This window comes from Corvus cornix, chromosome 1 (genome assembly GCF_000738735.6).
Source record: "Corvus cornix cornix isolate S_Up_H32 chromosome 1, ASM73873v5, whole genome shotgun sequence".
NCBI lineage: Eukaryota > Metazoa > Chordata > Aves > Passeriformes > Corvidae > Corvus > Corvus cornix.
The window spans coordinates 104,932,515-105,076,693 of record NC_046332.1 but is presented as its reverse complement, the minus strand read 5'-3'; the positions used below and the strand labels follow the sequence as shown (position 1 = coordinate 105,076,693).

At 41.5% G+C, this 144,179-nt stretch overlaps 3 protein-coding genes across 5 annotated transcripts; all 3 read right to left on the bottom strand.

The window, feature by feature from the left end:
• Positions 1 to 3,052: 3,052 nt before the first annotated feature.
• PDK3 (pyruvate dehydrogenase kinase 3) lies at positions 3,053 to 58,249 on the bottom strand. Its single transcript, XM_039551759.1, is given in 12 exon segments — positions 3,053 to 8,366; positions 9,406 to 9,519; positions 14,870 to 14,980; positions 15,587 to 15,688; positions 16,896 to 16,972; positions 19,095 to 19,172; positions 22,469 to 22,558; positions 24,650 to 24,834; positions 32,431 to 32,502; positions 39,162 to 39,303; positions 58,083 to 58,121; positions 58,124 to 58,249. Coding segments are annotated over 12 exon segments (1,218 nt in total). The 5' UTR covers positions 58,188 to 58,249; the 3' UTR covers positions 3,053 to 8,222.
• Positions 58,250 to 83,371: 25,122 nt separating this feature from the next.
• LOC104686347 (organic solute transporter subunit alpha-like) lies at positions 83,372 to 95,085 on the bottom strand. The gene is made up of 8 exons (XM_039551699.1): positions 94,885 to 95,085; positions 93,272 to 93,423; positions 93,077 to 93,150; positions 91,503 to 91,661; positions 88,700 to 88,811; positions 87,656 to 87,802; positions 86,191 to 86,296; positions 83,372 to 85,708 (listed from the first exon to the last, which is right to left on the bottom strand). Exons 1-8 carry the CDS (start codon positions 94,961 to 94,963, stop codon positions 85,521 to 85,523), a joined length of 1,017 nt encoding a protein of 338 aa, XP_039407633.1. The 5' UTR covers positions 94,964 to 95,085; the 3' UTR covers positions 83,372 to 85,520.
• Positions 95,086 to 115,901: 20,816 nt separating this feature from the next.
• Positions 115,902 to 139,894, bottom strand: ZFX (zinc finger protein X-linked). Of its 3 annotated transcripts, none has more exons than XM_039551681.1 (8): positions 139,821 to 139,894; positions 133,990 to 134,078; positions 132,978 to 133,544; positions 124,088 to 124,237; positions 123,752 to 123,895; positions 123,527 to 123,661; positions 121,163 to 121,303; positions 115,902 to 119,732 (listed from the first exon to the last, which is right to left on the bottom strand). In XM_039551681.1, the coding sequence occupies exons 2-8, from the start codon at positions 134,048 to 134,050 to the stop codon at positions 118,546 to 118,548; spliced, it is 2,385 nt and encodes a 794-aa protein (XP_039407615.1). In that variant the 5' UTR covers positions 134,051 to 134,078; positions 139,821 to 139,894; the 3' UTR covers positions 115,902 to 118,545. The 3 variants fall into 3 exon arrangements, with proteins under 3 accessions (XP_039407615.1, XP_039407621.1, XP_039407627.1); XM_039551687.1 differs by lacking the exon at positions 139,821 to 139,894 and adding an exon at positions 139,612 to 139,688; XM_039551693.1 differs by lacking the exon at positions 124,088 to 124,237.
• Positions 139,895 to 144,179: the final 4,285 nt, after the last annotated feature.

The following is a 144,179-nucleotide window of genomic DNA, read 5'->3' as shown; positions in this document are numbered from 1 at the left end:
ACATATTTCAAATTCTAGAAACAGCTTTAATAGAATTAATTATGTCCTCTTCATCACATTGTAGTACTTTTTTTACAGTATTCCTGTGATTCTCTAATCATATTTCTCCACAAACCAACACTGGTTTTCCATAAAATAAAAGAGACTGAACTGCAAAGGCATCATCTGCTTAGTAAGAGCAGATTAATTTTAACTTGCTCTTTTCAAGTGACCGGCTCTGAATACCAAGAGGAGATGTTATTTTAATGTTCTACACACCATGCTTGGCTCCAGCTTTTTCATTTCAAAACTAACACATCAACCAGTAGGGATCCAGTTACTTTGCTACTTGGCCATACTTAAGATAGTTTATATCATCAGTTTAAAAGTTAATGAGCTTCATTTTTACCAGTGTCCTGGTAAATGCATTTCTATGGTATGTCATTAAAAGCCAAATGCCAAAACAAAATGGGAAACTACCCCATAGGGAAAATTTTCATTTGTTCCACTCATCCCCCATTGGTTATGTAAAAGGCCTCTCACAAATGAGGGCATTTATTCCAGAAAAGAACAAACCTAACATTTTAAATATTCATATTTTTCACATGCAAACAAAACTGCATAAAGCCATATCCTGTGTAAGAACTAACAAAATGCCCCTAGAACAGCGGTTCCAAATTAAACATAATCCAAACAGCCTCACAGATCTTGGGTGGCTTGTTCTAATTTCCTTTTTTCTCCTCAAGAGGACCTTTTCTTCAAATGATGCCACAGCACAAACTTGTATCACACAGAGAGAACATCAACTGTCAGAAAACACCAGCACACTCAGAGTCTGTATCTTTGAAAGAAATGGAAGAAAAAGTAATGCTATGAGATCAAACACCTCTATTCTGACACCTTTTAACTTCCACTTTGGGAAGTCAAATCAATTTGTCATTAAGAACGTAGAGCTAAACGACACAGGAGCTAATTAAAACCCAGCCATTAAGCCGTGAGTGGTGGTGCCATGCCATGCCATCAGCAGAACTGACTCCAGCCATTCTGACCTGAATGAAATTGCACCCACAGAGAACTACCCAAGTTATCTTCTTGCATGTTTTACCCAACTGTTTAACCAAGAACCCAAAAGTTGAGATTAATTACGTATGTGAGCACTAACAGCAAGATAGAATGCATTTTAAAAGACCAGAATAAAGTATAACTCCAACCTCTTCACCCATCACAAATGGCTGTTTGTGAAATAGTTTGTAAGTGGCAGCCTTGTCCATTGTAACATGCAGGACCCAGCTGTTTTACACAGGCAGTTTTCAAGTGCTGCATCACACTGACCACAGACACCCATTCACTGAAGGGACACCTGGATCTGAAAACCGAGAAGGAAAGAATTACTTCCTGGGGGGAAAACTTAACCTTTAGTGCAGAAACAAGACAGAAACCCCCCCACAGCCATGACTCGCACCTGGCACACACAGCCAGGTTCCTTTACCTGAGTGCAAACCTGACCATGCCTTGAGTGTGGGTCCTCCACCACCCCAAGGACCTGATACCCAGCATTCCATGTCTACAAAGAGATTTATTAACCAAAGGATGAAGAGCCAAGTGGATCAGGCAAGGGAGGTGCTCAGGGGCACACCCACAACCCCAAATCTGCCAGGACAGCTCTCATGGCACAATATGCAGCATCAGCTTCCACAACCACATTAATGAAACACCTCTGAAAGCTTCCCAATACCAAAACAGTCAACATGTGACCTTGGAAATGGGCAGAACTGAAGCCTTCTTCTGATCTCTTAAATCAGTGTTTGCAGGTACCTGCACATTTATTAATTTCAGGAAAAGAATCCACAGTGGCAAATCAAAACAGAAAATCGTCCTACAATGTTCAAATGCTGGCTCCAGCTGTACACTAGTAGAAGCACAGCGTCCTGCCTGCTGCCTTTGGAGTAGGAGACACACGAGGGGAGTAGCTTGGGCCGAAGAAATAAAAAAAATTAAGCAAGTCACTAGGATGGAAAAGGGCTTTGGGATTGCTGTGACACAATTTCTAAATGGCTGATGCTCTTGAGACAACACACAGCAGGCATTATTTACTACACTCCATGTAACTCCCAGAGAAGATGGTACAAAAGCTTAAAGACAGCATCCGAATTAGATCACGAATATAAACAGATCTGACATTTTTAAAAAGTTTTTTCCCTATCAAGCATGCCTGACATGTTTTATATGTCTCACTTCATTTTAAAACTGTCTGCCGCAAGACTTCTTTCCACTGAAAACAACAAACTGAAGTATTAAGTCTTCAGCCATCTAAAAAAGGCATGAATTGTATAACCAGAAACTGATCCCTTATTACAAATTGTTCTCCCACATATGCCTGTGTCCTAAAGCCATAAATCTTCATTATACTGCTGCTGCAACTGTTTGCTTTATCTTCTACAGGCAGCTACTGTCAAATATGCGGTGCATGCTGACACATTTTGCAATTTTGAGTTACTTAATTAACTACTCAGCTCCTGTGAATACCCCATCATGGCAAATGGTAAGCAGTGAGAAAGTACAACACACAGATTTCTTCTCAGCTGAAGTTTTAAAATAAATTCTTCATCTCAAAGAAAATTATCTCAGTTCTAGCAAAATTCTGGCCATCTGGAGCCTCATTTATTACTTTATAAGAAAGCTAACAAGCCAAGCAAGATGGGTCCCCAGGCATTTTCCTGCTCTGGAATTGCTTGGTAAGAAACTTTGGGGTTTTTTCATTTTCTCGAATAACTTACAAATGCATATAAAACTTTATTGAAAGCTGAAGAAATTTCAAGGTATAGAAGCCTTGGGTGTTATACATCTGTTTATAACAGATATATTGGCTGTCAAGAATAATCTGAGAATTAGCTTTAGGGAGGTTTATATAGCAGAGAAAACCCCAAACCCAAAAGCTGCTCAGCTGATCATATGCTAAAACTACTCCTGAGCTCCCAAGTGCAGCTCTCTGAAATTGACCTTGGACTGCTAAATCACAAACTAAGCTCCATATTGTATGAAACCAAACTAGTCCCTTAAAAATGTCAGCATGTAGTTTTTACATCATTTTATTTGTCAACCACAGAAAGAAAAAGGAAAATAAGAGTATACACAAGTCAAATACACAGGCACTGGACTAGAAACATTTCCAAGACAAGTTACAGAAGATTCAAAAATAAATTTAGAACATCTCCAAGTAATCTCATGAAAAATTTCCTTGTCACTCCTCCATTACAGGTTTAATAGGTTCAAACGATGCCGCTTCAGAGGAAAGGCACCATGAGACCACTTTCCCTTGTGGACGCCAAGTGCAACACAGAGCAGCTCACCAGGAAGAGCTGTCCCGTACCTGACCTTGGGAACAAAGGGACTTCGTTTCCCCCCACATGACAAACTCATCACACCCCCAGTGCAGGGTCAGCACACTTTCCATGAGAGGTGAGCCAGTCTGCAGGTCCCTGAGGACAATCCCTGCTGCAGAACCGAGAGCATCGAGGGTACTGTTTGGAAACTGCCTCTGCCTGATGTGATCTGCAGAGGGCATGGATTTCAAAGGACTGTGTGCGACACCTCTTGGCAGTTTTCAATTCAAAGGAAAAATTCAATAAAGCAATTGACACCAGGAGGACAGTGTCAGAATTATCATACACTCATCAATCCTTCTGGTACTACATGAAAACCTCTCCAGATTTAAGAAGCAAACAAGTCCTCTATGCTGATTTCTGAGGACTTTTAAGGCAACATAATACTGCAATTAAAGCACGTGAGCTTTAAATTTTTGTATTTATTTTTAATTAGAAAGCCACTTCAATTACAGAAATCTTCATTGTTTCAGATTAATATCAACAGCCTGAGTCCTGATCCTGAGAACAGATTCATTTAAGTGGCATTCCTCTCATACACTGTTTACTTGTGCAAGTATTTGCAAGACTCAGCCCTGAAGTCACTACACAATTTATAGCTGTGTTCCTCATTTGTGAACAAACTCAGCCTCTGAAGTCAGTAACACATTGTTCTGTCGTGTGCCATCATATTCTCTTAACTTCAGCAAAAACACATATATGTTAATTCACAGACAGGTGTGTATGCCAGGAAGAGGCAAGGAAGAGCTACCGGAAACCACGGCAACCCGGAAACAAGCAAGGAAAGGGAACACTGCACAATGGGACATGGTTGTCCTCAAGATAAATACTAACAGTAAACATTTAGGCTGTTTTCTACAGAATTATTTCCATGAATCTTGACCACTATTGCAGCACCTCACACGTAAGGATCTAGAAGTGCCTATTAAAGGTGAGGAGGGAGGAAACTTCTTCCATGTCAATGAGGTCAGGATACCACCCTAAATACTATGTCTGGGTGGAGGTGAACAGGAAATTGCACTAAAGATCACTCTTGCTCACTTCTTGGAGAAAGTAAACAGCTGTTTCAAAGCAAATGCTACTGAGGGCAAATAAAAGAATGCTACCCAGTTGCAGCAGCAAATGTAGCTGTACATAGCCAAAAGTAGCCTGAGTTTTCCAAGAATTAATAGCTATATTTTTTAAGCATGTGCCAATGGACCTGCTTTAAACACTGCCCAAGAGGTAGCACAGATGCAGCAGGACAAAGACTTTCTCTGTGCTCTCCCAGGTCATCACAGTCAATTACACAGGCAAAGACTGCACCTGAGTTGCAAAAGAAGCATTTTGGTATCTTCTGAATATTTCTCATCAAATGCCGACTCTGAAAGACTCCTTGTTGCCTCAAAACAAAGCCTAGAAAAGCAAGGAGCACAAATATGTACATGATTTGGAGAGACTTCTGTATCTATTAATATAAACTAGGCAGGGATTAATAAAATTACATCCAAGACACATACACCAGAAAAATGCACAATGGACAAAAAAAGTAAACTATTTGTTACACTATGACATACAGAAGTTGTTTGTAAATTCTCAGGAAGAATCAAAGAGCAAACATCTCTTGTTAGTTTGTTTCTGTTAATAACTAAATACAACAGGTAAGGAACATTTTCACTGAAAACATTTTTTTGTATTTATGTGTCCTGTAAGTCAAGACAAGCAGGTTGCAATGACATCAGCAGGCCATAACTCTGAAATTCATGAAAAGGAAATATACTTTTTTATCATCAGAAAGTTTGGAATTAACAGCCCCAAGATATTAAAACATAAGAGATTCCAATCAAAGATAGAAGTAACTGAAAAAAAATACTATCTATAGTTAAACCAGCCATATTAAAAACCCACCCATGCTCATTTTCAGGCACAGCCACTGAAAAACCCTCTCCTAACTGAAGGTCTGCTGCTGCTTCCTGAAACAGTTTTCAGACTAATACCCCTATGCAGAAACACGGCATGAGGACAATGAGTGGAGAACAATTGATGGCACACCTGGGATTGCCACTAAAGCACAGGCTGCCCAGACAAGGCTGGAGAAAAGAAAAGTTGCTTCTTGCTCATATTCATTGTAACACCCACATAGAGACCTTGGGGAATGGAAAGAAAATGCATTCCTTGTGCTCTACCCTGCTGCTTTGAGGCGTTTGTACAGGCTCAGGGTTCTTGGAAATGGGTGCCATTTCAGGGAAGTTCAGTTTTCGAGTACTGGAGCTTTCCAGTCCTGAAAGCCAGTCAGTTTTTTTGTGGATCAAGAAGTGACATCACTAATACACCATAACGTCCTCCATGGTATCTTCAGCTGTTGTTCACAGTTTCCATGGTTTACATCCCATGGCTCCCATGGCTTACATTCACTTCATGAAAACAAGTCCAGTATGCCTGCATCCTTCCTTTGCTTTCTGTTCCCTCTCCTTGTCATGAATAAGGAGACAGCCAAAAACAAGTACCAGGTCAGGATTTACTACTTCAAAATACAATTTCTAACAAAAGTTGAAACTCGAGCTTCTTATGCAAACTACCTTATTCCCTGGAATGTTTTGGGTAATGTTCTAGAAAAAACTGACCACATGCAACTGAGAAAATACTCATTTCATCAGAAATTTCTATCTTTAAGCAAACTCTCCCCTGCAATTACTAGAAAACATATGCAACTTGAAATAATTTTAAAAACAGTATGAAGTTACAGGTAGGGGCAGAAGGTAAGTGACTAAACTTTAGTAGATGTGACTTGCAACCAGTGTTTTAGTCAAACCATTCCCTGGTTTCACCCCAGCAGCACAGCTGTATTGCTTGAATAGCAATCTGCCTTCTCTGCAGGCACTGGGAAGTTGCTGCTCTGCAGGCCACATGTGTGTCACACCCTCACCCTGCCCTGCCAAGATCCTCTGGCCAGGGCCAAATGAGCCCGTTTTGGGAACGGGACAGCCCCATCAGCCCACTCCCTCTTCCTGCCTGCTGGCAGACGAGGCTCTCAGGGGGCTCTGAGGGCAGCACTGCCCAGCTGACCAGCGGGGAGAGCCTTCAGCAGCTGCCCTGGTGCCACCTGATTCACAGGGAGGGGCAGCAGCCCTGTGAGACAAGGACCCGATGCTCCCACGGGCCCGACCCCAGTCCCTGTGTGTGGGAACACGCACGGGACCTCAGCCCTGCGAGCTCATCCACTGCTCCCACGAGTTCTGGAACTCACTGCAACAGGCAAAGCAAGAACTTCCGACTCCTCAGAAATGGGGCTCTATGGAGTTTATTGCTCAAAGCACTTTATAATCCTTCAGCGAAATGTGCTATGAAGTGCAAAGTACTATTGTGAAGTCAAACTAAGATTCTTTTTCTTTTTTTAAAATACCTAGGAATTTCTCAGCATTTCCCTAATAAATCTTTATAAAAATAAATACTGGGAGGACAAAAGGGACAGTTCCCCCACAATTTTAGTAAACAAGTTTCATTCTTCCATGCTAAAATCTCTATTATCCTTCCAGAAAATATCAAAGCACCTAAGAGAAATTGAGGGTGCATCAGAGCTGCTTACAACTTATCTAGTTTATTGCCACAGCTAATGTATCACCAGAACTTTTAAATTTCATGGGTTTTTCTGAAAGGCCATAGTATCAGAAACAGCATTTGGCAAAGACTTTGAGAAGAACAGTTTTCTGATAGTCAGAAATGACCCTTATGATAAATTTATGGGGAAAATACTTGGATTATTTTTGTCTTTGATATTTTTTAACTTAAACCAGGTACCGGCCACATTTTGTCCCTCCCATTTCTACTGTATTTCCAGTTTCATGTACTTAGACCAATGACACGTTCCAAAAGCTGGCGTACGACATCTTTATATACACTACAAATTCAGATTACCAGACTGTAGTCAGACATTGAATGTATAAATAACTTTGCAAACTATTTACAGGTTTTAAACTAATCAGGTTTCAAGCAACCAACACTCTTAAGGCAAATTCATTTGTATGACTGGCTGTCTGGCCTCTCAGCATTTCTCTCCCCTCCCCAATTCCCCTAAAATGATAGGCAAATAGGAAATTGAATTACCCCCTGCCCCTGCATTGACAGAATTTCTTGTATGGAGAGATGATCTAACTACTTAGGAGCTTTCCTCAAAACAAGGAAAAATGCATAGAAATGCACTTCTGTGTCAAGAAAATCATTAAGGTGCATACCAAGAAGTGGAAGTCCTACCGTCTTACAAGAACACAACTTTTGTATGCACATGACAAATGGATTTGGGAATTTGGAGAAAGCATCAGTTTAAAGCTGCGCAAGCCTTTTTAGAACTATGCATTTATAAACTCATTAGAGATAAGATCTGAAGAGCTCAAAGGGATTTTCTCTTAGAGGTGACACTGTGCAATACAAAATGCCACAAACAGTGGATTTTCAAAGCACACGTTTAACTACATTAGAATTTTTCTCTTATACCATATTGCTGTGAAAGATACTATTCACCACTTTAAGGGATTCTGCACATCTTACCAATCCTTCCATTGGAATAAGAATTGGCCATTTCAAATAGTATTTTTCTGTTACAACATTGTATTCCTACGTGCAAGCACAGTGCGATCCCTTTTGTCAATGCATGACTGAAGCAACCAAGCATATTCTGGTGAAGTACACAGGATTCACATACCAAACGTGCTCAGTGCCTTCCTTTAAGTCCCAATCATCACTTTGTTCTTAGTATTTTTCAATGCCCTGATTAGGTCTTTGTTTGGAAGTAATTAGCTACTGTGGTTTGAAGGATTTTGGAACAAAGCAGAGACTTTATACTGAATGCAGAGGTCATCTCCAACAGAGACAAAAGGTAGCAAATTATCGATTAGCTTTGTATTTAGAAGCATCCCTTGGTTCACTGCTAGGATTGCTCCAGTCATCTGCTTCAGGTGTGGTCTTGTAGTGCCGCCATGCTGACTTATTAAAAACGGGAAGTCTTTCAAATGATTCACTTGAAAGGGCCTATAGAAAAACAAAAGCAATGGTTAGGTATCATTGGAGATACAAGAGCAAGGTGATACTCCAGGGAGTTCTACAGTTACAACTTCTGTACCCAACAAGTGCTGCAATTATCCCAGAGTTACACATCACAGCACTACTTTGAAAATACTTGAGCTGTGACTAGTAGCTCTAGGTATACTCAAAGTCCTAGTCAAAGTTAAAAGAAAGTAATAGCACTGAAAAATATTTCCCTTCTTTCCACAGAGTGGTGTCTACTGAGATAGCAAGAAAAAGATTTTTGGTCAAAGATATTTTAGTGAGATTTGTCACTGACACAGAGCAGACAGTTCCTCAAACACTTCCCTTCCTGAATGCACTTGGGCTCTGCCAGCACACTGATCTGTGGGGGCTGACCCAGTTCAGTCCCCTGGCCCACCTTTTTCCTCTGAGAAAGGCCAGACCTTTCTTCTCCACACACACATGCAGAGGATGAAACCCATCAGAAGCAGAGGATTCCACAACTCACTTGCTACATATAGCAAGGCACAGTGACAGTGCTAAGCCAATAACCTACACGAGCTACACACTCTGTTCTTTTAAACTCCCTTGTGGAATTCAAGCAGTGTCAACCCTTAGCCCCTGAGTAGCCTGGGCTTTTCCAAAAAATGACAACAAGATCAGTACAGTCTATTGCATCAAGAACTGCATAGAATAGAAGATATTTACTAGTTAGGAGTTGGCCAATGATCTTCTCAATTCTATTGTGGCCAAAACTTAGAAACAAAAAGCATTAACCAAAATTATCTCATATCACAGTTCTTGGAAGATTCACCACTTATAACAATCCAACTCGGGGACTGAAAAAAAATCAAGGCAAACTAACTAGTATTAGTACCAGATTAATATATATAACCTTGGAGTTTAGGATTTTATGTAACTGATTTAGGTTAAAGTGTCAAAGACAGCAAAAATAAATTCCAAAACAAGCTGAAGAGTTAAAAGAGCCTGCTACAAACAACTTGCACTGCATTACTAGTTTATAAAAGGGTCAAATTCATACCTTCAAATAAATAACAGCATCTGAACCCACACCTTCCATTGAGTAGAGTTTAAGGTCACCTTGAAAGTACCTCGCATACAGACGAGAAATTGGCAATCCATAGCCAAACCCAGCCTGTCAAAACAAAAGAACAAAAGGAAAAATATGATGACAAGTTAAAAAAAATGCAACAGATCCCTGCATTAATTTATAAAAGTGAGGACATCTAAATAATTAGATTTGTATCAAATTCTTTTTTAAGCTTTCCTTTATTTCTCAGTTTATACTTTAAGTCCATATTCAGTATTTGAGCAATCTCCTTTTTTCCTGTGCATTAGTTTTTAGTACAAAAAAGGCTGAGTCCTTTGCTAGAACTCCCTTGTCCATTCTGCATTTTCTCAGAGGCAGGTAGGTGCAGCATACCATTCATGCTGCTTGCAACCAGCAAAGCAAACCAATGCTCTACACAGCCTCCTCGCTGTGATGACCATTGCTGTAGTACTGCATTGTTTCTTTGGTAAAAATCAGAGTTTTGACAGCATGGTTTTTCTCCCCCAAGCCTGCGATTATTATTCTCAAATGTCTCCACACTTAGGACATAAGAAAGCCAGAGACAACTCTGCTTCATCTAGGTCATACTATTAAGTGACTGCTAGTGCCACAGTGCCAGAGATCAGCAGAGTCCTGCAGAGGAATACACAAGCAATACAAGGCAAATTATGCTCTCTGGTTAACAAAAGATCAGGATTCCACAGCACTGAATGATCTCCTGAAGACTGAGACACACAATTTTTAAAGCATAATGGACTTGATGGGTACAAAGTTTAGATTTTAAATTTACAAAACTAATATTCATAACCATGCCTGCAACAAGATCAATCACTAGGCACCTCTTCCAACCCTCTCTTGTCAGAAAAGTTACAAGAAAACCCTCCAAGTTTCTCTCACTGCAGCAAAGGAGTAAAATTTTGCTCTACACACCAACTCTTTCAGATGACTGGGTATGTGCTGAGAACCACAATGGCTATGCACCCACCTGAATTTTTCAGGACTATCCAGTGCAATAAAGGAATGATTCCAAACACACAAGCATTTGGAAAAAAAAAAAAAAACAAAAAAAACCCAAAAACCAAACACATATACAAAGCAATGTAGTAAGGGTGGACTACGAGAAAAATTAGACACCTGAAGCTTTCAGAAAACCAATAAATTCATTCCACAATAATATTTGTACAAAAGCAACCTGACAGGTAAGTGATAAACATACCCATAATTTTTAAAACAAAGGCCTAAAATGATACAAAAAAGAGAAAGCTAAGAAGAAGGACTATGCAAGCACTATGCACAGCTAATATGTGATATCACTTTCTAGGAAATCCCTTGAGGGAAAACTGAACATTGAAGAACTTGTACTACAGTGTCCATCAAAAATTCTCTTGCTGTCATCTACTACAACGTATCTTCTGGCCTTTTTTGCCTTGTTTTTACAGAATTCTAAATCTAGTATTAAATTTGTTTACAGTTGCTCACTCAGCTCTTCTGAGCAAAATGAGAAACAGAAATGCCAAGTACACCCTTTTCACACTGCTTGTCATAGTTGTTAGTGTCCATTAGCAGAGTTAAAACAGTTGTTTAGCTGCCCTTTTCCCAACATCTCCCACTAGAGACACACGCATCACTTTCAAACACCTGGTCTTGAAACTTGAGAGATTTCTTTCTTAACCTCTAAAAAACTGATTTGACTGCCTCAGAAAGAACTAAAAAAAAAAGTCAGAAGCTGACTTTCTTTTCTGGAGACTGGACAATAAATACATTACAGAAATTATAAGGCACAGTGACCAAAAGGCAACTTGTGGACAGTACATACCCCAAGGACCAGCTCAAGTAAAGGGTAATATCAAACAATACTGAAAACACTTTATACTTTCCTCACTCCAGAATTACCCCTCCTTAAAACCCAGCTTCTGCTTGTCTCCTGTTCCTTCATGCTCTGTGCTAGCCCACATCATTATTTCATACAGCCCTCTTTCAAACATTTCCCGTCAGCCTCTTCTGTGCACTGCCTTTAGGGTGTTTTCCAAACCAGGTAACTTACAAGAAACATGAAGACAAGAGACCCCAGATGAGTACCTTGTTAAATCCTGGCCTTGCAAAGGGTATATTTTGCAAAAGACAATTAACAAGAGGTGATTACTACACAGATCTGTGCTTGACCTAGAGGACAGAACAGTCCATGATGGCACACCTGCCTTGAGAAAGGAAAGCTCCTTAGAGAATATTTACCATTAAATGCTATGGTCTGCATTACACAAATAGGAAGTTATTACATTTCTGTGTTACTAGCATCTACAGATTTAAATTAAAACTAATTTAAGCCACGTTTCTCCTTCTTCTGTAAACAAATGCTGCCAGAGAGAGAATCATTAAATTCCCTAAGAAAACCTACTACCACTAAACATGACCATGTGGTTTTGTGTACTCTATGTGCAGTGCAGATGAACCTAAGACCTGCTAAAATTCTGAATGCTGCCATGGTAACAAGGTTTCTCAGCAGTCTTTAAACAACATTTGCAATGACAGGGAGCAAAAATTTTCCCCTATCAACAAGGATACCTCTCTTCCACTGCCCAATTCCATGAATGTTTCATAAACTAGACAGGGGATCATATAATGAGGGGAAGGAATGTTAGAACAGAAAAATATGTCTATTTACACTGCACCATAGCTTAGTTTAGAATATTACCTAAGTCAAGGATGACACACCACCAACCTTCTGCAGCACTGTAATTTCTTAAGTGGTTTTGTCTTTGACACTTAACAATAAGGAAACTCCTTCTGTATGGACATCAAAGAGGATTTATGTGGAACCTTTCTGCTAAAGGATTTTTATTTCCAGACTGACATGCAAGGCACAGCATAACTGCATCTGGGCCATAATACATAACATGTCAAACTTCACTGCTAAGTCCTTGTTCCTGTTAGTAGCAAGATATGGCACAGACTCACAGCTTGACTTTTTTCTTTCTGCACACACATATAAATAACAGAGCTGAACAGCTATTCTTGACTTTCAGTCTTGTGCAGGCATTGGTCAGACTCACAGGGCACAAGCTGCTGGATTCACAAGAGAGGAGGATCCTTTGTAGGTTTGACTACAGTGGCATAGACTGAGAAAGGCAAATAAAGCCTGAAAACGGGATACAGTAGAATACCACCAAGGATAAATGCCACAAATCAAAGTAAGCAGTTTTGAAGATGAGGAAGTAAACACAGCAATGCATTGCTAAAGATGCATGGAAAAAAGAAAAAAGAATAGTGTCAATCCTAAAATGAACACATTTTATAATCAGAGCTACAAAGGAAGAGACAGTTTAATAGTGCATACAACCGGTAATCAAGGTGTAAGTTTATCCTGAGAAAAAGTTTCAGGAAGTCCTTGTAGACTGATACAGTAAATTGCTGATCAAAAGTGAGACAGAACAAAGCCAGATTATGCATCAAGAGAGATTCTGCCATTTGTGACAAAGAAAAAAAGCTTGTATTTGGATTAAGGCCTGTTCCCTCTCACTCACCACATTCAAGAAGATTTTCTATGAAAAAGCAGAAGTCTGAAACATAAGACTGAGATGTGCTGTAGAGGTAGGAGCTGTGAAGGATCAGTACCAAGTCAGTGCAGACAGAACGGGGCTTCACACCTCTCACAGTGCAAAGGGGTAAAACCAGTGCAATGTATTGCCATGCCACAATGGTACCCACTGTGGACCAAGACAGCACCACAAAGCCTTTCTGCTCATAAGCCAAAAGGAAATTTATTACCTGAGTGATGCCTTTTCCTGGTCTTAAAATCAAGAGTCAAACACTCTAGAAGGGAAAAAGGGATTTTACCTTGGTATTTATTTTAAGGATCCTTAGGTGCACTACATCCAGGTCAACTGCACCTCAATGCACACTGCAATGCACACCCCCAAAAGATCTGGTATAATATTATAGGTCTCATTAATTAGCATATCTATCAAAGATTCCCCAGTGAGAGGCTCGAATGAGCCCCCCTCCCCAAGGAACCTCCCCCTGGATGGTTCTACCTTGGTTTACAGAATGTGTTCTGGAGAGGACCTTGGGGTCTGGGGCACATTGATCCCTAGCTACAAAGCTTCTAAAATGTTTAGTCTCTTAGCTTGACAAACAAGTCCAAGAATGTAGGCAAAAAGCACTAAGAATACAGAAGTTGTAAAACGGTATAACAGGGATATAAAAGAAAAGGCAAAAAATCTTCATGGCATCATGAGTCACTCTGAACTGATTTTACCCTCACTTTACTGTTAAATATTTTATATCCAAAATAGTCACATGGACAAGAGGGAACAGCCTCCAAGCTGTGCCAGGGAGGTTCAGGCTGGACATCAGGAAGAATTTCTTCACTGGAAGGATTGTCAGGAATTGAAACTGGCTGGCCAGGGAAGGACTGGAGTCAGTCATCATGCCTGGAAGTGTTCAGGAAACAAGTAGACACAGCACTTAGCCTTTAGTTTAATTCCAAGCCTTTAGTTAATTTTAAAAAACTGCTTAGGAACATGCTAGATGAGAATGCTCCTAAGCAGGGAAAGGAAATTTCTCAAGAGAATCAACTCCTCAACAGGATTGCATCAGAAGGACAGAGAACAGAGATGAGAAGAGGCAAAATACAGTATCTGTATTAGTCCACTTACTGAAAATCAGTCAAGTGCAACAGTAGCCATACAATTTTTATCACGAGTCAATACACAATTTAATAAAACAATTTAGAAGCAGTATTTTAATAATATTTTTTAAAAATCATGCTTGCTAAAAGAATCTACACATTCAACACTGAAATAATTTCCCTGCCTAGAAGAAACTATGGGGAATTATTTTTTTATTTGAAATCTGGCCCTGATGCATCTCAGAAAGGAGTATCACATGAGATATTTCCAATTGAACAGGAATATACCAAAAGTGTTCATACCACATGCAGGTTTGGGACTATTTTTTAGATGTGTTTTTACAGTCTGTAACTTACAGAAAAATGATCCTCAAGCTTCAGTATAAGCTTGTGCATTGCCAGGAGGTGCTTCTCAAATGCTGAGCAGTGTGGCTCACCTTTTTAATTCATTTATGATAGGAAACTTCGATAAACAGTAACTTATACACCAAAGAGGAGCTCATTAGGTGATCCACCTTCTCAGTAATATCGCACTAAAGATCCTGCCCATTAATCTGTGAAAAGACTGTGCTTATGCAGTTTTTTTATGCTTGTTTCCAAGAACATAATGTCAAGACAGAAGTAATTTTCTATTCCATAGACCAAGTGATGATAACACAACCCATTTTCTCCTGTTCTACCTGGATAGACTTGCTAATGGTAAACCATTTCCTCAATGGAAAACCTGATCCAGCAGGTTGCAGTGAACGGAAATGTAAAATCAGAGCGGTGCAAAGGGATATTTAAACACATATTGCAACTGCTTACCAAAGGCACAGCCCTCGAGGGCTCCAGACTGGGCCTGGGTGCTGTTGAGTACATGTAGTTAAACAATCTGTCTATTTTTCTTAGAGGTACACCTCCACCTTGGTCACTTATCTAAGGAATGAAAATGGAAGAGTTTTAAACATTAGGTTCTGGGAAAAAACCCACAAAATCTCAAGCAGCATTATCTAAATTACTTTATAAATATTAAAAGGAGCAGCTAAGGACTTTGGGGCTGTCTGGTTTGGAGAAAAGAAGGCTGGGAGTGACCTTGTCATGGTCTACAGCTTCCTGAGGAGGGGAACTGGGGAGGGAGGTGCTGATCTCATCTCCCTGGATCTAGTGACGAGACATGGGAACAGTTCAAAGCTGCAACATCAGCAGGGGCTTAGAGTGGACATCAGGAAGCATTTCTGTATGGGAAAGGTGGTCAAAGAGTGGAATGGGTTTCCTGCAGAGGTCATCAATGGCCCACATCTGTCAGTGACCAAGATACATTTGGACTCTGCCCCTAACAAACATGCTTTGACTTTTGGCCAGCCCTGAAGTGGTCAGGCAGTTGGACAAGATGCTCCTCATAGGTCCTTCCCAACTGAAAATATTCCATTCTAATGAATATGAAGCAGGTGATACAATAATTAATTTGCCTTTTCAAATTATATGTCATACTAATCTAAACCTAGCAGGTTTGCAAGCTGTGTATTATTTTTAGGCATTTACCTTAATAGATAGATCTTCTTTCCCCAAAGTGACTAAGGTTTTGATCGATGGATAGGCTTCTTTCTTACCTTCATGCAATTCCACTGTAGCTCTCATTGAATTCTGAAGGTAAAAGAAAATAGTCTCTTTGATCCTAACTTTAACATACAAGCTTTTTGTGACAAGCTAGAACTTGCATTTATTTTGTTGCCTCTACTCTGTCCTACAGTTGTGTAAAAGGTAGAGAAGGCTGTATTTAACACAAATTCAAGTGCCATCCAGTCAATGAATTGCCCAGTTGAATTTTTACATTACAACTTGTTATACATAACTTTTATTTACTTGGTATAGTCAGAGAAAAGAAAGCAAGACTTTTTTTTTTTTCCCTGTGTGAAATCAAGTAAATATACCCACGGGATGAGAACATCCTTCACCTCTACCATGCACAACACCAACAGTGATGTTCACCCACAGAAAGCTAGTTTTGATTTTCTCAGCCTGGGTCACACAATTTTTAAGATACCATCTGTCAATCTGATTTTATAATGCATGTTAACAAGAGTTTCCACTGCCAGTTCTTTACAGCTACAACTTACTGCCTTCAACCTGCTTCATGACTTGTACCAAAAACATACCCACATGTAACGTACCAATTTTCACCTCTTCTGCCCTAGAACTAGTGTTACAAATGGCAAAATGGGGAAAGACTTACATGAACATAGTTGACAAATGTCAGAAATCAAACCCCAAAAACCAGTACTTTGAAAAAGTTTCTCTCTGGCCAAACACAAGTTTTCCCCTCAATTTCTGGTGTTCGGTTACACCACTCAGAGACCTCCTCTCTTCTTTCAAACAATGTAACAGCTCTCACATGTTCTGTTTTCACTGTTGCTCCAATTATTCAGAACACATAAACCCAAACAAAGCATGTCATCTACACTATTCAAAGACACAGGGCCTGTTTTCACAGTAAAGACACTGATCCTAACCAGTCCTCAAATATGCAATAAAGAAGTAAGCTCATGAAAACTGCAAGGTTATGAATATTCCATCACTGCAAAACTAAACTATCTTGAGTGTTTTAAGTTAATCAAAAAAGCCACAAAAGCACAACAGGAGAAGTGGGAAACAAGGCAGTTTTTAAGTACACAAGGTCATAAGAGAGGGGTTTAAATCTGGCTTTTAAACAAGTGAAGAGTGTTTGAAACTTAAGAATACGCTTAAGAAAGGAAAACCGAAATAACATTTGAGAGCTGTAACTGGAAGGAATCTCAATTTCAACAGTAATAGGGTCACAAAACCCTCCCAAATATTAACAAGTGCAACCTACCTTGAATAATTCAAATAACATATGAAACAAATGAGAAGGTACATAGACTACTTGAATAGGCTTGTTTGGAGCTTTAGCTAAGAAAAAAAAGAGAAAAATGTCAAATCATTTTTCTTCAAAACAGTATTTTGTAGCATTGCCCTTTATCAGAATAACATGAACATGTAGGTAAAGACAAGCATGTAAGCATGTTCTAATTTTCCCAGTGCAAAATTAGTTTCATGAAGTAAAACCATAAATTTTAGTCACTGCTATCACCTGAAAGAACACATTATAATTACGACCTTCAAATCTATCCAGTCAGCAGACTTTGTTTAGATAGGAAGCTTCACTAAGCAGTGGTTGGTTTCCTACCAACAGTGTATGTTAACCAAGGGAACTTTCCTACTTAGGTGGGAAACTTTCACATGTTCACATATTATTTAAGCATAATATTTGCTGCACAAAAAGATTCTTAAACTAAAGAAAAAGTAACTGCTTAAATATTCTAAAAACAACTACATATTTTCCCCTCATTAAAACATATAAAATGTAAGTATTCATAAAAAATTTCAAATCTACTTCAAACAATAACACAGCTTCCATATTCCAAACCATCACTGAATTGTTTGCCCACTGCTGTCCCCCTGTGAGTGTTTCAGCAGAGGGGTACGGCTTGGCACAGCTCTGAATGCCAGAATGCTCATTGACTGATTGGGCAGGAAATAATACAGCTGCATTTAATACATTCCAGGACAGTTTTGGTACTGAAGATGAAGTCATCCCTGAACATTCAAATATCTACTGGCATTAAATTATGCAGTCACAGAAAGTCAGACTGAGCAGCAGTTCAGACTGAAGGGAAGTCTCGAACTGTCTGCTTCATAAATTCCAGAAAGATATAAATATGCACTAAGAACATGACTGGAGTCAACTTCACTCCTTCTGGCACTGAGGGCTGGTAATAATCCCAGTAATTATTTTATGAGACATGGTAGTGAAAAATCCTAGGAAAAGGAGAAGACTAAAACAATGCTCTGCAAGGCAACTTGATACTTCATCCTGTTAATTTTATCAGTCCATACTCCCATTCCCTTACTTCACCAAAACCAAGGCAAACTGACTCACACTTGTTTGAGGCACAGAGACAGAAGATGAGATATCGTTGCTCTTGTGAGGTAATTTGCAAAGTTCCTTTCCTCATATTGATAATAAGACGGTTTAAAGGAAATAGTTCATTCTTTATTCACTTTTTTTTTTTAGCTCCAGCAGCTTGCTTTCTCTACTGTTGGATCTTTTTACTTACGCTGTCAGATGAATTTTGCATTGATTGATTCCTCTGCTGCAACACTCAGTACTTTTATCTCTAGAATCACCCAGTTTAAAAGGGGAAGGTTGGGTCCCTTGGTTTTGGGAGAGATGGGTGGTAATACCTCATTGCTGACAGTATCACCTTGTGTAGAGAAATATTTCTATACTACTCAGTAGTACTTTGAGCAACACATATTCCATATATCACACTCTCCATTGAGTGTTACCTATTTTTGAGACTTTTGCAATTCTGCTACTGAAGTCTGGAAACATCTTAGTCTTGTTTGGCTGCTGTCCAAAATTTGGGAGAGGATCACTCAGGAAATTTTTTTTTTAACTGAAGAAAATAAGCTCCTTTTTGTCAATAAAATAATGAACAAAAAGCAGTCAATACGCTGACAAGGCCTGTCTCATCAGTTTTGTGTCATCCAATTACCATCTCTGCAATCAACTTGAAACAGATTTTCATGTGATAAGTTTATGATAGGATTTAAAGCATAGACTACCTAATAAAAATTCCAATTTTGCCATCTTACACAGAAGGGCTCACCACTGTGTCAAGAGTGCCAGTGGAATTCATTATAAGCACACTTTGGAATAAAACAAGTTTCAGTTCAGTTAGAAGATTAGAAGGCAGGCATGTTTCCTTCTCAGTTATGAGGAGTCTTGATTTATTTTCTTCAAAGCGATAGCGAGTTCAGCAGATAGAACTCCGCATTCAGCATAAAGAAGCACACATCATGATGATAAACTATAATTCAGGTGCCCATGTAGACACATTAGAACAAAAGCAACTGCATACAGGACTGCAGAGTTCAAATTACAACTTACAATTAGTTAACAAAACTAGAAATCACATATCAGAAATGCATTTTCTTACATACATCAACCAAATAATTTCATAATTACCATTGAATTCTTCAACTTCCAGATCAGGTGCCACTGTATAGTACTGTTCACATAACATCTTAGCTGTTTCATAAGCATCTGCAAAACAACACAACAAACACTGATTTATCAAAATCTTCTAGAGACGACCAGCAGTGTCCATCCTCTCTGTGAAAGACCACAAACAGAACACTCATTTTGAGCACTAGTTTACAAGCATGAAGCTGGTATCCAATCTAGTCCCTTTTTCTCTGTACACTCGTAGCCCAGTTGTCAGGAAAGGGAAAACTCTATCTAAAGCTCTAAAAAGAAAAGCACAGTACTGGAGGGAAGCTATTTTTCATCCTTGTTCAGGGCTTGAAAACCAGAAGGATATAATCTTAGGCTGACCATAAAAATCTAGTTATTTTTCATTCCCTTATTACAATTTAATACTTGCTCTTTCCACCTCAAATAAAAAAGGATGATATTGCAGCCATAAATTCAAGTTTTCCAAACACAATACTGTTTACAATACTTAATTTTCAAGATCTTTTGGGGGAAAAGCTGGAATCGTTAAGATTCTTCATTCCTTCCTACTGAACCAAAAATTACTCCCCCTGAAAATACCTCCCCATAGCCCAAATCAGGCTTTACATATTGTTAAAATACCAGTAGAAAGTTTAAGTTAACCTTTGTCACTAGTGGTGTCCCTCAAGGTTCAATACTGGGCCCAGTATTGTTTAACATCTTCATCAATGACTTGGAGGGGCAGAGGCCTCCTCAGCGAGTTCACTGATGGCACAAAGCTGGGAGGAGTGGCCGATACCCCCAAGAGCTGTGCAGCCCTTCAGAAGGGCCTTGACAGGCTGGAGAGATGGGCAGAGGAACGCTCTGAAACTCAGCCAGGGCAAATGCAGGGTCCTGCACCTGGGCAAGAACAACCCCAGGCACCAGCACAGGCTGGGGGCCGACCTGCTGGAAAGCAGCTCTGAGGAGAGGGACCTGGGGCTCCTGGTGGACAGAGAGCTGTCCACGAGCCAGCAGTGCCCTGGGGGCCAGGAACACCAATGAATCCTGGGGTGCATTAGGAACAGCACTGCCAGCAGGTCAGGGAGGGGATCCTGCCCTGCTACTCAGCCCCAGTGAGGTGTGTTTGGAGTGCTGTGTCCAGTTCTGGGCTCCTCAGGACAAGAGAGACAGAGAGTTCCTGGAGTGGGTCCAGTGGAGAGCAACAAATATGGATTAAGGCCTGCAGCATCTCTCTTACCAGGAGAGACTGAGGGATTTGAGCCTGTTCAGCCCTGAGGAGAGACAACTGAGAGGGGACCTCATCAATGTCTAAGAGTATCTGTGGAGGAGGTGCCAAGAGGATGGAGCCTTTTGGAGGTTCTTTTCTGTGATGCTGAGCAATAGGACCAGAGGCAGAAACTGATGCACAGGAAGTTCCACCTGAACATGGGGAAGAACTTCCCTGTGCAGTGACCAAGCACTGGCACAGATTGCCCAGAGAGGGTGTGGAGTCTCCCTTACTGGAGATGTTCAAGAACCATCTGGACACAATCCTGCGCCATGTGATCTGGGATGAGCAGGGAGGTTGGACCACATGATCCATTGTGCTCCTTTCCAACCTGACCCATTCTGGGATTCTATATTTGAAAGATTTCTTCCTGGTTTCTTAGCAAATCTAGGTCAGTCTGAGTGCAGTCTAACATTTCATCTTCCTCTAAAACTCAACTCTTTGGCAGAGTGCTAAGACTGCGAAAGAGACTGTGAAGTTCAAAGCATGCTTCATGGTGTGGATGGAGATAAAGTAGCAACAAGAGTGAGGGATCTATTGGTAATCTAAAATCCTGGCTCCAGGAACAAACCTGAATTTGCCGTCAGCTCGAAAGTCTTAAGTGAGACAGAGACAGCCACTTCACACAGCACAGACACAACACCTGGTGTAGCTGCTTGAAGCAAGAAGTGGCTGTCTAAATAATTTCTTCAATGTTTGAAGGGCATACAGAGCTTGTAGCTGCCACATACAATACCACATCGACATTTTAACTGATAAACAGCCCAGAATGCTGCCTGTGAACCAGAACATTTGGGAGCTAGCACAGCATACAGAACATAAATTAACCCCTCCACCAATTCTACAAGGAAAGGCCTCAATCACCTTGACAGGACTATACAACCCCTGTCTTTAAGGACATTTCATTTCTTTGAAAGGCAACACTGTTGGCTACACCCTTGTTTGTTCAGTGCTGTGTAAGACCTATTTTAGCTACTTGCTTGAAAACTGGACTTAGCACCTTCCGACACTATGCACTCCCCTGTCCAAGGCAGCAAGTATGAATCTGATGATCAAAATTGATTCAAATATTGCTATTGGTAGGAAAAGCTAAATAAACAACATGGCTGTAACATATACAATGCTGACACCAAAGTGGAGTACGGTCAGTCGAAATAAAAAAAAAAGCTGCTGAAAAAGGCCACCTTAGGAGCCAAGAAGAGCTAGAAAAAAAGCTGTAAGAGAGCTGTAAAAAGCATTACAAAGCAAGCTATCATGCAGGTCAGACTTTGAGTAAGAAAGGTTTCCCTCTCCCTTCACCAAAGGGTGAGAGAAAGTAAAGGGGAGAAATGCGTTCTTCCCCCCTTTGCAGCTGCACTAACAGCAGCAAAGGATAGAGCCTGGAATTCTCTCCTACAGCAAGACCTGCATTTGCTAATAGATACACCCAGAGTGTGAACCTCCCACGGAGAAATTCTTGAAGCAGCCAGCATTGCCTCATGCCTGCTTGTTAACATTCTGAAAGCATGTGAACATTCACAACTCAGCAAACAGGACTTCAGTGTGACTGCGCCAGATCAGTCAGGTGCAACCATCACATCCATGTCTTCTGCAGGAGACAGAACAGGCTGTGGTATGATCAGACGACAGAGGAAGGAGGAGTTTCACCGGGATATCTGTACACACGAGGACATTTACAGAAAAGCCTAGCTAAAGCAAACTAAACCAAATGGCAACTTCACTTACTCTCAGTTTTCTGTAGTACCAGCATGAGATACAAAGGCAGTACATGAGAACCCGCTTCTAAGTATTTCAGGAAAAAACCATCTAAAGTTTAACAAAACATTTAGACACTTCATCTGATATTTAAAAGTACAAATTAAAGCTATTAAAAATCAAATTGTTTTCTTAGTTCTGTTAACAGACCAAAAGTTTCTCTCTTCTCAATAATGAAGACATTAGAAAGCCTCAATAAGCCCAGGGCTTTATTGTGAGCAACTGCAGAGCTTTCATTTATTAAAATAAGAAAAGAGAAATGGATTTAAATCACCTTCAGTCTCTTGTATCTCAATAACATATTTCTGCATATTTTAAGTTGGGGGGATTTCAGTCAACAAAAATATTAACTTCATCTTACCTTTAACCACCTCTGCCACATCACAATTAGGATCGATACTTCCAATATGTTTGGGATGAGCTGGATTAATATCTCCACCAAACAGAAGTGCTAAAATAAAAAAGAAATGGTAGTAAATTATTTATTACCCTTGAGGCAGCCCAGAAAGTTTCAATTTGATGGTATCAGAGGCTTCCTGTACACTGCATCATTTTGTAAAAAGATACTCTAGCAAATTATTACAATCCTCATTTAGGAAGACTAATTGTCTAACTGCTCATCTTCCCCCCTTTTTTCTAGTTTTTACAGTTAAGACTAGTTAAAACAGAATTTGTGATGTAGGAGGGTTAAGGTGAAAACCTACATTTCAAAGCAGATTATCAAAAATTAGATAAAATTTAAATGTAAAATGCCATTATGCCAGAACAGAAGCACTCACAACAATGAAAACATTACAGTAAAAAGGAATGCAGAACTGTAAGGCATCATTAAAAGCCTTTTACACTCACCTAAGCTGCAATTTCACAGCTGGCACAGAGGTCTCACTCACTCACTCGACTTTCTCCCTGGATCTCAGCAGTATGATCCCCACTCCCTCTTTGCACAAGGGTCTGGTACTCACCAGACCCTTCACCAAGAGTTTAAAGAAGACTCTCAAAGAAGTAGAAAGGTTTTATACTTTATTTCAGGAGTGATTTTCTGCTATTTTAGCAAGTTAGTGAGCTCTGACATGAAGCAGGTGCAGCATGAGGTGAGCAAAAGTCCAGATCTGAAAGCTTTTCCTACCCTGGGCACAGCAAGCTCATACACTGGGTACTGTGTCCTTGCAGAATGGTGCTGTAAGAAACAGTCTGCCAGGAATGTAGGAACAGAAATGCAAACTACGTAAAAACTTGGTTTTGCATTCTGCTTTCCAATTATCTTTTTCTTCAGTGCTTCAAGATTAATATTTGCCATCACAGACATACCACTAACACTGCTAACACACAGACATTAGACAAGGTTAACTTTAAGCACCTACAAGCAGTTTTAAGCTCCAATCAGTTAAAGAAGAGGATCCATAGGAAAAGGTAGTTCAGTTCAATGAATCAAGTTTAATATTTTAGAATTAGTGCAAATTATGCTAGCACTCAGCCCAAGAATTCTATTAGGACAATGTTTGTACTCTATTGCTAGAACTCTTCTATGAGAGCCTTTAAACTTGGTTTTATGTCTGTCATTTGTCTGCCCAGGTACAAGTAAGGAAAAAACTGTACATTTATCTTATTTTGTATGCTTTGCCACATTCAAGTTACCTGTTCACACACAGCAAGGCATTTGTTAGTCACGGAAAAGGTTACTGGAAAGACACACAACCTGTAGTAAAACACCTCATACTACAGTACTCCAGCGTCCGCATTTTCTGTAGCATACAACAATTTCTAAGAGCTCAGAAAAGCAGAATACTTAGCAGAGAATGAAGCTCTAGAGCTAAAAGGCACAAGACACACTAAAACAGATCAGAAGACTGTCCTTAACTTTACATAGATCACTTTCTGCATGGTTGCACATACTGGTTAATAGGAGCTGTGCAAGTAACTCCCTTCACTCTGTAATATGAATATAAAAAAGTGAGTTTATTAGTAACAACAAATGAAACAGAACCTAATGACAAAGGATGACTAATTCCAGCATTTATCCATAAATAGGAAATAGGAAGTAAGGGAAGATGAGATATAATCTAAAACTTCAGTTAGAAATACTCAATCTCTTTAGAAGGCAAGACAGTCTAGATAACTTGCTGGAAAAAACAATATGTATAGTACATAACCTATTCAAAATTTATGGCATCTTTGCGTTTCACTGCAAAATAAATATGAGCTCTACAAACTATGTTGAAAGCTCTGTGAGCAGAAAGATACAGCTACTCTACTACTATCTAAAAATACTTCATATATCACTTCACAAGCCATCTCAGCCAACAAGACTAAAAAGCGACAGCCACACTAACAAAGACTAACAATTCTAAAAGAAAGCACACTGGTGTTTTGGATTCATTTCTGATCACTGCAAAGTACCAAAGTAACCAGTTGCCAGTATATCTTTTACCATAAGTAGCACAGAATATTCATGAGTAAGGAAAAAAAACCAAAACAAAACAAAGCTTCAGGTTTACAAGCAGTAACGAATGAGTTTTCAAAGAAGAGAAAAGCAATTACTTACTGTGTTGGTTAATAAGCATACGGAAAGAGATGCGGTTGGTGTAGAATCTATCTAGAAAATACTGGATGTTACTGCTAACAAATGGGTCAAACCCATATTTTTCCTTGTATTCAATCACCCCTTGCGCCATGGTTGGAACCACGTCATTGTGTCTGTTCCTCACTTTAATTAAAACATCTAAAAAGCTACAGGAAACAAAATTAGAAACAGATTGTTAGAAGTAAAATTAAACTCAACAACAGCATAACCATATTATCTGTTTACTACCCCTCCCAGTCAATAACAAAGTATCAGAGGGAAAACACAAAAATATAGTACTTCAACAAGCCTATTTAAAGAGAAGTATTTGAGCAACTTCTCACTCACAAGACCTGTGAAGCATTTAGAGCCCCAAATTAAGTTATTCCTCCCCAAAACTTCCTTGAAATTAAATCAATTTCTCTTCACCATTGATGGATAGCAAAAGATTCTCTTTCACCGTAATCACATGCAGTATGGTAACTCTCATCCCCTGCAACTTCTAACAGTAGCTGGGAGATTGGCAAGGAAACTCAGGAAAAACAACCTGACCGCCCTTTATAATGTCTTTAGAAAAATTCATGTTTTCTTCCCAACACCTAAACCCACGCAGTTAACTTCGAATGCATTTCCTTCACCTGGCTAAGTTAGAATCTCAGGACAAGTAACTGTGTGACTCCTGTTCAGTTTCCTCTCACACCACTGGATGGCAGAGCAAATACAACGGAGCTCTCCTCCGGAGCTCGGCAAATTTTGGGATAACACTAACACTCCCATTGCTTTTAGCAAGCATTTCCTTTGAAACAGCTTGGAGAATTTCTGTTTCTCCTGCCAAGGCAGCTCAACACCTATGATCTTCAATGTGCTCATCCTTTTTTCCCCCCACATGGTAACTCATACATACTGGAAATATCAATTATTGTAGCTTTCTAAAGCTGAAACATGGAAAATCAGTACTACTCAACTCTGCTACATTCTCCAATATTAAATTAATGTTAACACCACAATGTTTATGTAATGTTGTTTTATAAAGTACAAATGGTGAAATGCAGCTTTCCAAAGAAAGCACAGCTGGAAGAGCTGTTCAGCTATGCCTGTATCTGCAACTCTACAGATCCTTTCTCAAAAAACATCAGCAGCAGAACATACTTGGTGGATCTATAATGAATACTGATTATAAATGCATTCATTATTTCTATCAAAAGTAGAATATACACCAGCTAAGGAAAGAATCACAGAAATTATTGAAAGGTCATCTACTCCAATGCCCCTGCAAATGAGCAGGGGAAAGAACAAAGACCACGTAAAGTAAAAAAGACCAGCCATTTAAATCTGATGCTTTCTTCCTTTTCAGCACCACTTAGTCAAGACAATTTTTTTATACCATTCTTAACAAGTGATATACTTCTAAAATAATTTCTCCTACTCTACACTGCCAGCTGCAAAGGAATGTAGGGTTCCTTTTTACTACTTTTTTCATGATCTTAGGTCTAGCTATCAGTTTTTGCCTGTGTGTTAAACAGCTCAGCAGTCTTTCAACACTCCTCTGTTGCATAGGAAAGGGGAAGTTTTAACTGCCTAATTCCCCATTCTAAATACTATCACAGTACAGAATGACTGCTCTCTTACTCACCAGTCTTGCTGACTGGGCAGCTTAGAACATTTAATGCTTAAAAGGTTTATCGACTTTTTATGTTTATTCAGTCTTGACTCTGTGTGATCTGTTGCCACTGAGAGGTGATGTTAGAGACTGGTGCCTGGCTGTACTTGTACTGCTTCTCTGTTTCTGAGCAACAAGACCCTAGTGAAGAGCAGAGCTGGAAGCAGCACTTACAGTCATGTCTGAAACAGAACTGACAACACTGTCTCCTGATAGCTGCTCTGCTATTTGTTTTTAAATACCTCCACTATCCACAATATATACCTGATGCCAAGAGGGCAAATTGTTCACCAATATCCCACTCCCGAAGTGCTTAAATGCACAGAGCATGCCAAAGGGCAAAGGGCTTAGGTTTATCTGCTGCAGACCAGCAAAATCATAGCTGAAGCTTAATCAGCATATAACTAAATATATAATAAAGTAATTCCTCATTATTGCACTGATATGGCAAACTTCCTGCTCCATCTTGCAAGATAACTGAATTCACTCACGTGTTTCCATCAAGCAGATGCTTTTAAAGGAGTAAACACAAGAAGCAAACAGAAGAAGCATATAGACACATTTGGAGTAGCAGGGCAGAAATCAGAACATATCTCCTTAATCTTAACACTCATTCCTTACAGTCCCTCTACCCACTACACCCCTGAAAGACACAAAGCTTTTATTGTACTCAAACTGTGGGAGACCATATTAAGGAATTTTTAAACTGCTTATGGAATTTACTGGGAATACTCCAGAACAGCTCTGAAAATTTTATTTGCCAATTACTTTTTTCCCCTACAATTCTGTTTTTTTCAAAACGATGAAGAATAAATGATGTAGTTGGTTTTACAAATGAGAAATTATTAATATGAAGTTACTTTAGTTAAGTGAGCTTCAGTGCTTTCTGTTAATATACAAGAACATTTCAGGCATTACCACAGGTGTTAAATAAATGAAGGCTAAAAAATTCTGCAAAGACAAAAATAACTTGTGTTGTGACATTCATTAATTAACTTCCTAATAACCTGTATATATTATTCTGTTTTGATCTATCATTACAGTGCAAGAAAACAAGCATAAGAAAGTCAGTATGAAGACAGAGGGAATTTTTTTTTTATGTCTCTTATGGATAGTATTATCTGAAAGATGAAAACCAAGAAAGTAATGAATAGAGTAAAAACCCTTTTAAATGCAACAGATGCAATGGTTTGGGTTTTTTTTTAAATGGCTGGGTTTTTTTGAAGCAGTGTTAGCTGGCAGCTGAGTATCACCAGAAACAGAGGTAAAAGTTCACACTGAAAGATTTCTCTACTAGAAAGTGTATCTACTTCCAAAGTTCAAAACTAACTAAAGTAGCATTTCATCTTACGTAAAAGTAACAAATGGCACCTTCGTACTCAAAAATAGAGCAATATTTACTTAGGTTAAACTGCTTACATAACCACTATTTTAACTGCAGTGCTGCAGAAAGGAAGGCTCCTTGTTTACTAAGCTCCTTGTGTGTGTTATCTCAGGCATGTTGGCAGCTGATGGCCTCAGTGCCTCCCAGCTCCAGGACACTCCCCCGCACACCCTCCCTTGAGAGGGCCACAAAGAGAAAAATCATCAAAGAAACTCGGGGGTGTAGAGGCTGCACTAAGTGTCCTTTGAGAGCACATGTGAACAGCATGTTTTACAAACCTTTCAATTTTTGAAACACAGCTCCCACCTCCATGTGTTTACTGGATGCATATTGACATCTTGGGAAATTTCCAACACTTCTGCCCGCTCACACCCTTCACCAAGCGTGGACACCTTATCTTAGGGCTCCTGTTATCACACTGTTTGGCAGAACTGCAGAAAAACTTCCACCTGACCTCTCTACAGCTCAAAAAAAGTATTTGTGTTATCGAAAATGTAAAACTCACCTACCATTTGGCAAGTGCCCACACTACTGACAGTGACACAGTAATGTGGCAATGTTGCAGTAAGGCTTCATGAGGTCTGCCAACCAACAGAAGGCAACAAACTGAAACGCTTCTGAAACGCTTCATCAGAAAAATGCCGAGGCAAAAAAATCTCTTCAAAGGACTTTGTCCAACATTCACAAAAAGGTAAGGCTCATGAACATCCATCTGCCCTCAAATTCATTACATTAGGAGCAGAGAGAAGTTGGGCCACTCTGAAAAACATCAGCTTTAGTTTTAGTCTCTGCACCTACTTCTATAACCACTCACCCTTTCCATTGCAGGGGCACTGCTGGCTGTCTTTGTTGGCCACACACTGTAACACTTCAGGGACCACAGAGCTAAAAGTGGGTTATTCTTCTATCACCTTGGAGTCAGGCTCACAGCCCTCCACATTCTTCCACTACATCAATTTCCCAATTCACTTCACTGTGTGGCTTTACACACAGTTGTGCCAGTACATGGATGACATCTGCAATACTATAACACTAATACAGAAAATGGTTTCCTCAGAAAGAGAGCCCAGACTCTGAGAATACCAGAGCAGACTCCCAGAGAAGCAGAGATGGTAACACAAATAGAGGACAATTTTCTGTTCAATTGATAAAAGCATTGCACCATTTTAGAAAGCAGTAATTGAAGAACTACTGGCAACATTGATAGAGCACATCTGTGGATACTCAACCTCCGTGAACGACCAGTTTAGCTCCCCTTCTGTCCTGCGCTACTATAACCCTGATTAGCCAGAACAGAAAGTGAAGTCCACCTCAGCTGACGGGAAGTCCACCAGGGCACTCTTTAATTTCCAAAAATCAACTGCTCTGTTATGCTTCATGTTTTGAGTGTCTGAGGTCAACACGACATTCAGTTCCAAAAAGAAGCTGCTGGGATGGGTACTGGACAGAGACACTTCCACCCGGGCAAGACTCACATCTTGTAACACTAATTAAGCTAAAGAGAGAAGAGATGGGGGCCATCATGAAATGCCTGAATCACCTGATGCCCCACAGGACTGACAAGGATGGGCATTCGATGACCAAAGAATGCAAGGTTGGGTCTTCTGTACTACAAGCCATACAATCTGTAACATTAATATGTAAAATGTGCTGTTCTACAGCATGCGCCACACAGGAACAGGACAGTGGAGAGAAGCCAAGAGATGAAGCCTGCCCCAATCCCTTATTAAAGGCTGCTCTTGGCAAGGTACTCAGAGATACCCCACAGATACTGCCCACACAAAAAAGGCCTTTGGTCCATACCTTATAAACCTCCAGGTTTTCCTTTAAGCAAATCAATCTGGTTGAAAAAAAGAACTATTCCTATTTATGCATCCTTAAAGACACTTACACAATGTCCCAGACAATGGCTCAAATTCGGTATGTAATGATATGTGCAATCAGAAAAGAACAGAAAACTTTTATACAAACTTAAATGAACTCCGAGATGTGGGGATTTTCCCCACTGAGAAGCTCATTAGCTACCAGCATTCCTGATACTTTCTGACCATACTGACACACTTCTGACCACAAGACATAAAAGTAGGATAGGACTAGGTAGCAGCAACATGGAATACTGACACAGGAGTTGAGAAATTTGTTAGATTTATCTGTGGGTTATTATAAGATAAATATGGACATAGTTATGAGTATTTTTGAAAGATGCAGTTTGTAACTAATATTAAAAAAATCCTAATTACAGTTCAATATGCAGTTAAATGGCTTAGCCTTCAGTAGGTTAGGAACAGATGACATCCCAGAGCAAGAAAGTAAATCTGACTTTCTAATCTTAGGTAGCCTATCCAATACTGCCAAAAGAAACAAATCTGCTCTTTAATTGGATAATACATTTTTAATATCTTTTCACAGGCCAAATGCAGTACAGAAGACAACTCTTACTGTCAAAGACCCTAGCTGGACTTCACTTCAATAGGTAGCAATAAATTCCAAGCATTCTTATTATATGTGCTTAATTACATAGAATACAATAATTGCAAGACTGCAAAGCTTTTAACAAACAGTTATACTGAATGATATTGATATTTGCTTCATTATGAAATATTTGTTCTACCATACTCATATAGAGCATCGCAAACAATATTTGCAGTTGCCATGAAACAATATCAAGAATGCCATATCCATACAGCAGATTTAGATAATTCATGTGTTAATTATGAGACTCTCAAAATAGATCTCCAAGAGAACTACTCATTAGCCTTCATAAATACATGTATTTATTATATTGTGATCTACCTTGAACCTCTGAAGTTCCTAAAAAGGTGAAATTCAGTTGCCTAAATACAGAACACCAAAGATGGTTTCAGAAACTACTTAACCACCTTGCCTCAACCCCCACCCAGGACATTACAGGCTTAAGAGGACCTGTGTTACACTTGCCAGGCTCACACAGGTGTTTAGGACATCTCATGCCATCTCAAAGGGCAACAGACACTTAAGTTTTGGCAACCGCATCCCACAAAGGAAAGCCTGATGATAAACTAGTCACAAGCAGAAATTCCTGTGTCATCAGCAAACAGTAAATACAGAATCACAAAATGTAACAGCTAGAGTGGTTGAAAAATTGATTTATCCTCTACAGAACAGGCACACCTAGAATGCCACTAAAAACTATCAAATCTATTTATAAAAGCTTTTTAAATAGGATGCTCTACAGCCTTCAGTCTGTTCTCATTAATATTACAATCTTTACTTTTGCCCTGCATGCATTCTCAACTTTAATAAAAACCAGTTCTTCAGTTAGAGCAACCAATTATCCTTTATTACAGTGGCCTTATTTTTTTGGCACACACAGACTTCCAGCGTCTCCAGTGTCTTTTTTTTTGCCAGTCTCAACAAATGCCTTCAGCATTATTCAGAGGTGGAACTATCCAAGTCTCTAAATCTTGTTCCTTTCACATCAATACTGTCCGCAAGTGTTTTAATTTCTTAAAAGGTAGTACCTAGAACTGCAGGCAGCATTCCAGCTTAGGACTCACACTGAGTAAATGGTTACTTTCCCCTTGTTCAATAGCACTACAATTCAGTCAGTCAGTGATCCCTATGGCTCCTACAGCTCTGCCATGACAAGAAGCAACAAGTTAACTTGGTACTCCTGCACTTGAGCTTCTCCTACACATATTGGTTGGTACACAAAAGCTAGTGTCAAGACCTCAGATAACATGCCCACAATCAAGAGTGAAACACCTGAAATGCGCCACCTCCTAAAACCCTTATTTAACCTAATGTAACATCACCGTTAATGCATCTGAAGTTTGCTGAAGGCAAAGCACCATTTTTGCACAGCACAGGCCACATGGTCCACAAAGAGAGCAAGATATTTTATGAAACGCTCTATAAAGCGCTGCTTGATCATACAGGATTTCAGATTTTAAAAAGAAATCCGAAAGACAAACTACCCTAAGAAAGCTAATTAATGGAACAAAAAACCTGCAAGAAGTAATACCCTGAAAGAAAGCTGACTGCTGTAGGTACAGGGTAGCAACAGACTTCAGTGCTGGGCAGGTGTGTGTGTGTTTTGGTTGCTTTGTTTTCAAGTCTCTGATGCATATGTTGCACCTGCTGTTCTCACATGTGGGGTTCTTTTCTGTTTTATGTGTACACATTTCAGGGAAACATTCTAATGGTAATTTCAGTATGATTTTGTTGATAAAGAAAATTGCCTAAATTTTCCTTTCTTCTCAAGTAATGTTATTCAGTGAGCTAGGTGAACACCACTAATTGAAATCCATGAAAAAATCTTTTAGATAAAAACAATGACTGACACATTAGAATGCTTTCAAACTGGGGAAAAAAAAAAAAAATCAAACTATTAATGTGTTAACATACTTAATACACAACAGAGCACTAAGCTCAATGTATACTAAAGTGACATTTTAGTCTTAAGTATCTGATATGCAAGTATAGTCTCACATCCATGTTCTTTTCTCAATACAGCCTTGGAGGAAGCATTTCATGCCATTTCTTAAACTACCATCTGCATAAATACAAAATATATTGTTCAAAAGCACTTAGATACCTACATTCTACTCCAAATTACAATTTTAGCTTTTGCCATACCTATTCTACCTTACAAATAAGGTAACTGTTATCCTATAGTACAAAACCGCTTGGTATTTGAGACAGATTATTTTAAAATGAACTGTTATATCAATTACTCACTCATCCAGAACATGAGGATCCTCAGGACTTTTATTTTCGTACTCTAAAAGCTCAAGGAAACTCTGCATGTACCTGAAATAACCAAAATTAGAAAGAGAGAATTAAAATACTTAAACCTAAAATACTTTTCAGTTTCTTTAATTTTAACACTACAAGGTCACATAGGATAATAGATGCATAGTACACAGTTCTCTGCAAAGGCTAGAAGTAAGTGGGATGCTGCAACAAAGGGAAAGAAAGCAACCACAATATATTATATTGAGTTAAGAAGTATTACTTATGACCTTACAGTCTGCAATTCAGGAAAATTGCTATATAAATCAAACTGAAGTTAACAGGAGCAAAACCTCTCCACAGGTAGGTCTGTAATTTAGGTAGTTTGTCCCTGGATCTTGATTTTTCCGCTCATCGACTCTGTACAGATGTTAGCTTGTTCCCATGTTCCTCAGAGAGCAATCCAACTTTTCCTTCAAAATGAAGCTCAGGGGAACACTCCCCAAAAGGCACACTAACCGGACTGCACCAAGCTGGTCCTCCCGGAGTACTCCAGAAGAGCACACCCATTCACACACTTCCACAGCTCCTTTGTACCTCGGGCCATGCGACACAACCCTCAGTTTCGTAAAAACCTCTCTTACACAACACAGCTCTCTCCTGCTCAGACATTTGGGTCACATGAGATTAACTGAGGCTTAGAGTCCCAGAGGTACCACAGAGGACCCAAATCTGAACCCCTCAACATGAACATGGCCAGCCTACTCTGTAGGACACTGGCCTAACACCAGTATAAATTCTGCCACCTCACAGCACTGGGCCCCAGGACCAGGTATCACCCCTGGAGTACGTGCATTAGCAGTACAGATGGAGCTTTAAAGACTACAGAACCAGGACCTGTTTCCTGAAGTAAATCACAAAAGGTATCAATCACACGCAGTATCAATAACACACTTAAAAGGGAGGGTTTCGACATTACCCTCCCTTCAGGTAAAGCACTGCCATTTACGATATAATATCAACACTAATCAGATGTTTGTGTCACCAGCTCCAACTCCCTGCAATGGTGAAACAGATTGATTAAAAAAAACAAACCTTTCTTGCACAGGAAAACAACTCACTGAAAGGTCTAAACAGCTAAAGCTAGCACACAAGAAAAGACAACCACAGAGCCTACACAAGGAAAAACCAAAACAAATTACCAAGCCTTTCCTTTTGAGTAGCAGCAACCCAGTAGATTAGGTCAGCTCAACAAAATCACCTATGCATAAGCTCTTTGGGCAGCAGTTCCATGTTAAGACCAGCTTAATGAGGCTATGAAACTCCACCCTGCATCTTCAAGCTACCGTGAAGCTTAATTCAGCACCGTTGTGTATGTGACTCCCTTCAGAACCACATACCGCTTACTCCACCCCCATTTCAAGCTGCAGCCACAGGTCACTGTGACACTCCTCAGGGAGACTGACATTTTCAACATGGTCAGCACAGGAACACCAGCTCCTGTCCCTCCGTGCCTTTGTGCCCTCCTGCAAACATCAGGAACCATTACAGGAATCTCCCCAAATATTTGTCACTTACAAGTAGGGCATATAGCTGATACCTTTAATATTGCTTATTTTAAAAGATACTATTTTATGCTGCTAAGAGATGGCACCAGTTAACAACCATCACTCTGAACTCGGCTGATTCACATGCAACAATTAACAAATCATGACCATACTCACTCTGAAGAGTGTTCTTCAACCCCCACCTGTCATGATATAATATTATGAAAGTCCTGTTTCTGAATGACACCACCACACTTGAGAAGCAACACAACCAGCTGTTTTTAATGCAGACCTCCTACCATAAATGTCAAGCATCAGCAATCCTGTGCAGACACGAGGATAAAACAGCAGTGAATGCTGCTGGTACTGAAGGTAGATGATACCTGATTTTTGTACTGTGTGGATTTGACTGGTTGCCTGCCATTACTGGAGAAATTATGGAAAATGGCAATGCTTTTCCTTTAGCGTTATCAACAATTTTTAGATGCGTCTTTCTGATTCTAAAGAAATTTAGAAATCAAGTTCATTAGTAAAAGCACTGTATCTAGCAAGTTAGAGGGACCAGCTTAAAGAAAAGGTAAACTTCAAATCTAAGTTACCCAAATTTCTTCCAAGCCCGTGACAAGCTAGAAAAAAGTCACCTTATGTCAAACAACCCTAACCCACTGCTCAGTGTCTACCACTGTACATTAGCCAGTCTGGATGTTGTAAGAGACGCTGTGTCTTAAGTCTCTGAATAGAAACTCGGAGCTGCAAATGCTGGTACATCTTTTTCTTTTATGCTGGTGTGATTTCCAGTTTGTACACCAAAGTCAGCACCCCCTCCACCCCCTACCCCACTTCCTCTCTACCAAACAGCTCAAAATTAAAGAAATTAAGAGAAAACATATTTAAAATTATATTCATAACTCTGGTCTTAATGACCACCACCATTACACTCGGATGACAGGAGAGCAGTCAGTAATGCATTCCTATAAAAGTGTGTGTGAAAAAGTCATTCCCTTTTCATACAAACCATCTACTGCCTTGCATTTTCTTTTGATTTGAATTGTAGCTGCAGAGAGGGATAAATGAAGGTGGTAACTACAGGATTTATCAAGCAATGAAAAGCAAGACCTTGTGATGTCTAAACATAATTGATACATAATTACAAGCCAGAAAGAACAAAAGACAAAAGTACCAGAATAATGCATGACTTGCTGTGTCATTAATAAATCAATACAACTATACAGAATACAAATCCACAAAAAAAAAAAAAATCCAGCATATATGAGAAAAAGACAATGTCAGTTATATTTTGTGGTATTTGGTGAGTCACTAAAAACAGAAATCAAAGCCTATGCCCTTCAAACATATTGTCTTTCTGGTTTTCAATTTTTTATCACAATACACTCCAATTGGTCAAGCTCTTTGGTTTCAAGCACCCTTTTGCCTTGTTCTTCTGTTAATTACTGCCACGTAGATTGAATTCTTGTTAGTCTGCCAAACGCAATAATTTTAGAATGGCACATTGCATACATGAAAGCACTGCAAAAGCCTATAATGTCAACTCTGGGTTTTCTTTTCTTTTTTAATTCATGCAAGATACTTCTGCTTTTTCCCTGATGTGTATTTCACCAAAATTTTCCTTTACAATCATTCTAATACCAAAGCACTAAAAAGATAAAACAAATCTCCATGGTAACACAATCTTGATAGCATAGTCTCAATGTAGAAAATAGAGAAAAAAACAATTATTAATCCCCAAACTGTATGTATTTCTTTAATGGGTCTTTCCCAAGAGAGAAATTTATAGCATATTCCAAGGAAAAGCACTAAAGAAAAATAGAGAAATTTGTCCAGGGCTAAATAAAATGTGAATTTTACATATAACTAACATACTGTGCAAACCTCACACTTACTTTAGGTATTTTATAAGCTCTAACCTTATCCATTGTAAGGTTTTATTGTAACTATTTTCCCTCATCACATTAGTGACCATATCCTTTATTATACAATTCTGCCATATGTACTGTATCCTACCTGCACTTTAGCTATAGTGCCTTCTCAAAGCTGGCCTAAAAAAGGCCCACTTCTTTGGATCAAGCAAGTTCCCCATTAATTTTGAAAAGCTGAAAACAAGGCACTGATTGCTGATCTGTCTGCTGTTTGGAACCATTGCAGCTCACAGCCAAAACATAATAACAAGACAGCGTTACTGTCTTGATTCACTTTATTCCTTCCCTACTCCATGCAAATGATACACAAAAACTAAGCTGTGAACTTGAACTGGGACAGACCTGATGTTTTACCTTTACTGAAATGCAGAACTATTCTTTTTGGTTTGTTCAGAGTTCACTCTCTGGGCAGTGCCAGATTTATTCAGGAAGGTGTAGCTGAGCAGTAAAAAGGAAGGTCTTGTCTCTCCCTCAGTGCTGCACACATCAGGCTGAGGAGCCCAGAAAGGAAAGAGAAAAAACCAACAGAGCACCTTTCCCAAGAGCAATCAAGCACTCAGTTGTAAAATCTGATAGGCATCGAAGCACAGGAAGCAAAGTGCCTCCAGCATGGCCATGGAGATGGATTGGAGAACGAAAGAACAGGCCTTGCCTGCAGCAGGGAGTGACAAAATGAAGCTGCCTCCCAAGGGAGCCATAAAGGGCAAGAAAACAGACAAAATCCAGAATGTTTGATGACTGGAAGCACAGAGGATTGATGGGAAAGGATCCATGCTGTAGTGTAGGCAGGGTTGATTTCTTATTCCTCTATTTACAGAGCCACTTCAATTTAAAAGTCTAGTAAAACCCATCTTAAAGATTAGGACCTTTTTGTTTTCTTTTTCGGCACGCTGGCATTAAGGAATAGATTGGGAACTCAAATGTTAAAGCTCCAGCTATTTGGAGTCTCACCGAAAGTACATAAAAAAATAAGTTTTCTAGTGTAAAATGGTAGCAAAAATAAAACAAACATGCTTGTGACTATATAAATTACTGAAAATTAGCAAATAAATATATTAAAGTGAATAATGCATTAAATGTCTTGCTCTCTTGTAGCAAATGTACAACAGATTTTTGTTTGCATATTAATGAACTGCCAAGCTTTCTCAACCTATAGCGTAGTTTTGAAGTGCATCAAGAAGAGGTTTTTTCATTTTACAAGCTCACAAAACAGCTGAACAGCTTAACTTATATTTATTTATTCTACTATGTAAATTCAGGGATCTCACTCTAGGTATCTCTAAACTTTAGATTAAGAAACTATAAATATGTTTCAAAATGTGCTATCAGCATAGCTGCATAATACTCAAGGTCATTCACACTGAAGTTAATAAAATCTTTGTTTTGGTCTTTTTAGAAGATAAATTTAGAAGTATATTTTCCCCAAGGTTCATCATCAGGACTTACAAACTAGAGGTTTGATAAGCAATTAAAAACCTCCGAGCAGAAAATAAAAACTAAGCTCTTTAAATTCAACACCTATAATATCACAGGAAAAAAATGCTACAATTACTGTTATCTTTGACATAAGATCATAAAAATATTCTCACACAATCTCAACAAAAATACTCCTTTCCACAAAAACTGTTAGTTAACTGTGGATCAAAAATTAGAAGAAAATTACAGAAAACATTCTGATTTCAAGCTTCCATCTCTGGGCTTGATGTCCACTCCACCTTCTTCACCACATTACAGTTTGGTATTTTAGCCCATTCAGCAGATAACTATTGGTCTACAGGTGTGATAGTGCAAATCATATTGTCATATAACACTTGATACTGCTTTTTTCATTTGCAGTTTGGGGATTTTTTTCCCTTTTTAATCAGTAGTATCTATTGTGACCATAGAAAGCATCACGTGAGTCGTCAAACATCTTCAACAAAAATTCTGAAGGGTCCCTGCACTCTGAACACCCGCTCAGTTCCTTTGCCAGAGGGATCCAAATGTTGTTTAGTTCTGTGTTGGTAGGGCAGAAGCACAAGCCACAGCACAGACATTTGGACTAGAAGTATTATGCTGCTGTCACTACAGAAAAATTATTTCCTTTTCCATTAATCTATTTGTCCACATTTCATTACAGACAGCTCCACAAGTCAACCAGATTAGAAACACCTAAAAGGCCTACATATTATCTACTCTTTTCTATGTGCATAACAACTTCCTGTGACATCAGACAGACAAGCCTTCAAACCTTGCAAGCCGCCACTTAACCACAAAGTGATTGTGTGGCTCCACAGCATTTACACTCACTTGAAGCACTTCATCACTATACTTGAAGTGGTCATCAAGACATCCAGTGTTAACCTTGCAAAGACAAACACAATACCACACATCCTAATTTATATTTTCTAAGTCTGAAGCTTGGTAAATATGACACCCAGTCAATGTACAGTCAGCACAGAAGCTCTTGGCTTAATGCTATGACTGAACTTAACACAAGCCTACAACATTAGCTGCTTTTACAGTTAAATAAGCTGCTACTCACAAAGGGACTTCTGTTGCATACTGCAAAGATATTTTTACAAAAAGTCTTTGGGAAAGTATTAACTGGTAAATGGACAATAAATACCCCATGAACAACAATTTTTTAGTGCTTAATACATCCAAGGCAGCAGTCTCTAAATCTCACTGAACATGCAATTAGGCTAGAAATTAATTACTGTGGAAAAGATGACAGGACCTTGAATCACTTTGGATCCACACTGGTTATTACAATGGAGATTGTAGTTTACTGGATGACACCAGATTTTTGACCCATTCCATAACTTCCACTGAATACCAGGTTATGTTTTTAAAGATTTAGCAGTGAGAAAAATAGATGAGGTTTTAATTTTCTCTCAATATTTTTGATGAAGGAAGAATACGGAGAAAGAACAGCTATTTCAAGAAGCCATGAGTGCAATACAGTAAGGAATGTCAAAAAAGCTTGCTCTTGGAAGTTACAGATGCATTTTAATTGCCTGGGAGACAACAGTATGTTTTTACTAACTCACAAGAGTAACCTTTAAATCCTCAGCTAGGATCCAGATTAGGGTATATACTCAACATCAGACAGAAAAAAAATGAAACCTCATTTGACAAGACATACTATAAACAATTCAAGGCAGAAAACCAACTGATTCAGAAAAATTCAAAAATTCTTTGTTGCGAGCAAAACAACACATACAGTGTTAGTTTTGCAATAGCTTTTCAATCCACTTTTTTTTAAACTTACCAACTCTGCACCAGCCCAACCGAAGGCCTGTTCAGTAAATTATCAGGCAGCAAATTCACTTCCCTCATGGTGTTTGCCAGTCGCACAGGCAGCTCCTTCCGCAGGAACATGTATGAAGTCTTCTCACAGGCATTGTCACGACCTGTCAGTAGGAAGGAAAAACAGATGCCCATTGCAGCAGATCAAATTTTAGACCTCCGACTGTTAGAAGTTTAAAAAAAAAAAAAAAACCAGTTGTGAAAATAAAAGGTTTTAAAGCGATTTCAGTACCCATCTTCACTTTCCTCTCACAAGACACATTTTAAACTTTTGCCTTCCTAGAGCTTAACCCTTTTTGTCTGACATTCTTGCACATTTCACATCATCTCATTTTCTCTCGCATAAATCTCTCATCATAGAAATAAAATTCATCAAATACCAAATACTTGATATTACTTGGAAATATGACGCCAAAATACTAGCTTTTACCAGTACAATTTTTATACTAATGAGCTTTTAAAAAGTAAACGCTGCACACATAACAGAGGGTAAGGAGGGAAAACAAAAGGACAAAACTGTGACAACAGTTTGCTGATGTTTCATGTCACAAGTTGTTCAAACTTAAGTACTTTAACATTTGAGGAGCACCTGGTGAGACCAGCACAGGCTGTCATCCCTCCTGGGATTGGCCTATAAGATTCTCACTAGAGACCTGGAAGGAAAGTCCAGTGCTTATCACCACATTCCCATTTGGAAAGGCCTCAGCTAAGATTATCTTTAACTTTCCTTTTTAAAACAGATTTTTATCGAGGCTAGTATTTTGAAAATAAAACATTAAAACCCCCCCGACCATACAGTCAGAAAGCAAATAAATGGATCCAGCAAAATAACAATACCTTCCTGCAGACCTAGTTGTAACAGTCTTCATTCTCTGAAGCCACCCTATACAAATCGAAAGACTGACATGACTAAGAGCAATCTTAAGCTAAAGTAGCTACTAAAGATACCTATAAAATTTTAACTACAAATATTTAAAAGCACAAGATATTAAGATACTTTCCCAAGTAGTTTAGATAGAAGATCAGACCTTACTTAACATAGTTTTTTGTATTTTGCATCATTTAACAAGTGGGTAAAGTCCCCATCATAACTAATTTCTAAAGAGTCCAGGTAAGTTAAATTTTTTAAGAAGTCCATGTTTTACTTGTAATGAACAGCCAGTATTCTGCTTTCATCTAGAAAGACAGCAAATGCTCTTTTGTGATGATAACCAGTTCAACCATCCACAAAATTTCTGAGTGAAGGCATAATGTAAGAGCCACAAATTATGTTCAAGCAAACCAGAAAGTGTTAAAAGCACTGCTAGGTCCATAATCACTGAGATTTGCAATTTGAAAGATTCAAGTACAGTGCAACCAGCACAATCAAGGAAATACTTTTAAAGACAGTCCCATTATAATCACAGAGTTTTCACCTTCTTTGCATAGGTAACACGCATTGATGGATTAGTTCCCAAACCCTGACATTATCTTGGGGAATATGCAGGAAGGATTAGCATTTCCCTTTTTTCTTGCTCATTTAGGTATCATCAATCTGGGGGTCATTAAATTCTGATAGTGCCATCAATTCCATTACAGTTCTTCCAGCAAACATTTGGACCTACTTTACTTGCTCGCATTTTCACATCTCAATTACAAATACACACATCCTGTCAAAATTAAGACAAAGGAAACAAGACATTACATTGTTTTCTGTGAAGCACAGTAATGATTTCAGAGTTCAATTTTTCAAGTAAGTCAGATACCAATTCACCTACAACAGAGGAGAGACACGAGGCTGAACAGCAGGAAAGACTCCCTGGCTTAGCTCAGCCTACACCTTCTGAGCTGGAAAACCCCTCAGAACAAAGACAACAACTGCTTCTTCCCAAGAGTGACTGAGAGCAAGTTCAGTTATTCTCTAGGCAATAAAAAGCAAAATGAAAGACAGCCCATACAGAAAATAAGAAAATTATGAACAAGAACCCATAGCCCATGGATTTGTGCAAGGCAAACAACAAAAGCTGCTACAGGAAAGCAGGACTGGCTGAAAAGACCCACTTCCTCTGCTCCCACATGCAAGGGCATATCTCTATTCAACCTGTCTCACTCCAGCAGCTCTAAACCATCTCTTTAAGGAGCTGCCTTGCCCTGTTGTACAGTTACATTTTAGGTACAGAGCCCTTTGGGGTCCCTTTGCATGCTCAGTGCAGGAAAAGGAAAGGAAGCTCTGGTTTAAGCCTTCCCAGCTTACAGGCTTGCTTCAGCTTAAGTTCAGCTTATCTGTTTGGTTTGGGGCACATGGTCCTTGTATCAGCTTCTTAGCTGCAGTCAGTTTATCTGAGAGCCTCCACAGAGCTGTTTCAGCACTTAGCATCAGGTCAGTTACCTGCCTGCCAGGCAGCATGCAAGAGAGAATGGTACCCACTAGATCAGCAGTAATTAGATACCCTCCAGCTTTCAAAGCAAAAGCAAACTGTGTCCTAACACTGCTCCTTGGCTGCTGTTCCTCACAGCAACACCTGTACAACCATATCCATCAAAAGAAGGGACATCAGACTAAGTAAAAAAACCCCTTAGTCTGTATGTTAGGTATTTTCTTAATATAATTGATCATAAATTACATGACAGTTGCATGTATGATAAAGTAAGTGTAAGTTCTAAACATATTTCCAGAAACAGCATTCTAATAAGCTGCAATGAGACTTCTGCAGGTTTAGCCTACAGTCACATTTAATTTTTTTTCAAAGGCTGGCTTTAATTTTGATCTAGTCATTCCATCTATTTTTCAAAATATACAGCAATCTTTCTTGATTTTTTTCTGACTCCAGCTGGGTCAATACACGTTGCCAGACTCAGGCTTTTGTTTTAAACACCAGAGGCTAAAATCAGCCCAAATCTATCAGTTTCAGTTGAAGAGAATTTGAAATCACACTCTCAGGGTCAAAGCGAAAGTTAAATTTGTGAATAATCCCTCCTTGATTTACACTGCAATCCTCAATACATTACTCAAGAATACAAATATATGCTTCCCATTGTACGAATTCAAATGGAAGAATGAATAGTCATCCTATGCCCTAGTGGAATCTACACTGCACTAGGCATCAATGGCTGTATTTAGTTTTATTTCCAAAAACTTGAAACTCTTTAAAAGTATGCTTTTAAAAATCTGAAAATGGAAATACTAGAAAACTCAAAGTGAAACATTTCTTATCCACAAAGCCAAGAAGAAAAGAAAGCAAGGAAAGCATCTCATGATATATAGGGTTCAGAATTTTGCACACACCACCACCATTTGTTTCCCACTGTCTGTAAAACAGCAAGATTTGATTGCAATTGAACAATAATGCAGTTTTGTGGCTTTAAGTGGAATAATTGTGCAGACCAAGTTCTTAAGTCAGGCACTGAAACAAGTTTCTTTCAGTAAGTATCACATTAAGGCAACAAAAAGAACAAACCAGAGAGATAAAACCTCTTTGTTACAGGTCTGCTCTACTGCAGGGAACAAAGCAATCCCATACTATTCTTCCTGGTAGAAAATAACCCTGCAAAGTAATTACGTTTTCTAAGAGATGGTGTCAATTCAGGGTCAAGAGGCTAGATTATCTACAGATTTTTACTCATAATGAAGTTACACCTTCAAGGTGACTAAAAAACTCCAAAATCATAGCTACAATGCCTGCAACTTAACCCAGAATTTGACCCAACAGGATAAAGGAAAAGCATGCATAAAATATCCCACTCTACCGGTAAATTACATGAATTTCTGAGCATCTTCTAAAAACATAGACAGATGCAACAGAAATCAAGGTAACAATAATAAAACAGTCTGTGACAGAGGAATGAGTGAATCTGATGGATTTACCTAAGAAGAAATAAATAAAGAACACAGCAATGTTCTCCAAGGCCTCAACAGTTCACTACAGAGGAGGCACCAGTAACCTTGTCCTTCAAGAACCAAACAAGCATTAGACTCAAACTGCAGAAGACTCACGTCTTAATATGCAGAAACTTCTTCATGGTAAACACTGTAAAAGAGAGCAACCTGATCTGATTTAGGCATCTCTTTTACAAAAAAAAAAAAAATCTGCCAAAATTACATTAAGCTAGTTGATTCAGTCTCTGAAATGAGGTTAGACTGAACACTGCCTAACATTCTTTGCAGCCCTAATTCTCTCATGACCCAAGAGGAAGAAACTGATCACTTCATATTTTGTCAATATGAAACCCACAAAGAGAAAACAGTGCAATTTTGCACAGGGAAACAAGCAAAAAGTGGGAACTCTGAAGCAAGTCAGAGTTAGCAAAAACACAGCACAGACTGCATAAAGTTATACAATAATAGCTACTTTGACAGAAAAGAGACAATGAAAAGCAAGGTATTTATGAAGGAACTAATCCTCAAGTTATTACTACTGAACGCATAGCTAGCACAAAAACTGAAAGAAATGTCAAGTGTCACCAGAGGTTTAAAAAAAGAAACTGTTTAATAAATGTTCTACCACCTTCAATCTTCTGAACAATCTTACTTGTCTGGGCTCATCAGTCACCCTATAGAGAAGTCACATAGAAAAACTTATTCGTAGCCACCTCTCTGCCACTTTCAAATCTTCAGCTCAAAACTAACACCAAAGAGAGACTGCAATGCCAATCTCGAGACTCTTTCACTTAAGAACAAGTCAGTGTAATGGACTGACAACAGTCTTCAACAGTCTTCAACACCGCAAAAATAAGAAAATACATCAGTAAAACAAAAATCTAAGCAGCAATCTTCTGGACTTTACATCGAAGCAAGGTCAGTGAAGAATATTCTATGGACAACCTTCAATGTCAGCCTTATGCATGACAGACACAGGGTTTGTAAAAATACAGTGGGAATGGTACCTGTACGAACACTGCTGCATTTGGAATGGTCACTGTTCATGAGAGTCAATGTTGGTGGATTTGCTTATGCAGTGAAATATGATACACCTGAAGAATGATGTGACTGCCACTGCACAAGTTTAAGTTGAAAATATAAGTAGACTTATTTAAACAAGAGTAACACATTAAAATTTCAGAAAAAGCTCACCCAGAATACAACATTTAATATTAAATCAATTTTTCCAGATATGAAAAAGTGTTACATGTTTCCACCAAAAATGAGTCATGCCAATTATTCAACTAGACAGGTATCAGAGGGAGAAAAAAATTTAAGAAAAACATGTTAATAAAACATGACCCAGAACCTTTGAGGTAGCACAGGTCACAAAAGCAGACTTGAAATGCATTAGAACTTCTAAATGTAATGCCATCAGAAGGGAAAAGATTAAAAGTGGAATGTTTCAGGGTTATACATCAATGTTATCACTGGTGGATCTTCCATTCAGAGGAAACTCAGGAAACAGAGTTCTACTCTCAGTTTTCTCTACTACTGTCTTTTCTCCTCTCTGGATTCAACTCTTCTCTAACATTTACTCATCTCTTCTCTTTCTTACTTTTACCTTTTACTCCACAGTGCTAAGAAACAGAAAACAAATTAGACAACTCTTGCAAAGCTGCACTTAAACCAAACTTTTGTTCTGGGTCCTGCAACAAGAGGCACAAACAATGCAGAGGCTTTTCACACACATGCAGCAGGCCCTGATCCAGTTCTGGCAAATTCTACAAACTGACAGAGCAATACTGTACTGTCCAAGATCCACTTTACAAAAGGATTCATTCCATACAGAAGGCTCCACACAAACCTCCATTTTGCTGCAGAAGAGGGCAGAAATGCAGCATGAGATCATAAACTCTGGTTCCAATGTTCTCAGTTCAGCTGCCAGATTCCCACATTCATGAATACCTGTTTGAGAACAGACTCCAGCAACAGTCCTTCACAATGATGATCAAAGTCACCTAGCTCACAAACCTAATACAGTTGTCACATCCCCAGGTTGTCACTGGACTGCCAAGGTCACATCATAAAAGCATCAGTAGTTTCTGAATATTGACACTCGTCTGTCAGAGGAGGCAGGAAAAGAAGAGACAAAGTGCTCTTTTCAGTCTTTTCACTGCAGGCAGAGGTCTAGTTCTCTCCAATAACTACGTATCGAACACCAGAGACAGACACTGTACTACTTTAAGACTCAAAGTCCCACCTGTTGTCTACCAGAGACAAGGGACTTTATCCAGAATTCCATAAAAACAAGATCAGAAACTACTACTGTTGCTTTTAGATAGGGCAAAACAAAGGAAGAAACACAGGAAAACAGGAGTGATCAACCACATATACTGTCTTCTCTTGAGCTTCCAGAATGTTTCATAGCTCCTGTATAGGCAAACAAAACAAAGTGAAGCAGAAGGATGAAGAAATCTTCAAAAGAATATGCAAAAAGATCAGTGCATCAGAGCAGACTGAGCAAAAGCTAAAACTAATAACTTGCTGCTGAACGTAGGAAAGCAGAACTTAAGAACAGTTGAATTTCAACGATGTTTGCACAGTCCCAAGAAATATGACTACAAAACAAAACTCAGCAAAACAAGCCCAAGTCCAAAATCATTCCTATTCCCCAATGGGAATGATTATATTTTCAGCATACTCTTTAGATATTTATCTCACCAAGCACTAAAAATACCAATCCCACAAAAAGTATACAGGGTTTGTTTGCTTGGTACCAGACAGGGCTTTGTAAACCCCAATGAAGACGATGAAGCAAGTGGAAAAAGCACACACAATGTAACAGGAGATGTTGACTCTTGTTGACTCTCACTCCCTACCACAAACTGCATCCTAGAAACCTGTATTTTGAAACTGGACCTGCCACGCTGTGCTACAGAATAGCAACCACAGCCTGCACAGCTGTTCCGACATAGGTAGCCTGCAGACGGAGGATCTGAAATTTAAGAATCCAAACCACACTTCCTCAGGTATTCAGCCTCTTTTTAGACACATCAGGACTAAGCTTCAGCCCAAGTTCCATTACTGCTCTCTAAGGCTAATTCCACCAACCCTTAAAATTGTTTCATGGAAGTGTCCTGTTTTATGGGCATGCTTCGCTTGGCACATATGATTGGCACGTTAAGAGACTGGTTCTATGTCAGTAAGGAAACCAGAGAAATTCTGAAGTTTCAAAAAATGAAATGTGAAGATTTAAAAACAAAAAATATTTTTTACATATTACTGAACTATAATAAACATATCACTTTTATGAAGTCAATTAAGTTGTGTCAAACAACTACTGCCAGAAAACCAGCCTAAAGCCAGAGGAACTGAAGTCCGCAAGTAATCTTTCCCAAATATTTGTTTATCTTCTTCAGCCCAATTCCCATGACTAGTTGGGCCTTTTCAGCCGAAGGGAAAGCACATTGATAGGGGTGCTTGAGTCTTCTCAATCTACATGGTTTATGTTCACAGATGAGAACTCAGTTGTTACCACTGTATGGCCATTGATTTGCACTCTGTGCCATTCCACTGCTAAGTGCAATCCAAACTAGGGAGCTCATGTTATTTACCCTTCCAGTTAAAACTTTCCAACAGTCACGTGTCACAGCATATGGATAAAACAAGGGCTGAAGTACTGAAACAGTTGAGCTTAATAAACCATTTCCAATTTATGCAATTCAACTAACGACACATTCAAGCTTTGACTGGCAGGGCAACTGCAATGCTCACTTTCTGCTCTAAAGGAAAATTTCAGTACAGCATTCATCAGGAGAATACATTAGCCTATACCCTGTTATCTGAATGACCAGACCAAATCTCATTCATAATCAAGGTCTAGACTTTTGAACTTAAGAAGTTAAAAAATAAATACAACTACTCTTGAATTTATATACAGAAAAACATACTTATCTCCACTTATTTCCAAAACCCCTAAGAGTGAGCTGGTTTATATCTTATGTGTATTAATTACTATGTCCATGTTAAGGAATACCACTGGCATCGAGAAAAAGTCATTTCATGTTTTCATATAAATGCAGGTAAAGAAAAAATGTCAGCTAGCTGTCCTCAGCACAGCAGGACAGCTCAACATGGAGTGAATCATTACATTTACTATCACATTAGCTATACACTAATTTAATAATAAATAATAATAACAACAATATGTGACTTGTGAACTCCAGTAAACCTGTTTCAAGTAAATGGTGCTCTGAATGAAACTGACTGTGCTGGAAAGCAGCTTAACTTACTGCTGAACGGGAACAACAGGAGGAATTAACAGATGCACAATAAACTGCAATCACTGATTTTAACTCCTAAAGCCACAGCCTTCCTGCCACAGAAAAGACCCAAGTGAAGACACGTCTGTCCCTCTCAAGAGGAATGGATTATCAGAAAACCACTTGTCAAAGCTGTAAACCAGCACCATGTACTGTTAAACAGAACAACCCAAATTAAAATAAAAGCGTGAATTTTTAACATAAGCTTCCCTGATCTAAAACTAATGTTTAGCTGCTTACCACTCACTTCTAACGAAATAATTTTTTGAGTATTTTAATGCATTTGCCAAGAGACAACACAGTAACCAGAAGTACCTATAAAGTTTAACGCAGAGGCACTCAACCAATTACCCACAGGCTGTATTATTTTTAGACATACAGACCCAAGGCTGTCTTTCCTTTGAGCAATTTGGGAGTAGACTGAAAGTCAGGTGAATCATTTTAGCACAAAGCTTTGTCTTGCTGTATCATAGGCACTCCCCACAGAAAATGACAGGCAAAGAGCCAAAACATTCTCAGGAGAAACCATGGCCCTGATCAGGTTCTTGATCTTAGAACTATCTCTGCAAACCAGACTCCTTCCCTAGCCAGGCACAAGGGGCTTCTAAAACAGACAAAACCAAAACAACGTGTCTCTTCAGACTGTATCAGCTCCTCTTCCACCAGCACTCCTGAGCCCTAAGCAGGGAGCAGCCAGTCAGAGCAGGTCAGAGGTGCACAGCAGCCCTGGCCTCCACTGCCAAGGGGCTCTGCGGCTTTCAAACAGGAGATCCTGGACAAAACAAATCTCACGTTTTGCTCTGGTGAGACTCAAAATTTTAAAACAAATCTAAAACTTGGTTTTTTAGATGTAGATGAGGCTTAAAGCACCAAACCAAAGAAACCTTATTCCCCTTTTGTTGCTCTGATCAGCTTCTGTTACAATAAACTGACCAGAAAAGACTGAGTTTTGCTTCTTGGGTCTTATAATCACCTTTTCCTCCCATAAGAGGTAAAAATCTGTTTCACATTGAAGATTATAATTAGATGTTCCAAATTTTCAACACTCTCCCTAAGCTCTCACAACTTTGACAACTTCCTTCCTAACCTTTATGAAAAACTTCCATAATTCTCTCTAACCATTCCAGAAAAATACAAGTCCCTGCTTTATCCTTTAGTTCCTGTAAACCTGCCAAAGGAAAAGCTATTCCAAATCCCCAGCATAAATAAAATTAACGTTCATGAGCAAAGACTCACACAGTTAAAACCAATTACATAAAAATACTGCCAATACCACATGCTCCAGTTTCCCTTTAGTCTCACCGAAGTGAAACGCATTAGACTGTTAAACATCTTGTTTCAAAACACTTTTGATAATTAACAAACCACATTACAAAAAAGATTAGAGGATTCCTCTATGTCATTGCTAGTTATCAGTCAGAAGGTATTTTTGCAGTCTATAAAAATCTTGCAGAAAAGCATAAACAAGGACTAAAACAAACAAGTAGCAGTTAAAATGTAGATTATTTTTAGCAAAAAAATTCTGCTTGTCCATTCACAGTCTTAAACCTAATTCTGAAAAACACCAACTGTAATTTGCACAAGCCTACTATTTTAATGAATTAAGTCAGTGAAAGTATTTATAATACTGTGTCACTTTTTTTATATTGACTACAAACTAACAGAAAATAATTTAAACAGAACAAAGAAATGTAAGAGAACGTCACATTTACATAGAAAGGTTTAAAGGAAACAGGAGCCAATAAAATAGCCTCTTATAACACAAAAAGCATCAGAAAAAGGAGAACTATGCCTCAAGAGTCACAGTTCAGTGCTCTAATTCATCCTTTCAACCTAACATTTCCAAAAAGAAAAATTACATTTAACTGACTCCAGAAAAACACAAAAAAACAAATGTACTTTTTAAAGGGTAAGTAGTAGCCTCTAAAATACTTCAGCAGTTTTGAGAAAAAGGTGGCTTTTAAAAAAGGCCATTATATTAAGCATAGCTGGCAACAAGAAAAGCTGTTCTAATATAGTAACTGTGGAATTAGATAAAACAATCCCTAAATCTATGCCTGTGGTGGATGATGATGATGGATTATTATGATGGCTTATACTGATTTGAGTTATGGAGGACTGGAGACATATCATTCACTCTTCACAACACAGGCCTGTGAAGATCAATGACTGCTAGTGCAACATACGTATTAATTGTTCTTCATAAACATTTGTACTGAGCTGGCTGCTGGAGCCAGTTCTCCTCACAGTGCCCCAGAGGGTGCTGTGCCTTGGAGCTGTAACTCGAAGCGCTGGTGACACAGCCGTGTTCGGGCTATGGCTGAACAGGCCCTGCATAGCATGAGGAAAGGTTTCTCTCTCCTGCACTCAGTCCCTATCCCAGCAAGTAGGATTGGGGGTGGGTAACAGGCTGGATGGGGACAGAGCCAGAAGAGCTGACCTGAGCTGGACAAAGGGCTGTCCTATATGACATGATGCCATGCCCAGCAGTAACAAACTGGCTGGCCTTGTCACCCAAGATGTCCATCACACAGTGTCTGGCTGAGCACAGCTCTGCTCCTAGGGGTGGTGAGTGACTGCCCGTGCATCACTTGTTTCTCTTCCTCTTTGCTTTACTGCTTAAATTGTCTTGTTCTTAATCCATAAGTTCTCTCATTTCTGCCCTCCCTATTCTCTCCCGACGCCAGTGAGGGGTGGAAAGAGGGGAGCAAGCACCCAGCTACTGGATGGGGTCAACCTACCATAACACTGAACAGCTATGATACAACAACCTCACCTTGAAGTTAGTTCATTATTTTGTAATTGAGGGGGTTTTTGTTTGTTTTTAATTAAGAATGTCACATGGAGCTGTGCCAAAACTTCATAAAAAGCCAGATACAGCACCTACTGCTACTGCCTTAGCACACACCAAATTAACTTGGAAATCAGACCAGGCCAACACAATCTTTTGTCTCTTTACTACCTTATTATCTCTTGGTGCTTATCTATGTATTACTTCATTATCAGCTCCATCACTTTTTCAGTTACTTCAGTCAACCTGACTTAACTCTTAATCTCCTCCTCTTCCTCTCCCCTGAAAGACAAACAGTGTTTTTTCCCACTTCCACAATACTGGGGCCATCCATTATTTCCATGAAACCCGTAAGCACCAGCTGTGCTGCACCAGGCCGCACACATTTGCAGAAGAAAGTGTTCAGCTACTCACAACACACAGAACCGATTTACTTCTGCTGGAACCCACTAGGCCAAGAGGATCTAGACATATTGCAGCTGATCTAAAATTCGGGCCAGGGGAGAGTTGTGATTTCCTTTATGTTTCTGGATACAATTCATCTTTTTCTGAAGACCAAAGCAAAGATGAATTCAACAGTCTTTATCATTATGTACTTACTTTCATCAAGTAAATGTTTCACTTCTGCATTCTCCCCAATTACTTTAAACTATCTCAACATCTTTTTATCTGCTTTTCTATCCCATGACTTCTCACCTTGGCTGTTATTTGTACTGCAACCTAAGACAGATGTCCTTGCTTCCAGCTTTCATATGATGTTTTTTAATCAACAGTATTTCTGGACTTCGTAACACTGCTCTACTGCTCTCCTATCTTTTGTCTGCATCAGAATTGCTCTTTCTCAAACTGACACATCATCTTATACTCCTCCTTATATCTTAGGAGAGACCCTACCAACATGTTTTCTCGGCTTGTAGAAGTTATGCTATTTTAAAATCACTGGCTGTCAGTTCTTCCATTCCAGAGAAGGAATGCTATCAAATTCATGTCCATTTTAATCAAAGTTTAATCTCAGATTTTCAGGTGTCTCCTTATTAGTTTTAGTCTACTCTAAAGCAGGCATTTCAACAATTTCTACCAGTTGCTAGAAGAAAAACATGTCCCATTCATTCTTAGATCTTCAAGAGCTACAAATCCTATCTTTTTGTCCTTCCAGAAAGAAGCTTCCCAAGCCCTCAATTTCTATCAGGCAGCATTCTCCATTGCTTCTGCTTCTTGCTAAAAAGAAATAAACAAACCCACTGGCATTGTTTACTGCTTCATGCAGATGAGGAGTTCTTGTCCTCTCTCTATCACCCAAGACATTCAGCTGTATGCTTACATGCCATACCAGCTTCAGGAAATAAAAAAAAGCTCAAGCATGCAGACATGCACATGTGCAGGGAAACATCATCTCCCCTTCCCAGCATCCCAAGACAGACGACTGCACAGCTCCTCTGATCAGCCCACAGACAAATGGAATACAGATTGAGAAATTTTTGGCTGTTTTGGGAAACCAAACTCAAGCAATTCCATCAGCTGAAGGATGCTCACTTGTAAACTACTAGGCCATGCTTACAGGCAAGAGTGGCCAGCCAAACCACCTACTGAAGGCAGAATTTTCAGTGCTTAGGCTTTATGAGGAAGAAAAAAAAAATACCTTGATGATCCAGTTTGATCATCTACAGCAATTTATGGAATTTGTACTGTAACTATACTAGAATACTGAATTCAGAATATATATAAAATCTCAATTACACTCAGAAATTAAGTATTCCTTTATTGAATAAACAGCCTGTAAAAGTGACTGATACAGATAATTCTGTATACGAAATGCACCACAGTCTAGTATTACACAATACTCCCACACACAAATATCTCTATCATATCACAGTTTAGTAGTGACTGCTGAACAAAGTTACCTAACCACAATGACTCTTCCAGACCTTCAAAACAATCAATATTAGGCCTTATAAAACCCTTCAATATTATATATAGTATTGGAACACCACTGCCTGCCAGCAGCTGGCAGTTGTAAATAGGAACAGGTTATAAATAACAGTTGCATCAAAAAGGCTTCCAGCTTACTTGCTGTGCTACAGCCCCTTCAAAGAAAACCCTTCTTAATGTTATGAAATGCAAACTTGATCCATGCCCAGATCTAGGGAACGAAGGACTGAACATGGAAAGGTGATAACCACAAAAGAATTCAAGAACAAAAGCAGGCAGACAATCCAGCTTGCACATCCAGCTGTCACTGTGACCAAAGGGTAGCCTTTCAAGGTAAAAACTAAACAGCAGTGAAACAATCTTATTCCAACGTTCCACAAAACTCCTAAAGGGATGCTATTTAAAGCTCTAAAAGACATATCTGAAGAACAATACTGAAAATTCTGGAAAAGCCACAGAAGTTAATTCCATGGTATTTTCATAAGGCTTGAAATAGCTCATTTAATGTATTTATCTTTACAAAATCAAGAAAGATACTCCACCACACTGTACATATACCACACAGTGAAAATATTCCAGGCATCAAAGGATCCCAACCTACCAACAAAAGCTCTAACAAAACTGCTGTATGGAAGCTGAAGCCAGTCAGATGAAAATGAAAGACAGTAATGCCTGACTAGCATTAATCTTCCTGATCCCACTCAGAGGTCAGCATTCCAATGGTTAACATTTGGGCTAAGAGGACTTTTTTTTTTTTTTTTTTGAAGATGTATTTAAATCAAGCATAAGGTTTTAAGGACCATACACAAAGAGCAGTAGAAAAAGCACAGCTGAAAGCAATAAATAGCAGGTAACCATTTAATATCTTTTAGCCCTGAACTTTTTAAGTGCTGTAGATAGATGCACAGTCTCTCCACTAATGTTCTATTAAAAAAAACCAAACAATTAAAATCTTCCAGTATCTTTTTGTGTACAAAAATCTTCCAACAGCCATCTTCCATAAGAAGATTAGTAATTATATTTGGAGGCGTAAGGCAGGTTTTGATCTCTACTTTCCTACATCCACATGTTGTTGTTGTTCAAATTGTATCTGCCAGCTACCTCTCCAGTGGCAGGCTGTCAGCTCAGATCCATGCCTCTACCAAGAAAGCGACATGAAGCATTAACACTCTTGCAAAACCCCAATCTCATCCTGCTCATACAACTGGCAGCCACCAACAGCAATGCCGATACCTGGTTTGCTCTTTATATCCCTTTGGAAGGGGCCTACATGTTGCCCCAAGACAGGTAAATTTAATAGGTACCACATAAACGAAACAATTTCATGTCAAAAACTGTATTTTAAAAATGAGAAGGATCTATTGATCATATTTTCCTCCAGATATGCCCCAGGGCACAACAGTTCCATGCACTCATTGTGATTATCTGCTGCATGCTCAGCTGTTCTCAGTACAGTAAAATTACTAAATTACAACCTTTGTGATATTTTTCAATGCCACTAACTGCAGCAGTCACCACAAATATTTTGATTATAACCTACAAAATCAGGATCTCCTAAGTCACATTCCACAACAAGAATTCACTGTGATTCACTATCTTCTGTCTTAAGCACAAGCACAGCTTTTTTATCCAAACCCATTAGTAACTCTGTGGTACATGTACACTAATATATGACATGTTCAAAGAGCTAACAAAAAACCAAGTGTAACCCCATAGGAACAAAATTCATCCAAAGCATTTCATTTGAAACATGAAACAAAAAGGGCTAGGTACAGCTGGCCAAGAGAGCTTCAGTAGTAAACAAGCCCCAAAAGCAGATGGTTCGTGTTTCTGACAAAACACACCTCAGACTCATCGGTCTCAGACACTTGGTCAGCTGGGCACCAGCAATGAGAGGATTACATGAGTACAGTATCCTGGCACGCGTTCACAAGACAGCACTAGCACAGCTTCAAATGACTCTTTCATGCATAATCGAAGGATTACACCATTTACACTTCACTCATGTCTTCATTTGTGCTTAATTATATGTAACCTTTGCAGTACAACCATTCATTTGACAAAACATTTGTCAGTAACTTTACTGACAGCTGAGGTACCCCGACGATGTGAGCAAGCAGCTGTGTGGAGCTTGCCAGCCAGGGCAGGGTTCAGCACTAGTGCAGCCCTCCAGGGCTGGCTCACACCAAGGACAGGCTGCAGTGCAGGCACCAGGAGCTCACGTCTCTGGGTGACTTTTTTAAATACCAGGACACTCTCAGAAAAGCAACTCTACTTTCCTCAAACAGACAGGTTATTACTTCCCCAGGCAAGGGATTGGCCAACTGGTTACCCACGTGTGTGATTGCTCGTTAAGAGTATTGGGTATTTTGGATTAACCTGTCACTCTCTAAGGCCCACCCTACATGCTGAATCGAATCTAAATTGAGATGCTCTATCAATATGAATCTCCAGAATGGGCTTTTTTTTTTTTTTTTCTCAAACAGTCTAGCCCCCAAAATGTACAAAGATCCATGGACCTAAATGTTAGATGACATCTCTACTTCCAAGTTCATTTCAGAGAAGATATTTTAGTAATTAATTTAGTCTCGGTCATAAAGGAACACCTGCACTTAGAAATTGACCAAAACAACTTTCAGAGGAGCTACACAAGTTTGGAACTACACAACTGAATCCAATTGGTAGGTTTTGTATTTTTTTCCAGAGCAGAATAATTATTGAGGCCTGGATAAACCTGGAGTGACATGCTAGCATTAAACAAGGTCAAAATTTGTTTATATTGAAACACACTTACAGAAGGTCACTCTTTTGCGAAGGAACGAGATTGCACAAGAATCTTGGGAAATACACTTCGTAAAAAAAGAAACTGCCTGAACAGAATTCAGGAGCATGCAAACAGAAAATGTACACACAGAAAAAAGTAAAAAAGCTGCACAGTGTGAGCACTCAGACTTTCTTACACAGAGGTCCCAAGCCCATGGCACAGTAACCTCTGACACACTCACGGCAGCTACAAAGACAGCTGCAAGCTCAACAGAACATGGACACAAACAGGACTCAGCTACAAAAACCAAGCAAGTGTCACTGCTTTAACTACTGCCTTCTGGTTTGCTTCACAGGTTCTTAATACTAGCAAGCTACCTTAAACAGACAAACTGTCTCTTATAGTGGTTTAAACAGCTGAATTAAGCAGAGAAAGTTTTAAAATAAACATCATTAATTTATATCACTGGAAAGGAACAGAGACTCTACAGCCTCACTATGCACACAACTATGTTCCATACAACCCACACTGTTAGCCAGTAAGTAAAAAAGCCCAAGCTGTACCTCAACACACATTGCCACCAACTATCTCTGAAGAGACTCTTCAGCTCACAAGAAATACAAAGTTTCTCCCCCCCAGCTCACCACAGTTTTACAAATTTGTAAGTCAACTTAGTCTAAATCAGTATCACCAATACAAAAAAAAAGACATAAGGGACACACTGCAGTTTCATTATTGTCAGAAATTAAGTCAAAAAACTTTCTTCACATAAATCCGAATCACAGTAAGTGCAAATTCCATATGAGAAATATACATCAGACAACAAAACCAGACTGCCATGAGAGAGTTATTCACACATTTCCTTTGGGCTTACTCTTCTTCAACATTTGTTGAAAATTCAGTCATGTTTTTGTAAAACAAGCACTACATTCATGTAGCTCAATTAAAAATACTGTTTCTTTTGAAGCGAGACAGTAAGTAGCCTCTATAAGCTGACCACAAAACAGTGTCTTCTTCCCATCAAACATTCTTACAAATGAACAAACACAACTGAACTGCACCTTGAGTATCGTGCTCCTTTATGTTTGGCATATTTGCTCTCTTGACTACTTGTATCCTGTGCCACCAGGAAATTCTTTTTTGGCTAATTCAGATATAAGTAACACAGTTCCCCGACATGGTGCAAGTTGTCCAGGCTTTCCACACCTCAAGTGGGAAAACTTTTGCATTATCACTTACATTTTGATATTGATTTTTCCTCTAGGCCTCTGAAGACTCTGAACTTGAAATTACCCAAAGCTGTAAACATTTAGGATCACATCAGTTAAGTAACTACACTGGGTTTAATGTATTTGCTTAAACTGCTGTAATTTTCCTACTTGAGTTTTCCCAAGTAAATACAGGCACTAAAGAGTAAGAAAGTGGAGATGTTAAGTGGCCCGTAAGACTTATTAAGATCAAGGTGATAGGTTTAACAAGGTTGATACAACATAAAACTACTAATTTTAGAAACTCCTGGTGACCTTCCAAGACTAAACCATAGACTTTTTTTTCTTCAGAGGTTTGAAATGTCAATGACAAGATAGCTTCCCGTCAGCCTTAAGACATGAAGAGCCTTAAATACACAGCCCACACACACACAAGAGTCCAATGACACATCCAGTGACAACTGGAGCACATCTAAAGAATAGGGCTGGCCAGGCCATAACGTCCTGTTCTCACTCTGTTCATTTCCAGTGACATAAGCCAGGCTTAGAATTGTGTAATAAAACTACCACTTTCTGCAGAATCACAAGACACTTTTCTAACTATAAAGTAATACAGACACTACAATGTTAAAACAAACACAGCATTATGAAAAGGCTCCCACAGAAGAGATGTCCAAAGGCAAACAGTCATGCAGGACAACACAGAACTGCAGAAGTCCTTACCAAAAAGCAAAGTTTTGTCAGAACATCCAAGGCATTAATGCAAATCCTGAAATCTTTACACCTCTCTAATCACAACTGAAAAGACTCACAAAAACCAGTACTTCCCCAGCAACAAATTACAAACCCATTTCAAACAGGCAATGGTGACACAATTTGTTTCGTGCCAAGGCTAAAATAAAGATATTCTAAGTATTAGGCCATTACTCTTGCCAGTACAGAAAGATACAGCCTAAGAATCACCAATACTAAAGAAGAAGCCCAGCAGCACAGGAAGGGGTGGGAAGAGATAACAGACTCAGGTGAGTGGAGACCAGAGAAAGAAAGCACAGCTTCTGGTCAGGTTCTCCTTTAAGTGAACACAAGGGAGTTTGGGGGTTTTTTTAATGGTACAAAACCCTGTTTCATTGAAACACTATATCAAGCCCATTACTGGCTTTCTGTACTTAGGGCATTCTTTCACAAATACCACTGCCATAATTGTTCAATTGTATCCACTTTTAATCACTTTGTGGCTGAAATCTAGCTCATTTTTGTCCTTTTGTACCTTTACTGTAAGAGTATAATGAAGGAACACTCTGTTAAGCTTCACGGTGTTACACATGGCCTCTACATTTACTCTACCAGCAATATTTATGTGATAATAAAATCTCAACAACTCATGTGTCAGAGAGCAAGAGTCAAATAACCTCCGATACAAATATGGGTTTATCGTTATCTAGATGGAAGCAGGTTTTTTAACAGCAACACAAAGCCACTCCTGGATTTCATTTCAGGGCTTCTGAAAAGAAAAATGCTATTTATCATCAGCAACACTTCCTGAAGTGTTCCTGAATTTCGCACAAACAGGTCTCCTATACAAGTGCGGTTAAGAGTTCATGTCCGAGCTTTAAGTAAGCCGATCTCTGCACGGCAGATTTAAATCTTCACGCTCAACACCATTAACTTACTCTCTCCTTTACTCGCTAAGCTCACAAAACGTCAGGTCAGGAACCCTTATTTTGATCCCCATCCCCACGGTACCCGTGACAGGGGATAACGCAAGAGGGGCAAGCCCGCCCCTCCTGGCCCCTCGGCGAGGCGAGCAGCGGCTGTTTGCTGGCCACCGGCTACCGACAGCGCGCACGGCCGGGTGTCAGCGCGGGCCCCGGGCCTGCGGGGCCGCCGGGCCGGGCCCCGGCCGCGCTCCCGATGCGGGCCGAGGAGCCGCGGCCGAGGAGCCGGGGCCTGCGCGCCAGCCGCCGCGCCGCTCCCGGGGAAAGCCGCAGCGACCCCCACACCCCCTCACCCCGCGGCCCCGGCACTCACCGAAGTCGAGGAACTGCTTGATGGAGAGGGGCGAGGGGAGAAGCGCGAGTAGTACTCGATCTGCTTGGGGATGGGGCTCTTGAGCAGCGCCCCGCACAGCCGCATGGCGCGGCCCGCCCGGCTCCGCTGCGCTCCGCCGGCAGCGGCTCCTGCCCGGGCGCGGCCGCTCCGCGCCGCCCGTCGCGCTCCGCGGCCCGGCCCGGCCCGGCGGGAGGGGCGAGCGCCGCGCCCGCTCCGCGCACGCGCACGTCGGCGCGGGGGGGGGCGGGGCGGGCGAGTGAGGGCCGCGGGAGCGGAACGGGGTCGTGTGGCGAGTGCCGGGTGCCTCAGCCGGTCCTTGGAGTCGCAATCACTGGCTCAGTTAGCTTGGAAAAGACCTCTTGGATCATCGAGTCCGGCCTATGACCGAACACCACCGTGGCAACTACACCATGGCACTGAGTGCCACGTCCAGTCCTTCCTTAAACACATCCAAGACGGTGACTCCACCACCTCCTTCTGTTGTCCACAAAAATCGGATTCATCACCTGTTGTGTGACAAGCCAATAATTACACGCTCAAGGCAGACATTAATTACTCTACTTCAGAGTTGTACAAGCCTGGGTGCTCCGTGGCATTCCATGAATCAGGCACACCAACTATCAAAACTTTTTACTAACTATAGATTTTAGCTAACAAAAGAATTAGTGGTCATTGACTACAAGTTACATAGTTCTCTTATTAATCAGTATTATTATCGTCTATTGGTTAATGATTCTCTCGCCTGTCACACTACTTAGCCCTCATGCTCAGTCTCTCTTCTGCTGGCACAGTGAGTTTCCTGGGTCTGTGGTCAGTGAGTCAGTGGTCCCGATCTCCCCCTGCCAGAATTACCTCTTACCCAGCTGGAGCTGATTTCAGCACAGTTGCTGAGTTGGCTTTATTAGTTTCTTCTTAATGTTGGAAGTTCTGCCAGATGTCCTTGTGGTCTGTAAATTCTGTGTTCTTTGTGCCAACTATCAGTGGGCATCCTTCTCCCCAAGGTTTGTTAACCTCCCTCTACATCTGAAATCATCGCAGCATGTCAAGCCCTAAACCATAACAAGGCAATTCTACCAACAAGTTATTTGTCTTTCTGACACCTGGACATCGCTTGCTAGCTGCTATCTGTTTCACAGATTAAATCTCCCTTTTGATGATTAATCTTGAAAGTATACAAAGATCAAGCATCACAGAGCATCCTTTCTTGAGCAAATTTTACATATTCCACATTTTGCAACACCTTGGCAGTCCATTCCGTTATCTAATCAGCCCTTCTGTGAAGAAATTCCTCCTGATGTCCAACCTAACCCTTCCCTGGCATCGTTTAAGACTATGTTCTTGTGTCCTGTCACTGGTTGCCTGGGAGAAGAGCCTGACCCCCACCTGGCTATTCCCTCTGTTCAGGTTTCAAATGGACCAGTTAGTATGTCTCAGCTGGTCCATAAGATGGTGCCTGCACAACCGGCTTCCGCCAAAAATTCAGCCCTCAGGTATCCAGCAGGTTGTACAGTGGGTATGAGGCTGGCAGAACAAAGGTCACCACATGCAATAATACTTGAAATTTCCTGAAAAAGTCCCATTATTAGCTGAGAAAGCATCTGAATACAATTAAAATTAATTTTGACAACTAGAATTGAAAGTGAAGCCAGGTATTGGAGAATCCAAATGTATCACTGAATGCAGTCACTGACTGCTTTTTGCTATGATGTGGTTTAGGTACATTTAAGACAAATAATTGTTCCAAATTCCTCATTTTTTCTCCAGTGAATTCAATGTAAACTTCAGGAGGTACAAGATAATATTACTCTAATTTTATAACTGACTTGCCGAAGAGTTACTTTAGTACTTTAGAGAACTTTAGTTACTGGAAGTCTCTCTCCATCCTTTCTGTCATGATTATAGAATTTGAGACTGAGAAATCCTGACCTAATGTACAAAATAACTGGAAAGCATTTCAAAATCACTTCAATTGCAGGTTGTAGGAATGACTGGCTTGAAGAGGCATGTCATGTAATCAAGACTGGCAAAATGAAACATCTACTGTAATTCTGAAGCTTTTTTGGCAGATGAGGAAAAGTGTTTTAAAACTTTTGTTATATACTCATCAGGATTTGATTGTGATTTATTTAGAGCATAACTCTGAAATGGGTTGCAGAATTATCTGGCAGAAAACAATACCATTTTTGGTAAAGACAGAACATTTCCCAAATTAAGATGAAATTAGCAACTTCAAAGGATGATTCATTATCAACATTTAAGCCACTTGATTTTATGTATCATTTCACATTTTTAAGTAATTCTAGTGTGATTTCACCTTCAAAAAGTAGCATGACAACAGTTAACAATTGAGTTGTCTTTCTAAACACAAAATCATTTTTGCAGTATACAGCGTCACAGCATCATCTTTTTTGGAAAGTTCTTAAACATATATTAGCCAACCCATATGAAAAATCGGAATTGTTTTTTGTCTCTGGTGATACAGACTAAAACCACAATGAGGACACACACAAAGTCACTGCAAAACAGAGGTGTGCTCTTCTCATCAAATAGACTCCCTATAGCTTCTCTCAAGTCTGGAGAAATTGATGATGTAACCAACAGATCTAATTCTCCAAAAGCTGTTCAAACACACGCTTTAGACACATTCAAATCCCAGACCCACCCAACAGCTCTTCATGGCCTTGTGCTTAAGAAGACTGCAAGACTTACTTGAGAGAACATAAAATGCACGTAGGTGATGCCTTAGGTTTTAAGCTTCATGTTTTTCAAGTCCTCTACTGCCGAGTGTGTAACTCTGGAGTTTCCTGTAGCCTGTTAATTTCTGCTCTCTCATGCTAGGTAGACATAACAAACCCTCTCCAGGCCTGCTCTCCAAGGACACTCAGGCCATCCTAGGCCCAAAAAGTATAAACCAAAAGCCTCTAAAGGGGGGGAAAGCTTAGGGAAATTACATCATTAACTGAAGCTTTAATTGGAGAATTAACCCTGATATGCAAATGAACCAAACCTATAAAAGTGTGAGGAACTTGTGACTTGGGGTCCATCTTGGGGTCCATCTTGGCAGTAGCTTCTGGCTCCCCAGGGGGTACCTTTGAAGGCCCTTCAAATAAACACCCACCTTTATTCCCTTGTTCTTATCTAGTCTCTGGTTTTAAGTGGCCACTTCAGGCATCATGGGAAAGGCCGTGGTTTTACCAGTGCAAGACAGCAGCAAGCATATACCTAAACCTAGCTCTTAAACAATCTGCCTAACTAAAGAGAAGCTAGTGACATAAACAATGCAAAATACAACATGTCACTGGGATCAATAGGATTAAATGTTAAGCTGAATTTTGCTTTTTGAACCAGTTGGATTTCTCATACCTCATACCTGCCTGCTTTATGTATTTCAGAACGTATCTGGTGCAGAAAAGCTTTCTGAGCTCATTCTGTGAGAACCTCCCTGAATCTTTCTTTATATGATAAAAAACCTCTACATGTGTACAGGAAAGAAATTATTTACCCCTTAAGAAAATTTAATTTTAACATTGATAACACCTAACACTGCTGAATTTCTCAGGTGTTTAGCATCTCCCTTTCACTGGGGGTATTATTTTCATATTTTCCAGTTAGATTCAAATCTGGAATAACTAGAATTAACCAAGGGGTCAAAGATAACCCACTTTTACATGGCCATTTAGTAGCCAGAAAAACTCAGTCCCTTGTTCAGTTAAAATCTGTTGAGCACCCAGGCAACTGGAAACCTCAACATCTGTAAGGGAATTAGAGTCTTGGTATAGACACTTGCCAGATCCCTGCACTGAGGACAAGATGCCCTTGGTGTCCTGGCCCAGAGAGCACCACCCAGCCCCTGGCTTGCTCTCAGGGAGCTCCAGACACATCATAGAATCAGTTTTTGTTGGGCCATCACTGTGACAAAGGAGATGGATAATTAAATCTGAGTAAACAATCTTGCCTTAAACATTTTTCTTGGTTTTCTGTGTTGGAGAATCAAGGCTTGTGACTCACAAACCACAAAAACTTTGAGAGGGAAAAGCAGTAGTAATCAGGTTTTGCTGCAGAGTGATTCCCTAAAATAGGGGGTCTGATGTAGAGAATATTTGCAAAAGCAAAAGCTTTTTGGTGTTTCCTACCCTCAGAAATGTCAAGCACTGACTGTTGACCACAAGATTCAGTGCCAGTACTTAAAAATTGGCCTCCCCTGGGTTTGTGTTTTAGCTATGATGGGAGGGAGGGACTGTGTACTCTAATGACAGAGTATGCATGGAAGAGCCTTTGCTGCTCCTTGTATGGCACTTGTCTTTAATTCAGTGGAGCCAGAGGGATAAATAAGAAACCCTTCTATGACTAGTAATCAGAAAATTAAGTTACCAGAAAAGAAAGTTCTCCCTAAATTTGATTTTCTTAGCACATAGTTAAAATGAGAAACTCACTCCTACAGAAATTTGTAGCCAAAATTGGTATGGAGATTTAAAAAGATGCATTTTTGTTACATTTTCAGGTCTTGCACTTTCTGGACCTTTATATTACACGCACTTCTGTTTTCAGGGATCAAAGCTTTCACATGTAGTATTTCACCCAATTAACCCTTATTCACAGTGAAAATTTCAGACCTTTAAAACACCAGAGCCATAATCTTCTTAACAAAGCTTGTTTTATTTCACTGCAGAACACGTAGTAGGTCTATAAGCTAGCTGCAGGGGATTCAGCATAATGAACTTCTTTGTATGGATGTCAGAGGAGGGGAAAGGAATGATAAACTGTAAACCAAGAAAACATGGTTGTTAGTGTTTTCTAGACACATTGACTTTGTGGAATTCATAGTAATTTTTTTTTAACAAAAAAAAATAAACCTATATTGAAGTTAATATAACCCCTATTTGTTAATGTTCAGAAGCAGTCATTGAGAATGGGGATAATACAATTGAAACATGAACAATAATAATAACCGATAACAGTTATTTGGAGAAAATTTACACAGGAAATGATAGTCCCAAAGTACTTCTTACAAGATGACAGAAGAATCAGCACAGTACAGGAAAAACTAGTATGGGGTGATGTTTCGTACAAATTCCTCCTCTTCATAGTACTGATATTTCTCAAGAACCCTACTGTATTTTCCTACCTGCCATTATATGCTTTCAAGGGTAGATTCAAGCAATGGATCAAACCCACACTGGGAACACATGGAGTGAGAAAGGGATAAGGTTCCTTACCAAAGCTTTCCTGGACTTCAAAAAGGATCTGGTTTTATTTTTAATAATTTACTACTTCCTAGTATTTGTGCACTCAGGTGGGTAACTTTGGAGGGACTGTTACCCACAATGGTCAGAAGATTGATAGTTATTGCATTTGGGAATGTGCATGTAGTATTACATTCTGTTGCTACCGTAGTCTACATTTTCAGCCATTCTTGTCTATTATCCAAGAAAATAAAGTTTTTTTACCAGTTTTTTTGCCAGCAAAAGCTGGTAGTCACTGCATTTGGGGTTCCTCACCCTAGTTAGTTGACCAGCAAAGTTCAGCAGTCTTTCTAAATGAACCATCTGGGACTATCAAAGATTGCACTCAGCAGATCTAAGAGCTGGGAAGTTGAAGAAAATCTTTACTCTCTTTGCAACCAAAAATACCATGGCTTGTCAAAATGTTTATAATTTCTGGGTCAGACATGTTAGGGTTTTTTAGAGTATGCACTCCACAGTTTCTTCAGTTACAGAGCTGTCGTCTGTAATTTGCTTTGAAGTAAAGCTGGTGCCACCATGTGAGGTGATGTTGGCTCTCTATCAGATGACACCATCTGTGTGCCCAGCATTAATGGACAGACCTACATTACTCTTCAATAGCAAAAAAACATTTCATGTCTAAAGAAAAACAAATAGATTAATCTCTTTTCAAATTGTTAAGGCACACAGAAGAGAAAATTCTTGCCACTGAGAGTAAATGCAGAGAGAAAGAATTTAGGAGTATCCTTATTGCCATGGTATTTTGTCCTGGCTTTGCCATAAGGGAACCATTGGAACCAGTGAGGCAGAGCTATGACTGAGTGGCACAGAACTACACCAGAACAACCCCTTAAGACTGTCTTGGTGCTTCTTTTACCATTCCAACATACAAAAAAACCCACAGCAAGGTCCTAACTTGCATCTAAAATGTGCAAAACTGAATCTAAACAGCAGTCAGGACACTTGTACTAAGGATTTACATTTAGTCTTCTTTTCCAGAAACACCTTGAAAGAACACTAGCTGAGGAAGAGTCACTGGTACATAAGAAATACAACTTGGGTTTTGTACTAGGTCCTTTAAAGTGGGATTGACAACGTACTTTGAGGAGAAGCGCAGAACTAATTTGGCATTAGTAGGAGAGGAGTGCCTGTGAAAGAAATTATTTTTCTCTTTTTTTTTTTCTTTCCCTCCCTTGCTAGGGAGTCTCCCAGGGGAAAACTGAAAACTTTATTTCAGATTGAATAGCCATAACCACACCCTGACATACCTTTATCTTTGGAGAATATCATCTCAGCACCTTTTTTGTTTGCAAAATTGAAATTTGTAGGGGTCTTGTGAGGGAAAAGCTGAAAAGGAGTTGATCTTGCTGCATGAAGTTTGCCATACACCACGAGAAGTTCCTGTATCCTCGAATAAATGGAATAAAATCTGCTGTTTAGGGGAGCACAGTTGAGTCATCTTGGCTCTGAAAATTTTCACATGGAGAGAGAAATGCACTTCTTGTTCATTTTGCATAGAAGATTTGTTTTCCATGCACTCAAATCGTAGAGAAGAAACCACCATTTCTGTTCAAAACCACCATAATCTCACAGGAAGTTGTTCCCAATTCTGCTGGTACTTGACACGCTATTTATCAGGCTGAAAGACTGGATAAGCAGATTTCCCAGGACTTTCACAGCTCTGCCATATAGACTGTCCTGAAACTTGGTTTTCTGGTTTCACTGCAACCCATGAGGTGAGTACTAAAGCTTCCAGGAAACACCACAGTTTTTATAGAAACATCAAAACATTCGTCTTTGAGAATCCACCAATTTCACTGGATTCCTTAAATAAAACAGCACAAAAGTTCAGCTCCTGTAACAACTGGGAAGAAGAGCTGTCATGCTTGTCATTGTGGAGCTTTCTGAATGTTAAAAATCTTTCAGAGAGTAATTCCTGTTCCTGAGCTGCACTTTCCAGAGGAACCTGTGTTCCAAGAGACGAGTTAATAAAAAAAAATTCTGAGTCCAAATACACACTTTGTAATGAATCATCAGCCATTTTCCTCTCAAAAACTAACCAACCAAACAATATTAGGGAAGCACAAGTGCATTTTCTGATTGCCTCCTCTTCCAGATCTTGGCAGTAGAAAATGGATTGAGAAGAGCCCCTGCTCCAATAGCAACTCTGCCCTCAGAGAGCAGGGATGCGTCACTTTGTTCCTCTGCATTGATCAATCTCCTTTTCACCCCATTATATTTCCTTGTATCTCATGCACCAAATGCCAGGAGTTTTATAATTCAGTATCATATGAAGTGCTTTTCTGAAATCAATAAGCATTACATGCACTAGAATACTTTTATATAACACACATGCAATTGCAGTGGGTTTGGGTATCATGTTTATCTGACCTGATGTGTTTTATTAACCTGCAGTTCTTACTGTTCATTGGGTTTTTTCACTCTATAGATTTACACATGAATTGGTGGGTATTTTACTCTTAATATAAGCCCATGTAAAGTTTAAACCAATTATTGTAGTTTCTCCAATTTTTCTGTTAAAAACATTGTCCTGCACTTGTTCAACCAATAAGCTTTTATTATTCTCATTTTCGTATATTCCTTTTATTTAGTACTGATTTGAAAGCGCTCAGTAAAGAAACTGAAGTGGTTTACATAGCACAAGTTAAATATCATATTTAACCTTTTTTTTTAATATCCTGGATTTCTAATATATATCTCCCTCTGATACTACTTTTTGCTGGAATCTGGAGTTTCTCTTCCTGAAAACAGCAATACATGTTTTGTTTGATTTTCTGTAATAGTGTGTACACTGTAGCTTGTAGACTGGCCTAGATGAGAAAATAAGCAAACACAGTGTTATGTCTATGTACACTCACATAGCAAATTAGCCCTAAGCAAAACAGAAAACTTCTCAGGGTTATAATAGCACTAGTTTGGGTTAGAGATAAGCTTTTCTGGTAGGTATTGTACTGGAGTTTTTGCATCATGACCCTAATTTCCAGTTCCTCTTAACAAGGTGGAGTCACATCAGGATGCAATTGTGGTTGCTCAAATCCATGCCTGTAGTGGGGCTCAATACTGATGCCAAACAAGAATCTATTTTAATTTGTCTTTACATACACAGTCCAAGGGAGAAGTTAATGCACCATGTTCATGTGGCATATCCAGGCACCTTATCCTGGTAAATGCAGTAGCCTCCATTTAGGTTTCCTCAAGCAGCCTTGAAGACCTGCTGGTAACAGCTGGTGACTTCTCCAGGAGCACCATTTGGGAAAATATCCTGTGTCTCTAGACAGCGCCTCCTCAAAGATGACGACTGGAAAATAGTGTAATTTAGCAAGATAAACGAATAAATCGTTTTTTCAACTGTTCTACCTACAAACCATAACGTGCAGCTTATTACTCAAATTATTATGCAAGTTATTTTGATGATCTGTGGGAAAGCATAGCACAAGAGCTTCATGGGTGGGAAGAAAACTTTTGCTCTGGTGTTTGCTTGCAGATGAGTGCTTTGAGATAACAGGAGTAATAAAATGCCCTTCTTAGGTGAAAAATGGATTCAGTGCAGATTCCTGACAACTTGGAAGTTCTACTTTCTCTGTGTTGCAACATTACTCAGGCCTACAAGTTTGTTGTAGGATGGATTAGCTTTAAAGATTAGATAAGTATATGGATGTGGATGTGGATAAGAATGGAATTACTGATGATCCAAAGTCATCTTTACACTTCATTAAGCAACTGAATGCTAAACAAGAGGTTGTCACACTTGAATGAGCAACAACATTTCCACATTCATGTAGTTTGATGCCTTTCTTCTCAGCTGAAGCTGGGAGTGGCGTGTGATGGACACACTGAAAAGCAGAATGAAGAGCACAGATCATTTTTATTATTAAGGTTGCTGAATGCTTGCCTTTAGAAGCCATTTCCAGTTGTGTTCAGCACATGTTTGCCAGCTCTTAACCACTTGATGAGTATTGACTTCCAGTAGTTGGATGTTACACATGCATAATGAATAGGAATTGAATAAAACTTAATTCCCTCTGACTTTTCTAAGTGAGAGGAAAGGAAAAAAGGGTCCATCAGGTGTACACATGGCTAAACCTGCATCATAATCAAGCCTAGATATCTATACCCTTTACCTCAAAGGGACACTGTCTTGTGTGTGCTACAGCTGTTACCTCTGGTGGAGCATAACTATTGAGTCTCACATTTCCAGGTAAAATGAAGTGTCAATTTGAGATGGACTCCTCTGTAGAAACACCTTCACCCCACACACACTCCCCTCTTCTTGATATCATCTTTACTCCCAAATTTTCTACCCTCCTCTCCAAGGTGCAAGGGGTCAGGGAATGGGGGTGGCAGTCAATTCATCACACCTCGTCTCTGTCACTCCTTCGTCCTCTCACTCTTTCTCACTCCAGTTTGGGGACACTCCCACAGGAAACAATCCTCCATTAATTTCTCCAGCATGAGTCTTTCCCATGGGCTGCAGTTCCTCACCAACTGTTCCAGCATGGGTCTCTGTTCCAAAGGAACAGGCTGCTCCATTGTGGATCCTCCATGGGGTCACAAATCCTGCCAGCAAACCTGCTCCAGTGTGGGTTTTGCTCTCCACAGGTCCTGCCAGAAGCCTGCTCCAGGGCCAGCTTCCCACAGGGTCACAGCCTTCTTTGGGCATCCACCTGCTCCGGAAAGAGGTCCTGTAGGTGGATCTCTGCTCCACCATGGTGTTCCATGGGCTAAAAGGGGATAGCTGACCCACCATGGTCTGCAGGGGAATCTCTGCACCAGTGCCTGGAGCACCTCCTTTCCCTCCTTCACTGACCTTGGTGTGTGCAGGCTGTTTCTCTCATGTACTGTTACTGCTTCCTCCATCTGCTGTTGCTGCTGTTCCCAGAGCAGGTTTTTCCTCCTGTTCTCAAATATATCACACAGTGACACTATCAGTGCTGCTGATGGGCTCAGCCTTGGCCAGTGGCAGGTCCATCCTGGAGCCTGCTGGCCTTGACTCTGCTGGACATGGGGGAAGCTTCTCATAGCCTCGCAGAAGCCACCACTGCAGCCTCCTCGTTACAAAATCCTTACCATGCAAACCCAATACGCTGGCCACAAGTATGATATCACAGTGGCTTCTTTTTCTTTTAGTAAAATGCAGACATTCCACTCAATCTTTATGACTTGATGTAGGTTCACATAGAGACAAATGTGAGGCACGTCTGTATAAGGATGTGTGCTTGCAATATGTGGGGGAATAGTGCACTTAAAACATTCGGCTCGATACAGCACTGAACTCTGCCTTGCCACACTGAACAAATCAAAAGTAGCTCCTAAGAATAGCATTCATGGTATATAAAAACGGATTAACACATCTCTTGGGAAACAATTTAAAGGAAGCTAAGAAGCTGAGACAGCTCTGAGGGAGAGTCTACATCCTGGCCCCAGCCAAAAGTCACTCAGCAGTCTTGCTAATGCTCAGGCTTAAGAATCGAAGGGCACCCAGCAGTTAATGGCTCTAGATAAGCCAGTCCTGAGTTGTCATGGTGTGCTGTCTGCGGTGGCTGGACTTTGCAATGCTGATGTCTGTATCAGGCTCACACCTTGCCACAAGCACTTCAGCTGCAGCAAGGGGCTGCCCAACCTCCCCCCATCCCTTTCCCAGGTATGTTTCCTTGCCCAGCTGAGAGCACTAACCCAGCCTCAGGCTGTGTCATCTTAAGGAGCTAATCTGCAGAAGCAGAGAAGTGGTTCTACTTCCCACTCCTTATCAAAATAATGGAGAGAAGAAGTTACAGATCCTCTCTAGAGCTGCAAAGGAACCAGAGGGGTAGTAGAGCCACTCCTTTTAGCATAAGACTTGTTCAGCCATGTTATAGGATTTCATCTACTGTAATTACAGCAGTAGCTTTCTGATTCTCTGTTGCAGACATTGAGTTCATTAAAATCAGCAAACTATAAAGCAGATTTAGGAATGTGACACCAGTTACTACTTTCAAAGGACAGTCAGGGTGACTTCAACTGAAAAATGGCATGGTGTTTTCCACCAGCTACCACCTAAATTGCCTTCTCTTGAGAAGTTTACAGGTGTCTTATGATAAATCCTTTTGGGAGACACTACATCTCAATACAAGGCAGCACCAACACCAATCTCGTACCAATCAAGATTTTCACTGAACTGATTAGAAAACCTTTAATTGCCCAGTAGAGCAATCAAGACAAGTACACATCCATCTTAAAAACAAACAAAAATAAACAACCTTTGTAATCTTATGACTGTAAACACTTGTTTTATTGAGTGACTTACATTCCCTCTATGGAGCAAAGCAGCTATTGCATCGAAGAGTCAGTCATTTTGTCAGAAAGGCAAACACTGGCATTGCCAGGAGAAAGAAGAGTTTTATAGCCTTTAAAGCAGCCTAATATAACTGCACCTCCTGCTACCTTTCCAACTGACACAACTGGATTTTAGCCACCACTCTCTGGTATTGCAGTGGGAACATCCAGTTGCTACAGAGTTCGGACTTGTGTTACTGCATAAGAGGAAGACAGTGATTACCCCAAACAAAGAAGAGAACTAAAACCAGAACATCTCCGTGTTATTGTCAAATGCAATGTTGTTTTAAAAATGATGTGAATGCAATTGCAAATAAAAGCAGGCTGTGTGAGGCAGGGAGCATCTTACCAAGTGATATTTGCAGGACTTGGCTTGAGAGCAGCCCAGAGTGGTCCAGCTCCGGTGTCTTGACACCAGAGCAGACTTACTGCAAGCTCTGTTCTTTGCTAACAGAGGCACTTAGAACCAGCTACAATGGTTTTTGCTTTGCTTTAATCATTAATCAGAGACAAGTCGAATGCAATGAAGGAACAATTTGCAATGATATTGCAAATGTGTACTCCATCACACAAATACAAGCAGGTATTTGAAAAGCAGGCCAGGTTACCATGGCTAATTTGGGCAAATGGAGAGGGGGAAGAGGGAGGAGAGGATTTTGGAAGGCAAAATTTTGCTTTAATTGGGGAATTTCATTCACAGCAGAGATTCCTGAGTTTTTACTTCACATGAGCAGAAAATGTCATAGTCTCTGCTGAAGGTGGCTTGACTTTTTGCAGTATGGGATTAGGCTGGTTGAGCTGTGAGGTTTTAGTCACCCTGGTGCTGGAAACATTCCTGAAATTACCTCCCCAAGTCTCTTCCCTTTAGCAGCACTAATTCTCCTGTGTCACTGCAGTCTAGCTTCCTCAGCAATATAGTGCTGCAAGCCTGTCTTATTTGCAAGGAGTACATCAGCACTGAAGGCAAACCTCTCTAGCACTCCTCTGAAAAAAAAAGGATTTGATGAGGAAGGAGAGAATCCAGGCTGGTCTCCCATTCACATTCCTACTTTGCAAGTGTTTTCATAACCATCAGTCCTGGAAACTGAAAGTGAGATCCAAAAGAAAAATTAGGAAGGGGGAGAGAAAACAGGTTGTTTCATTGATTGCTAGATTTGTAGATTATGGCTATTAGTAAAAATGACAGCACCTCTAGTCAATGGGGTACAGGCTCAAAGCCTATTAATGCACTACAAGTAACATGATTTGGGGATCTGAAAAGAGAAAAATCACAGTGTGAGATTTAAATCCTACTTTGTACTTTGAAAGCCGTGGTTTCAAGAGGGAGAAGTCCAATACGCCCCATTCACATGTTAATTCACTTGTTTCAACAAACTGGTATTCTCCTTCACCTCTTCACATTAGCATAAAATGAGAAGCTTGAATCTGCATTTTTCAAAAGACAACCAGGTTTCAAAATTTCCAAAATGCAACTATTCAGCGGTGGTTCATACATGCTAAATGCCAGAGTATTGTAAATGCAATACTCATTTGCCTCCTGCATCCAGAATGTAATTTCCATTTTTATTTTAATCGCTAGTGATCCATTGTTCCAAGTTTCTTTAAATAAATGTCCCCCACTGCTGCCCATAGCTTCTGCAGAAACAATTTTGAATATTTTGCAGGCAAAAATAGCAGATGTGTTGAAATTTATGCCATTCCTCTCCAGAGTAGATGACTGATGAAATGCATATATCCAGGCCTGTGGAAATATGAGCCAGAAATAAATAGCAAATGAGATTATCCTTAAATTGATTTCTCTGCAGTACATTCTGATTAACCAGCAAATCAAAGATTTTTTTCCCAGCTGCTCCACAAAGATCACATTCTTCATTCTCTGCATGTGTGGCTTCTGGTATATAAGTGCTTCTTTCAGTTATCAGATATCTGAGGACTTTTCTGCTCTGCTGTCCAAAAAGCTTGGTCTTCTTCCTTTCTGTCTGAACTTTCAAAGGGTAGATTCTAATATTCTGTTTGTTCTCCTCAAAAGACTCCAACACAAAATCTGTTGTTCAGATCTGTTACAGCCTATTTCAAAACCAGCAGTCTTGCCGAAAGCATTCTGGCGCACTTGGTCCTTCTTAAGGTATGAACACAACCTCCAGGACAATGTCTGAGCCAATAAGACGTTTTCTATCACTAGAAGATTTTTTCAGAAATCAAAACCAGTGTGTTTATCTGATAGACCAACTATGATACAATCAGTGGTTACCTCAAGGACTCTGCTGCTGGTGTCATGATGAGCTGTCCATCCTGGACTTCGTAACGGTACCAAAATATCCAGAGCCATGTTCTGACCTGCCCTAATCATAATTTAAGCCCCCTCATTGTTAATGATCAGTATGACACCAGTCTAGGTGTCATGACAAAGAGCAGTATAATGCTTTTACCTTTGTTCTGGTGTAAATGTGCAGCTAACTTTCAGATGCTAAACAGCAGCCAGATGTTCAGCTGCCAGTGACCCAAGGCTTGCTTTTGCAGTGGCACAGCTGTGATGCTTTGGCTGAGTCTTGCTTAGAACATTCTTGTCCAGCTGCAAGAAAGAGTGTAGGCTAAAGCCATGTGGAAGTAAGTTCACAGGCAGAAGTGAAATTGTAAAGGCAGTAACAGTTAACTGGAAAATTCTGAGGAGGGGTGAAAGTAGCAGAAAGAAGGCAGAGACTCAGCAAACAGCAGCTTGGCCAGACGAGGGATCATGGTCCTCTCCAAAGAGTCATGGAAATGAAAACTTCCCCCCCAACCAACAGCTGCCTACCTGCCTGGTAATACTCGTAATAATTAGCTGAAGTAGCCTGTATTTAAGAACTTAAGTCATAGTTAATACTTGAGTAATAATTAGCTGAGTAGCTTCTTAGTACCTGTGTAATGTATGTCTTAGCTGATACAAATATTTGTGCTGTGTTTCTAAACCTGGCAATCTTTTAGCATAGGAGAAGGTGCCCAAGAAAAAATGACCCAATGAGAAAAGGGTGCAGGTGTGAGCACTAGTCCTGGCTCTCTCCCTCCTCTCCCTCTGCCCCTGCTTCACTTCTTGCCACACAGTCACACTTCAAGGCTTAAAGTTACCAGATACCACCAACTAAAATGGATAACATGCATTGCTAGATAGTATTGCTGTCTAGCAGAAGGGGTTGCTGTGAACAACTTTTTTCCATGACTAAGTGGTATCAACAGGCCCTCTCTATCCATATTTAAAGAGAGATTAAACTAGCACATTAAATTCTGACAGTGCTTCTGTAATCAGAAGAAGGAAGGAATAGGCTCTCACTAGAGGGCACATTGAGCTTGGATTTTATACATACTGTTCCAAACCAGAGTCATAAGGTGAAAGGTGAAAACTAGCAAGGTTGAAAACAGCTACTCTGTGCAACTGAATCCGAAACCCAAATTGGCAGCATGCCTTTAAAATGCTTCCACCCCTTGGCATCATAGACCATGGGGCATCATAGAGTATGGGGTAGGGCAGGGGGTTATGTTAATTCTCTTTATGAAATAGAATTTTTCCTGTGTCTGGTACCATGTCCATCAACACTGCAGAAGAACAAATCCCTGGGACAGTCCTGACTGATAGTTCATAGAGGGGCAAGGAGAAAGGAGGGAAGAAAAGTGTCACACCGCAGGCATGTTCTTGCTGATCAATTGCAAAATTCTCCACAAGCTTTATTTTAAAGGAAACAACATAGAATATAGAGATCACTGACAGACAAATTCAAGAACTGGTCCTACACGAAGACTGGGAGAAATTTCACATTAAGCATCAGGAACAGTATCTCCACATGCCCTTGGCCACTTGAGTTGCACCATAGGGCTATCTATGTCTGTACAGTGCAGAGATTTGCTTTGAGGACTTGGTATTTCCAATTGTTCACATTTTGTACTAGCTCTAGGCTCATCCCGTGGGCAGGGACAGCCTGCTGGCAGCTGGGGAGCTCTACGTGCACTCCTGGAGCACATCTCCCCCTGTAGTTTCCCACAGCAGGCATCCTGCTGGAGTGCTCGGAGGTCAGGGCCCCTGGGCAGCCCGAGGCATCATTTGAAACACGATTAGGAGATTTGCTTCACACACGCTAATCCAATTTAAAATGTTACTGTAGACTCAATGAGACTAAAAAGCTGTGAAAATGCATCACTGAGGAGTTGTTTGCTTTGAGCCAGGCTGGGAGTGGACTTCAACACAAGCTGGAGAACCAGCCCAAGGTCCCAGCACCGTGTCTCCACATGGAGGGCAGGGTTCAGGAGTTGCATGTGTATTTAGCCTCACATGCCATTAACTTTCCTGTGTTGACAAGGATGAAATTCAAAGCAAAAAGTACAATAGGAGTAATTTCACTGAATTTGTGATTATTGCAACACACAGGAGTACTGTGTGCTAAAGGAGATGGAGTGTCCACCTAGCAGGAATTATAGAGTAGGATATGAGCAAGAACTGAGAATGGCACCCACCACCTGCTTCGATCTACATTTTTCCTCTACAGGGATGGTTAAGAGGCAAACAAGCCTTGATTCCTACTGTTTATGGTACTGGTGACAGCAATGGTAAGTCCTGTTGGGGACTGTAAATGAAAGGATGGAAGTGGTACAAACATTCTGTAAAAATTGTTCTTTCAAATCAGTACCCAGGAAGGGCATTATTTTCCCCCAGATAAATCACAGATCCCCCTAACCTTCCAGGTGTGTGACTGCTTCTGGAGTGGGAGCCAGGGTCGCATCACTGCTTGCAGACATTCCTTAGAACAGACGAAACAACATTTCCTCCAAAATTAAAGACGGCAATATTGCTTAACTATAACTGAGGGCAGAGAAATTGAGCTTTGTGTGCTAATAATAAATTGTAAGCGTACCAATGAAGACAGGAAACTGCAATAAAGATACGGAGCGGGCCTGCGCACGGAGGAATTCCGCGCGGCGCGGGGACGGCGCCGGGCGCACGGAGCGCAGTGCGCTGTCCAAGTGTGCCATCTAGTGACTGCGGGCCGCCCCTGGGCACGGCCCGGCGGGCACAGCCCGCGGGCACCAGCGCCTCGCCTCTGGTTTGCAGAAAGAACATCTGGACGTCACAGATGTTAGGCCGAATGCCTCAACCTGCAGTTGCTGGTTATGTGGTTGTTGGAGAAGGTAAGAGGGAGTGGGTTCAGCCTGTAGAGACCACTTATGCTTAGGTGAAGTCCTTGAGCATTCAACAGGGAGATTCATTCTGTAATCTGTGACATAACTTACCCTGTGGCTGCTGCAGTAAAATTCTTATCTGGGAAGAAATGTGGAAACAGGAGGCAGGGGTGTGGAGATGTGACACACAATTATTTTTTCAAATACAGTGATTGTGACTTCATTAGCAGAATTAAGTTTCTTCTCATGGTATATAGTATTGAAGTCCCTGGAAGAACTGTGGAATAAAAACAAATTAAATGGGGATTAACTGTATTTCCCATCATGGCACAAACAAACTTCAGCCTCTTTTGCTATCCCAGTGACAGTGTGCTGGAAACTCAGAGGCTGATGATACTAATCATCTCTCACTGCAATTTTTTTAGTGCAACACGATTGCAAGGGTTCTTCATCCAGCTTCAGGTGGCAGAAGCATTCAGAAAAAAGATAAGAAAACTTTAAAGTAATTAATCACATGATTTTAAAGAAAAAACAAACAGCCAGCTGACAGTTAGTCACACTTTTCTCACCTCTCCTTAGGAGAGAGTTTCAACAGGATTGCTTACTCATGTGGAGGGAAAGCACTGATAGCAAGTCTCAGCTACAATTGTTTACAGAGAGGATTTGCCATAGCATCAGGGAAATCTGTTTAGTCTGCTGGTGGAAATCCTGCTTGAGGATGGGATAAGGTCAGTAATATTAGCCAAATCCTATTAAACTAATAAAGGATTCAGATCACTTCCTCAGAAAGAGCCATTCTAAGAGAGGGTTTAAGTCTAGGAAACTAAGAATTATAAATCCGAATAAAATCCTTTTAAACTCTCTCCATTTATCAGCATTCTTTTCCTTCAGGGAGAGACAGGCTAAAATTGATGACGGGTTGCTGGCAAAAGACTAGCATTGTCTCTTTTTTAATGTTACAAAAGCAATTCAAAATCCCAATAAAATCATTACAAGAACAATTTTAATTCATTCCTTTGCAAGGGATTTGTGAATGCAGCTCTACTGAAGGAGCTGTGGCACAGGGCACAAGTGAGGCTCACCTGAGCGCTGGTTCCTTGTGGCATCTGGCTGCTGCTGGTTGCTGCCTTGCAACGTGGCAGGCTACTTTGGCTGTTCAGGATCTGAACAAAACACACACCTCCCTGTGGCCTTCCAAGGGACGCTGTCTGCTGGGCCAGCACTAAACAACAGGACAATCTATATTAAAAGCAGAGAATGGCTTAAGAGACAGCTATCACCTTCCAGAAGCCATCTGGTTTTCTGACACATCATTAGACTGACAGCAAAGACCATCTTAACCTCACAGTTACCTGAGGGTTCAGAGCTGCCTTGGGCCCTCAGCAGGCAGCCAAACAAGGTAGCATCTCACATCTCAGGGGACTTTGGCTGACATCCCCTATTTCAGTAAGGGCCATTTTCCCCAGGTGGTCTGGGGCAGGAGACTGTGATCTTTGGGCGTCCAATAAGAGAATTTCAAAGGGAGGACGGAGCATGAAAGAAGAGGTTGCCTAGTAGAAAGCAGCATGTAACCGAAAGGGTAAGAGAAGAAGAAAACTATTGGTTAAGCTTTATCTCCTTAACATCATTCCCAGGCAGGCAACAGGCAGGACTTGGTCTGCCAGATGATCTAAAGGCTTTGATCTTCCTTGCTTATACAGTGTGGGTTCTTCAGCAACTCCCAAGGCAGCTGGCACTGCAGAAAAAATTATCCCCAAGTTGCCTGGTGTGTCCTTTGTAACACAATAGCTGCTCTGTAAGAACCAGAGTGAAACAGCCAATGTTACTCCACCAGAACTTGAAACTCAATCTTTTTTAAAAGCAGAAGACAAGGTACAAAGGGAAAACAAACAGCTTCAGGAAAATAAGCAATCTTCTCTAATCTAAATCATGAATGTTAATGTATTAGTCCCTCTCACTCAATTGACCATGCTCTCTTTTCCACATTAAATATGAGCAGTGAGGGGGGATGCTCCACACAAGAGGGGGAAGAGAAGATGGTCTCACAACTCTGAGTATTTGACTTAGGAGATATTGCTGATAACCAAAGCAACCAGATCAGAGGTGAACAATTTCTTTTGAAGCACAGAAGCTGCAGCAGCTGATGTCATGAGCAAAAGTAGGCAGGTGAACAAAAACTGAGCAATAGAAAAAGCAATATAAGACTTGCAGCCCAGGATTTCACAAGCAACAGTAGTTCATAAGCAATGAGCTATTAAAAGAAAAACTGACCCAGAAAGGGAGTCATCATCAGCTTGCATGAAAATGCAAATCCCTACCTCCTCTGTGTAGCATTTCTGGCAGTGTGAATGGGCACGGACACAAATCACAAATGCTTCCTCTGTGAAAGAAGAAAAGCAAGCTCTCTTTACTTTCATCCAAAAATACATTGAGAAGAGAAAGCTCCAAACAATAATTGTACTAGGAATGTTCAAAACAGGTTACCTAAGTCAGGGATGCTAATCCAGTAAGGGAATTCCCGAGAGCTGATTCACAAGTACCTGGAACACAATTCCTATCTCGGTGCAAACAGTTGCCAGAGATATCTGAGGACAAGCAAGAGGATGGAGCTGCCCAGAAAGAACAGTGTTTCTGTCCCAGGGCTTCTCAGAGCAGTCTTTCTGCCTAAAGAACGCTGCTTGACAAAGCTTTGGTAGATCAGGTGCCATTTAAACCTTCCCTACCTTTGATGGCTTTCTTTTTTGTGGGAGGCTCTGCTTGGAAGTCTTAGGAGTTTAAAGGCAATGCTGTGAGAAAAGACAAAGCAAAGCCCATGTGCCAGTCGTGGGCAAGCAGAGCTTATGTAGCACACTCTGTGTCACTGCTCCTGTGGCTGAAACTGGACCTCTGTTAGGCTGCCTGCTCACGTGGAGAGAGCTCTTCTCCTTGTCAAGTCACACCCTGCTTGTCAATAGCCACAACACATTCACACCGGGACTAACACTTGGGTGGAGTTGGCTACCAGAGATTAAAGTCACTCCTCTCCTTTTCAAGCCCTGCGGTGACAGGTCGCTAATGCACTGAGTTGTACTAGTACTGTGCTCTAAGCTACGAGGGTAGCATCATTTACCAGAAAAAATACCTGGTTTATACCAGCTACTGTGATCCAATAATACAGAATCACAGAATATTCTGAGTTGAAAGGGACCCACAAAGATCATCAAGTCCAATGTTTATGTGAATGGCCCATACAGGGATCAAAGCCATAACTTTGGCATTATTAGCACCATGGTCTGACCAGCTGAGCTGTGTCAGGATGTTAGAATTGGTGATGATCAGGGTTTTGTCAATAGCTGAAACTAAGGTAGGAAATTCGTTTGTGTTTTCCATCTACGTTTGTTTCACCCCTGTACATGGGTATCTGTTTCCTAATTAATTGTCCTACCTGGACATAATTTCTTTCTAAGTGCTACAGGGCATTCACATTCCTAGGAATGCTCTTGATGCCATGAAGATTTTTTGCCTTTTCTTTTATACCCCTGTTATACCTTTTTACAACTTCTGTATTCTTAGTGCTTTTTGCCTACATTCTTGGACTTGTTTGTCAAGCTAAGAGACTAAACATTTTAGAAGCTTCGTAGGTAGAGGATAGTGTGCCCCAGACCCCAAGGTCCTCTCCAGAACACATTCTGTAAACCAAGATAGAACCATCCAGGGGAAGGTTCCTTGGGGAGGGGGGCTCACTCAAGCCTCTCACTGGGGAATCTTTGATAGATATGCTAATTAATGAGACCTATAATATTATACCAGATCTTCTGGGGGTGTGCATTGCAGTGGGCATTGAGGTGCAGTTGACCTGGATGTAGTGCACCTAAGGATCCTTAAAATAAATACCAAGGTAAAATCCCTTTTTCCCTTCTAGAGTGTTTGACTCTTGATTTTAAGACCAGGAAAAGGCATCACTCTGAAGGATCTGAACATGGGTCTCCTGAGAAGGTGCATTTTAAAGTTTGCAGAACTCAGGCTAAAGCCCTAATCAGTTTATTGTCTTCTTCTAGGGATAATAGAAACAAGTAATTCTAGAGAAGTCTGCATTAATAGGAGGAAGAAGAAAGAAATACAGCACATTTCAAAATAAAAAAACATACAACCCTGGAAGTTAATGGTTTAATTTTTCAAAATGATCATTAAAAAGTATAACTCTTTGGAGAAACAGTCTAAATAAATACAAGAACATTTTACATAGCAGATACCAATACTGAAAGGATAGTAATAGAGCTCCAGGGAAACCAACACACCACTTTCATGCTAAGGAAATTAATCCTTCTACCATTAGCCTTTACATACGTTTTGATGTTATACCATGTGTTAATTATTTCCAAATCACAAGTGCAAACACTCACCCTGATTGGAAAATTAGCAGATTTCAAACTCAGGTAATTTCACCCTAATGAGGAACTTGTTGAACTGAATTTAACAATTAGCTCACACCCTTTGCTGGCTGGGTATGACAAGGCTACAGAGAGACACTGAAACTCAAAACTCACCTTTCTCAGTAACTGGCAATAAAGGATTAATATCAATTCAGAAGTTGTTGCCACGCTCCTTCTAGTTTCTGCTTCGGCTCTTAAGGCAGGGATTTGCCAAGGGTGATAGATAAGGAGGTGCTGCCTATACTAAACAGCTCTCCCTTTTGCTAGGTACTAAGCCTCAGCAAAATGGATTTCACAGCTTAAAGGAGTTAAACTCCTGATTTATCGGTCAATATGCACAACGCGTGGGTAGAGCTAACAAGCTAAGGTGCTCGCCACCCTTGATAAGGCACCCGAGCAGCCAGGGCTGGCTGGGTGGCTTCAGCCAAGAGGGGAAGGGTTGGTCTCTGTGGCTGCCTGGAAAGGGCTGATCCTTGATATTGCTCAGCTGCTATTCTTGGGCTACTTGGTTTTGTTTCTGTAGAGTTTTGTATGCTTTTTCTGTTGTTTTTTTCTCATTGAGAACCCTTGAGCTGCTAATTGTCTCTGCGTCAATACTCAGCCCCTTGCCAGCAACCTTACCTTTCTCCCTGTGGCCCTGCTCTGCAGAATGTCTTGCAGCGCTTTCTCACAGCTTAGCAGTTTTCCAAAATGTCTGCACCAATTTCAGCTTGTATGGAAACTGTTCCTTAGTTCCAGATGATATCTGTGATCTGATGCTTGAATCTCTAGAGGGGAAACTGACACTTTTCAGTTCCTAAATTTTATTAAAGGAAACTAAAGTACTTTTATCCTACCACTAATTCTCTACATATGCTGTGACCCTACCTGCATAAAAGATTTTGGGCAACTAGGTCTTAGAGATTGGGGCCTATGTGTAGTTGTGAAGGGAAAAGACATCTGCAAATGAAAAGGAAATTGCCCTTGGACAATTCTCTCTCCTTAGAACTGACAAAAACTGTCTAAAATATTGTCAAAATTTTTCTGATTTCTCCCACAAAAATGTAAAGGTTAATAAAATCTTCTTCCCATTTTTCAATGCAGTAGGGATTTCTTTTCCTTGTTTGAAGAAAAATATAGATTATTCTGAGACTTCAAGCAGCACACTAACTGCTCAATTATTTGTCAGTAAGTGGAATCAGTATAGGTGTAACAAACTTCTTTTGCATGCAAAGAAACCACAACAAATTGAGAAATGGGGTGGGGGGGTTGGAGAAGAAAGAAAAACTGTATTCTGCAAAAATAGGTTTTGAGCTCTTTCAATGTACTGCTTTGATTGTCTTCAAATTGTCATCCAGCACAATGTAGAGACATAGTCCTCTAGATTTCCCTGCTTTGGTTCCCTTTTGCTAAAAAAAAGATGATCATGCTGATTCAGTCAACTGTAACAATCACCTAGCTAACACTTTTTAAGGGATCTAAAGCAGTTAAGAGGTCAGTATGTTTTCTAACCCTCTTCTTATTCTTCCCCTCACAAGGAAGTTGTGACTGCAATGAGGTCTCCCCTCAGCCTCCTCTTCCTTCTCCAGGCTGAACAGACCAAATGCCCTCAGCCCCTCCTCATACAGTTTCCCCTCAAGGCCCTTCACCATCCTTGTGGCCTCTTTTGGACACACTCTCTAGCAGCCTAATAGTGTTATAGTGTTACCCAAATTCTCCCCCCTGCCCCAGTTCTGGAAACCATGGGATCACAACTATTGCTGTGGGTATTTTTTCTTGGCTTTTCTTTGGAAACAGACATTGCACAGAAAGCAGGCTCTAGCTGTCCTGGGTCTGCAGGCATGAGCCTACATCCTTGCACATCCTCGCTGAGGGGCACCCACATGATTTTTTTCTCAAGCAGGAAGAACAAGGCAGGGCCAAGTGTGAGGGTGCAGGAGCAGACAGGACAATTGGAGGGTGGGATGTGGGGATAGAAAGTTCTTATAGCCAGCAGAGCACTCTCTTAACTCCTGAAACACATCCTTTGGGTATTAAGCCATGAGGCCTTTGATGAGAGGCCTGAGACATGAGAGACACAAAGCTTGCCTAGCAAGGAGGTCTGCTCAGGGAACCTCTTCAAGGTTCCAGCACTGCCCATGCTGCAGCCACCAGGAGCCCACACCATGGTCTTCTGAAATAGGAGGCATCCATTTAGTGTTGATTTAAAATTAATAGCTTGAAGGAGAGGTGGAAAAGAGGAGCACAGAGCAGCTTCTGTTTGGCAACCCACTCCTGTAACATTTCAAGGTGTTAGAGATTTTCCCCCCTTGTGCATGGGCTGTATTCCCCTACATGACACCCCAGGAGATTTCATGGCCAGTGTTCACCCTCCTGCCTGCATCTTTAGCACATGCACACACAAAACATGTGACTCATCTTTTCCCATGTTCTAATGAATTACTTCCACGTGCCTGAAGTCTCTTAACCCTCAATCACACACCTCTGGGTATGCTTATCTCTGTTTAATGTTGTTAATCACAGAAAACCCTGATAAAATTACCCTTCCTCACATGATAATCCCAGGCAAACACGGCATAAAGGTTATGCACTCACCCTAACACTCATTACTTTACTACAGCTGTAGAAAATGAGCCGTGAAATTTATCTTCTGCTCTTGTCAACTGTTTTCAAATACTTCAATCACAAACACTTAGTTGAAAGTGATCTGAAAGGGATGGTTGGTTATCAGAACTGAGACTGGAGGAATTTCTGGCTCTCTGTTCTGTGTTTCCATCCTCAGACTGACTAAGGTCCATCTTGGAGGTGATGACCTGCAATGTTTTCATTTCAAGAGTGCCTGAATGAAGGCCCTGCAATGGAGGCCACCTGCTTCCAGGTACCTGGATTAGGCAGGACACAGCTGTTGGTCTGAGCCAGAGGAGGGCAAGAAAGTCTTAATTTAAAAAAAAAGGAAAACAAAATTTGTAACAATAAGGCCCACACATTCTGCTACAGTCACATAAGCTGTAACTCAGGAAGCTCTTAGGTGTGTATTTAAGAAAATAAATATCTAATTTTCCTCTGAAAAGGTTTCTGTGTAAGTAAGTGATGTTTGGAATGAGATCTCCATGACTGTACATAGTAAACAGATTTGCTGCCAAATCCGAAGTCTCCTTGACTATCACCACAGTACATCTTACTGCTGAAGTATGTCAGATGAAGGTCACAACAAGTATTAAATAACTATCCAAAAACATAACAGCTAGCAATACCTGTGGCTAAATCAGGGCCACACTGATGTTTACAAGATATATTTAACAGGCACTGCAGAGATAAGGCAGATACCAGCCCAGCAGCAATGAGTGGAGGCTCTTGCTGTGCCCCAGCAGCCTTCTCTGGACCTACAGACGCCACTTCTTACACACTCCGTCTGTTTTCAAATGCACTCTCCATGCTACAGCACATGGATCTGCTTTTCCAGGCCACAGATCCCACCTGACACTGACTGTGCCGTAATTATGCCTCCCCTGACGGGGGAGAATTTTAGAGTCTTTGCCAGGAGTCCGAGAGACAAACGGGACCTTCAGCCTTCTCTGCTTTCAGATAGTTGTTTATTAAGTCTTGTCAGAGAAATAGAGCCACTTAATGTGACCCAGACATAGCACAAAGGAGAGAATCCAGGAGAATGCCAAATCATCAAGATTACACAGCTTTTTTAAAGGTCAATCAACCAATGGTCACTAAAAGCTTACATTATTTTTACTTTTCCACCAATGTATAATAAATCATCTAGTCATGCAGACAGGAACTGCGGAATTCTTTATCCAATCATCCCAAACTACTTCTACTGCAGAATATGGAGTAGTAGAAGAAGAAGAAGGTTTGGAGAACAACAACAATCCTCCATTTTGAAGTTTTTTGCTTTTATCTATTTACTACATTAACAAACCCAAATCCTCTAAATTTTTCACCCTGTGACAATCTTACATAGTATTCTATCACCTAGTTCACATCAGGGTTGTTTCTAATTCTTCTCAGAGGGTAGGCAATTTTCTCCAAAGATGAAGATCAAAACCAGTGTTGTCCAGGGGGGTAGAACCCTTCAAAACAGGCAGGGAAATACTCTCTGCACTCTGGGCTCCCACACCACCCATCAAGGCATTCCCTTGAAGAATCGCTACAGAAAACACAAAGAAGCCTTACCAACTCAAAATATTTTATTTTCCAATTTTGAAGCTGATTGAACTTGCAGCCAACTATCCCCAATGCTGTTATGAAATTCAGTATTGCTCCTCAAGCCAATGTATGTACCTGTGGCCTAGATTACACTGCTATAAAGCAACATTAGGAATATGCTAATAGTCATAATGTTAAAAAACATCAAGAAGATTTCTCATGTTAAGAATAAGTTAGCTGATCCCAGTTAATTTTAATGCACAGACTCTAATGCAGAGTAAAAATTTTCACATAAATTATTTTTCAAGGGAAAAGAGCAGATTCTCTCAAATTAATGCAGTTCAAGAGCCTGTATTCATTTCCCAGGCTGCCTACTTAGAAAAAAAGATTAAATATAAAAATTGCTTCAGCCATTTCAAAACAAAAATAATTCAAGTTTTCTACTATAACGGGATCCTTCAGCTGTTAAAGAAAATATTGTTTCTGACCTCAATCAGAAAGAAGAAAGCATTTTGTTTAAGTCAGCCCCAATTTCTGCTTCAGGTGGTTCACTAGTTGTTTTCAGAATATTTCATTTCCCAATAATTCCCAAACTGAATGCAATGTTTTGAGTCAATGTAAGACATAAATAAAGCCCCACTGGGTGTTGGAGTGTGTCCAGAGAGGGGCCACAAAATTATGAGAGGGCTGGAGCACTTCAACCTATGAAGACAGGCTGAGGGAGATGGGACTGTTCAGCCTGGAGAATAGAAGGCTCTGAGAAGAGGCCACCTTACTGTGGCCTTCTAGTACCTAAAGGGGACTACCAGCAAGATGGAGACACCCTTTTTAGCAGGGCCTGTTGCAATAGAACAAGGGATAATGGTTTTAAACGACAAGAGGGCAGATTTAGACTAGATATAAGGAAGAAATTTTTTTAAATAATGGAATGGGTGGCCCAGAGAGGTGGCAGGCACTCTGTCCCTGGAAACATTCAAGGTCAGGTTGGATGGGGCTCTGAGCAACCTGATCTAGGTGAAAATGTCCCTGCTCACTGCAGGGGGCTTGGACTAGATGACCTTTAAAGGTCTCTTCCAACACAAAGTGTACTGTGACTCTATCTGCCTAGCTTTGTTCTCTTGCCCTTCTCTGGACACACTCCAGCACCTCAATGTCCTTTTTGTCAGGAGGGCCCCAAAACTGAACAAAAGATTCAAGGTGTGGCCTCCGCAGTGGGACAATCCTGCCCGGGTCCTGTCTGGCCACACTATTGCTGATACAAGCCAGGTGCCATTGGCCTTCTGGGGACACGCTGGCTCATGTTCAGCTGGCTGGTGACCAGCACCCCCAATAGTCCTTTCAATCACTTCCATCCTCAGAGACACTGTCAGTGCAAGGATCCTGAGTATCATTATCCCCATTTTCCAAGCAGAGAGCCAAAGCACCATGTAACATCACAGACCAGTGGCAGAAGACATCCCAGACTCTTAACTCCCACTTTCTTTTTCCAGGCCAGTGACAGAGAACCTGCTATCCATAGGAAGAACATCTGACATATTTGCAAACAGTAATTGTGTATTTACCAACTCAGGAGGTGAATTGCCAAGGAATGTAAGAAGTCTCGCCCTAAAGAGATCATTGTTTCAGTAGGTGGAGAGCCCACACGGGTATGGGGATTTCAGAACAAACATATGAGATTGTATTTACAAATCAGAATTAGCTATGGTGAGCTCACGGCACAGAGTGACACATGATTTATTGTAATGGAGGAAGCACGGAAAAATGCCGTGTTGGACATATGACAGCAATCCAGGGTGAAATAAGATTCTAAAAAGTCAAAAAAGATGAAAAATAATTACTCTGAATTAACTCTCAATCATAGCCATTCCAATAGGTAAAAAATGAAAATAAAATCGTATTGTGAGACAGTTTGGCACCATCAAGTGCTCAGTAACAGCATAAAATGGTATAAAATCTTAGTAAATTACACAGTATGAAAACACTCACACCATGCATACATCACTGGAGAATCAACAGGATTATCTTCACTGGTCCTTTCAGTACTACAGCTCACAGGCATTTATGCCAGAAGTTGTTCTGACATGGACAGTGGCTATTTTTGGTGCAAGAATATACAGGTTCCTGAAGCTGAGCTTACAGCTCCTGCAGAACAGGAGCACATGAGTCTTCTAAACCTTTGGCAATCCTTCTTCAACAACTGCACCATTCAGGATAATCTTAGGAGGCTGCTTCTTTTCCCCGGGTTCTTCAGCCGCACACTCCAGAGGCTCTAGGTCATGGTATTTTCTCCGATAGACTACCCTTGAGATTACAGTTATCAGAAACATTTCCATGATGAGCAGCTGCTGGGCTATATCTGCCAAAAAAAAGAAAAAGGGAGGCAAAGAAAAGCCCCCAGAAGGGGGAAATTACTACCAGACAAAAAAAATGAATAATTGGCTTATTAATTTTCACCTGTGTGAAAGGAACAAACTCTACCATCCTGTCCCCGCCTCTCACACTCAGCACTGAAATCAGTTACAAAATTCCAATATTGCCCATCAATAAGCATGCAATAAATTATGCATCCAAAACACAAGAGATTTAACAGTAATTATGCATGTTGATTTCTTTTCTTCTCATTTATGATTCCAGCTCTTCTCATTATCAAGTTCTTCTCTACAGCCATGACAGCTATAAGACTTTTGTTCTTATTTTTAAGGTAACAACGGAGATTCTCCAAAAGCTAGTGATCCCAGGAAATTATTATTTTGGGGAAACACCAGAGATTGCCATTAGTAACACTGAACTGGTACCTTTATGAGTAAATGAAGAACATTCTTCCCCCAAAAAACTTACATGATCCTCTTGCTGTAGAGGAGAGTGGTGGAGCACAGGGAATGATTTTTTGTGTAGCGAATATGTTGATAATAGTGGTCTGCAGTTGGTTCAGAATGACAATAAACTGCACCAGAAAGGGAAAACAAATGCCTTAGCTACCAGAAAGGGGTTTATAGTTCACATAACAATTCTGCTTTGATAACAGAACCTCTTTTGCCTCATTCCTCCTTGTTTGGCCTCCCTTCCCCCCATCTACCAGCAGGATGCCTGCCATTCTGCAGAATTCATCTTAAGGTCAGGATGCTATTGCTTTGAATAGGAGTATTGAATTAATCCTGGACTTGAAAAGTGTTTCTTCTCAGCCCTTCATTTGGGAGGTACATTATAGACAGACCTCCCAGCAGGGATTTCAAATAATACTGATCTTTGAATAATAGGCAATAGTGTTTTAAAAATGCCAGTTAATTTGACCCATGAGCTTATGTTCCTCCTTAATAGGAAGAAAGACTCAAAGGACATTTTTTCCTGTTGTCTCCTCTTTTTGCTATAGCAGGGAGATGTTGTGGTCCCCAAATTGTATGAGACTGGCTTCTTTGCCAGAAGGTATGAGGGACTCTTCACAGCTTGAGTTCAGGAACCACCACTTGTGCATCACATTACTGATGCCTTCACTGCCATGGAGTTATCCAAGTGTCTCTGTAGCTGCTGGTGGAACTGCCTGAGTCTAGACCCTCACATTAACAGAGTTTGCCATCCTAAACCTGAATTCACCCTAGCACAGCTTTGCAGGTGTGACCATCCTGTTTACTGCCTTTGTAAGTGCTTAATAATTTACTTAACCTTAGTGCACCAGCCTTGATGTATATCCTGCTCAAGAAGGACACATATCCAAGGATTCTGCTGGACTCTATTCAGAGTGATGTGGAAGAGGGTGGCCTTGTCCCTGTGCTTTTTCAATCTAACCTCTGTGGTTCTGTTCCTTACTATTTAATGATTCTCAGACAGTCTTTTCATTATTATCTACTTCTGAAGTGCAGAATGGCCAAGAAAAATACCGTTAAAACAGAATATTGTGGAATGCTGAAACAGTTCAAACAACAGCCACCCACACAATGCTACATATCCTCTCCACACCAGCATTTTAACATTGCATTTCAGGATACCAAAACTACAGAGCTTCCTTCAGGCCCCACAGAAAGCACCGTTGTGATTTCAGTGGTCTAAAGATAAATAGGTTTTACATGGCTTTCACATCTCCAGCACCCCTGAGAGACTAGAAGTAAATTGGCTCAAAGTGAAACTGAACAGCAGCCAAGGAGAGTGCTTCAAAGGGATACAGCTTTAATCAGGTAAAAATACGGCTTCGCACAGTGTATTTAGTGGAAAAAATACTACAAATTTTCAACAAAGGAGCAAGAACTAGAGAGACAGAGTTGTGTCAGCAGTTAAGAGAAATTCTTACCAGAAATATTAAAGTTCTCACCTGATAAAGAGCAAACTTTGGGATAATGTTCTTACACTTAAGGAGAATCCTAACTTTTCGAAACATGATTCCAACTGCCCACAGAGCAAAAAGGGTGAGGGCACCAATGAAGCAGCTAATCCATAGTGCAGGTCCTTTGGGAGACAACTGAGAAACAAATCACATAGCCTTATAGAACCTTACTTTACTGTTTCCAGGAAGAAGTTGTGAACTGGATGACATTAAAATGCTTGTTTCTATCTCCATGAGAGCTGATGGCAGCAGCAACTGCTGGGTTTTGCATGGGGAAACTGCCCAGTACCAACTGGAGTGTTGGCACAGCCTCTCCTCTGCAGGCACCAGCATGGAATTGTGTTCAGTCTGGGGAGGTGCCAAGTGACACAACCCCTCAATGCTGCAATTGCCAGCCATGCAGTGTGTGTCTTTTCAAAGACCCCAGCAGCACCTGGCAATGCGCAACAGCTCATGAGAGCATATTCAGCTTGACATCTCAGATGGGCCATTCCTTTTATACCATGAAAGAACAACAAGAACTACTACTTTTAGTCTGAGTTATCCAAGAGGTTCCAAATTATTATCAGATACTGATTTCTCCATCATCTTGCAGGTTACATGGTACAAAGCAGAAGTACAGTACTATCTTTTTATTTTACACAGATATAAAAATCACCATGATTTGCTGAAAAACACAGAATTAGGCTTCCTATTAACATGATAGTACATACACTTGTTTCTTAAGGCTGTAACTTACAAAACACAGGGCAGATACCTCCCACAGGGCAACTTGCAGTCCTGCTATTCTAACCATACAAACTGGGAAATGTATTGGAGCATAATCTGATGCCCAACCCACCCAATGCCCAATTTCTTTACAAGAGAGTCTGGGAAGGCAGAAATTATATGCTTCAGGTCTCATAAGAATACAGTAAGGACTCACTTGGAAGTGCTCCCAGATTTCACAGTTTACTTGTAGGCTAAGATAGTTACACCAACCCTAAAACCTATAGGTTTTGTGGACCATCTCTGATTAAAATATTTACTTACATTGTAAAGGACGTAATTGCCATTAGTCCAAAGCACTATTGACAAAAATATGAGCACGGGCCGAAAGACAGCAAACTGAAAGGTGCTCAGCTTCAGCCAAAAGAGGGTTTGCCTGGTCAAAAAAAAAAGAATTAAAAAAAAAATTAGATAGGCCAAGATCTTATTAGCAACCTTAATAACATTTTATGGATACAGTCATCTGCAGAACTTTTCCACTCCTGTAGCATGTGGCTAAAATCTGGGGAGGAACAGCTTCAAGATTAGAAAATCTTTCCAAGAATTTCTCAATGTTTATTTAATAAAGTCTCTACAAAAATAGTACTTTTTCTGCTCTGCATCAAGTACATACTAACCAAAGCTGGGCAAAACATATCTTTCTCTGCCCTGAAGCCAACCAGGGAGACAGTAGCTGCATAACCGGTTTCTGAACAATAATGCCATTTGCTCTTGCCTTGTTGCCTTATTATTTCAGTTCTCCCATGAAATTGGGCAAATCAGCCTGTTCAGTCACTTCCTAGTCCTGTGGTAGATCAAGAAAGGGAATCACACAGACCTAGATGAAAGGACTGGTAGTTTTTCAGTGCATCATGAAGAGTATTGTGTAAGCACCTGGGTTTGCTCCTCTGTAGTCGAACAGAAGACAAGAACTGTCTCTCACTTGGTAAATTGCACAAGGCCAGCAGGACAGCTCAGGATTCCTTCACTTCTGTCAGTATAAAGTGGGTCCAGAACACAGCCTGTAATCTGGCCAGCTAGCAGTAAAGCCCACCAGGAAAGGGGCAGATGAACTTTCTAACAGAGGGCAGAAAGCTGACTGACCTGAATCCTCCTTCAGCCTCCACAGGACAAGCTGCTACAGCTGCCCATGTTTTAGTCTGTTACCATGCATTGTTTCCCATCCTTTCAGTGTTCTTTTCACTGGAGTTCCTTGGGCCCTTGACACTGCCATCAGAGATGTCTCACAGACAACAGGCTGCCATTTAGTGTGCTAAAGGATATAGCCATGAACCAGGAATTATAGGAGTTGCTCAATGAACATAGCAAATAGCCACAGGATTATCAACAGCACAAACCCATGTGGAAAGACCTGCAACAGGCCAGCCATTCAGTGTGTGTCTTTTCAAAGATTTATTATTCCCAGAGAGCTTTAAAGAATAATAGATATGAACAAACAGTGCAGTCACTGCAATGCCACAAGTTGTTTCCCTTGTTAACGTGGGCCCATCTTTATTGATCACCAGATTTCTTCTGCCACATCTCTCCCTATTGCATGGATTGTTACATTGCCTCATCTGTACCTTGTTATTTTCCCCAGAACTGCAGATATATATGTTTTCTTAAAAGAATTAATCCCTCCCTTGGGGTAGCTCCCTGTTTCCCCATAAGGTACCTATGGAAGGAACATGACACTGACTTTTCTCTCGTAGAGCTTGCCAATATTTTTTTTAAAAAAGGTACCCTGCAATGGGAAAAGGCTAGAGGTTAGAAGCAGAGAGCTGATGGGTTTCCCAGTGTACAGACACTGGAGAAGGAGGCCTGAGCCCTCTGCAGAGCAAAAAGCCTTTTTTTTTTAAACAGACAGCTGTCCTTCCTGCCAGCAGCAGTAGGCACTGTCTAGCTCCTGAAATGAGTCCGTATTAGCTGCCAACATCCTGCATAAGCTGCCACTGGGCCAAACAACAGCAAGGCAGAGTAGGGGATCCTCTCCCAAGCTCCCAGTTACTACAACCTGTACAGAGGGTGACAGACATGGGAAAAAAAAACCAAATAAAGGTACATTTTTGACGGGTTTTACTACCTCTTCTTCTTGGTACCCCCTCCATGTAAATATTTAGTGTTACTCTACTAAAATTATGGAAACAAAAGTTTAAATTGTAATACAAAATGAGGCCATTTAATGAAGAATTTTTACAGTAAAAATTCAGGGTTTTTAAAAATGCATCAGAAATTGCTATGCTGTGTTCTGTTTGATGCTTTCCTTTAAATAGATCATAAAGTCTCCAAGGTCCCTCTGACACTAAAGTCCACACCCTCACAGAAAACTCTCCTTTGTACGTTCAGTCCCTCAGATTTTGCTTATAATGAGAGAAACAGTCTCATGCTCTGTGCCAATAGCACAGCCCCAGGAAATATATGAGGCTTCCAGGCTGTGGAGTGGTGTGTAAGTGACAGGGTGACACTAACCAGAGGAGGAACTCCACCAGGCAGTGCTCAAAGGAGGACAGGTTTATGTTACAGTATATTGGCTCCTGTAGCTCTCCATCCTTACCCCACTTCTCAAAGATGCTTTAATACTAAGTTTAGAAAAAGAAAACATCTGCTTTCGCCTCACCAGACAATGCCATTTCACTAAGAGCAATGCTTTACAAGCACTATATCTACTTTTTGTTCTAAAAATTATTTTAATCTCAAGTAGTTTTAAAGTCAAAATCAGAATGAAACATTTCAATTTTAGCAAAGTGAGAGAAATTTTCTATCAGGAGAGCCTCCATTTGATAATTCTGCTTGTGAAAAATGCCCAATCTCAAGATATTTGTTCCCTTCTGGAATGAAAAGAAACTGAAAAGTCAATTATTGGGTTTTCTAGAGTAGAAATTTCTCCTCCCACACACCTCTGCATTATAAAAATGAAATAAATTAGTGGTGGTGTACAGCCCCAAAGTGATGATGCTGTTTAAAAGAGACAGCTTGAGAGGGCTTGAGACTGACTTTTGGGAAGCTTTGCTGTAAGCCTGGCCCTGCCAAGCTGGCTGAATTCCAGCAGCCGTTCCCAAGCTGGGAAATCTTAAAAGGGGTGACTGACCTGGTGATGGGCACACGAGGGAGGCAGAGGCAACAGCAGCAGCAGGGGCCGGTGCTGATGGTGAAGCGACCATTTTCAAACCTCCTGAGGAGCATCTTCTGGCCTCCACACTCTTTAATCATCATCATCAGGAACTTGTGGATAACTATGGCAAAAAATCTAAGAGAGAAAGAAAATTCCAGCTTAAACTTGTGTGTGTGTCTCTTGCATGCCTGCACCAGCCAGTGCCACCTTCTGTACAGGGTTTTTACAGCCCATGCTTTGCAATCAACAAAAATTCCAGCTCTATCTTTGAGACACCTTCTGTTTGCCATCACCTTGGAGGACCAGAACGGCCCTAACTTCACTGAAAGAGGAATAAACCAAGGCACAGAGCAGATGTGGAATTTCCCAAAGCCGCTCTGGTGGCTGGTGGCAGTCGGTATTAAAGCACAGGCTTTCCTGGCCCCAGTCATTATGGCTGTATTTTTCCATAAGTTATCTAGTTCTGACTAGTCCGAACTTTTTAGAACAAGTCCTCTTCCTCCTCAAATATGGCTTTCAACCAACAAACATGGCTAGGTTCATGTAAATAGCTATCATCAAATGTGCTGGCCCAGGCAGGGTGTGGTTCCTGTGCAGACAAAGCGCCAACTGCTGCAACCCCACCTCTCCCTCCTTCCCCAGCTGCACATTCTCAACCCTACCCAGGAACTACAGATTGCACCACCAAACATGGAAATCCAGTCAATAAAAGAGGTCCTCTTCTGCACTGCCTGCAGCTTGGGCAAAGGAGAAGGGGGAATGTAAACATGCTTGAAGTGCCACAGGACTGGATTGTTGGAAGTTTCTGGCACTACCTGCACGCACTGCTGCATGCCAACAGTGCTCCCTGCTACTGTGTTGTCCCTGCTCTTTTACTCTATGCTTTTAGTGAATGCAGTGTGACACGAGGTGAGGCAGCTCCTGAGTGTTTCTGATACTGTGCTGCAGTGCATTCCAAAATCATCTCCAAATGTGAAGTGCTCAGGGCCATGGCATACCCCTACTTGGTCCTGCCCACCAGGGCTGTGCCATCATCTCCAGAAAGCAGGGACCACATTTCTCCCTTCTTTTCTGTGCATGCCAGAGCTGTCATGCTCGCACATAAAGTGCTTTTATCAGGACAACCGTGGAACATTTTTACATTGATATACTCATCGGGGGCTCACTTGGCACCATTAATAATAGACCTCCACAGCTCATCATTAGTAGAAGTGCAGGGAAGAAGTCACAGGCCAGACTCTCATTCCACGTGACATGCAGAGAGAGGAAAGACAGACTACTGCTCCAAAGCAACTGTCAATCCAAGGAATCAATTACATGTGAGTCACAGATCCTTCATACTGACGTTCCCACACTAGGGGACTGTAGCACTGGGAACCGTTTCAGCATTTTCCACCTCCCAGAAAAGAGCTGCCAAGAGATTTCAACTCAAACAAAAAATTACTGAATTGTTAAATTTACAAAATGACTGTGTTACCAAGGGCAGCAGATGTTTAAAGGGAAGAAATTTGGGGTTTGGAGCAACATCTAGAAACAGGAAGAATACTCACATTCCTGCTGTGAAATCTGTAAACATTGTTGAGCGAGGAACCCACATGCCAATGCATGAAGTAGTAGAGATCACCTACAGAGAAAGGGAGGAAGGTTGTATGAAGGGCAGAGATAAAGCTCATGTGGCTCCTGTGGATTTTCAGGGAAGCCCTATTTTCAACAGTGAACTTTATATTGTTTCCATGCTAACTTACTGGAGCTGCAGCATTAATCCAAATAATGATTGATCCTTTGGAGGAAGGGATTTTCCTATAGATGTAGACTGCTTCCTCTATAAACACCAGAATGGCAATGAGTGTCATCAGAGTCAAGGTTGCAAAGAGAAATTTCCCTGGCAGGTCAAGGCCTGCAGAGAGAGAAGAGAGACAGTTCTGATTTATTTCATAAGCATTTCAAACATTAATGTAACAACACTGTCTCTGAGGGGCTTCTTTGCCCTATTCCTGCAAATACTTGCACTCATCCCTAGTTACACAGGCAGTTCTACAGAACAGTTCAAATTACCGAAGTTCATGACTAAATCTTTCCAGGATCCACAGACAGTACACAGGAGGAATACGCCTTCACCTTCTCAAAGCATTGTGCAATAGTCCCTTTCAGAAAGGTGGGGTTCCAGGGCAAATATCCTTAGGTGAATGTAAATATGTAGCAGAAATAAATACATAATACAGAATACAAATAAATACAGTAAATACCTGATCTGGGAACTTTTCCAGGCAGGCTACAAGCAAATATGTATTCACTCAGTTCTCTGCTTCCATCATATGTTCATAGGCATGTTACATGTAACTTTCTTAGGTAGGCAAATTTACTACAAGCTCGGTGGAATTTTTTAGGGCACATGAGGAAGGTAAGGAAAATTACATTGATATACCTAGTCTGAGATAAAACTTAGTGTCTTCACCAAAATCTTTTCTGCATCTCCCTTAAAGCTGCCTATGAATATCAACATTTACCCACACGTGATAGGTTTTATGTCTCCATGGACACTGGGTACGGATAACAACTTTGACCCACAACTAACGGCTGAAGTGCGTTTTCTCCCAAGGGATGTGTTTCCAGAGACAGAAGAAACCACCACAGTGGAGTCATGCTTAATTTAGGAGAAGTTCGTGCTTATAATCAATACTAACTCCTGCCGGACCTGCAGCCTATCTGAAGGCAAAGCAGAGCCTCTGCCCCAGCCTCTTTAACCTAACCTGCTTCAGAAAACCCTGGCACTTGCAGACTTGGCTGCAGGCGGGGCAGCGCACGTCTTAGTGGGCATCTCCACTCCTCAGATCTCACCGGGGAGAGCCTGGGACCCGGGGCAGCTCCAGGGGCCGGTTCAGCGCCCGGTTCCGCAGGTCCAGGGCGGTCCCGGCGCTCCCGCCCACGCTCCCGGTTCTGTGACATCCCCACCCGCGTCCCTGGGCTGGGGCCGTGCTGTGCTCTCGCCCTGCCCCGAAGCCAGAGGCAGCTCGGCCCCCAGACAGGCGGAGGATCGGCCGGGACAGGAGGATGCCGGCCTCCGCTCGGGGATTTCCTCGCCGGGAAAGAACGGCGAAGGGGCAGACAGGGACAGGGCAGGGACAGGGGGACAGGCAGAAGCAGGGACAGGGACAGGGACGGGGACGGGGGTACGGGCGGGGCAGGGACAGGGACGGGGACGGGGACAGGGACGGGGACGGGGACAGGGACAGCCCCCGCCATCCCGCCGCGGGTTGGTGCCGAGGGCGCTGCCGGGCAGGGGCCGCTCCCGTGTGTCCGGCGGGCGGAGGGGCCGCCCGGCAGCGGGCAGCCCCCTCTCCTCCGCCCCCACACTTACTCCGGAGAAGCTCCTCCGAGTAGGGCGGCTCGCTGGCGCCGCAGGACGGGTGCAGGGTCCCGTTCGCCTCGCCCTCCATGGCTGCGCGGTGCCCTGGCGGTGCCCTGGCGGTGCCGGAGGCTGGGGACGGGCGGCGGGGTCGGTGCGTGCCCGGCCGCCGGTCCCTGGCGAGTGCGGGCGGCGATGCGCGGCGCGGTGCCGGCGGCCGGGCCCGGTTAATGATTACCCCGAGCCGGGAAGGGCGGGCGGGCGGCGCAGGGACCGAGCCCGCGCTGCCTCCTGGCGCCCGGCGGCCCCGGCACGGCGGGACGAGCAGCGCCGATCCCGGGGCAGCGCGCCCACCCCGCCGGCCACGGGCCACGGCTGTGTCCGGCTGTTCTCCGCGGCTCTGCCCGGCCTCGGTGGAGCTGCTGCGGAACCCAGCCGGCCCTCCCCGGGCCCATAGTCACAGCCCCAGGGCACGGGCGCAAAGCTGCTCGGTCAAGTTGCAGGGACTTTCCATGGAGCCCTTCACAAAAGGCTTCCCGATCACCTTGGCTGCAAAGAGGTGAGACGCTGAAGGAGAGCACAGTGAGGGTAGCAATGTACCGAGAGATTGTCCACTTTCCCACGTTTCCTCTGCTGGAAGGATTCTCTCTGCAGCCTGAGCATTTTCAGGCTGTTTCCAGAAAAAGGGAATGAATACTGAAATGTTGGAATTTGGTGACCCACCAAGTTGCCCGGGATACTCGGGCTGAAAGCTGGCTATCCCTAACCCTAATGGTTACAGCGCTGAGTGACAAAACGACAGGGACACACTGTAACAATGAGCACAGAATGGTGTCCGGGGTGGGAAGGACAGTCCTAATTACCTATGCAGTGATAAGCGATTACCGCTAAGGAAAAAGATCCTGGGTGCAGGATGGATAGTCCTCAAAAATGACAGCCGATGAACCAGCATGGGACAAAATGCAAAGGACTGCGAGGAATTTGTGGATAAAATAGGGAAGACACAAACCAGCTAAAATATATATGGAGGCCTCCCTTCACCATGGTGGTGTTCTAGAAAGTTGAACAAATTGAAGAAGGCACCAAGGGCCCTTGTGGTAAAAGCTGCCATCTTGCAGTTTTCACAGGATTCCCAAGGGTTTTACTGGAAGGACAGGCCAGACATTGAAACTCTGCCAGCAAGAACACAGGGATGCAGGGGAGAACTGGACTGCTTACTGTCTAACACCAGCAGATACTCAACTGAGAGAAGGCAGGTTCCTTCCGGGGTGGCAGGATTTGGGAGCAAGACAGACGAGGTTACTGACAGCCTGTTCTGGTACTGTCAGGAGAGATTGCTTACAGACCAAAGTCATTTATTTCAAGTCCTCCTTGGCATTGCTGTCATTGTTTTCACTGCATTGAGAGGTGAGGAGGAGAACCTTCCAGTTTCACAAGAAGGGATGCTACAGTAACTGGCTGTTGGAATGTGGTATCTGCCCAATTATCATGGTCTGCACAGAGCATCTTCCATCCAGCACATCTGCTGCTGCCCAGCTGCAGAAAGATACAGGCAAAATCCATGAAATGCTATTCCAGCCTATTTTCTATTTGAAAGTCTGTTTTCTCATCCTGAAGAAACAGTTGCTAGTAGAGATGGAAACGACCTTAACAGACCATGCATTTTCTACACAGTTTGCCTGATTTTTTTTTATCCAGCTATTTTCAGGTGATCACATATTCCAAAATGTGACCAAAACCTCATTAGGATTGCTAAGATTTAAAGATGGCTCAAGGCCTTTGAATGTTCTTCCTGAGCAGACACAACAGGATTCCCATCTGTTGCTAATTTGGTTGCCAAGTCCTTATATTCCCTGAAAGCTAAAAATAAAAATCCCTTACCTGTGAATTCCTTTTTCTGAATGAGGCAGGTTTGGCAATGTATGTGTTAAAGACATTCTTACACTAAGTATAAGAGACTCAAGAATTCCTTGAACTCAATAACAGTTTTGGATTTGACAGTCATATTTAAGCCATTCAGAAATACCAGTTTGGAACAAATATTGCAGCATACACTGAGCTGAGTTTCTTGTCTTAAACATATAGAAAATTAACAGGTTGGGGTTTAGAGGTTAAGGATTAATTCCCACCTGCTGTTGTAGGGATCCATCCTACTCTCCTCCTCTACTGGAGCCTCTCACACTCTAAAAAGAGTCTAAAAAGAGAACCACAGACCTACTGTGATTCTTTTTTGTTAAAAACATCGTTTGCCATTTTTGGGTCAAACATTGGATCCACTTCCTTAAAAGCTGCCATATGTCCTGAGGGGAATGTGCATCACCTCTTCCTCACATTCTGGACTTTATCTTGGCAACAATATTTGCCTGACAGCACTTGAATGTAATGAATCAAACTGAAGAGTATGCCATGATCCCTCAGTTGCCACAGCTGGAGGTCTGCTGCTCTGTGCACACTTTCTTAGCTCAGGCTCTTCAGCAGTGCCCTCTCTGTACTGCCCTCTAAGCCAAATGCTGTCTCTACAGCAAAACCTTCAAATTCCCATGAGCCCAAGTACGTTTTCCTTCCAGTTCACCATGCCAGGTTTTAGCTCAATATATTGTATTTTCCATGAAAAACTGACCAACCAAACAAACCCCCAAAACACCATCAGCAATAGAAGAGTGTTTATAAATAGATCCATTTAGATGCATTAAGAGATTGTCACAGCTCCTCAGAATAAAAACCACCCCTGAACATAGTTCCCTGCCTCTGTTGACCAGGCGCTTTTGAGTGCTTTGTGGTTGTATTGGTTTGGCATAGCCTGGTTTTGGGTAGCAGGGGGGCCACAAAGCTGGCTCCTGTGAGGAAGCTGCTGGAAGCTTCCCACCATGTCTGGCAGAGCCAATGTCTGATGGCTCTGAAGATGGACATGCTGCTGGCCAAAACTGGGCCAATGAGAGAGGTTGGTGATGCCCCTGTGATGACATATTTAGGAATAAAATCAAAACAAAGTCACAAGATTTTGGGATTCTAGTCCAAGAAGAGGAGCAGGTGAGAACATGTGAGGGAAAACAACATGGAGACACCAAGGTCAGTGAAGAAGGAGGGGGAGGAGGTGCTCCAGGCACAGGAGCCGAGGTGCCTCTGCAGGCCGTGGTACAGACCATGGTGAAGCAGCTGTGCCCCTGCAGCCCATGGGGATCCACAGGGGATGCAGAGATCCACCCACAGCCCGTGGGGGAGGTGCCCATGCCAGAGCAGGTGGATGCCTGGAGGAGGCTATGATCCAGTGGAAGACCCGGTGGAGAGAGGTGCCCTGCTCCCAGGCTGGAGCAGCCTGTCCTTGGAGCACTGCACCCTGTGGACAGAGAGAGCCCTGGTGCAGCAGTTTTGGAAGGGCTGTGTGCCCGTGGGAGGGGCTCACGCTGCAGCAGGGGCGGTGGGGCTGCTGCTCTTGAGAGTGGACCCACATCAGAGAGGTTCATGGAGAACTGTCTCCCCTGGGAGGGACCCCACGGCCTCACAGGGGAAGACTCCTCTCCTGGAGCAGCGGAAGGAAATCTTGGTGATGAACTGACCAAACCCCCATGTCCTGTCTCCCTGTGCTGTCGGTGGGAAGGAGAGAAGGGCTGGGGGGGGAAGGTGTTCTAAGGACTTATTTTATTTCTCATTATTCTACTCTGATTCTTTTAGTAATAAATTCACTTCACAACTGAAGTTGAGTCTGTTTCACCCTTGAAGTGTTTCTCCCGGTCCTTAACTCATGAAGCATTCGTTAATTTTTTTCCTTTTTCCTCCTCTGCCCAGCTGTGGCAGGGGAGGGTGAGTGAGCGGCTCTCGTGGGTGCCTGGCGCTGGGCCGGTGTCAAACCACGACGGTGGTTCAGCCCCCTTCCAGACACTGCACAACTCAGATTTGTTTCTTCTCAAGAAACCTTTGCTTTCACTTTGCCCTTTGCTTGTACTTGTGTTTGTCTTTGAAGAGCACTGCAGATGCTTATCTTTCTTCCATTTTTATGATGACTTTTGTTTTCACCTGCCTCACTGCAGGGATTACTGGGTCTTCTTAGTTCTGTGGAACAGGATGCCTGTTGTGATCACTGGCCCACGGCATGTGGTCCAGAGGAGCTGATGCCATCTGTGGTGTCTCCCTGAAGGAGGAATACTGGCCTTCACAAGGTGACACAGCCCCTCTACCCCATGTTGGGGGACCAAGCCTATAGACAGGAAACCTGATGTCAGCTGTGGCTCAGAAACTGAACAGCAGGAGATCCTGCAGGTTATCTCACGGGACAAACTCAAAGCTCTGTTATACAGGATACATACGATAGACTATTGCATTTTGGTTGTGGGAAGTCCAGCAGACATCAGCATCATCAGTGCAGATGGGAAAGATGGGAAATGCAGCCCCTTTCAGAGAGTCATTCAGTTTGGGACAGACCTTTAAGATGGTTGAGTCCAACCACAAACCTAACGCTGCAAACAGTTCTGGGACAAGGTTAACTCACCTCCTAGCAGGGTACACAAACTTCAAGACCTTTACATTCCTTTAGTCATTACATTACCTGGAGAAGGTTCCAGCTGATTCTGAAAGGGTCCCACCAACTTTGAACTCCAGGGACAGAAACCAATATGTGGAGCAGCTGCATTTGCTAAGTAAGGGTAAAAAACAAGGTAGGCATTTCAGGTTCTGTTGTAAAAGTAAAGCATTTAAGTTGTAGATGAGCGTACTCCAGAGGTACCAGAAGGAAAGGTTACTACACCTATCTGATTCTCTTCTGCTGACAGTTCTGGTCATGGGCCTCCAATCACACAGATAAATCAGACAGTTTGACAGAGACAAATTATTTGAACTGTTTAACCTCCTCCCACTGCATTTGCCTAAGACAATGTGGAGGCTAACTGATACAGTGGTAAACTGAATCATGCCAGAAGGATCTTAACACTCATTAATGGGAGAGGTAATTATCCTTTTAAGTGCTGTTGCTGGATTTGAAATGCTGCATTTGTACGCCAATTTCATGGAAAAGGAGGTAGAACTTCAACAGTACCTCTGGTACAGTGTGGACACAGGGAGCTCTATAAAAGTACCTGCAACTATGTTTATATGACAGGATGTGATCTATACTGATGCAAGAAACTCATCATGTCAGCAAAAACTTGTGTAAAGGAGTCTTTAAACTTGGCTTAAAATTTCGATACAAATGCAAGCAACTGGTTTTTCATTCATTTTTCCCTGTGATGGACAGAATGCAAAGCGAAATAAATATAAGGAAAAGGAACATTCACTGAAAGGAAAGGAAAATGAAAGATGAGTGGAAAAATAATACTAACTGATGATTTAAAATAATGCCAAAACCTAGACTTAATTCATTCCCTCTCAGGAAGAGAGGTATCTCCAATTCCCTTTAGAAGAAATTTAGATTCCCTCTGTGTGCTCTGCCAAAACAAAGCTATGCTTTAGTCAAGCATGAAGCACTAGATGAAAATTCAGAGGAACTGGGTGAAATTACAGGGAAGGAAAATCAACTTTTTGAGTTTTGCCCTGGGGGCAGAAATTATGTTCAGCAGAGTTCAAGCTAACAGGACAGATTTGTGTTAGAAAAACAAGTCATCGATTTCCAGTGCAACTGGGGACTGCACATCATATTTCTCACAGGTTTGGATACCCAGATAAGAACCAGATAAGGAAAGTCAGCTAAAATTGTACAGATTTCAAAGGCATGTACATGTTTAATAATTAAATTAAATCCTGTTTTTCAGCGATAGCATAATATACAGTTGGACCTGCATACAAGTCAGCCCTTTCCACTATAAATCTGTTGATTTTTCACCAACCAGCAGCAATACACTACCCATTCCAGGGAAGGTGGCTCATTAATGTAAGAAAAGGAACATCTGTATCACTGTAAAATAATTAATGAGAGGATTTGCTTGTTATGTGCATCATGACAGCAACTATAAAAATAAATAAATACAGTCACTACAATGAAATAAATTAAGATGACAAAACTGAATCGTAATTTCAGTGCTTATTCAGGTGGACAAATTTCTACTTTAAAAAGACTATCAGGTGTGCCAGAAGCTTTTGTGCTCTTAAGAGGACAGCTTAGACAAAGACTCTTATCAGTAGAGAAGCAATAAAAGAGAAAAGAGGGAGGTTTTCATTAAATCTGAAGCTAACAGCTTTGATTTTATCTTACTTCCAAAGTAGCAGATCAATTTCTGGCAGTCAGTGAAGGGGAGAAATACAGAGACAGAATCAAACTATTAATTTTTTGATGTATTGTTACACTTTGCTCCAGTTACGAGTAATTATTTGCCCTATCTTACCCTTTTAAAGTAACTTAGGAGCAATTGCATGTGTCAGTAGAACAACAGAAAGGAAATTCACAATACTTCATAGTAGAACAAAGAGCTGAAAGAGCCTTATAAAATGAGGACGCCAAACTGGTGGTGAGGGGGGTTGCCAACAATCAGCATCCTGAGGAAGAGTAGAGGCAGGGAGTGCATTTTCCCTGCCATTGCTCTGATAAAGTACACATATTTGATTGCAGAGCTTTTCAGCAATGGAAGAAGTTTTTCCCCAAAGGTGTGTTGATGAGCAGTAAGACAAATATGCCTTAAGGACCAAGTAAATGCCACTCTGAGAGCATCTCATGTGTGTCCAAGAGCACTGATGGGCAAAGACAAACCTCACAGATCTTGAGCATCAAAAGGAATAGATAAGGATTAAGAAATTCTGTCTCTAGGGTGAATTTCTGTAGACTTTTCCTTTTCAATCCTGATTTATAACCCCCAGCTTCTAGAGGAGGGCTGTCAAGAATTTTGAGGTTTTGTGTCAAAAATCCCAGTTCATCTGAAGGGAGGCTTCTGATAAGAGGGGTGATTTTTAAAAGATTTATTGTCAGGAAGCTATTTTGTAACTTTGGTTTACGTAAAAACATTTCAGCTTAACATTTCCTACGGGAGTTTTTTGCATCTGCTGTTCAAAGCAAATCTTGAAATATGAAACATTTTGAAAATCATTAAAATAAAAAAGTAATGTAAATAAAACCACAATGCTTCAGAGTGATGAAATTAGACACAAATTCATTGGGTTGATTTTTTGGGTTTTTTTGGTTGGTTGATTGGTTTTGGGGGTTTTTTTCTATGGAAATTCCTGCTTTTCAGCTTAATTCAGGACACTTTAAGAAAAGCTGAGGACCTCTTTATGGAATAGGGATTGCAGAGCCAAAACCATGCTTGAGGTCATGTTTTACAGCAGGTTCTGGAGGGGAGAGCAGGGGTCTCCAGAAGTTACTGATGTTAATCTGACTGGGGCATCTCAGGCATTCTGCCCTTAATGACTCAGATTGCTTTTTTCACAACAGTCAGGTGCTGGGCAGGACACATCATGCATTTCTTCCAACAGGTCATAACACAACAGAAATGTTTTCTGCTCCCTTTTTATTGCTATTACTGGGAAGAGGAAAAAAACCCGAACCCCAAACCAGAACATGCACACACAACAGCAAAACTGTAATATAATAATATAATTAAAATATAGTAACATAATTTAAAACCCAAAACACAACATGCTCCAAAACTAGGGGTATACTGTTTTGTGGAGCAAGCAGAGCACCCACCAGAAAGCAAGGACAAAAGAGCACACATATATGGATGCAAAACACTTTAGTCACCATGGCAGTGAGACTGCCTGGGCCAACAGCCTGGGCATGGGTGAAATCCTGCACTACCTACAAAATCAGTGCTACAGCCTGAAACTGTACTTTTTACCTTTATGTAAACACAGCTTGTGAAAAAATGAAGCTCCTACTTTTTTTTGTTTAGGTTTAGGTTTTTTTTCCTTCTAAGTAATTACTAGAAATTTTATTTTGAAAGTTACAGTCAGGAAAAAGGATGTTTTCAGTTTGTTGCTCTTTGAAAGCTACCTCAATGCTATAGCTCTTGCTACATGCATGGTTTAGAAAACACTGAAAAGCCACAGGCACTGTCTGAGTTTGTAGTGAATTGTGAAGATGAAAGAAGAGCACAAACATCTGCATTCAATTTCGAATTTTTGTCCTGTAGTTCGCACACAAATAGAATCAAACGGAAAGGTGAATAGGTTTGGTAGAGAAGCAAGAGCATCTGGAGCAGAGTTTGGCTGGAGACAAACACAAAATTATGCTTCAAATAAACACATTAGGCACACATTTGTAATAGCTCAAAGATGCACTGTCTGCAGATGAAAACTGGAAGCTGGGCTTCAGACAAACACCTAAAGTGTGCAGGGGTAGCTGCAGGTCTGGGATGTTATGAAATAATACACAGGTCACAGTAAACCAGAAAATTATGAAACTTGTTAGCAAGAGAAAGGCTGCATGGCTGTCTCTAGTGCATCTCTCTCTGTGCAAATGGTACCTGTGCCTCTAGTTCACATGTGTTGAGGAAATGTGCCCCAGACACAAAACTGCAAACCCAGGGGCAGATCTTGTCTTGAGGCTGGGGGTACCCCTGCTTGAGGATTTACAAACCTTGCTAAATTGTTTGTGGTTCTGCAAAAAAGGAAAAAAACCCTGAAACACTAACTTGCAAAATACCCTGTAGCCTTTTCTGTGCACCCCAGGACGTTTCTGCAACCTCTGACCAACTGTGGAGACCCGTGAGGGGTTTTCCCTTCTGGAATTGGTGTGTCTGGTGTACTTGCACTGTCACCCCCTGGGTTCCACTGACTCTCCCCTAGCTCAAAGAGACAGGCAGGGGCAGCTCAGGCTGCCAGAGAGAAACAAGGCATTGAAGAAAGCAATTATGTTCTTCCCAAGGGAATGGCCATTTTTTGTGATTTCCAGTATAAAACAGCTAAATACTCACATTGTGCTGATATTGCCTTGATAATGAATAACCTGTATCACTCTGGGGGTTTATGGTACTGTTCTCTTAAAATGTTTTGTTTCCATTGTATCTTCTTTTGGACAGAAATAGCGGTCTTGTGAATACAGTGAAGGAGATCATAGCTGTGGTATCTGTTTTGTTTTGGCAAGAACTTCTTTAGAAGTCAAGCAGCCTGAGTTTGAGCTTTTTCATCTGTGCAATGGCAGAAGTGCACTTGCCTGCAGGAAAGGGTCCCTCCAGAGATGGATGCAGGAGGACAAGAAACATTAATGTGTTTCTCAATCATCACACAAATAGACAAGTGAATTCTTCTGATGCTTATCCAATTTGGAATTGTATCATTTTTGAATAATACTTTAAAAAATAGGAACCAAATTCAAATGTTTGACTTTTTTGGGCAGAACTGTTATGATTTATTCCAAAGTATAAGGTTAAAGGCCTTGTTTGCAGAGAGGGTCTGGATAGCTCTATTATCTGGCATTTGTATTAGCCAAAAGACCGGTTCAGATCAGCTTACTCCTTGAGCATAAGAAGCCATAAATTACTATAAATAATCACATCCTATCAGCGGCTGTCACATCATCTTAGCAGCTGTCAGGGGGTACAGCTGGAAATTTGTGACTGTCCAAAGAGCAAAATGGAATCTGGAGTAATATAAAAAGTTGTCACCAAATAAATTTAAGAATAAGTTCACATCAGCCTTAAAAAATAAACAAAGAGCATCATATAGTGAACAAACATTTATATTTAGAAGTTTCATTTTCTTTGCACTTCTGCCTCCTCAAACATTTGAATGGAATCTGATAGCCATGCTTTATTTATTATGCTTCAAGCAAATATGCTGCAGAAATGCCACCTTCTTCTAGTGCAGCTCTGCCTAAGCAGCACTGACATACTCCTGACAGTGTTAATTCTCATGATCCATTGATATGGAAGATTACAAATTAAGCGAATTTGCAAAAGACCTGCCAGAGATGAAAAGCAATTTGAAGTGGAATGGGGTTCTAATGAGTATTGTCATCTACTATGTACATATCTTGATTTTATCTGAGTGCAGTTTCCTTCTACTCCTGGCACACATTCATCCTACTTACTTCAAAGTGTTAATCTGTCATCCTCTTCCATCTGGAGTAAACACGTAGGCACACACCACAGTCATCCTGAATGGAGACACAGGCTCCTGAGTGGCTGTGGATTCGGGCTCCTGTTTGCAGAAGTCTGCAGAGCAGGACTTTCAGGACATCATACCTGGCACAACTCAGGAGGGGTTTCTTCGGCAAAGGCTCAATGCCCATTTCATTAGGTGAACTCAGAGCCTGTCTTCCCATAAGGAAGCAAAAGCAGTATCTTTCAGTAGACAGATACTCAGAAGGTCCTAATTGTGTCTTTCAAGCTGAAATAGAAATTCTAGCTCCAGATGTCTGATTTTTGGCACTCCTGCATTTCCAGAAGGTCCACACTGACCTGCTGGAAGACTGGGGCTACAAAGACACATTGAGGTGACTCGCCTTTGGCTTGGGTACACCTTGCACATCCCACTTCTGCTCCCTCTGTAAGGAGGGCTGGGGCTGAGGAAGGAGAGATCCGTAGGATGTTTCTAGTGAGGATTGGGACCTCGAGCCTGCAGGACTTGCTTTGGGCTCTTACCCACAGCCAGCAGCTGACATTTAGTAGGAGACCAACCCCATCTCTACAGGCTACTCTGAAGCCAGCAAGCTGATTTCCGTGGCATTTCTGCACGAGTGAGGACAGCTGCAGCAGCCCATCCCAGATGCCCACCCTGTTTGAGTACCTGCAAAGCCTCTTTCCATGCCTGTCTCAGGACACTACTCTCCCAATGTAAATGCACAGACTGGATCAAGGTGCATTTCATCAGCGTCTGTTTCAGGAAGGAAGGAGATGATTTAGGGCCACTAGGAACCACACTGTGGGGCACTTTCTCCTTATTTCTTGAACCATTTTCAAAACAGCTGTTACTTATTCCTCTTACATTTCATCATCTCAGGACATGCAATAGATATATTCCAGATTTCCTGAGGGGACAGAGATCATTATAAAGAGATTGTTAAGAAAAACAGGAAAGAGAAAGAAAAACAGATGTTTTGCATGCTAGTGAGGGAAAGTTGCAGGAAGAGATAATTTTATTAGCTTGAGGAAACTGGGAAAAAACAGGAAAGTTTTCAGATGTAAGAACCATCAGAGACAGTGGTGTGTCAGTGATATGGCTCACACTGTAACCTTAGGCAGCTTTTTAACCGCAACTAAGCTGAAAAGGCAGAAGCAATTTCAACATACTATGAGCTAAACCATAGAAAGATTTTCAACACATCTTTCTCTTGTCTTGACAAATTCATTAAATATTTCCAGCTACTTCTTGCATTCCTGATAGCCTATTTCTCTCGTCCCCTCATCATTTTGTTATTTTCTTAGAATATATTTTTGTTTTACAAGATACATTGTTCATGTTAATGTGTAAGCTGCAGGGTGTAAGGTCTATCTGAGACCCAAGCCAGCTTTTCTACTCTTGCTTGGCAGTTCCCATGGCAGCATCTGTTCTCTCCCTTAGTCTAACATCTCTCTGATTTATCTCCACTTGCCTCTTCTATTATCTGCTCTTGCCACCAATTTCCTCTTTTCTAGCATCTGACGAGTTGACTAGCACCTTCATACAGCAGCTATCACAGCTCCCTCAGCATCCTTCAGCCCTTGCTGACAGCTGAACAGTATGGTACCTGTCCTGGTTCAGAACTGTCATTCCCACATAATAATTTTCAGAAAAAGATTTCTCTGATGCCCTTTGTTTCTTTTCCTTCTCTCTCTCTCTCAGTTCTACCCAGTTTACAGTTTCTCTGATATTTACTCCCCACCAATTCATTCTCACTTTGTAAGTGGAAGCAAGAATTTGAGAAGGTTCCACCCAAATGTTGAGCTGTGTATTTGGAGGTAGGGAGGAGGTGTTTGAGTCTCACAACAGAAAATGGTTACCTTGTCTGACTGACAGGTAATACTTAGGAACCAATTTCTGCAGTGCAAACATTTGCATGTCCAGGAAGTAATTTGTATAAACATCAGACAACAATTGCTTGGTGTTTACTATGACTGAAACATTCATGACAGTAAAACTAATTCAATGAAATGCTTGCAAAAAGCCACACTGTTATCTCTGCCTCACATTACTTGGTATTTAATTATTAAATATTTTAATAATTCAAATTTTTCTTGAAGTCTTATTTTCTGCAAAAATCTCAGCTTTCACTCAAAATAAAAGTCCAATTTTAAAATACATTTTTATCCAAAAAATACTGAAAATGTGGTCTATATCCTAAAGATAAAAACCCTCCACACCACCAAAACAATTAAAAGAATACAGTAAAAGGGGTATATATACATATATACATGCATATACACACACACACATATATATGTATGTATTTAAATCTCACAGTTGTCTGAACTAGGCTTTTATCAGCTTAGTCCAATAAACTAGAATACTGGAGAAAATGTATTCAAACCATAAGTATATTTTTAATAATGCCTGGCTATTTTTGCAACACTTGACAAACCTGTTTCCTTTCTAAAAGTCAGGTATAATGCCTCAAGTTTAAAAACAGACATAGAACACAGCATTGTTACCTACTCAGCATGGTTCCCAAATGCACACATGTACTCCTGGTCCATGCAGGTCTGGAAGAAGGGGTGTCTGCTTTGCTTTCATTTGCTTTGTCTTGCAGTTCCCACTACCACTGGTGGCCTTTGTGGCAGCTGTTTCTATGCCACTGGAAATCTATTGCCCTGTATAAAACTATGTGGAGCTGAGTGTTCCCCTGAGAAAACAGAATCAGTAACCACTTCAGGAGATTAGAACTGAGCCTGCGCCCATGGAACTCACTGCTTTCATGTGCCACTGCCAGTTCTCTATCCAGCCCCATCACCCATGGGCAGGACACCCAGGAAACAGCAAGTGATGTTGTCTTGGAGAAACACCTCGTTTCATGCTAGATTTCATGGAATTACAGACTGGCTGAGGACTTCTAAGGACAGACAGCACCCTCAGAGAGCACCTCTTCTGCTCCCCTACTCAGGGCAGGGGCAGTGAGAGCAGGTTACTCCAGGTGTGTCCAGCAAGGTTGAAGACAGAAAAAACAGAAGACAAATGTTAGAGAGAGGCAGGGTTCAGGCATTGCACAGAATATGAGCTCCACTGAAACTGGAAAACAGGGTTGTTCTCATGAAAAGTTTTCATTTTATCAAATATGTGGCATTTATGATGACAGAATTATTAAGTAAAAAGTTCTAACAGCATGTACTCTTGATTCACTTCTACAATTTTCTTCATTCCTTTCTTTCATTCCTCAGAATACCAGTACATTTTTCTTCTTGTTCTCCTTTTCTTAAAAAAAACAAAACAGAATAACATCCATAATTCTGTAAAGAACTTGACTTTTGATCCTATTCTCTTGCATATTATTTTTGTAAGGGCCAGCCATAAATCAATCTGCCGCTGCATTTTTTCTTTTCAGTGAAGTGGTAAAAGGTGGAGTTCTCTGTAGCTAGAAATGTAGTTGTGTAGACATAAATATCATATCCATAGATGTCCTACCAATACTTATCTCAAGATGTGTCTCTGTGTCCTTCAGAGCAATAACTGTAGCAACTGAGACAGGGGGAGCTTAAATGTGGTAACTCATTTATTCCCAGCACATGTAATGCACTTCAGAAAAACCACAGTAGTCATAACATAAGGGACACTGTCATGTACTGGAGAACCTTTAAAGCTGTTAAAATTAAAATACAAGCCATTAAAGCTGTTCAGGTATTTTTTAACTTCCTGTTTAAGGCACAGATCCTGAGGATCGCAGTTGTGGTATTCTGTCTGATGTCTAGCAAAGGGCCATGCTTTCAGGCTGCCTCTTCTGTAGGAATAAGGAAAATCAACACAAGCTGAGCAAGCATGTTTTTGTGATGCTTTGATTTATAACAATCAAGCTGGGTAATTTGATTGGGATGTTAAATGCCTTCTACATGTGAAATAGTAGCAGAGTCTCCCTCTTGCAGCAAAAGGATTTTTATTTGATACCAAAAGAATAAGGAGCTTAACATGTGGGGTAGAGTTGAAGATCAGGAGATGTTGGTAAAGGAGAATCAGCCTGTGGTCAGTGCAGGAGGAAAAGGCCAGACCCAGAGAGGCGGCAGAGCTGAGTCAGAGCAGGAGCGAAGGAGGAGTTGGCTGGGCAGCCTGGCACTGGCACTGCAGCTGCTACACAGAGCTTGCAAATAAAGTGCTTTTGTTTTGCAGCCAGCTGAGGATGTGATTTTCACAGGTGAGCTGTAAAAATCCTATACACAGGAGTGTATTTTCCCACAGAACAATATGGTTTATAAATTACTCCAGAGCCATAGATAAAAAGAATGTGAGACATGCAAGGTGCACCATCCATAGTATGTTTCTGAAAGATAAGCCATAAAACTAGAGACAAAGGATCAGATGGATGCCCAGTAAAGTGATTTGTTCTTACGAACTCTCTGGAGGAAATCAAGATTGTAAATTAGAGTCCTTTAGGATGAATATCTTTTCATGTGTATCTGCTGAGAAATGATGGCTTTTGCTCTTGCAGCACTGCCCAAGTTTATTGTGAAGACAAGAGGTTTTCAAAGGCTGCTGGACTCCTTTGGCACATCACTTTTTAAAGTCTCTTACAATCACAAAGAAAACTGTCACATAGCATGGAAAAAATTCCCTGCATCAGGTATTGTTTTTCACTAGAAAGCTATACTGTAGTTTAAACTAGCTAGGTGCTTCTGACCCCCTATTTAAAATGTGCTTGCACTGACATCCCAAGAAAAGAGTTTCGTTATTTAATTGCACTGTCAGTGCCAATGCTTTCAGCTAAACCCATTTGGAGTTAGACCTTTTAATAGAAAGTGACAATTTAAATTGCCGCCATAGCAGCATAAATGGTGCTTAAAGTCATTATTAACCTGATGCTGCAGTTGGCTCCAGACCAGTTTATTAAAGCAAAATAAAGGTGGAGGGAGGAGGGGAAGAGGAAATTAAGTGATGAATCATTAATTCTTTTGGTATTCGCTGTAACAACAATAGCTGTGGTGAACGAATTTGCCTGTGTGAGGGAGACAATGTATAATCCCATCCTCGCTTTGCTCATTCCTCGCGGAGGAATCGGCGGCTCGGGTTTGAGGTTGCTTTCCCATGGGATGGCGTTCTGGTCTCCTCCCCCATTGCCATGGTCCACAGGGTGGACATTTTTGGCTTTTGTCCGGCTCCGGGGCTTTGGCAGGACGCCAGTCACACTGAGTCTGAGCAAGAGGTGTGGGGGCAGGTCCCCCTCCCCTGGCTGCCAGGACAGGTCCTGCTGTTTAACTTCGCCCGGGCTAAGGCAGCTGATGCCGGGAGGGGCGGGCGCTCCCACTGCCCGTGGGACTCCCTCCTGGGGGCCCTCCCGCCCTCCGAGATGCCCGCGGCTCTGGTGCCCCTGGGAAGCAGCTTTGCCGCCGGGCTCCGCCGGGCTCCGGGGCACAGCGGGTTGGACGGGGCCCCTTGCGGCGCGGTCCCGCCTCGGCGGAGCCGCTCCCTGCCCTCAGGCTGTGCGGGCCGGGCCCGGCCTTATCCCGCACCGCCACCTGCCGACCGCGGCCCGGGCCCGCCGCCCTCCCGGCCGGGCAGCGAGCGAGGGCAGAGCCGCAGGGCTCCGGCGGCAGTGGGAGGGGAGGGTTTTGCCACGGAGCAGCTCGGTGCTGCCGCAGAGGGACGGGGACTCTGGGAGAGCTGCAGCAGGCCGGCTTTCCAGCTCCACCGGAGCCACTCTCGCCTCTCGCCCCTTCTGCCTCTTGCTTTGGAGCACCACAGGTCAGGAGCACTACAAGCTTCCTAAGCACACATCAGGTGGGAAAGCTGCACAGTCTTCCTTTCGTTTGGAGATATCCCTCACCAGCTCTCCCCAAAGCTCTCAAAATGTCGGTTTGGTGCTCAAACCCACTCTCCGCAGCCGGGAGCATCACACGCTTATGGAGCCTCCTCTGTGGTGACGGGAGGAAAAGCCGTGCGCTCCTGAACCGGCCATCATTTGGTTGGTCAGCAGAACTTAACTTGATCTTGGCCAGGCCAACCAAAAATCGAAAGGAAACCCTGTGATTTCTGCCCCTTGAACCTGGGCAGCCCCAAGAGGGAACAGGACTCCTACAGATTCCTAATATTGGTCCCGCTAATAAGATCACTGGTTTAAGACTCACAAACCTCTTAGTACTAATAAGCTAAGCACTGGCTGGTCTGACGAGGTTTTGGATACAAGAATTTACTCCCTCGTGCGATGGGGAAGAAAAACCCACCTGCAGGGAAGCATCGGGGTGTGCTGGCACAGGGCGCAGTGGTTGAGATGGTATCCCCAGCACTGCTGGGGTGATCTTGCACCCCAGGAGGGATCCTGGGCATCCAAACCATACAAAAGCCACCAGGGTGACTAAAGGATGGACATGGTGCCCTCAGCATTGATCCCCTCCTTTAGAGGTGCTCTTCTAGTGATCCAGCCTCCTGATTACTACAGGCAGAGCTGTCAGGACTAGTTGCATGTTAGCTGCCATTTGCATTACAGGTCCTTGGATGCTCTTCCAAAAATTATAAATAAATAAATAGGAAGGGGAACAAATGTTATTTTTAGGTATTTGGAGCTCAACTCTAAGAGGCTGCTGTGTAATCTGGAATCACTTTCAAGTTTCAGAGTCAAGATCACTTTAATTTAGTTTTCTTTTAAGTAAGAGCTGTGTCATACTGAAGAGGTATCACTTGCCAAATTTTTTGTCTTTCAAGCACTGGTGTATTTCACAGATGGATGTATGTTCTGGGGGACATCACTTCTCCCACTTGTATTTGTTTGAACACAGATGGTAAATCAAGTCCTTCCCCTCCCTGAGAAGCCAGGGATGGCCCTGCAAGTACAGGGCTTCCTCATTGCTTTAGTGGGTCTTATGCATTGGGAAATGCAATGTAGCTGGTGCTTAACTGCTGGTGCACCCTTCCCAGCCTCCTTGTCTCCCTGATGCAAGAAGGAAATCTCTTTTTATCCAGTCCTTTCTGTAACTGACCTTCTGCAAGTGGCCAGGCTGGTGCTTGGGTTTCATTTCATTGTCTCCAGCTCATTTCAAAAGCTCCTAAAGAAGAAAAGGAGTATCTAGTAAGAAAAGGAGTTGCTGCTCAGCCACTCTTTCCAGCCCAGCAGCCATCCATCCCTCCCTCCCTCCCTCCAGCCAGAGCCAGAGGAGGAGAGGTTCCCTCCCTGTGTGCAGTTGTCAGGAGGCCTCACGACCCAGCACAAGCTGGGACTCCCGGGAAAGCAGCCAAACCAGGATTCTGCTTGTCAGCCTTGCCAGAGCAGGCACTTAATAACCAAGTTGTGGAGAAGGTTTTGGTCTGTATTTGCAGGTAAGAGCTACCTGGCCTCAGTGGCATGGCTCCATCATCCCCCTGGCCTCATGCAGGAGCCAGTCCTGGACTCCTGCCAGGATTCTCTTCAGGCTTGCACAGAAATCCTGGCACAGGACACTTGCAGCACAGGCTATTTGTCTTTCAGCAGCAGTCAGCTTCTTCTGATTCTTCCCAGGCTCTGTGCCTGCCCATGTGAAGCATCTGAATTTGTGGTGTCAGCCCTGAGCCCCAAGCTGCTCTAAAAAGAGGACAGTCAGGGCTCCCCTTGCGCTGCAGTGATCATGAGATGGTATTGCCACCCTGGCTTGCTGGGGGCTTTTTGCAAGGTGTTTGTTGTACTACAGGAAGATCTTTTGCATGGCAATCTTGGGCTGTGGGATATTTTCTCCTGCATCCATGTTAGGTTTATTGTGATACTGGTCAGCTGTCCAGTGCGGTGACAGCTTTGGGTATTGCTGCAAAGGAGCTCAGTGAGTCTGGACAAGTGTTGGCGTTGCTCTGACTACCCACAGAGAATTCACATTGCTCTGTGCCAGACATGCCAGAAACTTTTCAGCAAAACTGCTGCATTAAAAGACTAAGAAGTAAGGAAACTAAAGTGCTGTCTTAGTGGGGCCATGATAGATAGGCAAAGTGGTATTAATGATACCATAATTACATTTTAAAATAGAATAAATATAGAAAATATATACTAACTTTCCTGGTTTCAAGCACTTCTTTATTCTTAGCATTCTCTGCCTCTGCCAGTCATTTGACTGGCTGTAACATCCCAGCTTCTGTACCTGTGAGGGCTTGTTAATTATGATTCATCCTTTCAAATGGATACAATCCTAGCATTCTTTGTTTTCCTGGGCTGTGTCAAACAAAATATGTCCCAGTTTTCTTAGAGCTAACTTTACAGTATCAGACTTAACAAAAAAATCTCATGCCAGTGCAAGAGAAAAATCAAGTCTGTGTTATGTCCTTCTTTTGTATGTCATGAAGTGTCTTTTCACCTGTACTTGTTTCTGGACACACCATCATGCATAGATTCCCCTCAGGCCCTGTGCAGCACCTGGCAATCCCAAGACAATCAGTCACAGGTGGCTTTTGTGCCTGGATGTGAGCAACTGAACTAAGACCAAGAAATCTAAATAGGACAAGGTGGGACTTTCGGACCCTGTCTGACACTGTGCTTGTAGGTTGTCCTTTTAGCTTCTAGCCAACCTGCTAGACTTTAGTTTAAAAATCTCAAAATGTGGCTTTCTGCTTCCTAGGGCAGGAACACCTCTGTGGTCCCTGTTGAAAATGCTCTCTTTGGGGCTGGTGCTTTCTGGTGACCTGTTTTGGGCTTTGATTACAGAGCACAAGTTTTTCAATCAAAAACCTGATCTCAAGCACTTGGCTCCTCAAAATAGACTCACTCAGGCTCCTTAGCCCCTGACCAGCACAGGGGCATTGGCGTCTCAGGGCAGTGGGTCTGACAGACATCCCCCAGCCAGGAGGTGAGGGAAGACAAGCACCACAATGGGAATCGCCTGTCTGAAGCTGTTGACACCCCACCCTTGGCTCCACTGTGGAGCTGGGTAAAGTGAAGCTCCAACACTGGTTAAACCACAGCAGAAAACAAGGCAAGAGGCAGAGCAGGGGTGAGCAGTGGTGGTACAAGGGGCTTGGCTCTGGAGAGTTGTGCTGTCACACCAGGGACAGCCCAGCACATGACCCTGCACTACCACAGCTCTGGAGGAGTTTGTTCAAAGCTAGGGCATACGTGCTCTAACTAAAATATGGGATGTGTTTGTTGTGTTTAACTCTTTTCATGTTCCCTTCTTTACTTGGTTCTAACAGCCATAATTCTTTATCCTGATTTTGCCTGGGCTTGTGCTGAGTCTCAAGCTTTTTTCCAGATTTTTTCCAAATCTGTGGATTTCCAGTAAATATTACAAAACCCTGTGTGGTACATGGCCTCTGAACCACCTGTGCTTGTAGTTTTTAAATGCTCTCCACCTGTAGAAATTAACGGCATTCTTGATTGCCACAGGTCTGGAAAAAACCATCCTCAGCCTTATTTGATACTTATGCTACTTTTATAAAAGAATAAACTATCAAAACATTTGCCTTTTCTGCCTCAGCACTTCAAGGAAGCCTAATCAACCAACCCCCTCTTCAAACTTCCCAAAAACTGAATCAAAGGTTTTTGTATCAACAACCACTTTTTCACCCCTGACCCCTCTACTCACTTCCTTATTGGTTCCAGTCAGCCCCTCCTTGGTCAGCTTTCTACCTGTCATAATTATTAATGTACTAATTGTATTTCCTATTAATAATATATTATTTAGTTTTAATTATTACTTTAACAAGCCAGGGAACTGCAGTGAGCTGTTACCCTGCTTATTTTCCTAATTAGTGACACAGCCTTTTGGCTTGCAAGTAAGGCTGTCAAAGAACTCTCAGGTTGGCATCCAGGCTCTGGGTGCCTTTGCTACTGTGTCCCAGCGAGGGGGAGATCACCCATGTGGGCTGCAGGCACCTGGGCAGGTGGAGGATCCTTCAGCAGAGCAGTGAGACTTCCACAGCTAAGGAAATCCAGGAGGAAGAAGGGGAGATCCTAGAGGGGGCAGATTTGCTAGTCTGCAGGAGCCTAGAGCTGGTATAACTGCTCTTGGCCCTTCCTCACAGCAGCCAGAATTGGGTGCATTTCTTCTCCAGTGCCCTGAATGTCTCTGGTACTCAAGGTAGAGTTTCATGATGAGTGGTTGAGGAACACGAGGTAGATGGAGGAAACAAAAGCCCAAACCAAATCAAAGGGAGATTGCTGGCTATGCAGTGTGACAGATTCTTACTGTGAAGAGTTGCCCAATGCCAGTGGGGCTGAACTGAGATGAGGAGTAAGTCAGCATTTCCTAAAGGTACCAGTGAGAGTGAATCAACTGGTGTGAATGTCCTGAAGGTATCTGGGCCAGCAGACACGCCACCTCCTCCCTTGGAAGGCAGGTGCAGACAGAGGGCAGTGACACCCAGCAGCACCTCTGCCATCGTGGGACCAGCGGGCTGGCGCTGGGTGACGCGCGCTGTCGGCGTGGGATGGCCTGTGCCAGACAGACCATTGCCGAAGGAGCTCCCACCAGCCCAGATGAATTTAACTGGGCTGAGGCATTCGGAGAGCAGTGGGGATAACAACCACAATCCCCAGCCGGCCACTGCCTGCCCTGCACCGGGAGCCGCGGGGGAAAAAGCTGGGCAGGGCAGTGAGGGCGGGCAGAGGCCCAGCTCAGGTATCCTCCCTGCCTGAGCTGCATCGTGCTCACCCATCCCAGCTGGAAGGGAGGGAGCAGGGCTCCTGCTGGGGCTCACGTGGCAAAAGAGGCACCAGGAAACATTTAATCAGTCCCAACAACAGCAGTGCCCCTCATTTGTTTCAAGGTCTGGTGAGGCATTTTGGGACAGTGTAGTAGCACTTAGTAGGTAACCACCTTGCTGAAAAACACAAAGGCATTATAAGAAGTTTATCAGACATGAATTCTTTAATATAAAACCAGGCATTAAAATGGATTTCGAAGACCCACCATCCCTTTCACTTTTGCAGACTTCCAGGTAAAGGAACGTTTCAGCCACAGCAGGGACTGAACTACCCCACCCCAGTACAACACAAAATGAGCCGAAGAGCAGGGAGCAGAAGGGAAGTTAAAGTGCAGATGACCGTGTCCCTCAGAACAAGGCTCCATCTCAGAACTGGCATCAAATAGACTAAACGTTCATTAAAAGGAAAATATTTTGAATTTTATTTTTTCACGTTATTATCAAGTACACAATTACAATAATGTCACACATCCCTATATGGTTCTATGTATTTTGTTTTTTTCTTTTGTCTTTTTTACAAAGTGTACAGAGGGAAGGACGTATACAATATTTAACAGGGTATTTTCTACAGAACAATAATTTATATTATGTCCTTGTAAAAATCTGTACCTTTTTTAAACATTAAACTGAAACATCCATTTTATAGCATTTGCTAAGCAAATTATTTAAGAATTAAAACTAACCTGTAACTAATGTCAGTACATTAACAATAGCTATAATTTCATTTTCTCTTTATACAGACAAATACATTTTACAAAATCCACTTGACCAAACCCTTAATTATAAAAAAAAAGTTTCAACATTGTGCTTTTAAAAAAAAAAAAAAAAAAAAAAGTGTGTATGATTCCAGGCTACGTAAGAGAAAGAAAATGCGTAAAATTGTGTTCTTTGTCTTTCAGCTTATTTAAAAAAATAAAGTTCAAAGTGGCTAAAATCCTCAGCACTGCTATGGGAATTTATGCAGATTTTGTACACTTTCCAGGTTTCCAGTTAGAAAATGCTTGAACGTAAGAGAGGAAAAAAAAGTAGTCACAGGCGGGTACTTTGCAAGAAGCGAGTGAGAATCTCTGCTGGGTTTTACTGCATCTGGTTTGGCATCAGCAGGCAACGGACACTACGGCCATGTAGGAAATCCACTGGCTTCAGTGGGGATTTCAAGGAAGGCACAATGCAGCACAGCCAGGTATCACACGCTAAAGGGTCACGGCCCGCTAGTAGCAATATTACACAAGAGCACACCGGGCAAGTGTGGGGGCACTGCAAGCAGGCAAAGAAAGAACAAACCATCCTACAACACAGGCAGTGACATGGCATTGGGCTCTCCTGAACTGCACACTACAGACAAGAATTTCAGCTTACAGTGAGACAGGAGGGATGAGCAGTAGGGGCAGGACTCGGTAACAAGACAAAATACAAAAGGCCTAGAAGATGCACATCCAAAAAGGAAACCTTTGTCTCTCCTATCACCCCAGACTTAAAACCACCACTATAATTCCTGTTTGATTCAATTGGAAGTTCACCTGCCTAGAAACAGGAATTAACACTGGCCCAGGCTCTGAAGCCTTTCCATTAGTGAATTGTTGGTTACAAATCCATCCTAATCTGGCAGGCAGCCAGGACTGAATTCTGCAATCCATCATGAAACAGTGGCTGGGGTGGGAATTTGAGCAAGGGGAGCAGGGCTAAGTCCTAAAATCTGGCCTGTAATTAAAATGGTTTGGGTTTTTTGCTCCACGGTTGCTGTTAAAGTACATGACTTTTGTGCTTGGTACATTTACACAGCAATTAGCAAATGATATGGTGCTACTTTATAATAGTCTTCAGGTGGCAAAATTGCATCTAATAATTGTAATATTCTCCCAGCTGTTTATAAACAGATTAAAAGAACTGGGTTAATTCTGGATACTGTACTAATTAATAAACAGCAGCTGAACACAGCTACTAATGGCTCAGGAAAAACATTCAATTTAGTAACAACTGCATCTTTCATAACTTACTTTTCTTATTAAGGATATCTACGTTACAACATCTCTACTCCTTATGAATTCATCTGCTCCGCTCCATTCCCTTCTTAAGCTCTCACTGTAAATATCTGGTTTCCAAAATCGAGGCATCTCTTGGTCTTAAATTTTATTCTTGAACAACTAACAATAAAAATGTGACTTGAACCACAAATTGCTCTTTCAAAGAAATACCAACATACATAAAGCATAAAGTTTGAGGTACGTTTACCAGCACATACAGACAGTTGTGATGTATTGTTAACTCTGCAAACAGAGTAAGAGTATTTTACATTTCCAACACTGACAGGAGTAAAGCGGAAAAAACCCAACTCTTTTGTAACACACAAAACCTTTCAAAGACAAAGAAGCACAGAACAATAAATGTAGTATTTGCACATACTTTAAAATTTGCCCAGGAAAGATAAAAACAGCCCCAAACCATTTTTAACGTATTTTTCTTTCTGAAACCAGAATGAAAACACGAAGCGAGACTTGTAACTCCTCAACCAGAAAATAGTTAACCTGCCACGAAGTCTGTATAGTTAAAACAAGACAATCAGGTGGGCCCTAGTGACTTTACTGTCAACATGACAATTCCCCATTTTATACACACCTCTGACAATTTTATCAAGAGAAATTTCGTATTTTTAAAATTCACGACAAAACTGCATTAACATGGACACTGTGAGTATCAACGAGGTCAGTAAGATAAATATACTTAAATAAACTATACGGTTGAAAAATTCAGTAAGAGACAGGGTTTACTTTATTAAATGCAACTTTATTGTTGCCATCTTTTCTTCATTTATTAAACAAACTGAATAGAATTCAGAACACGCTATTGAACAAAAGGTATAAAAGTCAACTAGAAGCAATAATCCTATTTTTATACAGCAACAAATCAAATGCACAGTATTTTTTTTGTGGGTTTTTTTTTTTTTGTGTGTGTGTGATCGCAGGTGATTGGCTTTAAAATAAGCTAACTGCCTGAAAGGCAAATTTCCTTTATAATTCCAGCCATAAGTCTGTGAAAGAGACTTTAAGGCAGCCCAACATCTTTATGATGTCGCATAATGTGCTGGTTCTTCTCTGAAGGCCTTCGGAACCCTTTCTTGCAATACTCACACCGGTGAGGGTAGTCTTTTGTGTGAATGGAAATCACGTGCCGTTTGAAGCCTGAGGCGTCTGTAGTGCTATACTCACAGTACTCACACTGATAAACTTTCCTGCCACTGTGTGTTTTCATGTGTTTTTTCAGCTCGTTTTGTTGCCTAAAGCCCTTTCTACATCTCTTGCACCTGAATGGAAGATCCTTTGTGTGAACTGAGAGTATGTGGCGACTCAGAATGAACGGATCTGCAATTTTAAAGTCACAATGTCTGCATTGGTGCAATTTTTTACCCTTGTGAGCCGCCACGTGTTTTTTCAGTTCTGAAGGCCTGTGAAAGCCTTTATCACACATATCACACTTATGAGGATAGTCTTTTGTGTGGACTGAAATTATGTGTCGTTTCAGATCACTCGAGTTTGAGCTCTTATGGTCACAATGCAAACACTGATGTGTTTTACTTTCTTGATGCATAAGCGTATGCTGCTGTAGCTCTTTGGTATCTGAAAAAGTCTGGAAACAAATATCACACTTCAACGGCGTTTCCTTACTGTGTTTAGTCTTTACGTGGGTTTTCAAGTTGGAAGAGTCGGCAGATCGGTATTCACAATATTGGCACTGGTAGGGCTTCTCACCAGTGTGGATCCGCATGTGCTTCTTGAGCTCCGACGGATGGCGAAACCCTTTGCCACACTCCACGCAAATGTGAGGAAAGTTCTTGCTGTGGACAGCCAAAAGGTGGTGACTCAGTAACCCTTGTTCTGCTGTCTCATAATCGCAGAATTTGCACTTGTGCATTTTATTAACTCCTTTGTCCCTGTGCACCCTCTTGTGAGTAAATAAAGTTCCTGCATGAGAGAAGGTTTTCCCACACTCATCGCATTCAATAAGCTTTTCTGTTTTGTTGGTCAGCTTATGACTCTCCAAGTGGTTATGTAAACTTATTTTTTTATTCGTAGTGTAATCACAGTCTGTACATCTGTATTTCTTCTTAGTAAGAAGGTGCTCCGGGTGGTTTTTCATGTGCCTTTTCAAGAAACCTCTGGATTTAAATTTCTTTCCACAAATCATGCAGGGATAGACTGTCAATGGATGACCATCAGGGCCAATGATTATTGCTGAAAAACAACAAAAAAACCCTTTATCAATATTATACAACAAAACTACACTTCAATAAATGTCAGGTGTTAACAATAAGATGAATTGTTGAGTAAGATGGGATACATACATTTTACTATACAATAAAGAAGCTTGTTACTGAGTTAGGCAGAAGAAACTGAGGGAATTACTACTTTCACTCATTTTTATTACTAAGAGAAAGGAAACACTGTTTTTTGATGGAGACAACCAAAGATGTTCTTGACCTCAAATAATTCTGTTTTGAAGAATTCTGACTGAGTTCACACATTAAATACACGCAGAAACCAATGGCTGGTGCAAAGAACAGCAGCCAGCTTGTTAAACTGAATATCATCTAGTAAGCAAAGCACATGATCTTCTCTTGACTCTCCACAAATCTGCAGATAAAAGTTTAATCTGGCAGTTTAATCACCTACCGCTGACTGCTATTCAGATGCCCCCAAACTAACACCTCCTTCTTATGCCATCTGTCACAGCTACAATCTGAAGAGGTACCAAGCAGGAATCAGTAAGAACATGTTTCACACACAGAAACCTTAAAGCTTTGGAAATTATTTGCACTCATCAGTCTGGTTTGTTTACCCTGAATTTGCCTAAGCACGTTAAAAAAGCTGTCTTTCCCAAAAATGTTTTATAAGGAGAACTGACTAGCTGGAAATAGAACTTTAACCTACACAGTTTACTAACTCAGGGCTAAACAAAACAGAACTCCTACAGTTAAGTCATGATTTGGAAGGAAACTTTTAGCATTATTTAAGGCAAGGCTACTAAGGAAAACAGCTGTGTGGTTTTTTAACTTTATCAAACCAAATAAATATTCTGACTGTAATGCAGTAACAGCAGAAACCAAATTTTGCCATAGAGAACCTACGTTCTTACAGATGAAAGGAAAAAGATAGGCACAAACATCAAGACAATTTTATTTCACCATTAAAACAGAAAAGGGTATAGAAGTTACACTACTGAACATTAATATACAGTGCTCAGACTTTTCAGCTACCTACTGAGCTGACATAATGAAATGCATTCTTCTATGTATTTTCAATAAAGACAAAAAGGGTTTTTAAAAGGCACTATTACAGAACACTGTTTATCTAACATCACCTTTAAAAAAGTTACATTAAACATTAAAACTGGTGTGGCAAGTTAAGTATGCAGGTTTCTAAGCTTTTGCTGTAATACTGACTTTTTCCTATGTCAGAGATGGTTTCCATTAAAACACCTGCCACAATCCAAATTACCCATGTATTTAAAATTTGTAAAATAAAATATGCACTCATTTATAAAGCAGAAGTGTTGTCAACCAAGTAATTCCCCAAATCCCTCTTTTTACAAGACACTCCACATGCATCTGTTTATGGGCAAGCACCTGGAGGAATGAGAGTAGAGCCAGGCACCACATACTCACCTGTCTGATACTGTCTGGACTCAGGTCTCCTCTTCTTCTTTGGTTTTTGCTTGGCCAGTCTCCCAAGTCCAGATGACTCATCTATGTGCAAAAGAGCACTTGCAGTGCCATTCCGACTTTCGATGCCATCATTATTATTACCTACCAAGCAATAAGTTTAAAATTTATTACCTACCAACTAAGTTTAAAAGTTACCTACCAACACTACAGGTAATTCGAGCACAAATTCTACAATGGTAGCAACAGAAATGATGAACTATTATCTGGACATTTAATCAAACTGTAATCATGTACAGCACAAGCTGCAAAATGTCTCACTATGTAACTTAGGAATTATGTTTGGTATTATGAGCATTAGCTTTGTTATCCTAATTTTACAGGAGTACATAATGTACAGGAATTAATGGCTTTCCATTACATAGAGAATTCTCCTTCAAATGCAGCATTTTTTGCATCTCTTTGGTTGCTAATTATACCCAAAATGTTTAACATTAGTATATATAATAGCATATCACAATATTTACTGTGCCCGATTTTCTTCTCAGTCCTGAAACACATTTGTGTGTGAGTTCTCATTCACTTCTATATGTCTGAATTCACCTGACTGAAGTCTGTCACACACCAAGTTTCTGAACTGGAGCTGCAATCAAAGAATCCTTCTGCACAGCCCATAAAGTGGCACACAAAGCGCACACTACTTATACACCTGATGCTTTAGCACTTACAAATTCTTTCTACTGGGAACAAAGAGCATGCTCAGTGTTGTGTAACAGAAAGGAGGAAACAGTCTTTGCCTCACAGAGCTTTGTGTTTAATACACAAATGGTATCACTGTATGTAAAACAAACATGAAAATTACAATTACATTTGAGAAGGTATTTACTGGCAATCAGTTTAACATTGGTGATTCAAGGGCATAAGTAAACTTCAATCATAAATGTTGTGGTCAAGTATTTACTTGAATCAATAAAAGCCAACATTCCCTAGTGAAAGCAAAGCACACAAATAAGATAGGAAGACTCAAGTGGAAGAAAGTGCAAGATGCTCAACAGCTGTTCCTTTCATATGAGAGTGCTGAGAATTAGTATTCATGATTAATGTAAGGAGACTCAGAGCCAGGCAAAAGCATGTGCAGAGCCTGAAGAGTCTCATCTATATGGTAGCTCAAGTGTTCCTCTGCCATTTTCAGGCCTTCATGCTTAATTTCTCCCTGTCCCCACCATCTCTCACCCTGCACGCTAGGTTGCTTACTCTGGACAATGGAACCACTCCCCTGTTTCCTGCATTCTTAAATTCTCCTTTCAATTCCATCTCACTGTTTTTAATACATTCTGCTCATTTTCTCCCCCTTCTCCAAAATCACTGAATGCTTAGTACATAACTTGTTTCATGTTCACTCAGTTTCATTTTTAATTCCCACTCAGACTGGCTTATGTCATTTCCTTCTCACTCCAACTGTGTTCACCAGTATATGGCCTAAGATAAGGCTTCGGGTGCTCTACCACCCATCCCCTATGTAACTTTTAAACACACTGCTCCCTGAGATCTTGCCCTTCCTGATTTATGTCCAAGATTCCAGCCCCCACTGTACTCCCAGCACAACTGTCTGCTGGCACCATCACCACAATCCACATCATGCAGACACATAAGCTTTGTCCTCTACCCCCTTGCTTTGTTTAGAAGGAGAAAGGGGCAGTAGGGCAATACGGAAACATTTTTTTCCAGATGAAATTGTGGTCTTAAGCTTACAAAAGTTTTGGAAATCAGTTTGTGCACCAGTTGGTGTTCAGATACCAGGTCCTGCATGCTGGAAATACTCTCAAGGGCTTCTGCTACAATTTTAACATGTTTCCCTCCAACTTCTTTTCATTAATCAATTAATTATTGACATTAGTGAAATCGCATATATATATGATCCTTCTAGAAAGCACTTAAATAAAGCTAGAGCCCCGTGTTGCTTTTCACTGCTACACTGAATCTTACATATTCCCACTTGCCTTTTTTTGCTCCCCCCACCAAATAAAAATACTCAGTTCTACTCCAAAGCCAGCTCTCACTGTGTCCTAAAACTATGAGGAACAGATGTACTTGAGATATAATTTTTTAGCTGGAAGTTCATGTATTTCCCCTTTTACATCATGAAAGTATGAAGGAAAATACCTGTTAAATAGGAGCAAAAAGAAGCCTGCCTTACAGCTTCCCTCTTTCTTTCTTTTTAAGGCTCATTATGCTAAGAAACCATTCTTAAACTAAAGCTCTAAAAACAAACACAAAAGCACAAATACTCAACACTACCCTCCAAAAACCAATCCCTGACACTTTGCTGCAGTGTCACCATGAATAATTCTTTTGAGTACTACTTACCATAAGCTGCTGCCCAAGCTATGGGCATGAAAGTTTTAATTTCAGTGTCATCGATTTGCTGTTCATGGGCGGCTGCCGCGTCCTCCTCTCCTACAATCACTTCCATATAAACCTCATCAGCTATTTCTGCAACATCTAAGAGAAAGAGAAGTAAAAAGAAATTATAGGAATGTTGCACTGCTGAAAGTGAAAATCCCTGTTCCCAAAGGAAAGCCACCTACTTACTTAAGTCTTCGTCTTCATGCTGAGAATCATTTACAGTCATGTAAACCATTTTCTCCCTTGGAATACGAATACTGCTATTTTGATCGAGCAATCCAACTGCGTGGTCATTCTCTGGCTCGCTCTCCACAATGTCTACTGTGCCCCCTAATTAGGAAGACCAGAGCAAAATATTTTAAATACACTTGACCAAAATCTATGCTAAACCACAAAAAACTGGAAGTTTGTCACTCTTTGGTACCATACTCATAGGTCTTTACAGACCACTTGAGAGAAACCACAATCTCATGCAAAATTTCAAGTGTCAGGTCGGAGTATTCTCAAACAAGTGTATTTTACCTAAATCGTCTTCTCCAGGATCTGCTTTGAATATATAGACCTTGATGACTTCTGGACAAATGCCATCCACTTTACAAGAGCCACTTTCTGACTCTGCTTCCATGGTAATTTCAGCAGAACCTTCGTGTTCTATCTTACCAGCATCATCCACTACAAAAACAAGTTATTACAATTACCCAGTCATATGCAGACAGACATATATGAAAGACTTTATTAATTTATTACTCAAATTCGGAAGCAGTTTAAAATTAAAAAGTTGTGATAAAGAACCTACCCATTAATTTTTTTTTCATATCCTTGAGAACAGTGACAGTAAACACAAAAATAAATTCAAGCTATTATCTTCTAGTTAAGGGGGAAGTGCAAGAATGCTACAGTGACAAAACTAGAAGCACGAGCACCACACCAGGCAATGCTAATAAGGAAACTGTGATCTACAGCAAGATGATGGTAGGAAGAAAGTACACATCACTACTTCACTCTACGGCACAATTTCACCTATTCGCAGTTTTAAATGCTTTCTCCTTCGCAACTAATAACCTATTAACTGTTCTTTTCAAAAGCATTATCTGTTGCTTAACCCTGTCTCTAATGCAAGTGGTACTACTGCTGCCTGTCAGACCTGGTTCCCTGCAAAGCACTGGTACTGATGCCTTTTCAGCTGCTGGAGAGGAAACCTGCACGGCACCTCCAGGAAGAAACCCCTCCACTCTCCTCATGGCCTCCACAGCTGGAGGCGGAGCACAGCGCCTGAGCGCTGACCTGCCACTGCAGCACCGGAAACCTGTCCACGGTGCCCCTCCTGACAGGGCCCTGCATTCCTGCTGCAGCCCTGTGTACTCCCAGACTTTGCTCTCCCACCTCCAGAAGGGCACCTGCACCACACTCCAGCCTGAACTGCCAGAACTTGCCCAGGCTCCCACATACCCATGGCTGACAACCAGCTTTATGAGGAACACACTTGATTTTTGAGGCATTACTGTACATGGGCACCTCTCCCCTTCTTACTTTACCAAGAAGAGATTTTCAAGAAAAAAATAGTTAAGTATGCATTCACAAAAATCAAATCCAGCATCTCAAGACCTTAGGAGAATCTTCCAATTTTCAGAAGCCCCAGAAGTTTCTCCAGTGTTGAGATTATTTAAGAATTCTTAACATTACAGAATACTTTTGTAATTTGTGACTTCACTGTCACTCCCTTAGAGTCATGCATGACTTCAGTTCATGACAAGACATGGAATTTGCAATAAAAGTCTAAGAACTGCCCTATAAATGGTGAAGAATTTTCAACTACCATGCCTAGCACATATCAAAGACTTCACAAAGTATGCTTACTTTACTAGCACTTATTGAACTACCCTCATAAATAAATCATAGCTTTACTACTCAGAAACTCAGCATTCTTATATTTATTTTAATACATACTTAAAAAAAAGCTAAAAATGTTATTACTGTTATTTTCCTGCCACGAAGTCAATAAATTAGCCTTTGAATTAGATAAACTATCACATGTTCTGTCTCATGTATCAAACACAACTGTATTTAAGTACAGTTTCTCAATCAGGCATCATTACTCACAAAAAATATGAACAACAATAAATTATAAACCACTAACATAAATTCATCTGTCTCTCTCCTCACCAAAAGAACAGCAGAAAAAAACATTAAATGCTCAAATGCCAAGTTCATGATCAGTGGCCACCGTACAGATTGTTTCAAGCAGTAGGATGTTTTAAAAATTACTTTGTGTCACGGGACAACATAACGTCTTGTAGCTGAGACCCCAAAGCATTTAGAAGTAAAAACCTTAAGATGTTCTTTTGAATCACATTAACAATGTAGCTCCACAGTGTCTATATTCAGTTACAGACTTCCGTGACTTCTTTGTCATATCCATGATATACCAAATGTCATTGGAACTCTGACAAAAAAGAAAACTTGCTTTTCTTCCTACAGTACTTTTATGTAGTTGTTCTCCCTTAACTCGGTTGTTTCCAGTGTCAGGCACATGTATTTGGAAGGCTTTCAAATCAGTGTAGACTGACTTTACACCTCTGAAGCCGAAAGGGAAGTCTGCCACCAAGATCAACTGATGCTGGAACATACCCACAAGGAAGGAAAATCACGGCTGAGTCAATCAGAGGGAAAACAAACCTATGTGCATGATGTGAAACAGACCCATTTCTTTTAACCAAACCAGACTTTTTACTTCCATTTATATATGGAAGTATCCATTGATAACTTTCACACAACAGAAGAATTCTAAGTCTTAAAAACATGCTCTATTTATGCTTTGAAATAAGTTCTCCAAGATTAAAAGTATTATTTTATCAAACATAATAAAAAAATTGTTACACAATTTAGAGTTTGTTTATCCCTGAATTCCCTTTATATCCAACATTGTTTTAAAAATACAACAACCGGTTTAAATATTTATTTAACAGAGCCATTTAAACTGTAAGGAAATTGATGCGTAGGCGGTATGAGGCCAACTTTTCTCATTCAAAATGAAAAAAATTCACTCTTGACAGGTGGTAATAATTTAAAAACTGAAGTCCCTGATGGGCTTGACAAGCAGTAATATTTGCAGTATAGTAACAAACAGGTAACAGGATGAAAAATAGGGTGGAAAGAAAAAGACAGGAAAAAAGATAAAAATCAAAGGAAAAGACAAACAAGGTGAAAGAGAATGGGTATCTATTACAGAAAGTACCATTTCCAAGGTATTTTGTCCTATGGCTACACAAGCATTTATTTATACTGATGCACTGATGCTCTGGCAGCATTTTATGAAATTTGCTTTCTATTTAACATTTGCCCAATGTTTCTGCATTCTCCATGTAGCTCAGTCTCTCAACCAGAGAAAATTATATTCCAAAATACTTGACTGATCAGTGTTTGAAGTTGGAACTCTGATGATATTAATTTTTTATTCAAATTTGTAGCCCATCGAGGGGTCCCACAAATCACCATCTATTGCTGATACTCTCTCATATTGCTCCTCTTTGACATTAACAACAACAACAAAAAAGTTACTTAAAAGAATTAGTTAAGCTTCTAAGAGACCACTTCCTTTTAAGTAGAGCCACTGAGCATTACTAAACTAATCACAAGTCACATGCTAGAAAAAAAGTTCAGGCTAGCATTACTCCAGTGCTGTCATACCTTGTGCCTCCATTTTATCAGATATGAACTGGACACTACAAACTTTAAATGTCTGGATTTTTCCCCCCCCTATACTAGCTGGTAGCTTTAATTCAGTAAACAAGTGGATACAGACTAAATCTCAGAGTTAAAAAAAAAAAAAAGAAAAATTACTAGACACAGTATTATTTTACATTAATTACAAGAATGCAGTCTATGGTTTGTTTGCCAAGATTCTTCACAGACGTCACTGATTAGAGCAGCCTGCTCTTTGCATACCATGAGCTGCAAGAAACAATTAAATAAGTATGTGCTTCTCCAATACTTCAATAATTGCTTCCATATAAAAATAATGCTACGATTGTTACTAAAAGCACAAACAGATGAGAAAAGTTGTCACACAACATGTAAGAAGTGGCATATTTAAAACCTGTCTAGTTACCACTTCCAAGGAAATCTACAAGAAGAGACCAACAGGTAAAAAAAGGAATAAGGAATAAAGAATAAAGCAAAGAAATAAAAGATACAGGCAACAATAACAACAGATTCCATGTGTTCTATCACAATGACAGCATTTGTTTCCTAGAAAATACTAAATTTAATTTTTAAAATCATATAATAAACTAGTAACATCCAAAGAATAATTATCTCCAGTATCTCTACCCTTCTATTAAAACATGTCCAACGGCATTTTTGGGACAGAAACAAGCTCCTATGCATTGATAATAACCCTATATTTAAAACACTGTTGGAGTCAGTTTCCCCATACAGAAGCATAAATGTTAAGCCAAGATCCTGATTTGCTTAAATAGACCCATCTTTTGTTTAACTGTAATACATACATCTTCCCCAAAATGTTGTTTTTAGCTTTTTGTATCAAATATTTGATGGATAGGCAGATAAAGACTTTGTACCCTTATAGTGTTTAACTTCTAATTTAAAAATGCAAATACAACTGCCGTTATTTTTAATGGATTCTGTAACTATTTATTCTTTCCTACCATTTCTCCTCTACATGGGAATAATTATGAAAATAAAAGGATTGTAAAAAAATAAAATTCACTTAAGCACAAAGATACCTTCCATCTTTTTCAAGGACCCACTGCTCATTGCTAAAAAACACACCAAACAAACAGCCTAAGGAAAAGTCTCCCTATACCAGTTTAACAGATCTTAAAAATGTGTCAATGGAGCAATTAGACAAGAATCATCTATTATGTCAGCCTTTATGTTCCCAAATGGTTCTCTTAGCTGCTAAAAAATGTGTATCATGGGATACTTGTCTGCTTACAAAATAAACAACCCTATTTAAGCATTCTTAATGAAAAAGGCCATTACTAACTATTCTCTCTAAAATAGATTAAAAGCATTCTGTATTCCCCTGACTTTGTTCAGTTATTTGTGATAGAAACATCTACTTCATTCAACAGCAGACAATTCCTAGTCCACTGAAGAAGTTATTTTTACCATACAGTTACTTCTTGAATGGCAAACCAGGTTTCCTAATCTGTGAGAAAAGAGAAATCTGCTCTATTTTCATTTTAATCCTTTACACATGAGTATATCCTATGCATTTAAAGGTCCCTCCAGGGTAGTAATCTAGTAGAGGTGCAATTCCTGAGCTCCAAACTGGGATCTAACACCTGTCCTTCTTGTCCTCTGCCACAGCTCTGAGACATCACTCAAGGTAACTCTTATTTCCATCACCTCTCATGGCAGCCTCCTGAGCAGCCTGAGCTGCAAAACTGTTGGTGCCACTCCAGTGGTCAGACATAGGCATGGCAGCAAGTTCTGCCTCTGAGAAAGAAAAATGTGATTTCCTGCATCTTTAGCAACCTCCAGGGGAAAAGAGAGAGATATTTATGCTAAGACAGCAATTAAAAGCATTTTGCTTTCTTGACTCAAAGGCTACCGGGTGGCCCAAAGGAAAAGCATGAACCTCATGGCTTCTTCATCAGATCCATTGCTTTCAACTTAAACATCCAACAAGGACAAAAAAAAAGATTGATTTTCATAGGCCTAGGTGAAACCTTTCTCTCTCTCTGAGTTACCCTGGGTTCTGATTCCTGTAATGAAATGTGTTAATTCAGATAAAACAAACAAGAGACATGTCTAACTCAGAGAAAAGCAAGGCGATGGATGGATGGATGGATGGATGGATGGATAGATGGATGGATGGATGGATGGATGGATATAACACAGCTGCCATATTTGCCAATATTTAAATTCTTAATGCTGCAGTTTAAGCCTTGTGAGGCTGCCCTTCACTTTTTCCAGACTCCTCTTGTCAAACTTTTGCGCCTCACAATTTTTACTGCGATAAGAGTATATCACAATGCAACTTTTCATCTTATAGAATCAGTTAATGCCAGAGAAGGTGTCTATCTTTGCCAAATGGAATGAAATCAGATGAAAAAAAAAAGAAATCTCAATTTCCATCTTATTGCCAGGCACAGGGCACTGCTTTCCTTGGTTAGTAAATGCAAGATGTTTGCTTTATTTTGACAAACACCAGTTAATCTCACCACTACTGTTTCACTTATGGAAAAATGATTTTCCAAGCTACCAAACAATTAGTACCAGTGTGAGTCACAGCACAATTTATACTTTCCTGACTCAACTCATGAACTGGCTTGTTATGGAATATGTAAAAGAAAAAAAAAAAAAAAGATTTCTTGAACCTCCTTGCATCTTTCTCAAGCTACTAACTAGTAGGTTTGCATTCTTAGTTGAATGAATATCTGATTCTGTTCTGCTCATGTGCCCCAAATCTATCATGGAACAAAAATGAATCTTGAGGGCAAAGACAAAGTATCCAAGAAAAAACTTAAGTACATCAAAAAGTAACTGGTGATATAAAGCTGCGCCAAGAAACATTATCTTGAAAATGAAGAAAGCAAAGGCATATTAATGCCAAAGCTGAATTAAATCTAACTGGGAAAAGAAGTATTAAAATACTGAGTTCATTTAAGCACAGTCACAGAATTAAACCCACAGAACTGTATTCTTTCAAAAGACAAACCAGTCTGAAACCAAGAAAGAAGGCAGAAACACAATATTTTTTAAAAGTACACATAGATTAGTCATTTCAAATCACGTATTTTCAGGAAAAAGCTAAGAAAATGATCTTAAGAAAATCTATGTATACTCAGCTCATTAGGAACAAAAATGGAAATGCTTAAAGAGAGCTACAAAATTGGAAAAAACAAAAAGATTTTGACAACAGCTTCCACTGAAGAAAACAGACAGAGAAACCTATGACAGAAAGAAAATGAAGTGTCATCCCCTGCTTTTCAAATGCCTATCTAAAATAAGACAGGCAAAGGCATTCTGAAGAACACAGTCTAGCTCCCAGATCTGGGAAGCAGCAACATTTGGCTACTGTAATGGCAGACAAGATTACATTCCAACATCTGCCCCTGCAGTTCAGGGAGGTTTGCCAGAAGCAAATACAAATTTACAAGCTGGGATGAAAAATCCAAAACAGGATTGGCTGATGTGACCACCTTTTAAAACTAAGTTCAACTGAAGAACTGAGGCAGGCATCAGATCAGTGAACACCTCCACTGCTGATGCAAACAAAAAAAAAAAAAAAAAAAAATTAATTCGAATAATATTTTTCATACAACAAAGAAACTGTTTGGCAAGACAGCCTTTACTTGATGGAAAAGCACCAGACTCTGCCTTCACAACCAGAAGAACTTGTTATGCAGGCTTTAAACACAGTAGGTGGTAGTAGGGACTTCCCTCTAAAATGAACTGTAGAACATTAAACACAAAGAATGCATATTTTGTAGGGTAACGATTATTTTAAATGCTGGCTTATTTAAGGTTCTGAATCTAAACAAAGTACATTACAAGAATCTTTAATAATAAAGTATGAAACTGCAGAAATACATGACTGAAAACAGAGAGTATCCCAGCACAAGTGACAACTAAATTCCTGTGTTTCCTGCCAGTCACCACTTGTTGACAACTGGCACATCTAAGAAGACTTCCCAGCTAGGTAGGGATCATCCAAAATGGCCTCTACCAAGACATTCTGTCCTCATTCAGCCACTGCCAGTGATGAACAGGACACACATCCACCCATCCCTCTCATGTGCATTTACACAGGCATGGTTTGCAGAGTGCTCGACGGCAGCAGCCCCAGAGGCCCTGCTCTGCTGCAGGAGGAAAACCTGCACAGGAGTGAGCACAGACAGGAGCAACAGCGCCTTGAAGAGCTACAGTCAGGGATATGGAAGACGTGAGGATCACCACCAGCATCAGACTTCAACTATCCATAGGCAGATTATCCAGTTTGTTGTCTAACCATGCAGCAGGTGCAGAAGCATCTGAGCTGCTTTCATCTGATTTAACTTGGGCCCAGAATCAGAAAGTTTTATCTGCACCACACTAGACAAGAGTGCATTTATCAGTCTGGATCAATACAATCTCAGAACAGATCCCCTGACCTATTTCACCTCAGTACAATCCTGCAGTTTAATTTACAATATTTTGTGTTATCCATATTTTGCATTATCCCACTTCATTGTTTTCCCAGATAATAGAGAATTAACTGTACCTCATATAAACTCAAAACATGGCTGCAACAAGGTTACTCAAGGAACTCAAGAGATGATAAATTAAGAAATGCAGTGATCCTAGGTAAGGAGAAGCAACATTAAAATTCGTAAGTACAGAACATAAAATTAAAACAAGTTATTATACATTTCAAAAATGTGTCCAAAAGTAAAGAAGGGAAAAAAGGGAGAAAAAAAAGGAAAAAACCAAAAAAGAAAAAAGGTAATTGAAGCAGAGCACGAAGTACACCTCATCGATGGAATTGTTTAACACCACACAAAACTGAAGTGCCTGAAATGGCAATTAAACAAACCAGCCTAACAAGGCTTTTCTATTTCTACAATAAATAAATGTTCAGCAGTGACACTGTGATGTTCCTAGGTGCTGCACTGAGTAATCACTATAATAAGTAACATACTTAGAGTAAGCTCTAGTTCACACACAAATGGATATCCTCAGTAGAAAAAGGATTGATGATATGCTCTATTTTTCTCCACCCTCTATTTAAGTCTTTTGAAATACAATTCAAATGCATTGTGCCACTGTTCCTAAGGGAGATTAAGATATTCACTTCCCAGTTATGAGCAGCAATAGCTACTCTTTTTGTTAGCTGCATCTCTCTGTCCTTTGCTTAATCAAGAGAAGAAAACACATCCTAACAGCAAAGAAAACCATATTGTTGTCTGTATCCAACAATAACTGGGGTGCAAGAGGCAGGGGTTTAGCAAAAAAACAAGACAAGGACTGGATTTTCAGAAACCACAGTTTTTTACTCTTTCTTTTCCATGAAATATTTTTGTTTCCTTAATGTCTTGGTAGTCACCTTAGTAACCTGGACATATAAGCATTTTTAAACATTGTCACATTAATTTTCTTTCAGTTCTTATTAAGTATATGGCATTTGGTTTACTGGAATTCTTACTCTTTTGTTCATATGCTGTAAATTGCTACAGAAATAATTTATGATCAGATGTGCATTTGCCAGTGTTTCTCTCCATTAGCTTCACCAGAACTTTTAGCTGGTGTATGTTCCTAAAAATCCCTCCATGTGAGTTCATTTGTGAGATCTGCATTTCAATAATAAACACAGAAACTCTGCTCCGGGTATTGTCTTAAGCCCTCCCTCAGATATTTCAAGCCCATATCATAAGAACTTTGATGGCTTTACCCACACACTTACAGGAAATCATAAGGTAATCATCACAGTTGCCCTTCTCATCTTGATGTTCCACAGGGATTCCATTGGCATCGATCACTGCCTCTGATGCACAGTCTGCCACCAAGACTTCCTCAGAAACAACATCTGTTCCCAGAGTATCATTGACAATATCTGCTTCTTCAACATTATCATGAACTACATGTTCTACGTGTCCAACTTCGGGCACATGCATTGACTCAGTTGTCAGTACATGTTCTGGTATAGACATTGTCTCTGCTGTTATGTCAGAAGCTAAAACATCATCTGGGACAGTGCAATGAGCCAAAGAAACCTCTTCAGCTACGTCTGTGTCCAGCACTTGTTCAGGAATAATGACTGTTTCAGACACGTCTGGCTCCTCCATGATATCTGGGCACTGAACATCCTCAATAACAACATCCTCAATGACATCCTGGATTACTACAGAGTCTGGATCATCAGGAACAAAATTATGCACAGTTATATCTGAGTCGACTACATCTGAAACAAATACTGTTTCCTGTACTTCCACAACAATCTGATCTCCATCCATATGTGCTGCATCAGCTCCTGAAAAACACAATTGAAATAGCACTTCAATGGTAAAACTGTCTCACATGAGGTGGTTAATAATTGAAATTATTTGTTTCACTTCAACTTTTACACTACGCTACAATTTAGTAAAACAGGCATAACAGCATATGAGCTATTAAGATAGGTAGATAAAGCAAGCCCTCAGTAGATGCTAACATAATTAAGATGAACAAGATTTTCTCTCCTGGAAAAGATTTGCAATTTTTAGACTCTCCCCCAATACCCAAACAACTATTACTTGACTGAAAGAACAGTAGCTCATTCATATTGCTATGAGTAATAAAAACAACCCAAACTCAAAAGCAACTACTCTATACAAAAGCATTGATGCAGCACAGCACTTCTAAGCAAAGGCAGAATAAACAACAGTCAGTTGCATCTAATGTGAACACTCTCATCTACATATTATCTCCTTACAGACCTGTTGGATCAAAAAATGCATTTGGCTCATGTGGCTGCAATTCAAGCCCATCTTCATCCATGGCCTTTAACTCTCATCAGTCACAGTGTCTGTAGAAGGTAAAGAAGAAAGGTTATTTCACTTGTATTTAGATGAAGAAGGTTGCCTCTGCCTATGCACTGAAAATCTGAAATTTTTGGTGCATGGAAGTTAACACACAGCACCTCATGGACTTTAAGACGAACCAGATTTCAGTCAGGGTCCCTCAGTCTGGGATTCCAGCAATACTACTCTGGATGACCAAACACCCAGTGTCTGAACAAGAGTGTGAGGGCCAACATTCTGGGTCCGTTTCTCAACACCATATGGCTTCACAAACACAGAAGCAGCTCATAAAGGAATGTGAAAATACAATTTCCTTATCATCTTAAAAAAAAAAGAAATTAAGACAAAGCCTAGACAAGTTCATACTCAAGTCCCTATTGGACGGGGAAGAATACAGAACTGTCAAACCATTAAGGCTCAATATGGCAAATTAAACATAGAAAGCTCACTATCTGAAATGCACACCAGTTCTGATGTCCTGATGTTCATACTTGGGCAGTCATGAAGACTTCACTATTATGTCACTTCAGCAACTGAATTCATCAATGTAAACTGCTTTCAGAGCATAACATCATATGTTTTCAAACCTAGATCTGTGAATATTTTCAAAATTCTTGCCCCAAGACAAAGTACTGTAAGTATCACAAGTCAGTTCTCGAAAACTACCAAATGTCATGTTCTACCAAAATTTTTGAACAGAATTATCAACAACATCTCTTCAATGCATAATGACTTAGGATTTTAATCTTCTTAATGAAAGAACCAAACAAGACCACAAAGTTAAAATACTTGCAAAAAAGTGAAACTGCAATCTAAATTCTGCTGCTTACATATGTGCATTACAGTTAGGATCAGGCAAACCTAGTTAGGTAAAATGCAGTCTAACATAAGTGCAAGGGAGTAGTACAAGTTTAAGTCCAACTACTTTCCTAAGTGCAGAACGAGCAAGAGGCAACAACGTTCCTTCACGTTTCTGCTTGTGTTTCTGTAAAAGTGGAAGATGTTATTTTTCTTCCTCCAAACATTTCTCACAGTGACAGGCAGAAAGCTCCCCATTTCTGTGAGACTTTCACAAAAGACAAACAAAATATCAAGATTCTACCCAAGGTTTCCATAAGAATCATAACCTTTCCAAATTACATTAACTAACATTTACATTCATTATCAGGGAAACTGCTATACAAAAGAAAAAATTAACTAGTCCAAAACACAAATCTAAACCCATAATCTAGGACAAGTATTTTCTAAACTTGCTCCACTTTTTAGCTCAAATTTTCTCAACTCTTCACCTCTGGAACTCTCCCTTGGGGCATTGTCCAGACTCCAGTGCAGTCACTCGGACCTCGTCCCTTACCGAAGTTGAGGGAGAAGTATAGCCAGACATTGAATTGGAAAAAAAACAGTGGCACACTAATAATTTTCTGAGGTGTTCTGCATCTGTGTGAGGCTCAGCTGAAAGGCCTCTGTATTTTAAAGACAGCTGTGCTAACAAGTCATTGTGGTATCCAACTGGACATAAATCGCCTTCCAATTACTCTGACTGTCAAGCACTTCCATCAGAAGTGCCCACTATTAAGAGGAACAGCTCTTCACCCAATGCTTGTTTGCAACCAAGAGCAGAAGAAAAGGCTCTGTTTCTCAGCCTCAGATGCGAGAAATAGCTTGACTGATGGCAATCAACTTCTGCCATGCCACAGAAACAAGAGCAGAATAACAAAATCCCATACAGTAATTCAAGCAAGAATTATTCATACCCTGCTTTCCTTCCATCTATTCAGTATACACCCAGCCAGTCTACTACCAATGTCCTTCCTGTTCATCTTGTCATATTTTGTGTTGCCTTCACTGTTTAGTTTCTTCTCTTCTGTTGCTTCTTTTCCAACTTTTTGTGTGCCTGCACCAATATCATGTTCATTACCTCATCTGCTCATTTCATCCCTCCAGCTTCTAACTACAGTACACTCCCATCATTCACACAAACCTCTGCTATTCATCAGTTTGTAGCAAAGATTGTATCAGCAATTAGGAGATTTTTTTTTTTTGGTAGGAGGCAAAGGGGGACTAAGGGTTGGCAGAAATAAAACTGCCTCTCTCCTCAGACAATACACATATAAGAAGATGGAACTCTCTGAAGAGTTCAGATGCCCTTCATGCCTGTGCTTTTCAGAGCTGTATTATCATACACATCAGCCTCTGATCTGCTGCGACCTGACCAGCCTGAAGCGTCAGTTCACCAGTAGCTACTGGAAGAACTGGCATTCGTTTTCTCTGCTTCCTGCTTTCACCACCCACCTGACCATCACCACCACAAATTCCTACTTCTTATGATTCATGCCTGTACTTTCTCTAGCCTATCTTCTCCCTAAATTCCTCACTGTCTCTGTGAGGGATGCACTCCTTCACTGTCCTTCTCCCCATCCTCTTCACCCATTAGATGCAGGTCTCCATCACTACTTTCCATCTTCCTGGAAGTGCCCACTGACACCATCTCTTCTCTGTTATTCTTGCTGCTGCCTGGATTCCAGGCAACAGATGCTAAATCCAAAATGTCCCCATGGTGCTCAGGCGGTCCAGTTTCACAGCAGTAACAGCCCAGCACACCCTCCACCTGCACACTGTGTAACTCTGGCCTCTTCGGTACTGGCCAGGTCTCATCTACACTGACAAAACGTGCTTGAAACAAAGGCTGAGGCTCCACACAAACCAAAGACACTTCCTGGGCACATGGGCTTTCAAGTATGAGTCTTAAAAAGGCAACCAATATTTGCTTTGGTGCTTGTTCCAGAGTAGAAAGAAACTTTGGTGCTTTCACTCAGTGAATCTCTTACTAAATAACGTTTCTCATAATGTGCTTTTGCATCCAGACCCAGCCAACACATCAATGTACCTCAATTCTTACCCCTGTGCAGGACCATAAAGAGTTTAAACATGCTCTATAAGGGCACAGGCCCCACATCCATAGAAATTTGCTGCAAGGAGAGGACCAGAAGAGGATGCAGGCATTTAAAACAGGAATTACCTGAACTACCTAAAATAATAAAAGTGCCCAAATCAGAATCTGCAGTCCAAAAAGTCATGAAGTAATTTGTCTACGGTTGAAGTAAAAAAAAATACAAAAAGATTCCGGAAATCACGTCAAGGTTTGAGCATTCTAACCAGGAGATGAGAAAACACTGCTCCTTCCTGCTCACTCCTCTGAGCAGAGGGCGAGCACAGGGGCACAAGATGAGGCCACACAAAGGAAGGAACACCACAAGGCTGCGCACCACCAGCAGCTCCGTGACATGAGAAATACCAGAGCTGCTTCTTGCAAGCACCACAGTGAACATCTTCAATTCCTTGGCAAGCACCCCAAGCTCGTACCATAAAGGCTGAGAAGCAATTCCAGCAGTTCATTTTCCTGCAAGATTTCAGAAAGGACAGAAACTCCTCTCAGTCCTTCCAAAACATTATAGCTGACACTTACCTCAGGACCCGGTTCTGGCACTGAAGCCAACAGAATGAATTTTTCACTTCCAGCTTGGGAACCCAACCTCTCAAAGAAAAGCATGTGCCCAGCCATGTCCCTACACTTACTTCTTCTCAACTATGTGGCTCTTTGTTCAAATCTCAGGAAATCCAGTAACACTCTTCTACCACTGTGACAAAAAAACCTGAGGCACGCAGAATCAGATTTTATATCTCTGAAAAGAACTAAGCATCTCCACCTTTTACTTGGCTTGGGTACATGCCAGCTTAACATGGATTGAGAACTAATACAACTCTGCAATACACTTAATTCCATCCATACAGTTAGTTTTTACAAACTGATTTTTACCTATTTACTCAGAGACTTGGCTGGTTTTGGCTTGATGTGAGTCAAGGTAACATTTCCAAGTCGAAGGACAGATGGAAAATTACATATTCATAGAAGAAATGGTATTACTATATTAGCAATAATATTCCAAAATAAAAATGATCGTGACAACAATCAGTCAAGAGAAGCAATGCAGACAGTGCACTAGTCCTGCAACATTACAGATCCTTGACTCAATAGACCTAGCAAGGTAATCAAGATAAAATAAAAAGAAATAGACAAGCTGTCATGTTTTAAAGAAGGAGCAACTTTAAAAATAGAGTTCCTTAAAACAGCTTTAATATTCCACAGAAACTCTCCGTTTCTCTGCTCTCACCAAAAAATGTTAAAAAAAAAAAGCGGGGGGGGGGGGGGAAGGAAAAGGAGAAAAAGGGGAAACTTCAGAAAAGTCATCATTGTGAAAAAGAAATACATAACATAGTCTTTTGCCTACTCCTAATTTGCGATAAGGCCTTAAACCAAATATCTAGGCAGCAAAACTCTGACAAATCAAGGTATAAAACAGCAAAGTTCCCCACGTGCAAGTGCTGGCCCCTACCCACGCTGGGATGACTTAGTGTACAGCCACAACCATATTCCCGTCGTGCCTTGCTGCATCCCATTAAAAATTGCGGCACGCCTGGCATGTCCCAATTGGGTCAGAGCCCCGAGCCACCGAGGCTTCGCGGTGCTCCCGAGGCAGCTCTGGGCTCAGTCCACGCCACTGCTGCAGTGTCACAACTCTCCTGACGTGACCCACTTGGGGGGGACTCAAGGCACACACAAGCACAGTGCTCTCGGTCACACACACACGAAAGGCAAAAAAAAAAAAAAATACTCCTATAGGATTTAACTCCTGCCTTGAAAATAACCCTCGTTATTACTAGGTGGAGAAATAGAAAAATAAAAACGATGTTACTAATGTAACTATGCGATCATTCAGCTGCTAATTTCTTGATGCATCTCCCTCAGCTTTGGCACGAGAATCAGTGCTGCTGTTTTCATTGCAATTCCGTAAAAAACCCCCCTCAAGTCATTCCCCTCTTTGTTGTAGTTCAGTAGTGGGGTATTTGCAGAAACCGGTTAAAGAAACGGGTTTTCTCCAGATTTCACTGGGATGTTGTGCACCAGACGACAGTAATTCTAAAGGAAATAAACTAATTCTTAACGAAACGTAAATTAGGGAAATGACCGATCCCAGGCGCACCTTTGAACCAGCACCAAGGGGGGCCCCAAGGGGATTAGGGGGCTGCTTACGGGGCGAGTGGGCGAAAGCGGCTGCGGGAGAGCTCCCGGCGCTGCCGAGCCCTCGCCGCCCGAATCCCCAGCCGGAGGAGAGGAAGGAGATGGCGGGGCAGGAGAGGACCCGGCCGGCAGCCCCGGCGCGGCCGCGCAGGGAGCCGCCGCGGGCCGGAACGCGCCTCGCTCCGCTGTGCCTCGCAGTGTGGCAGCGGGAGGCGGGGAGGGTGTGGAGACTGCGGGCGGTCCCTGCCGGAGCCCCGAAGCTCCTCCGCCCCGCCCGGCCCGGCCCGCGCGGGGCCCCGGCTGTGCGAGCGATTAATTCAAGATGGCGCCGGCGCCCTCCGCCCCCCCCGCGCGCCGCCATTTTGTCTCCTCCTCCAGACACCTCCGAGCCCCCCCCGGCCGGGCCCGCGACCCCTCACCGGCCCCACTCGCCTCCCCCCGGGCCCGCAGCCACCCACCTCCGCTCCGCGTTCCTCACACCACCTCCCCGGCCGCCCCGGGCCGTGCCGGGCGTGCGGAACCCGCCGGCGCAGAGCCCGCGGCCCGCTCCTGTGGCGGAGCCCTGGCGCGGCCTAGCTGCGGCCTCCTCGCGGCCTGCGCCGCGGCCTGTGCGGGCAGGGGGAGGCCCGGGCCGGGCGGGCGGCAGGGCCCGGCCCGCGGCTCTTACCGTGCGGGTGGCGGGCGGCGGCGCTCGCTCGGCGCGGCCTCTCTCAGCGCGACTGGGCCGAGCGCGGCGGCGGCGGCGGCGGCTGCGGCGGGGCGGGCGGGCGGGAGGGGAGGGAGGGGCCGAGCTCGGAGCTGAGTGGAAGCGGCCAAGCTCCCCGGGCCGGGCCCGCCGTCAGCACGTCACGTCACTGCCCGAGAGAGCCCAGGAGCAGGCGGAAGGGAGCGCGCCGCCGCCGCCGCTTCGGGCCGCCTGCCCGCCCGCGGGGGCCGGGGCGGCCGAGCGGGCCGGGGGCCTGTGCGGGGCGGGCGAGGCGGCGGTCGGGGCGGCGGGGCGGGGGCGGCGCGGCGGCGCTCGGTCCCGCGGCTCCTCCTGCCGCCGCCTCCGCCGCGGCTCGGCCGCGCTGCTCCGCCCGGGGCTCGGCGTGCGCCCCCGGAGCGCAGCGGTGCCCCGGGGCCCCCTCCCCGCCCGACCCCTCCATGCCGGGCGAGCCCCCCCGCGCGCCGCCAGGCCCGCGGCCCGGCCCGGCCCGGCCCCGGAGTGCGGGCCACAGGCTCCGCGCCCCCGCTGCGGGCTTGGACTCGGGTCTGCGCGGCGGGGAGCGGCTTTTAGGGTGCGGGGGCTCCGCTCTGGGGCGAACGCGGGCCGAGGGCCGCGGCTTGCGCGGCCTCGGGTCACCCCGGCGCGGAGCGCGGCTGCCGGCCGGAATTGCTGGGAACAAGGACAGCGGAAAGCAGCGGGGTGCGGTGCCGGACCCCAGGTCCCCACGTAGAACACGGACGGCGCTCCGCGGGGGCCGCTGCCATTCACGTAACAACAGTACCAGGCCGGGGGGGGTCGCATTTTGTGGACTGTGGAAAATTGGAAATAATTTGGCGTTGAAACACAAGCCCTGCCTACAGGTGTTTTCTCATCCTTGTCCTACAAGTTAAGAATGCTGGTGGGTGTTATTTTTTTTTTAAGGAGAGTATTGCTGTTGATCCATTAAAGATGCACCCTAAAGTTTTCGAGGCATTAGAAATTAAGTGAGTAGCCTCATGGATGTGAGGAGGTACCTTCAAAGAGGTTGCATAATTGTGGGGCCAGGCCTCGAGGAGGTTTCTTCAAGAGGCGTTTTTAACGTTTAAGGAAACTGGAAGGAAATTGGCTGGTGCGCTTATCAAATGATGCAAATGTGACTTATCTGGCTGTGAACAGTAAATGTGTAGTGTTTATGTTGCCAATGAGCCTCTGGTTCAGCTTTGACTCTGCTCTAATTTTATGCATTAGTCTTTTGTATCTTAACACACAGGCATAAAACATAAGTTGGGCGATGCTTGGAGTTTATTTCAGTATAGTGTTTGATAAACATGCACCCTGCAAACTTTAACCGTATGCAGTGGGTTGATCCTGGCTGGATGCCAGGCACCCACCAAAGCCGATCTGTCATTCCCCTTTTCAGCTGGACAGGGAAGAGAAAACATAACAAAGGTTCATGAGTTGAGGTAAGGACATGGGGAGATCACTCAGTAAATACCTAAGGGCAAACAGACTCGAATTTGGGATATTAATTTAATTTATTATGAACAAAATCAGAGCAGGATAATGAGAAGTAAAATAAATCTTAAAAATATCTTCCCCCTCCCCCTCTCTTCTTCCCAAGCTCTACCTCCTTTCCCCCAGCAGTGCAGAGAGATGGGAATGGGGGTTATGATCAGTTCATCACGTGTTTTTCCTGCCACTGCTCAGGGAGAGGAGTCCTTCCCCTTCTCCAGTTTGGGGTTCTTCCCACAGGAGACATTGTCCATAAACTTCTCCAGCATGAGTTCATCCCACAGGCAACAGCTCTCCACAAACTGTTGCAGTTTGGATCACTCTTCCACAGGGTTCAGTCCTTCAGACACGGCCTGTTGCAGTGTGGGTCCCCGACAGGGTCACAAGTCCTACCAGGAAGGCTGCTCCAGCATGGGCTTCTCTTGAGCCATGGGTCTACAGGTCCCTGCCAGGAGCCTGTTCCAGCATGGGCCTCCCACAGACTCTCAGCCTCCTCTCAGGCATCCACCTGCTCCAGCCTGGGTCTCCTCCCTTGGCTGCAGGAGCAGAGCTGCTTCACCATGGGCTGCACCATGGGCTGCAGGGGAATCTTGGCTCTGGTGCCTGGAGCACCTCCTGCCCCTCCTTCTCTGCTGACCTTGGTGTCTGCAGACTTGTTCCTCTCACATGTTCTCACCCTGCTCTTCTCTGCCTGCAATTACACCTGCACAAAAAAAATTTTTTTTCCATTCTCAAATACGTTATCACAGAGGTGTTCCCACCATTCCTGATGGGCTCAGCCTTGGCCAGCAGTGAGTCCATCTTGGAACTGGCTGGCATTGGCTCTGATGGACATGGAGGACATCCAGCAGCTTCTCATGGAAGCCACCCCTGTAGTACCCCTGCTAGCAAGAGCTGGCCACATGAACCCAACACACCATGGTACGGAGAACAGAATGGGAACCATAATATTTCAGAAGTTTATTTATTTTATTTAATTCCATGAAGGTTGTAGTTAAACTTTTGTAGACTCAGCCCAGCCCTGGGTTTCAGGAAGGGGTCCTAAAATACTAACCTTCACAAGGTTTTCTGAGCTTGACCGTATATGGGATATTAATGTAAAATAGTCTTAAGTAAATATTTTTGTGAGGATGGAAGAGGTTAAGGGAAAGAGCAGAGAAAGATGATGGTTAGTTCATAATCAACAGCAGGGTAGCTCTAGTATAGATAAGTAAATGGGAAAATTTATTTCTTTGTTCTCATGTTGAAATTTAGAAACTCTGAATTTCTTTGGAATGTTGGAACATGTTTCCCATAGAGATTGTGAAGCCTCTGACTTTGGAGATACTCAAAACCCAACCAGACACAGCCTTGAGCAACCTTTTGTATGTGACAGTGCTCTGAGTAGGAGGGTTGGCCAAGACAGTCTGCAGAATTGATTGAACAATTCCAGCTTGAATGATTTTACAATTTCTAGGCCAGTTTTCCAACAAATGTAAAGTGCATAGAAAGTGACAGTGAACAGCACTATATTCTGTAAGGTCTTTGGTTCCAAGGACATTTTATTCAATTTTTCATTCACATAGGCAATGGAAATCCAGAATACAGGGCACACTGCTCTCAAAGATTCAGCATAGCCAATTGTCATGTCATTGCAGGGGAAGATCTTCAGAAAACTGTAATGCCATTAAAGGCAAATGGCTGAATGTTTTGCAAGACCTGAATCCTAACTTCCTGACTGGCTAGCCATTCATCCTGTCTTTATATAACTGTTTCACATTTACCCCCTTGTTCTTTACCACTTGGGAGCAAGATACCAGCAGATCTTGAGTCATTTGTGTAATTTTTGTGTTGATGAAGCCATTACCTCAACGTTGTCCCCAGCCGCTCTGGTTTCCAGTCGGCCACAGACACGCTGGTGTGATCAGAAACGGGGTAACTCCCATGGGTGCAGCTGCCAGGAAGGAAGCCATGCTTGCAGCTGATATTCACAGCCCTTTCTGCTCCCACAGCCAACAGAGGTATCCAAGGGCAGAACACACTTGGAAACTGCAGGTACCGTAGGTGTGCTGCTACCACTTTGGAGCAACACAGGTTAACTTACCTGCAGAAATGTTGTTGTAACTTGCACTTCCTGGACTTCAGTAGGCAAAGGGTAAAACTATATTGTAAGCAATAGGATTTCTGACCTTGATTGGTGGTTAGGTTGTGTCAGATTTGGTACACCAGAGAGAGAATACAGCTTGTATATAAAAGTTAATAGCTCAGTTGTTCTCAGTACAGTGAACAGAGCCCTTGCAGTCCAACTCTAATTTTACTTGTGATCTACTGTTCCTTTGTATTTTTCCCTGGAGTTTGTTTTGGTGTCACTCAGGAGTAGGTACTGTGCTGTATCTTTTTCCTCTCAAAAACAAATTAAGTTGGTGGCTTTTGCTGAGTGTCCTCTTAAAATAATGCTTGAACTTAGCAGTCATTGAATTAGTTCTGGAGATACGTGCTGCTAATTTCATACTTGGACATTTATTTATCACAGTGGCTATTACAATGTTGTGATCAGGTTCCATCTACGCAATCTTAAAAGTGGTTAGTGTGTGTGTCTGTCATGAAAAATGGGTACAGCTCCAAGTTAGTATGGCTGATGTTTTCATCCATCTTACTGATAATTTACTTGTCAGTAAATTATAAAAATTTGTAAAAGTCATTTTCAATCACAGTTCCTTTTAAACTTGTGTCTTAATTAGATCCTTTTCCAGGTATTTACACCATGCATAGCAAACACCACTGTGCTGAGTAACACTCCCACATTTCTCAAGCTGTAGCTCCTGTATCGCTAAGTCCCAGGTTATAAGA

Excerpts from the sequence above, each read along its gene's own strand:
- LOC104686347 (XM_039551699.1), bottom strand. The coding sequence starts at position 94,963 with ATGGAGGGCGAGGCGAACGGGACCCTGCACCCGTCCTGCGGCGCCAGC. Across the intron at positions 93,151-93,271 it reads GGATTAATGCTGCAGCTCCA|GTGATCTCTACTACTTCATG; the intron begins GTAAGTTAGCAT and ends CTTTCTCTGTAG. Across the intron at positions 91,662-93,076 it reads ACAGATTTCACAGCAGGAAT|ATTTTTTGCCATAGTTATCC; the intron begins GTGAGTATTCTT and ends TTTCTCTCTTAG.
- ZFX (XM_039551681.1), bottom strand. The coding sequence starts at position 134,050 with ATGGATGAAGATGGGCTTGAATTGCAGCCACATGAGCCAAATGCATTT. Across the intron at positions 133,545-133,989 it reads TGCATTTTTTGATCCAACAG|GAGCTGATGCAGCACATATG; the intron begins GTCTGTAAGGAG and ends TGTGTTTTTCAG. Across the intron at positions 124,238-132,977 it reads TGATTACCTTATGATTTCCT|TGGATGATGCTGGTAAGATA; the intron begins GTAAGTGTGTGG and ends TTGTTTTTGTAG.